Here is a 144,179-nt window from a genome sequence, read left to right on the forward strand (position 1 = left end):
GATTGACAGGCTTGGTCAGTTTTAGTTGTGATATTTATCATATTGGCAATTATGAGTTACTGTGCTGTATGTTTGCTTTGCACTTCAATATTTGGTCTTCCCTGAGACCAAGACTGTATAGAATTTACTTTATAAAAAGGGAAACCATTGCAATGTTTGAACAAAAATTAAAATATCAGCCGTTAGTCGCAATAAACCATGTCAAACAAGGAAACCAAAAGAGACATTGACATGTGGTGTAAATTTGTGTAATTGCAGTGGTTGTTTACAAAGCAGACATTCCCTCTGTTGACCTTTGAATATTAGATCAATCATTAAGTGCCATTTGGGGTCCAGACTGGTTAGAAAATGGCATGTTCAAGGGAAGGCATTTATCCTGTGACTGATGTAGTATGTGTTGTGGAATAATCATATTTAATTGTCTAGCTCTAGTTTGATTGGCAAATGTCCTTACCTATTGTTTGTTGGAGAGGTGAAAAAATGTGATGCGTATTTCACTCCAAAATTAGTTTTTCTCAATCGCATACAAGGAATTTTTGGATTGGTCTTGAAACAAACTATAGCAGAACATCAAATGCTCAAATACATTTACAGAACTTCTGATCATTTTTTTGCTGGTGTACCTGACTTGCATATCTTACAGGCTGACCACACAGCTCGCGTCACGTGTGCGAGCATTGCAAAATAAATTTAGAAATCTATGTTATTCAATTATTGCACTCACACTGCTCGTGGGCGCCAACGAGCGTCTGCGTTGTCAAGGGCTAAAATAGAAATCAGTTCTTTTTCTGACGCTGATCGCGCTGCAAGTCCTGCCTCTCCCATCTCCTCATTGGTTTATAGAAGCAGGTACCCACGTGCCATCTCCTCATTGGTTATACCCACGTAGGTGACTGAAAGACGAACAAGGTCGGTGGCGGTAATGCACCTAATTTATGAAAGTTGGCAATCGCAATATAAAGTCAAGAGAAGAAAAAACCTGGAAGGAAGAGAGATGACTAGAAACGATTCGGTTGACCGTTTTATGTGTGGATTAATTGGTGGAGTAGAGGACCTTGTGCATTTCAGGTAAAATAACAACTCAATGTTTATATCTCCAGGACAAATTAGCTAGCAACAGTAAGCTAACTAGCTAAATTGCCATAAATAGTTCATGCTTTTCAACCTGTCCCCAAATTAATATAATTGGTTCAGAGTTTGTTTTGATATTTTAACCTGCGTGTCGTGATCGCGTTTGGTGTGGGGGGGGCAAAATAAATGTATGCATGATGGCGCACGCGCGCAGCCGGTTTGGGTTCCGTGTTAGACTTTCCAGGAGATACTGACCCTACTGTTATAAAGGTAAAATTTGAAGTACAGTGGCATATCCCATCCCTGCACTGAGGTATGTTTTCCAACCCATATCTTGCACTGGCTCCACATTGTCTTAATGTAATTATGATTGCGTTCACATACCAGTGTAAACAAGAGTAATGGTAGGGTCGGTATCTTCTGGGAATTCTTAGACCACCTTTTGCAAGACTTTAAGTACAAATGTCATTGGTAAATACAATATTCACTGTTAAGTGCTTTGGTCACAGAATATTAACACATTGTATTCTTCAGAAGAGAAATGTGTGCAATTGTGTTCACTGTTTCTGGCAATCAGTAAATACTACTGCATGAAATTCTAAATCACCCCATCAGTGTCATACCATGTACACATACTGTAGGGATGCAGATAAAGTTGGGTTACTCCTAAGTTATCCTCGCCAACATTGTGACCTTTCATTATAGAGGTTTTGCTTTGAGGCCTCCCTATACATTCATACCAGTTATATTCTTCCATTGTATTCACCTTTCCTTATTTCAATTTTGGATTGTGTTTCTGTGCGCCAATGGAGTCTACAAAGCCTGGTTTGCTCATAGTTATGTATTGAATACGGAATGGAATTGGATTGTGATGATACCGATGAATCCTGCACACAATGTGCTTATTTTGTTTGTTATCAGGAATATATTTGATTTAATGTGTATGAAATTGTTTGGTGAAATACGCATAAAAGGAGAGTAATTGCACATAATTCTGCACTTTTGGTTAGTTGTACTTACAATTTTGATCATCATGAGTTAGTAACTGCAAGGAAAATGTGTTGATCTACTGGGATTTTTTTCTCGTGTCTACTTGGATTCAAGATAAGTATGGTTGTGTTAATCTTTTTGCAGGCAGTCGTGTTTTTTTGATGAATTAATTAGCAATTTTGAATGTACAATTTCAGTTTTGATTTAATGCATTTATATTTTGAGAAGGTAACTACATTTTGGTAAGGCAACCATTCACTGTTTTGTGAAAAGCCACAGAGTTCTGTCTTGTGAACTTTGTTTTGAAAATCGATTGTTAAAAAAATGCTTGTATGTGATTGAGAAACTGTAACAGACAATAGACCCTGATCTTAAAGTGTTGATATAAATCAGTAGTGTTAAATGGTCAGTAAAAGATGTGCAACAGCAAATAAAAGCTGGCATTACAGTGCGGGGCTTATACTAAATCATTGTTCCTACGCTGATTACTCTGTGCGTGTATGCGTGCGGATGTTTGTGTGCTAATTAGTGATAGGTTTGAGGGAGCAGAGCTGTCTGAATAGCTCAGTGTTTTACAATGGGACGTGGGAAGGGTTCATGTCCTCTCCAGATCAGTCTGTCAGTGTCAATGCTGACTCCAGTCAGACAAGACCTACTTTATCCAGCTCTGTTCTGCACCCCAAGTACAGTCCGCTCCACAACAAAAGGAGCCTAATCACCAACAGACAAAAGCCATTTGGGGCCCCTGATTGATTCAGTTTGGTCCAGTACCTGGTTACAATCATGTTGGTTTGTGTCAGCTGGGTTAAGGATGCTTCCTGTTGACCACTGTATGAAGCCATCCAGTTGTCTGAACCGCCGACAGTCTTTTGTTTAAGTTGCACTCTGGCGACTGGCGAGCTCCTTGTGGGCGTCTTCCATTGATGCATCAGTAAAGCGCTTAGCTAGATACAGTATCACCATCCTCCATGAATCTGTGCTTTGATATTCTATGCCTGTATTGATACATAGCTGTGTACTGCTTGTAGTAGACAATAAGGCCGTCTGACTCCCTTTACAGTCGTATTACAGTAAATATATATTTCACCCTGATCCTGCTTGCCTGGAGCTTGTCTTTTGTCAGTCCGTTTGGAATCCCAGCCATATATAACCTGCAATAACACAATGGTATATGGGCTTGGGAGATGTGCAAAGAAAATACGTAATCAACAATTATTCCATCATTACTTCCAACCACGGAGAGAATAGTTTAGGGAAATGAGAAGAAACTAAAAACAAAACCACATTAATAAAACTATCTATCTTATGTAGGGATCTTCTGTCGAGTTATGAGATGAAATCATAACTTCCCTGTTATACAAATTCAGACAGATTCGGCAAAGCTTTATACTATGAATAATAATACAATATTAAAACCTTTAGTGGAAATAATAAGCTCACAGGGGCTCAGAAAGCCAGGTTAGCCCTCAGACATAGGGTTGCAAAATTCCGGTAACATCTGCAAAACCTGGGAACTTTGGGAAAGGTACTTAATTAATCCCAGACCCAATAACTTTTATAGCTCTCTTATTACCTGTGCTCCAAAATAAGTTTCATATCTCCACGTTGGAGTCCGTAAATCCTTTCTTTCCCTCGTTCACCAGGACAGGCTTCTCTGTCCTAGTGTGCCATACAAGTACCTGTTTGGGGCGGGGGGGAATTCAAGTAAAAAGGGTGGAAAAGTTAGTTGAAAGTAGTTTAAAGCATTTTTATACCGCTTTAATGTTAGCTAGGCTAGGGGTTAAGGCTAGGAGTTCATGTAAAGGGTTAAGGTTGGGGTTAGCTAACATGCTAACTAGTTGCAAAGAAGCAAAACATGTAAGTAGTTGCCCGTGAGGAGTTTCGAAACCTTTGGGTTGCCAGACATTTGCATTATACGGCTACCATCCACAGCGACCAACCACCTTTCTTTAATTTTTGCCTGAAGTAACATTCTGTCTTATGTAACCATATTAAACAAATCATACTAATTTGACTGTCCTGGATTTTCATTTACTATGTTACATCTATGAGACCAGCCTGACCCAGTGGGAATCAAACCCACAACCCTAGCATTGCTGTAACAGCTGTCGTGCGAGAGAGTGGACCAAAACGCAGCGGAGTTAGTGTTCATCATATTTAATTATTAAACGGAACACTATACAACTACAAAATAAGAAACTGACAGCCAAACAGTCCTGTCAGGTGAAACACAATGACAGAACCTCCCACCACAAATGGACCAAGCAGTGGAGTAAGGAGCAAAGGGATTTCAACTTGGACTGGCGGGAGAAATGGACGTGGGAGCAGATTCTGGCCGGAGAGGGCCCATGGAGGAAGTCGGGTAAGGACCGGGAACGCTACCGAGGAACACGACTGGCGTTTAAGCCCGAGAGGCAGCCCCAAGATTTTTTTTGGGGGGGGCATATGGGTAGTTTGGCTGGGCGAGGTTTGAGCCCCAGGCCAAATCCCCGTACCTTTTCTGGGCAACCAGTGAATGGACAGGTCCCGTGTTTCGGGGTAATGGGTACTGTGGCGAGGCCAAGTATTTTTAGGCCGGTATGCGCTATACCAGCGCCTCGCATTTGCCAGGGGGTAGTGGGCATCCAGCCAGTAAGAGCGATGCCAGTTCTGCGCTCGAGACCGCCAGTACGCCTCTACGGTCCAGTGCATCAACCCAGTCCGACTCGGCCTGTTCCCGCTCCCCGCACTAGCCCTGAGGTGCGTGTTCCCAGGCCGATACCTCCAGTACTAGCACCACGCATCAGGCTTCCAGTGCGTCAGCTCAGTCCGACTCGGCCTGTTCCCGCTCCCCGCACTAGCCCTGAGGTGCGTGTTCCCAGGCTGATACCTCCAGTACCAGCACCACGCATCAGGCTTCCAGTGCGTCAGCCCAGTCCGACTCGTCCTGTTCCCGCTCCCCGCACTAGCCCTGAGGTGCGTGTTCCCAGGCTGATACCTCCAGTACCAGCACCATGCATCAGGCTTCCAGTGCGTCAGCCCAGTCCAACTCGTCCTGTTCCCGCTCCCCGCACTAGCCCTGAGGTGCGTGTTCCCAGGCTGATACCTCCAGTACCAGCACCACGCATCAGGCTTCCAGTGCGTCAACCCAGTCCGACTCGGCCTGTTCCCGCTCCCCGCACTAGCCCTGAGGTGCGTGTTCCCAGGCTGGTACCACCTCTACCAGCCCCACGCACCAGGCCTATTGCGGCCCAGCCTCAAGAGCCCGGCACCAGTGTGCAGTCCAGAGTATCCAGCACCAGTGTGCAGTCCAGAGTATCCGGCACCCGTGTGCAGTCCAGAGTATCCGGCAACAGTGTGCAGTCCAGAGTATCCGACAACAGTGGGCAGTCCAGAGTATCCGGCAACAGTGGGCAGTCCAGAGTATCCGGCAACAGTGTGCAGTCTAGAGTATCTGGCAACAGTGTGCAGTCTAGAGTATCCGGCAACAGTGTCTAGTCCGGAACCAGAGGGGTCTGCCTGTGACCCGGAACCTGAGGGAGCCTGCCTGTAACCCGGAACCGAGGGGGTCTGCTTGTGACCCGGAACCGAGGGAGTCTGCCTGCGACCCGGAACTGGGTGAGTCTGCTTGTGACCCGGAACCAAAGGAGTCTGCTTGTGACCCGGAACCAAAGGAGTCTGCCTGTGACCCGGAACCGAAGGGGTCTGCCTGCGACCCGGAACCGAGGGAGTCTGCCTGCGACCTGGAACCGAGGGAGTCTGCCTATGACCCAGAACCGGGTGAGTCTGTCTGCGACCCGAAACCGAAGGAGTGTACCTACGACTCAGAACTGAAATTGACTAACTGTGTTGTAAATGAGTCTGCCTACAGCATGGAAACGAGGGAACCTGCCCACGAGCCACAACTTGAGTCTGTCTACGACCCGGACCCCAATGGGTCTGCCTACAACCTGGAGGGCAGGAGGCCGGAACCAGAGCCACCTCCAGGATAGGTGGGTTGGGGAAGGAGGGTGTAGCACAAGTGCCGTCGGTGACGGCAGCCACCCTCCCTTCCCTCCCTTTAGTTTAGGGGGATTTTTTGTTGTTGTTGTTTTGGTTTTTTTTGTTTATTTTATGAGGTGCATCCGGGGTTAGCACCTTTAGGGGGGGTACTGTCACGTCCTGACCAGTATAAGGGTTATTTGTTATTGTAGTTTGGTCAGGACGTGGCCGAGGATATTTTGTTTATGTGGTTCGGGGTGTGTGTATTATGTAGAGGGTAGTTGATTTATTTATTCCGGGTTTTTTTGGTCACTGCTCTATGTTAGTCTATGTTCTTTCTAGTTAGTCTGTTTCTATGTTTAGTTAATTGGGGTGTGGACTCTCAATTGAAGGCAGGTGTTGTCTAGTTGCCTTTGATTGAGAGTCCTATATATTAGGGTATGTTTGTGTTTGTAATTTGTGGGAGGTTGTTTCTTGTTTAGCTGTCTATGCCTGACAAGACTGTCTTTTCGTCGGTCATCATTGTTGTTATTTTTGTATACGTGTTTGTTTGGTTTTCCTTCTTTCGCCTATTAAAAGAAGATGAGTATACAACCCGCTGTGTTTTGGTCCTTTCCAGATGACAACCGTGACAATTGCAAGCAACATACTCTATTAACTGAGCCACACAAGACAACTCTTAGTTCCTTACCTTAGTGCAATTAGCAGCCTTGGGCTCCAGGTCGCTGAGGGTGACCAGCTCCCGCAGTAAGCTGCTCTCCTGGTATCCTCCCTTGACTCCCCGCAGCTTGAAGTAGGCCTGAGGCTTAAAGAGAATGAGGCGGAGGTTCACCGCAAACCCAGCCATGTCTATGGCAAAGGGTCGGTTGGGGTCAAACACAGTCTTCCAGCCGTAAACCTTGCCCAGGGTATTGACTTTAGGGGACTCGTACCGCAGGCCGCCCACAAAGGCTACAGGCCACACAGACACCTTCCTTGTTGAACGCATCTAGACGAGGAAGGAGAGAGATGGTAGAGCCCATGAAGATCCTATGATATTAGTGCTCTATGTAATTCTATGGGTGGAGAAGGATCAATAAGTATTCATTATCTGATATATGATTTTATGTGAGGAAATAGCTATTTTAATTTGTATCATATTCAAATATCAGAATTCATTTTTATAAACTTTGTTTAGGGCAGGTGTCAAGTGATGCCTATGTGTTGAAGCTGTGCATTTATCTAGTGGCATATTGTAAGGAGCCATGCTCTTTATTTAATTATACTAGTGCGCACTGAAACCAAACATTTTGCCTGTTTTGGTAGCTAAAGAGGAAACAATTCTGTACTGCACAGCATCTCTCCTTGTTCCACTCACCTCCTCAAACAGATCCAGACTATAGGTGTTATCATCGTCTGCAAAGTAGACGATACCAGGCTGGCTGTTGCTGTTGTTGGGGCTGAAGGTCTCTCTGAGCCAGCGCAGGGCCAGGTTCCTCTGCATGGTTCCCCGGGGTATCCTGGGGTCTCTCATGTCCCCACGCAGCTTATAGTTCCTGGGTGTCTCCACGTTAAGGTGGGTGTAGTTCAGGCCTGTTTCCTGAAGGAGCCTGGTGACTAGCGGGGTTTGTCGATGAGAGTCCTCAACCAGGATCCAGTGCAGGTTGGGCACGTGGAGGAAGGTGTTGGCCAGACGGGTCAGCTCTGCCTTCTGGACCGGCCGGCTGTAGGTTGGGGTGACGACGTGGAGGGTGGGGAGGACATCAGACCAGGGCGGCTGGCGGCTGTAGACGTACTCGGTGCGCACAACCTCCACAATGTCCTTTTTGTTCTCCGAGGTGCAGGGCTCCTTGAAGGTGAAGGTATTCCGGGAGTCTCGCCGACTCTCATGTCTGTCATCTGAGAAGGGGAAAGAAGTTTTTGGTATAATAAACGTTTATAGACTGTATAGGATGTGTACGTTTCCATAGAGATGGCCTTCGTAGAGACATCATCTAATTGTGCAAATAGTCTTCTTTGTCTGTTATGGAGTTAGATTTCAGTCAAAAGGTTTAATGAACATGTCGTTCTGAAATCTAACTCCATACTCTTTTGTTAGACATGTAATCTCCTTGTGATAAACATAATATACTCATCACTAACTTATAAAGTAATGAATTAGATGTCAGACTAATATGAGTCAGTTAAAGGTGTGAATCTGATTAGAGAAATTAATATTGTGGACAATCAATTTTCTACTGATAGTGCTCAAATTGATATTTTCTTTCATACACTGATGAAGTGTTCAGCTCATTATGAACAAAAACCTTTTGCCATTGTGTTAAAAGTCTTGTAATAGAAAATGCAGCATATTCAGATAAAAAGTTAAGTGGTGGGAAAATGTAAAAAATGAAGCTGGGAAATCATGTGTAGACATTCTTTTTCATCATGTATTTTAAGTGTACTATATTAAATGGAGCATCCCAGAATAAGCATAGATATAATTAAACCAAACTTGCTCCTCTACTCAAGAGACTAACCATAAAACCCCCTACATGTGAAAATTGAGGAATGACCTTTACACTTTCGAGCAGCTAGCAGAGGGGTGATGGCACTCTGATGCCAAACAGTGATAAGTAGCGTCCAAGGCAACACGATCAACACAATGGCCAGAATGTCTCGTCTCTTCGGCATCTCCGGGGTCAAACCTGAGCCACGTCATTACCTGCAACACACATTTTTGGTTAAAAAAAGGTAACACAATTATACTAAGCTCATGTAGCATTAATTTGTTATATTCTTCAAGAATCAATGGGTGGCCATTTTATCATTAATTGAGAACCTTAACAGCAGAATATTTTATACATTGTGCCTTTAAGGTAAATACCAGGTGTTATTTCTGAATGGATTTCTGAACAATGGCTTCAGTATAAAGTGTTGAACTTAAAGAATGGGGGATAACACTGCTCTCTCCTCGTCTGCCCACGTGTTCTCGCATACCCCGAGAGCATCTGGCCAGCGGGGTGGTGGCACTGGAATCCTCATCTCTCCCAAGTGGACATTCTCTCTTTCTCCCCTGACCCATCTGTCTATCGCCTCCTTTGAATTCCATGCTGTCACAGTTACCAGCCCTTTCAAACTTAACATCCTTATCATTTATCGCCCTCCAGGTTCCCTTGGAGAGTTCATCAATGAGCTTGACGCCTTGATAAGTTCCTTTCCTGAGGATGGCTCACCTCTCACAGTTCTGGGTGACTTTAACCTCCCCACGTCTACCTTTGACTCATTCCTCTCTGCCTCCTTCTTTCCACTCCTCTCCTCTTTTGACCTCACCCTCTCACCTTCCCCCCTACTCACAAGGCAGGCAATACGCTTGACCTCATCTTTACTAGATGCTGTTCTTCCACTAATCTCATTGCAACTCCCCTCCAAGTCTCCGACCACTACCTTGTATCCTTTTCCCTCTCGCTCTCATCCAACACTTCTCACTCTGCCCCTACTCGGATGGTATTGCGCCGTCCCAACCTTCGCTCTCTCTCTCCCGCTACTCTCTCATCTTCCATCCTATCATCTCTTCCCTCTGCTCAAACCTTCTCCAACCTATCTCCTGATTCTGCCTCCTCAACCCTCCTCTCCTCCCTTTCTGCATCCTTTGACTCTCTATGTCCCCTATCCTCCAGGCCGGCTCGGTCCTCCCCTCCTGCTCCGTGGCTCGACGACTCATTGCGAGCTCACAGAACAGGGCTCCGGGCAGCCGAGCGGAAATGGAGGAAAACTCGCCTCCCTGCGGACCTGGCATCCTTTCACTCCCTCCTCTCTACATTTTCCTCTTCTGTCTCTGCTGCTAAAGCCACTTTCTACTACTCTAAATTCCAAGCATCTGCCTCTAACCCTAGGAAGCTATTTGCCACCTTCTCCTCCCTCCTGAATCCTCCCCCCCCCCCTGTCTGCGGATGACTTCGTCAACCATTTTGAAAAGATGGTCGACGACATCCGATCCTCGTTTGCTAAGTCAAACGACACCGCTGGTCCTGCTCACACTGCCCTACCCTGTGCTTTGACCTCTTTCTCCCCTCTCTCTCCAGATGAAATCTCGCGTCTTGTGACGGCCGGCCGCCCAACAACCTACCCGCTTGACCCTATCCCCTCCTCTCTTCTCCAGACCATTTCCGGAGACCTTCTCCGTTACCTCACCTCGCTCATCAACTCATCCTTGACCGCTGGCTACGTCCCTTCCGTCTTCAAGAGAGCGAGAGTTGCACCCCTTCTGAAAAAACCTACACTCGATCCCTCCGATGTCAACAACTACAGACCAGTATCCCTTCTTTCTTTTCTCTCCAAAACTCTTGAACGTGCCGTCCTTGGCCAGCTCTCCTGCTATCTCTCTCAGAATGACCTTCTTGATCCAAATCAGTCAGGTTTCAAGACTGGTCATTCAACTGAGACTGCTCTTCTCTGTGTCACGGAGGCTCTCCGCACTGCTAAAGCTAACTCTCTCTCCTCTGCTCTCATCCTTCTAGACCTATCTGCTGCCTTTGATACTGTGAACCATCAGATCCTCCTCTCCACCCTCTCCAAGTTGGGCATCTCCGGCGCGGCCCACGCTTGGATTGCGTCCTACCTGACAGGTCGCTCCTACCAGGTGGCGTGGCGAGAATCTGTCTCCGCACCACGTGCTCTCACCACTGGTGTCCCCCAGGGCTCTGTTCTAGGCCCTCTCCTATTCTCGCTATACACCAAGTCACTTGGCTCTGTCATATCCTCACATGGTCTCTCCTATCATTGCTATGCAGATGACACACAATTCATCTTCTCCTTTCCCCCTTCTGATAACCAGGTGGCGAATCGCATCTCTGCATGTCTGGCAGACATATCAGTGTGGATGACGGATCACCACCTCAAGCTGAACCTCGGCAAGACGGAGCTGCTCTTCCTCCCGGGGAAGGACTGCCCGTTCCATGATCTCGCCATCACGGTTGACAACTCCATTGTGTCCTCCTCCCAGAGTGCTAAGAACCTTGGCGTGACCCTGGACAACACCCTGTCATTCTCCACTAACATCAAGGCGGTGATCCGATCCTGTAGGTTCATGCTCTACAACATTCGCAGAGTACGACCCTGCCTCACACAGGAAGCGGCGCAGGTCCTAATCCAGGCACTTGTCATCTCCCGTCTGGATTATTGCAACTCGCTGTTGGCTGGGCTCCCTGCCTGTGCCATTAAACCCCTACAACTCATCCAGAACGCCGCAGCCCGTCTGGTGTTCAACCTTCCCAAGTTCTCTCACGTCACCCCGCTCCTCCGCTCTCTCCACTGGCTTCCAGTTGAAGCTCGCATCCGCTACAAGACCATGGTGCTTGCCTACGGAGCTGTGAGGGGAACGGCACCTCCGTACCTTCAGGCTCTGATCAGGCCCTACACCCAAACAAGGGCACTGCGTTCATCCACCTCTGGCCTGCTCGCCTCCCTACCTCTGAGGAAGCACAGTTCCCACTCAGCCCAGTCAAAACTGTTCGCTGCTCTGGCACCCCAATGGTGGAACAAGCTCCCTCACGACGCCAGGACAGCGGAGTCAATCACCACCTTCCAGAGACACCTGAAACCCCACCTCTTTAAGGAATACCTAGGATAGGATAAAGTAATCCTTCTAACCCCCCCCTTAAAAGATTTAGATGCACTATTTTAAAGTGGTTGTTCCACTGGATATCATAAGGTGAATGCACCAATTTGTAAGTCGCTCTGGATAAGAGCGTCTGCTAAATGACTTAAATGTAAATGTAAATGGGACAGCGATCCTCCACTTTTCAAACAGACTACAGTGCCTTCGGAAACTATTCAGACCTCTTGACTTTTTCCACATTTTGTTACATTACAGCCTTATTCTAAAATTGATGAGGATTTTTTTTAAATCAATCTACACACAATACCTCACAATGACAAAGCAAAAACAGGTTTTTATACATTTTTGCTAATAAAAATGAAACGACATTTTACATAAGTACTCAGACCCTTTACTCAGTACTTTGGGCAGCACTTTTGGCAGCGATTACGGCATCAAGTCTTGGGTATGACACTACAAGTTTGGCACACCTGTATTTGAAGAGTTTCTACCATTCTTCTCTGCAGATCTTCTCAAGCTCTGTCAGATTGGACGCTGTACAGATATTTTCAGGTCTCTCCAGAGATGTTCGATCAGGTTCAAGTCCGGACTCTGTCTGGGCCACTCAAGGACATTTAGAGGCTTGTCCCGAGGCCACTCCTGCGTTGTCTTGGCTGTGTGCTTAGGGTCGTTGTCCTGTTGGAAGGTGAACCTTCAACCCAGTCTGAGGTCCTGAGCGCTCTGGAGCAGGTATTCATCAAGGATCTCTGTACTTTTCTCTGTTCATCTTTCCCTCGATCCTGACTAGTCTCCCAGTCCTTTCCACTGAAAACATCCCCCTGATCAAGGCCCTTTTCCCCTGATTGCTCAGTTTGGCCCGGGTGGCCAGCTCTAGGAAGAGTCTTGGTGGATCCAAACTTCTTCCATTTAAAAATAATGGAGGCCACTGTGTTCAATGCTGCTGACATTTTTTTGTACCCTTCCCAAGATCTGTTCCTTGACACAATCCTGTCTCGGAGCTCTACGGACAATTCCTTTGACCTCATGGCTTGGTTTTTGCTCTGACATGCACTGTCAACTGTGCAACCTTATATTGAAAGGTGTGTGCCTTTTCAAATCATGTCCAATCAATTGATTTACCACAGGTAAATCCAATCAAGTTGTAGAATCATCTCAAGGATGATCAATGGAAACAGGATGCATCTGTCTCATAGCAAAGGGTCTGAGTACTTATGTAAATATAGTATTTCCGTTTTTTATTTAAATACATTTGCATCATTTTTTAAAAAACGGTTCTCTTTTTCATTATGGGGCATTGTGTGTAGATTGCTGAGGATTTTTTAAAATGTAATATATTTTTTAATAAGGCTGTTACGTAACAAAATGTGTAAAAAGTCAAGGGGTCTGAATACTTTCCAAAGGCACTGTATATTTAGCCAGCTCATAGTCAGAGAATGGAGGGGTTGACCCGTGGTGGAGCTACAGTAGCCGCCATCTAATGGGTGATCACGTGTGAATTAGCCACATGCTTTTAACCCTCCATTAAGGAGCTGTCGCTCCGAGGCTGGTTCTGCAAAGATAAAGCGTTTGTTAAGGAACCTGCTTTCCCACCAAAGCCATTGCACACCAGAAAATAGGTCAGAGACAGCTGCAAGCTTTTTTTTTATTTCTGCCTCATAGAAAAGCATGCTGGAACACTACATAAAGAATACCTCACATTGCTAATGATTTGTTTTTAACTGTAATATCCTATGTTTCGGAGTCGTGGCTGAACAATGACATGGATGATATATACACCTCACTGGCTTTTCCATGCATCGTCAAGATCGGACACCAGTCTTGGGTAAGCTGAGAGGGGGAGGGGGGTTTATCTTCGTTAACAACAGCTGGTGTGCGATCTCTAATGTTCAGGAAGTCTTGAGTTAGAATACCTCATAATAAGCTGCAGACCATACTATTTACATTTTTCTAGTAGTCTATTTCCCATCACAAACTGATGCTGGCTTCATTAATAAGTGCATCAGTGACCGTGCATACATATCCCATCCAAAAGCCATGGATTATAGGCAACATCCACACTGAGCTAAAGGCTAGAGCTTCTGCTTTCAAGGAGCAGGACACCATTCCAGACGCTTAAAAGAAATCCTTCTATGACCTCCGACAAGACATCAAACAGGCAAAGCGCCAATACAGGACTAAGATTGAATCCTACTACGCCGGCTCTGATGCTCGTAGGATGTGGCAGGGCTTGCAAACTATCACAGATTAAAGGGAAACCCAGCTGCAAGCTGCAAAGTGATGCAAGCTTTCCAGATGAGCTAAATGCCTTCTATGCTCACTTCGAGACAAACAACTCTCAACCATGCATGAGAGCACAAGCAGTTCCGGATGACCAGTTGTGAAAAGTTCTTAAGTTGTACTTTAAAGTGTTTTTGCTTAAGTATTTTTGTGGAGTATTTGTACTTTACTGTGCTATTTATATTTTTGACAACTTTTACATTCCTAAATTAAATAATGTACTTTTTATTTTTGAGCAATTACATTTACTTTTGATACTTAAGTATATTTAAAACCAAACACATTTTTTGGAATTTTACTCAAGTAGTATTTCACTGGGTGACTTTCACTTTTACGACTAGTCATTTTCTATTAAGGTATCTTTTAGTCAAGTATGACAATTAAGGACTTTTTCCACCACTGCAGATGACTGTGTGATCTCGCTCTCCATAGCCAATGTGAGTAGCACCTTTAAACAGGTTAACATTCACAAGACATATTACCAGGACGAGTACTCAGAGCATGCACTGACCAGCTGGCAAGTGTGTTCAGGTATATTTTCAACCTCTCCCTGGCCCAGTCTGTAATACCTACATGTTTCAAGCAGACCACCATAGTCCCTGTGCCCAATAACGACATGGTAACCTGTCTAAGTGACTATCGCCCCGTAGCACTCACATCTGTAGCTATGAAATGCTTTGAAAGGCTGATCATGGCTCACATTAACACCATCATCCCAGACACCCTGGACTCACTCCAATTCGCATACCGCCCCAACAGATTCACATGATGCAATATCTATTGCACTCCACACTTCCCTTTCCCACTTGGATAAAAGGAACACCTATGTGAGAATGCTGTTAGCCTTCAACACCATAGTGCCCTCCAAGCTCATCACTACGCTCATGGCTCTGGGACTGAACACCTCCCTCTGCAACTGGATCCTGGACTTCCTGACGGTCCGTCCCCAGGTGGTGCGGGTAGGCAACCACACATCCACCATGCTGATCCGTAACATGTGAGCCCCTCAGGGCCACATCGACAGGCCTGTAGTGGAGAGGGTTAAGAGCTTTAAGTTCCTCGGTGTCCACATCACTAAGGAATCAACATGGTCCACACACACCAACACAGTCGTGAAGAAGGCATGAGAATGCCTCTTCCCCCTCTGGAGGCTGAAAAGATTTGGCATGGGCCCTCAGATCTTCAAAAAGTTCTACAGCTGCACCATTGAGAGTATGTTGACTGGCTGTATCACCGCTTAGTATGGCAAATGCTTGGCATCTGACCGCAAGTCGATACAGAGGGTAGTGCGTACGGACTAGTACACCACTGGGGCCGAGCTCCCTGCCATCCAGGACCTCTATACCAGGCGGTGTCAGAGCACTGGTGTAACACAGTTTATCTGGACTCCCGCAAGGTTGGCGTTTGGCCCCCTTCCCCCTCCCTAAATTAAAATGTGTCAGCCAGACAGCCACACAAAATATAGACTAACAATCGCTGTCCATGGTGCTGAAATTGAGACATGTCTATGTGGCTGTATGCCTATTGGCTTTCAGTTGTTGATAGGCTTTCAGTTGTGCTACGGCATGTATAGCTTTGCTTTAGCTAATGGATAAATGTGTATTGGTAGGCCTATTTGGTTGTAATTTTCTCATGTTAAGCCTAACATTTCAGAAAGCTATACATGGTGTCGCAATGCTGCCATTTTATACTGCTGGCAACAATGTAATTACTTGTTTAGCAATTAAAGTTGGAAATTCAAATATTTCAGATTTAAAATAAAAGTTTGATGCAAACACATACTAATCAACTACCAATAGATTTTTTGGAATATACAACTGTCCTGCATGACCCATCCTCACGCTTTCTCCAAGCTTGGATAGAAAGTTATGCGTAAAACCAGTCTATTAATGCCTAAATTAATCATAGTCAGTCCACCCTCAAAACACTAGCTTACTAGGGATTGTTTCATTATGCAGTGTATGCATAATGTACAGTATACTGTATACTGTATTTAGCTGCTATTTAGTTGCTATTTATAACATGTTTTATAAAAATTACACATCAAATAATCTAACAATGAGGAAAGAAGTAGTCGACTTGAGGATAAATCAAGACACTATTTATTATTGAACTCAGCGGGTTTTGTCTGGCTAATAGCCTACAAAAAATGGCCTGTAATATTCAAGGTAAATTAAATTAAATCAAATTAAATCCAATTTGAGAGACTCCCCATGTCTCCTGAAGTCCTCCTTTTTTTGTGTGCAAACTTTTTCACCTACAGCCTTCAGTTTTAGGTTACAGGCCCGACTGTTTTCTATACTGGATATTGCCAACCCAGACTGTCATGTCCTGACCAGTAAAGGGGTAATTTTGTTATTGTAGTTGGTCAGGACGTGGCAGGGGTGTGTTTGTTTTGTGTTGTTGGGTTTTTGGGTTAGTTCTATGTTATGTATTTCTATGTTTGATTTTCTAGTATTTCTATTTCTATGTGGTATTGTTTGGGATTGGTCTCTAATTGGAGGCAGCTGTACCTCATTGGCTCTGATTAGAGGCCATATTTAAGTAGGGGTTTTTGTCTTGTGTTTTGTGGGTTGTTGTTCCATGTATAGTTAGGTTACCTTACAGGACTGTTTTTCGTCATTCTTTTGTTCAGTGTTCATTTCTTTAATAAATCAACAAGATGATTCACATCCCTGCTGCAGTTTGGTCCGATCATTACGACGCTTATGACACCAGACTTTCCTGAGACAATGTGCATTATACACTGAGTATACAAAACATTAACACCTGCTCTTTTTCACTACAAGACCATGGTACTTGCCTACGGAACAGCAAGAGGAACTGCCCCTCCCGACCTTCAGGCTATGCTCAAACCCTACACCCCAAGCACTCCCTTCTGCCACCCCTGGTCTCTTGGCCATCCCACCCTGACAGGAGGGCAGCTCCCACTCAGCCTAGTCCAAGCTCTTCTCCAATGATGGAACCAGCTTCCTCCTGAAGCTAGGGCAGCAGAGTCCCTGCCCATCTTCCAAAACATCTGAAACTCTACCTCTTCAAAGAGTATCTTAAATAACCCCCCCCCCCGACACACCTCCTCAACCCCCTTACTAGCGCTGACTTTGCTGATAGCTATTTTATTGAGGAAAAATTTACTTACTTTTACTGTGAAATGTGGTTGTCCCACCCAGCTATCTTAAAATGAATGCACTAACTGTAAGTCGCTCTGGATAAGAGCATCTGCTAAATGACTCAAATGTAAATCTAACAAACTGACCAGGTGAATCCAGGTGAAAGCTATGATCGCTTTTTAAATCCACTTCAATCAGTGTAAATTAAGGGAAGGAAACAGGTTAAATAAGGATTTTTGTAAGCCTTGAAACAATTGAAACATGGATTGTGTATGTGTGCCATTCAGAGGGTGAATGGGCAAAACAAAAGTTTTAAGTGCCTTTGAACGGGGTATGGTAGTAGATTCCAGGCACACCGGTTTGTGTCAAGAACTGCAACGGTGCTAAGTTTTTCACACTCAACAGTTTCCAGTGTGTACCAAGAATGGCCCACCACCCAATGGACTGTTCTGCAGGGCCCGGCGCCAGAACGAATCAGTTGGACGGACCGTTGATTGCGCGTTCACCTTTTTTTAATGGGTCTTATAGTGAAGACTATAGGCATCTCATGAGTTTGAAGTTTGGGGAAGCTTACAATTTAGCCCACCATTTCTACCGATCTGCATGCCAGTTATTATTATTTTGATATGCGCATTTTCGTGGAACAGTTTAATTTCAATAATAACATTTTAGTTTCTCAAAATCATTGTCACGCTGTTAATCATAAAAATATGGGTCCAGCTTTAAATTACGTTCAGCTTATAAAGGCTTTATTAAGCCTTCATAATGACTTCATAAGCAATACATAACTGTTACAAAGCATCTATAACGTTATGTCATGCTTTATAAAGGGTTCATATATGTGGCATAACTGTGTGACATAATCACCAATATCAAATGTGACATAATCCACTATGTTGAATATGATATTAACATGTGCTTTATAAAGGGTGACGTGCTGAAGGATGGCAAACGCTCTAAAGTGATTTCATGTTAGTCACATTACACCTAATCTTATTCCCAGACATTTCTGCCCAAATACATGGAAGGTCTGTTGGACCAACGCATCAAACTTGGCCTTCATTAGTTAGGGTTAGATTTAATATCACATTTTAAAAAGATAAATTGTGGAAATGGGCAGGGTTTGGAAATAATTAGGACTTTTTTGACTGTGTTAAGTCGTGACAATGACATACTTTACTCAGTAAGGTCACTCTTATAGAATTCTATGGTCACTCACACTCAGGCCAACTTTGAATGGTTGATATCTGTCGTGGACGAATCAGAATTAGTTGGGTAACATAGATAATTAAGATGTTTTATTAGTATAATATGCTTATTTGAGGTACTTGTCATTAGAAAGTGTCCATTGGACTCTGGTGTCTTTTCAGTTGCATGTCTACCTTAGCTGGGGCTCAGACACTTGGGGCCCAGAGAGAGGAGAGGTCAGACTTGTCGTCATGGGAATGTGTCTTTACCTATGCTTAAACCATGTGAAGTGATGGCGTGATTACTGGGGAAGCAATGACTTGTCTCCACAATGTCTGTGAGCAAGTCACACCCTCCTTTTCCTTATTGTGGGGAGGTTTATGGCAGTGTCTGGGACCATGGTCTCTTAGATCTCACACTTATCCTGTGATAATATATGGCCTAGAGGCACACTCCCTCCAGTGAGCCTGTCCAGGAGTGGGGTCAAGAGGGGGTTTGCTTGAGATGGGAGTATCTAGAGTTGACAATTGATATATGCCATTGGATGAAATGGTGTTTTCGTTCTATACCGTACCTGGGAGGGACAGTTCTAAGGAGACCAGATACTGGGCTATATAATGAACCAGGTTGACATAGCAGTTACTGTCTGATGTGTTAATGGATATCTGTCATACAAAACGTAACCTTTGTGAACTGTTACTAAGTATCTGTGGTTTGTCAATGTACGTTGAAGGGGCTGTATCGTTGCTATAAAAGATCCCTGAGCCATTCTGTAAGCACCTCATTAAATGATTCATTCGAGAGAATGCATTGGTGGGGTCAAGAGCTTTTGCAAAAGTATCTTAAGTATTAAAGATGTAGTTTTAACTCGGACTGGTGTGTTTGTACATCCTCATTTGGTAATGCGGAAATTAGCCACCACATATCCCAGGCTTATATGTGCTGTGTGTTCAATAGCCTGGGGACACATTACACTAAGTAACACTTAACTTGATGAAAGCCCAAGTTGCATGTTCCTCAGTATTTTTTAAATGTAACCTTTATTTAACTAGGTGAGTCAGTTAAGAACAAATTCTTATTTAACTGTACACAAACATGCACACAACAAAAGAGAGCAATACCGCGTGGTGCTAGGCCCAGTCAGGTTTTTCACACATTTACCCACTTCCCTGCTGAAAGATCAGCCACAAAATGTTGACACCATTGTAACAGGTTGAGCCCTGTCTCCAGCATTGGAACAGAAGATGAATACCTTGTGTCAGTTTGGACTACCGTAAATTCCGGACTATAAGCCGCAACATTTTTCCCAGGCTTTGAACCTCGCGGCTTAAACAATGACGCGGCTAATATATGGATTTTTCCCGCTTTCAAATGTCTTTTCTCCAAAAAAACACATTCTGTGACGTGCTCAGTTTTTTGGCGGCATGAAGCTTTCATTAGACCAATGAAACTGCCAAACGGGTTAAGGTCAAACAACTTTTTTGTTTACTGTTTAGATTACATCGAGCGCTCTCAAACTTCCCATCATTCTGATTACGGTAGTCATTTTGTCACCCTCATCATGGCAAAGACACGGAGAAATGCATATGATGCAGCTTTCAAGTTGAAGGCGATTGATCTGGCTGTTGGAAAAGGAAATAGAGCTGCTGCACGAGAGCTTGGTCTTAATGAATCGATGATAAGACGTTGGAAACAGCAGCATGAGGAATTGACTCAGTGCAAAAAGACAACTAAAGCTTACTGCTAATTTTTAATTTTTTGTTACAAGCCGTGTTTCGTTAATAAAGCCTATTTATTTTTGTTACAAGCCGTGTTTCATTAAAGCCTATTTATTTTTGTTACAAGCCGTGTTTCGTTAAAGCCTGTGTAAAGTTCATTTGTTTCAATGTACCGGTAGGCACCTGCAGCTTATAGACATGTGCGGCTTATTTATGTTAAAAAAAAAAAAAAAAAAATTAAATTCAGTGGGTGCGGCTTATATTCAGGTGCACTTAATAGTCCGGAAATTACGGTACTCAAAATCATCTTGGTTCTGACACATACACACACAATCGCTCTCACACCCTACAGTAACCTGCGGATCATGACAGAACCTTCATAAATCAGTAGAACGTTAATAACCTATTTTTTTTTTACACTTTATGTAGTGTCCTGTAATACCTAGTTTGAAGTGAGACACCTTCAGTCATTCATAACACATCCATAAAGACTCTATATCAAATATTGTTTGACTATGTACTTAATTTAAAGTCAGACCCCTTTGGTCATTGATAAAAAAATAAGCAATCAAAGAGCAAACAATTCACACAAAGAAACAATGTATGTGCGATAATTGGCAGGAGATGTTCTGGAGAGCTGAGTGCATGGATTCTGGAGAGAGACACGCCATATCTTTGCCACACACCCCTCACCTTCTTATTGTTGCAACATTTTAACCTATACTCAAGACACATTATCTTCACATATATTTTAGATGATTATCAGTGACAGCTGCAACTCAATCAGCTAGACCTATTGCCACCAGCTCTCCCGAAAATGCGGGCTATAATTTTGGCAAAACATCAATTTACTTTAGGGGAATCCAGCATTCTAAGAGCCAATTTATGCTTGACCCGAAAATGTGGTCGGACGCACAGTATAGATTGTATGACACAATTGCGGAGCCTCCAGAGGCAAGCAGAGGCCAAATTGAGCTCTGTAGCGCATTGCTGTGCGCCTCTCAAATTGTGTAACAAAGCAGAGGGCTCCGTATAGCTCTGCATTGACATGATTGGTATAAACACAAACTCACTTCCTTGACAACTTCCTTCACAACAGCTTTGACTTCTGTAGAGGACATATCAGCATAAATGCTGCATGGACAATGCAGACGTCAGATTGACCATGCACCAACACCTGCTAACTTTCCTTTCCAATTCACAAGAGGCTGAAACCAGAGATCTGTATGTAATGACAAGATGCTAATTTCTCCGCCCTAACAATGGGAGTCTTTGTCCGAAAGGCTGAAAACGGTATGACATGGCATACTCTTTTGGTCTACACCGTATCAGATACATGGTCTACAAATACCGTTTCGCTCGCTCGGATGAATTAACTTAGATTGATGCATCTTTCTGTCCACGCACATCTCTGTCAAATAAATGAACAATATTTCAATATTTAATTTGGATGGGCAAGGATGTATGGTAGGGCGGGCCAGGCACCATAAGGCCTGCCCATAATGCTAGACCTGCTATTCTGATGACAAAAGGGAGGGTGCAACTCAATATTAGGAAGGTGTGCCTAATGTTTGGTATACTCAGTGTATGTCCATTTTGCTGTACTCAATTTAAAATTAGTCTTGAATGATGCATGCCAATATATACCAGAGATAAGGGACTGTCGATATTGCAACCACACAACTCAAACACCGGTTCACCAGTATGAACGAAATTGCAAACAACTTTTTTTGTTCAAGCCCTCAGATGATAATCTGTTTGCATCTGGCAATTCATTGTATGTCCAGTATCCAGATTACCTGTCCCTAGAGCTTCCTATACAGTTCATCTCTTTCTGTAACGTGTTAAGGCCGGCAATTAAGGAGAATGAGAGGCTTGATTAAAGATGTTGCAGAACGCTGTATTTGAAGCACCACTCCTTTCTGCCCAGTTTCCCTGATGTTGCTACTGCAAGCAAGCTGTTTTTACCATCCCTGTAACTGTTTCTTCTGCAGAGAAATAGTTTTCTAAACTAAAACTCATAAATAACTAGCCAAGAAGCATTAGGCTCTCTGTCTGATATGTGCCTTTGAACACCTGAGTATGCTCCACACAATCCACTGGCGGCGTCATATCCTTGACCACGGCATTTGTTCACCGATACCCCCTTATATTTTCAATCAATTACATTTTCAGTCACATTCCTGAAGCCCAATGTCACGTCTACTCCCGCTCCCCCTCTCCAGTGCACGATATCGGCGGTCTACTAACCCCCGTCATGGCAACCATCATTACGCACACCTGGCAACCTTCATTACACACACCTGCGTCTCATCATTAGGCACACCTGGACTTCATCACTTCCCTGATTACTTCCCCTTTATTTAGCCCTCTGTTCTCCATACCCCTACCACGAGTTGTCACAGTGAGCTAGCCCTCCAGCCTACCCAGCTGTCCGCCCAGGTCAGTGATGCCCGACTGTCCCTTCCAGAGAAATACGATGGTGCTCCATCGAAATGCCGTGGCTTAATACTCCAGTGATACCTCTATTTCGTCTATCAGACTGGAGCCCCCACCACTGAGAGGTCCAAGGTTGCTACGGTCCTTTCCCTGCTGACCGGAAGAGCGTTGGAGTGGGCTACAGCCATCTCGGAGAGAGGAGAGGAGGAGCTGGGTTCATATGAGAGGTTCATGGCTCTGTTCAGGGTGGTCTTTGACCATCCTCCAGAGGGCAGAGAGGGAGGTGAGTGACTTTTACAGCTCCGCTGCAGAGTACGCCCTCACCTTTCGCACTGCGGCAGCCTCCAGCGGATGGAATGAGCCGGTGCTCCGCAATCTATTCCACAGTGGACTGTGCGAGGAGGTCCAGACTGAGTTTATGTCGGGATGACAACATATCCTTGGACGTTCTCATCTCGATGGCCATCCATCTGGATAACCTTCTTCGGGAGCGCCGGTGTCCACCTCACCACTCGCCTCTGGCTGTCCTGAGGCAGGGCCTGAACCCATGGAGGTTGTGGCCACACACCTCTCTGCAGCAGAGCAGCATTGCCAGAGACAGCTAGGGCTCTGTCCGTATTGCGGCCAGGAGGGGCTTCAGCGGTGTCCGGTGCGTCCTAATGCGGTGTCCACTAGAGTTTTTCCAGTATCATCGTATTCCGCAAAACCCGTTATGGTTCCTATCTCACTGGCTGGCTGTCCCTCAAGTGTTGTCTCTACAGCTCTAGTGGACTCCAGTGCCGGGGGGAACTTTATCGACCAGGCCCTCCCTCCTCCCTAAACTTAGCCTCATACCAGCTCTCCTCTCCTTTTCCTTTCCAAGCCCTAGATGTGCATCCATTGGGATCCGGCACAATTACGCACATCACAGCACCACTCACCCTCACCATGGGACCCATGCACCAGGAAAGTCTTCCCTTCATTACCATCACACCCATACACAAGGTAATACTCGGCCTCCCATAGGTCCAACGTCACAACCCCACCATCTCATGGTCGAGCATGAAAATCACCGTCTGGGGACCAGGATGTCAGAGGACCTGCTTCCCCGTACCCTGTGGTTCCATGCCGGTTGAGAGTCCTGTGATTGCCCATCAATCGGTCCTCCCGTGTTTTGGGACGTTGATGTGGACATCCACCAGACTGAGTTCCAACCACTCCAACGCTCTTCCCAACCGGGGCAGTTCCGTTCTCCTGGCCGGCGTCATCCGGTGGCTGGAGCCATGCGTCCTGGGGGGGGGTCTACTGCCACGTCTTCTCCCGCTCCCCCTCTCCAGTGCTTGATGTCGCCGGTCTACTAACCACCGGTCCTGGCAACCCATCATTACGCACACCTGGCAACCTTCATTACACACACCTGCGCCTCATCATTAGGCACACCTGGACTTCATTACTTCTACTTTATTTAGCCCTCTGTTGTCATCAGTCCTTAGGTATTATTGTATTTTTCTCTCAGGTTCAGTATACTTCCCATGTTTCTTCTTTTTGTATCTGTTCAGTATTAAAAATCACCTTCTGCACCTGCTTTCTGACTCCCGACGTTTACGTTACACCCAAGAAACAAACACTTAGCTTCCTAGTACATATGGAAATTAAAAAGGTTTATAAATGACTTTTTGGAGGGTTACTGTGAAAAGTTTTTAATAAATAAATATTGACATCGATGGCAGGCGCATAGGCCCACAGAGTTTGTGGGTCACTTTTTTCAACAATAAACACAAAATACTCTAATGTGGTAGAAAAATAAAACACTATTACAGAACTATTCAACCCCCTGAGTCAATACATGTTAGAACCATCTTTGGCAGCGACTACAGCTGTGAGACATTCTGGGTAAGTCTTTAAGAGCTTTGGACACCTGGATTGTATAATATTTGCATATTATTCATTTTTAAATTCTTCAAGCTCTGTCAAGTTGGTTGGTGATCATTGTGTTTTAGATTATTGTCTTGTTGAAAGGTGAATATGTCTCCTAGTATCTGCTGGAAAGCAGACTGAATCAGGTTTTCCTCTAGGATTTTGCCAGTTCTTAGCTCTATGACATTTATATTTATACTAAAAAAAACTCCTTAGTCCTTTCCGATGACAAGCATACCCAGAACATGGTGCAACCACCACCATGCTTTAAAATATTAAGAGTGGCACTCTGTGATGTGTTGGATTTGCCCCAAACATATTCAGGACATAAAATGTATATCTTCGGCACAATTTTTTGCAGTTTTACTATAGGTTATTTATGAGGGATACCTGGAGAAAATCGGAACTCTCTGAAATGAAAATTGAAAAAGCATGACCCTCCATTTTCCTCCGGGTAACACTTGTGTAAATTTCAACCGCTACCTTACTGCCTTATTGCAAACAGGATGCATGTTTTGTAATGTTTCTATTCTGACAAGGCTCCCTTCTTTTCACTCTGTCATTTAGGTTAGTATTGTAGAGTAACTACAATGTTGTTGATCCATCCTCAGTTTTCTCCTATCACAGCCATTAAACTCTAACTGTTTTAATGTCATTGGCCTCATGGTGAAATTCCTGAGCAGTTTCCTTCCTCTCTGACAACTGGGTTAGGAAGGACACCTGTATCTTTGTAGAGACTGGGTGTATTGATACATCATCCAAAGTGCAATTAATAACTTCACCATGCTCAAAGGGATATTCAATGTCTGCTTTTTTCTTTTTTACCCATCTACCAATAGGTTCCCTTCTTTGCGTGGCATTGGAAAAACTCCCTGGTCTTTGTGGTTGAATCTGTGTTTGGAATTCTCTGCTTGACTGAGGGACCTTACAGATAAACACTATTATTGCACACAGTGAATCCATGCAACTTATGTTCCTTGTTAAGCAAATGTTTACTCCTGAACTTATTTAGGCTTGCCATAACAAAGGGGTTGAATACTTATTGACTGAAGACATTTCAGATTTTCATTTTTAATGAAATTGTAACTATTTCTAAAAACATAATTCTACTCTGAGTGTAGGTCAGTGACACAAATGTAAAACTTAATCTATTTAAAATTCAAGGCAGTAACTCAACAAAATGTGGAAAAAGTCGAGGGATGTGAATACTTTTTGAAGCCACGGTATCTACCTTAATTACCTCGTACCCCTGCACATCAACTCGGTACTGGTAGCCTGTGCATATGGCCAAGTTATCATTATTCATTGTGTATTTATTCCTCGTGTTATTATTATTTTCTATATTTTTCTCTCTGCATTGTTGGGAAGGGCCCATAGGTAAGCATTTCATTACTTGTCTGCACCTGTTGTTTACGAAGCATGTGACAAATAAAACATTTACTTGATTCAAATGACATCTGTGGTTTAATCCTTAGTTCCTACATCCATTTTTGGACTTGAAAATGTATGAAATATACCCAGAGATTCTTGAAGAATATAACGCATAAATATCTCATGAGCTTAGTTCAAATGTCATTTCCCATCAGAACCCACCCAAAATATAAGCTTGTTTTACTCCAATGTTAGCAAACCTAAATGTAAACAAACACTGTCTAACCTCAAAACATGGTTAAAACTAGACATTTGATATTATGGATGGCCAATCCTTGCATCCATAGTTCTGTCAATGAATTTGAGAGTGTTTACATTTCTCCAGCCACATCCCTTAACTTTTTAGAAAAAACAGGGGTGGAGACAACACTTGGTTGTTCCAATTTAAGGTTATAGATTTAAATTGTTATTGTGCAGGTTCATAGCCTAGGTAGTACACTCTCGGTGCAGATGATCTAGTATCAGTTGGTGCAACATTTTTACTACTTTACTAGTGGCAACTGGTGGAGAGAGAAATGGGGAGGACAAGAAACCCTAGATCTGAAAATGAGGAATCATATGAATTCACCTAGTTATACATTTATAGCTCATAAATGGCCATAGCAAGGTCCAACAGGATTGGGCTGATGTTTGTCAAAATACAGAGTGTTAACCACACAAATGCCAGGTGTTTCTTTGATCCTGATATGCTCCATTATTGACGTCTGGGTATGGACACCCGAAATCTGCAGGAAGATTTTATTTTAGATAACTTTACAGTACTGTCTGCTTAATGCATTACACTGTGACTCCAATATAGAAGTTGAATCTGGTTTGTTTAGAATTAATGCGATATTTCAGGTAAAGTAAGGAAACAATCATATTGTCTTTTGGGTGAACTATCTCAAGAGTATGTTTGATTTCAAATGATTTCTTTGGGCTCAAAAAACTTCTGCTACCTCATTCTGTCCAGCCCTTCTCATGCAAACCAACCAACCAACTGTTTTGGTTGAAACACTAGCGCGGTTCACACATTTAAATACATCTACATAAAAGGAAACAGAGAGAGAGAGAGCGTATCGGCTCAGAGATTGTAGTTTCATCTAGGTCGGATATATTCCATAAGTCAAATACTTGTCTTTTATTCACTGCCTATCTCTGACCAAAACACAAGGGATAAATAATGCAACCAAAAAACAGCCAGCCTCTTTTCATTTCCCTCAGCTTTCGGGGTGTGATCAAGACAGATAATGTAGGCTGCATGTTAATCGTAGCTCTTTAGATGTAATTAATCCTTGATTAAAGAGGATAAACCTCAGTCTGGGAGATCAAACAGTGCAGTACCTAATTATTGTGCCAGAGGAGTCATGATGGGGTCCCTTTGTTAATTAGGAATTATGAATATGGGGAGGGTAATTAATATTACAGAGCATCCTGCCAATCAACTGTTTAAAACTCTTTCTACATGACTTAGTGCCACACCGGCATCTGGAGTCCTTCATTCTAGCATCAGTTGTTCTGCATTGAATGGACTCACTGACTTCTTTCTACTAGCATGATTAAAAATGGAAACCTCTGATTGAGACTTACAAACATGACTATGAATCAAACTTTATGAAAGATCTATCCCTAATGCAACATCAGTTTTCAGCTATACTTTTCATGGCTGTTTATTTACCACCACAGACAGATGCTGGCACTAAGACCACACTCAGTCAGCTGTATAAGGAAATAAGCAAACAGGAAACCACTCACCCAGAGGTGGCGCTCCTAGTGGCCGGAGACTTTAATGCAGAGAAACTTAAATCAGTTCTACCAAATTTCTATCAACATGTTAAATGTGCAACCAGAGGGAAAAAAAATCTAGATCACCTGTACTCCACACACAGAGACGCATACAAAGCTCTCCCTCGCCTTCCATTTAGTAAATCCGGCCACAACTCTATCTTCCTGATTCCTGCTTACAAGCAAAAATTAAAGCAGGAAGCAACAGTGATTTGGTCTAATGAAGCAGATGAAGCAGATGCTAAACTACAGAACTGTTTTGCTATCACAGACTGAAACATGTTCCGGGATTCTTCCGATGGCATTGAGGAGTACACCACATCAGTCACTGGCTTTATCAATAAGTGCATCGAGGACATCGTCCCAACAGTGACTGTACGTACATATCCCAACCAGAAGCCATGGATTACAGGCAACATTCGCACTGAGCTAAAGGGCAGAGCTGCCGCTTTCAAGGTGCGCGAAAGAAATCAAGAAATCCTGCTATGCCGTACGACGAACCATCAAACAGGCAAAGCGTCAATACAGGGCTAAGATTGAATCATACTACACTGGCTCTGACGCTTGTCTTATGTGGCAGGGCTTGCATACTATTACAGATTACAAAGGGAAGCACAGCCGGGAGCTGCCCAGTGACATGAGCCTACCAGATGAGCTAAATCACTTCTGTGCTCGCTTCAAGGCAAGCAACACTGAGGCATGCATGAGCGCATCACCTGTTCCGTACGACTGTGTGAGTAAGACCTTTAAACAGGTCAACATACACAAGGCTTCTGGGCCAGAAGGATTACCAGGACCTGTGCTCCGGGCATGTGCTGACCAACTGGCAGGTGTCTTCACTGACATTTTCAACATGTCCCTGATTGAGTCTGTAATACCAACATGTTTCAAGCAGACCACCATAGTCCCTGTATCCAAGAACACAAAGGAAACCTGTTTAAATGACTACAGACCCATAGCAATCACGTCCGTAGCCATGAAGTGCTTTGAAAGGCTGGTAATGGCTCACATCAACACCATTATTCCAGAAACCCTAGACCCACTCCAATTTGCATACCGCCTAAACATATCCACAGATGATTCAATCTCTATTGCACTCCACACTGCCCTTTCCCACCTGGACAAAAGGAACACTTATGTGAGAATGTTATTCATTGACTACAGCTCAGCGTTAGACACCATAGTACCCTCAAAGCTCATCACTAAGCTAAGGATCCTGGGGCTAAACACCTCCCTCTGCAACTGGATCCTGGACTTCCTGATGGGCCGCCCCCAGGTGGTGAAGGTAGGTAGCAACACATCTGCCACGCTGATCCTCAACACTGGAGCCCCTCAGGGGTGCGTGCTCAGTCCCCCCCTGTACTCCCTGTTCACCCATGACTGCATGGCCAGGCACGATTCCAACACCATCATCAAGTTTGCAGACGACAAAACAGTGGTAGTCCTGATCACCGACAACGACGAGACAGCCTATAGGGAGGAGGTCAGAGAGCTGGCCGGGTGGTGCCAGAACAACAACCTATCCCTCAACATAACCAAGACTAAGGAGATGATTGTGGACTACAGGAAAAGGAGGACCGAGTACGCCCCCATTCTCATCAACGGGGCTGTAGTGGAGCAGGTTGAGAGCTTAAAGTTCTTTGGTGTCCACATCACCAACATACTAGAATTGTCCAAGCACCCCAAGACAGTCGTGAAGAGGGCACGACAAAGCCTATTCCCCCTCAGGAAGGTGTCAGAGGAAGGCCCTGAAAATTGTCAAAGACCGCAGCCACCCCAGTCATAGACTGTTCTCTCTACTACCGCATGGCAAGCGGTACCGTAGTGCCAAGTCTAAGACAAGATGGCTTCTCAACATTTTTTACCCCAAGCCATAAGACTCCTGAACAGGTAATCAAATGGCTACCTGGACAATTTACATTGTGTGCATTTCACTGTAAGATCTACACCTGTTGTATTCGGCGCATGTGACAAATAAACTTTGATTTGATTTATAGCCTACATTACGCATCAGGACAGTAATGTCAAATTATGGCGAACCTGTGGTAAGACAATTGGCCTGCAATCTTAACACCAAACCACTGCTTTCAACTGATTGATGGTATAATATCAGTCATGTCATCATACAGTATGTGAAAATGGCAGGTATCTATGTTTTGAAGTAAAAAATATAAAGGGCTTGATTAAATCTGTATCGCAGAAGTATCATTAAAATTGAACCACTAGGGGGTGTGAGACGCTGGCGTCGGCAACATCCAGTGAAATTGCAGAGCGCCAAATTCAAAAACAGAAATACTCATTATAAAGATTAATATAATATACAAGTGTTATACATCAGATTAAAGATGAACTTCTTGTTAATCCAACCATGGTGTCAGATTTCAAAAAGGCTTTGCGGCAAAAGCATACCATGCGATTATCTGAGAACAGCGCCCAGCAGACAAATCATTACAAACAGTTACAAGCCAAGTAGAGGAGTTACAAAAGTCAGAAATAGCAATAAAATGAATCTCTTACCTTTGATGATCTTCATATGGTTGCACTCACAAGACTCCCATTTACTCAATAAATGTTTGTTTTGTTCGATAAAGTCCCTCTTTATATACAAAAACCTCCGTTTTGTTTGCACGTTTGTTCAGTAATCCACAGGCTCAAATGCAGTCACAGCAGACAGACGAAAAATCCGAAAAGTATCAGTAAAGTTTGTAGAAACATGTCAAACAATGTTTATAATCAATCATCAGGTTGTTTTTAATCATAATAATCAATAACATTTCAACTGAACAAAAGCTTCGTCAATATAAAAGGAAAACAAGAAAGGCATGCTCTCGGTCGCGCACATGAAAAACATGAAAAACCTCTGTGACACTGCAGGGTCCACTCATTCCGACTGGTCTTACTCTCTCATTTTTCAGAATACAAGCCTGAAACAATTTCTAAAGGCTGTTGACATCTAGTGGAAACCATAGGAAGTGCAAATAGAGTCCTAAGTCAATGGATACTGTAATGGCATTCAATAGAAATGCTACAATCATGAAATAATCCCACTTCCTGGATGGATGTTTCTCAGGTTTTTGCCTGCCATATCAGTTCTGGAAACTTTAGAGTGTTTTCTATCCAAATCTACCAATTATATGCATATCCTATCTTCTGGGCCTGAGTAGCAGGCAGTTTACTTTGGGCACGCTTTTCATCCAGAGGTGAAAATAGTGCCCCCTACCCTAATGAAGTTTTAAAGGCAATGTTCCCACCTTCGCCAAGACTGCAATCACGGTAAACGCTGCATAAATCGGCTCAGTTGGATATTACCTTTACATTCTTACCAGATCTTCTGCGATACTTTTTAGATACAAATTGAATCCAGCCCAAAGTGTTTCCAATGACATAATGCAGTGACACTGATGACGTAATCTGGTGTGCATCATGTGATTTTAAACAACTATGGGCAACTAAGGTTTGTAAAATGTGTTTCTATTTATCATTAGCCTCATTTCTAAGACCCCATTGCATGTTTTGTGGTTTGCATATAAATGAAAATAGCGGTAGACAAAAAAACAGACTAGGAACAGAAAATGTAAAATATTGCTGTGTTTGGTGACGTTAGTATAATTAGTATAGCTTTATTTACAAGGAGGATTTTGAATGTTTTAAAATGTATAGGGAGGCTCATTCTTCGCTTCCTACCTGGACCAACATCTCCACTGTACAATTAGTAACCTCAACATGTACAAACATCTTATGAATGAGGCCTCTGGGTCTGTTGTTGGCTAAATACACTTAACTTCACATCTGCTATATCTAGAAAAGCTGCCTGCCTAACTTCAGAAGAGGTACAGGGGGATTCTCAAGTACTTATTTTTGTTTGCCGACTCCATTTTGGGTGGTAAGCCCATAATTACCATGGATCTTCTCATTATGTGATAGGACTGAGTCTAGAAAATAACATGATATTGTCCTTCTTCACTGAACAGTGATGAGAGAGAAACAACAACAACAGTGTCTTTCCTTGATGAGTCAGTGACCAGACTATAGCAGCGATCATCGACTGGATTCAGCCGCGGGACGATTTTTACTTGAGTGGATGGTCAGGGGGCAAGAACATAATTGCAAACAGATATAACATTTGACTAAAACATCATTTCAAGCCTTGCTTACATTTGTATACAGTGTCATGACTGTCCTGATCAGGTCAGGGTACAGGAGACCACCACCCTACAGATTATCTCCCAAAACCCCAACAGAGGAGGAGAGATCTAGGGGTCTGAAGATGTGGGGGTTTTATGACCCCTCACGCCATAATAAACCTTAGGCCACAGAGAAATTCCTTTGTCCTCACAATGGAATTCTGGCGTCAGAACATTAAACATGCAATAAAGGGACTTTGGAACAATGGTTTCCGTCAGCCACAACGGTGGTCATGACGAGAGGTGGAATATGAAAATGTATGTAACTTTTGAATTGTTATTAAAGGTTAAGAGATTACGTTATTATGAAAACATTGTACTTTTAAGAGTTTTCCCAGTATATGCCTGATGTTTATACATTGTACGTTGTGTGGAAAATATCCAAATCAAAGAGAATGTTTTGGTAAAGATGAGATGTGAAGGTAGTGTCTAAAATAGGATTTTAGTCAAATCTAGGCCTTGCCCCTTTACTTGGTCCGCCCAGAGAATTGCCCTAAAGGCGGTTACGCCCACTTCTGACCCGAGACTATAAGACAGGAGAGTGAAGAATTAACATATCAGACTAATTGACCCCAAGCTGCAGTGAAGGTCTAACAAAGTCAACGAACCCCAAAACGAAACACAAGGTTGAAGACAAAGAAATCTTTTTCTACACGAGCTACGGACGAGTAGCTGTGTCTAAGCGGGTGAATTCAAGCCGAACCACCCAGCCTCCACTCTCCATTGAATCGTGGTATATACACCGTTCGAGTCCGAAGCTGTGAGCTCTGAGCTACAGAGCTGTCTGTCCTCAGAAGACCCCTTTCAGATCAAGGGCGAGGGATCAGACCACTTAGCCAAGAAGGACACTGACATCGTGAGGACAACCAGAGAGTTGCGCCGGAGAAGTGCATCATTGAGAAGCCTAAACGACACACGCGGAGCTTCCCACCTGAGACCTCCAACACGTAATTACATCATTATATTCTGACCCATAAGAGCGGCAGTTCGGGGCAAGGCTAGGTTTAAATAAGCATGGCTGACAAATGAACCCAAATGTATATTTCTCTCGTGTACTTTCTTGGTTTCTCTCTCTTTTAAATTCCCATTTTGGGTAACGCGCCATAGTGTGTTACCCTAATCAATAGCTAGACTGTGTTTTGTGTATGTGTATTTTTATCATCATTTTAGCTTGCTAGTAAATAAATAATCAACTAAGATTGGTGTGGTAAACTCATCGGTGAAGCCCGGGTCCGTGCAGATTCCGGATTATGCGACGTTCAGAATGAGACTGTAGAGGAAATTGATTAATTTAGCGACTGTTTTAAAATCGATATTCTGATGTCCTTTGAGTTAATTTGGGAAATAGAAACTCAATCAAAATACTGTTCCCATGGTGCCCCAGGTTGATGAGTTAATAATTGCTTGATTCATTGCTTAATTCATTTAATCACGCAATTATAAACCGTTAATCATTCGATGAGCAACAGTCGTCACATTAACTAATACAACGTCACGACAACAGTCACATACAGTACCAGTCAAAAGTTTGGATACACCTACTCATTCAAGGGTGTTTCTTTATTTTTACTATTTTCTACATTGTAGAATAATAGTGAAGACATCAAAACTATGAAATAACATGTGGAATCAATTTCTTTCCTTCTTAATGCGTTTGAGCCAATCAGTTGTGTTGTGACAAGGTTGTTGTGAACTGTGCCACCAGTGGCTAGTTGCGCTTATATAGGCCAGGTAACTTACACTACAAATCATCCCAACTGTGTGGAACGATGTCCAATGTCATGAAGGTCAGTCAATCTGGAAAATTTCAAGAACTTTTAAAGTTTCTTCAAGTGCAGTCACAAAAACCATCAAGTGCTAGGATGAAACTGGCTCTCATCAGGACCCCCACAGAAAAGGAAGACCCAGAGTTACCTCTGCTGCAGAGGATAAGTTCATTAGAGTTACCAGCCTCAGAAATTGCAGCCCAAATACATGCTTCACAGAGTTCAAGTAACAGACACATCTCAACATCAACTGTTTAGAGGACACTGTATGAATCAGGCCTTCATGGTCGAATTGCTGCAAAGAAACCACTATTGAAGGACACCAATAAGAAGAAGAGACTTGCTTAGAAACATGAGCAATGGACATTAGACCGGTGGAAATCTGTCCTTTGTTCTGATGAGTCCAAATTTGAGATTTGTGGTTTCAACCGGCGTGTCTTTGTGAGACGCAGAGTAGGTCAACGGATTATTTCCGCATGTGTGGTTCCCACGTGAAGCATGGAGGAGAAGGTGTGATGGTGTGAGGGTGCTTTGCTGGTGACACTGTCTGTGATTTATTTAGAATCAAGGCACACTTAACCAGCATGGCTACCACAGCATTCTGCAGCAATACACCATCCCATCTGTGTCACGTCCTGACCCTTGTAAGAGGTCATTTTCCAGTGGTCAGGGCGTGACGGGGGTGTTTTGGGTGGTTTTGGTTTTCTGTTTCTATGTGGGTTTTCTAATGTTTTCATTTTCTATGTTTGGCCAGGTATGATTTCCAATCAAAGGCAGCTGTCTATCGTTGCCTCTGATTGGAAGCCATACTTAGGCAGCCTGTTTTTCATGTGTGGGTGTGGGTAGTTGTTTTCCGTTTTGTATGTGTTACCTGACGGAACTGTTGGTGGTCGTTTTGTTGTTTTGGTTAAGTGTTTCATTAATAAAGTAAATATGAGCATTCTACACGCTGCGCCTTGGTCCCCTTTAGACAACCCGTGTTACAATCTGGTTCACACTTAGTGGGACTATAATTTTCTTTCAACAGGACAATGACCTAACACACCTCCATGCTGTGTAAAGGCTATTTGACCAAGAAAATGTCATGGTTCAACCTGTCACCAGAGGGTGGTAGAGACCGTCCTAGAGACATTAACGACGCTCAGGCGTGTCCTATTTACTCATTATGATTTCCCTGTTAAAAGAGATGTGTTTTCTGTTGTCCTTTGCAGAAGCTTGAATTTTTTACCGTGTGCATTTGTTTCCTGAATGAGTTTGAGACTTAGTGTTTGTTGTTTTTCTAGTGTACTGTGATCCTGCGGCTACTGTTTCTCAGTAAAGTGTTTATGTTTATCCTGATCCACTGATTCCTCGTCTGGTCTCTTATCTGCACCTGGGTCCAACCTCACCATGTCACAGCAAGCTTCTGCCTAAACATGGACCCAGCAGAGATCAACCAGATCAAGAATGTTGTAACCCACCAAGGAGCACTGCTGGGATGGCAGCAAGAACACCTCTCCCAAATATCAGAGACCCTCTGGGCACTTACCGACTCCTTCCAACCACAGTCCAACCTCAATCCAGGAGGAGCCAATGCCAAAGTCTCATCGCCCAGTGCTACAGGCATCGCCGAAGTTCCTCCAGGGAACCTGCACCGGGAACCCAAGATCCAGGCCCCGATGGGTATGACGGCCACCCGGGAGGATGCAAGAGATTCCTCACTCAGTGTTCTCTGGTGTTCGCGCTACAGTCCTCCTCGCTCTACACGAATCAGTCCATGACTCTACTCTCGGGCAAAGCCCTGGCGTGGGCAATGGCAGTGTGGGAACAGCAGCCACCATCCTGCAGCTCCATATTAGCCTTCACTGCCGAGCTCCAACCTCTGCCCATTCGGCTCCTTTGAAAGGGTCAACGAATGTGGCTGTCTACCCATGATCTTCCCTTAAAAGGTGGACTCGCTGAAGATTGCTCCATGCTACATAGGACCATTCAAGATCCTGAGTCGCATCAACCCAGTCACCTATCGTCTCTAGCTTCCCAGGTCTATGAGGGTCTGTCCATCCTTCTATGTCTCCCGTCTCAAGCTGGTAAGGACCAGTCCCTTCTCTCCCCCCGCACCTGCCCCTCTGCCCCCTCGACTTATCGATGGTCACCCGGCCTACACTGTCCAGCAATTGTTGGACGCTCGTTGGGTCCGAGGCACCCTGAAGTACCTGGTGGCCTGTAAGGGCTACAGCCCCAAGGAGCGGGTGTGGGTGCCTGCCTGGACATCCTGGATCCGGGACTCATTCGGGACTTCAACCAACAACGTGGTTGTCGCCCTGGCTCTGTGGCTGGAGCCGCTCCTAGAAGAGGGGGTACTGTCATGGTTACACCTATCACCAGAGGGTGGCAGAGACCATCCTAGAGACATTAACGACACTCAGGCGTGTCCTATTTACTCATTATGATTCCCCTGTTAAAGCAGGTGCATTTTCTGTTGTCATTTGCAGAAGCTTGAATTGTTTACCATGTGCGTTTGTTTCCTCAGTGAGTTTGAGACTTATTTTTATTTATTTTTTACTTTTTAAGAAACATACAATATACTTGCAGTGAAGCCGCTCAACAACTACATAGTACCAGTCATCCAACAGACTCCCATTCAGAGTGACACACAGAAGCATCCAGGGTCAATGCCCTGCTCAAGGGCACGTTGACAGATCTCCCACCAGGCCAAAAACATGAACCCTAACCCTCCAAGATCCCCCCCCACAGTTCCCCAATAGCTGTCCCTCAACCATTCGAGACACCTCCCACAGCCCCCCCCCAATAAAAATAAATAGAAAATACAACTAATTACATTCCCCACGCCCAAGAACCCCCCAATGCACCAACAACCAAGAGAATGAACCAAAGAGAAAAAAGAAAGACACAAAACAGCAAACAAAAATATGCCAACTGTATATGTTTGTGTGCATGTCTGGCACTATTACATGCATGTGTGTGTTCTTGTATGCATTTATTTGAATGAGAGTGTGTGTATATGCATGTGTACAAACACCTGCACGGCATCAGCCTCAGCCTCAGGCAAACTGGCATTAGTTGTAAAAACACTGCCCCTCAGTGTCATTCAAACATACTTTTTATTATGTTTTATTTGTACTTTTTAAAACTTTTATCTTTGACCATCATTCTATCTCCCGCACAGCAACTGCACTCCCACCTGTCTTCAATTCCACATCCTAACCCTCAGCTTCCCTCCGCCCACCCCATCTATCTCTGCTGGCCACCCTCTTCAGATTTCTACGTAACACATATCTTTCAACTATGCTCTGATGTTTGACGTAGAGTATTAGTATATTAGTAATTGACTGACCCAGTCGCTCCAGATCTCCTAGCAGTACTATTTCTAGGGTCAATTTTAGATCAATGCTATGCATTTTCAACCATTCCTAAACCTGAGACCAGAAACAAGCTACCTGAGGGCAATACCAAAATACATGGTCTATTGATTCTGTATCCTCACAACAAAATCTGCAGAGCTTCGATGATTTTATGCCCCAAATACTCAACATTTTGTTGGTGGCAAGAATGCTATACAATAATTTTAGCTGAAAAGCATGAAGTCTTGAATCTTGCGTTGTTTTATATATCAACTCGTACCATGGAATCAATACATCAAAAAACTCTTACCAACTATTTTGCAATCTGTATGGCACAGTTGTCAACATCCTGGTCCTCAAATGAAACTGGTATACTTTCCTATTTATGCTATTTTATTCCTCTGCCAGTTTTGATCCTTTATATTGGGCAGACAGACCAGTTCCCTACCTCCTCCCTCTGCCACCTGCCTCCTCCATTTCTGGGGTAATGCTGTAAATCAATTGGTTGTACTCTTGGATTGAGCAGACCTTCCTGTGCAATTCTGATAACTCCATGAAGGACATAACTTTACCATTCCAATATTATTTTCAAACATCTTTCCCATAAATACAGGTATTTTATTTACATTTTAGTCATTTAGCAGACACTCTTATCCAGAGCGACTTACTAGTGAATGCAAACATTTCATACATTTATTTATTTATTATTTTAAAAAAATAAATTGTACTGGCCCCCCGTGGGAATCGAACCCACAACCCTGGCGTTGCACACACCATGCTGGCGTTGCAAACACCATGCTCTACCAACTGAGCCACAGATTTTATCAACCAGCAAATTTGAGTTCAGTCATAATATTTGTTCTATCATTTCAGGGGGATGAAATTGAAATTGTAGCCAGCTCTGCAATATTTGTTTGAAAAAGAATAATTTTCAATTAATTGAAAATGAGACATGGCAATCTCCACAAAGGCAAAAAGGCAATTTTTAAACAATGGTTGAGCTTTTTTGTAATCTACTTGAGAACCGTTTAGGGTTCAAGTAAAACTTTTGAATGAGTGAAGCTTTTTGAGAGATGTTTAGTGCTTTTATATTTAATAATCTCAACCCACCCAATTCATATTCATGATATAGATAGGCACCTTGTATTTTGTCTGGTTTAGCATCCCAGATAAAGCAAAATATATTTGCTCATATGATTTGTAAAATGTATCCTCAGGAGAAGGCAGCGCCATAAGTGAGTAAACTGAGATATGACTAAGGAGTTGATCAGAGCAATGTTTCCATAAATAGACAGGTATTTACCTCTCCATGGTTACAGGATCTTGTCTATTTTTACAAGTTTTCTATTGAAATTCATTGTGGAGAGCTTATTTATATATTTAGTGATATGAATACCAAGTATGTCTACTTCACCATCAGCACATTTTATAGGTAAACTGCAGGGTAATCTAAAAGTTGTATTTTTTAAAGATCCAATACGTAATATTGTACACTAATCATAATTAGGTTTTAGCCCAGAGAGTGCAGAAAAGTTATCTAGATCTTCAATAAGACATTGCAGGGATCTAGCTTGCAGACTTAATATAAAACTTGAGTCGTCGGGCATACATGGACACCTTTGTTTTTAAGCCTTGGATTTCTAATCCTCTAATGTTGTTATTTGATCTGATTTTAATAGTAAGCATTTCGATGGCCATAATGAATAGATATGGTGACAGTGGACACCCTTTTTTAACTCCTTTTGACAATTCAAAACTCTGAGAAGTAGCCGTTATTTGCTATTTTACACCTGGGTTTGCTATACATTATTTCTACCCATTTTATAAGAGAATTACCGAAATTGAAAAAAATCCAGGCATTTATAAATAAAATCTATTCTTACTTTATCAAATGTCTTTTCAAAATCCGCTAGAAATACCAGGCCTGGCTTCTTAGATGTTTCATGATGTTCTATTATTTCTAGTAGTTGTGGAATATTATCTCCAATGTATCGTCCAGGTAAAAAACCTGTCTGATCAGGATTAACAATACCTGGTAAAACCCTTTTAATTCTGAGTGCTATGCATTTCGCTGCTATTTTTTGCATCACAACATTGAAGTGTTGTGTTTTTTAGATAGACTGGGTCTTTATTTTTGCCATCTGAGTCTTGTTTTAATAATAGATAAATCAGACCTTCCTGCTGAGTACCTGACAGACTACCATTTCTATAGGAGTAGTCAAAACAATCTAACAATGGAGCTTTTAGCATATCAAAAAAGGCTTGATATACCTCTACTAATATGCCATCAAGCCCTGGGGTTTTTCCAGACTGAAAGGATTTAATAGCCTCAAAGTTCTTCCTCTGTTATTTGGCCTTCGCACTGATCTTCCTGTACATTTGTTAATTTTCATTTTTTAAATATTATTTGGAAAGAATTCCTTACCGTAATCTTCATTCAGTGGAAGAGGATGAGACGGAAAAGAGAACATCTGCCTAAAATAATTAGCTTCCTCTTTTAAAATATAATTTGGAGAATCATAGATGACTCTGTCTTCAGTAACGAGTTTCTGCAAATTCTTTTTGTTAGCGTTCCTGTATTGGTGATTGAGGAAGAATTTTGAGCATTTTTCTCCATATTCCATCCAGTTTGCTTTATTTTTGTAATAGATTACATTAGATCGTTCTTGAATAAGTTCCTCAAGTTCTTTTTGTTTTTCCTCTAACTTATTTTGTATCTCTGTAGTATCGTTTTTATTGTTATCTACCTGTACTATTAGTTCATGGATTTCCCTTGTTAGTCTTGTCTCATTAGCCAGAAACTGCTTTTTTATTATTGATGAATATTGAATTGAATGACCTCTGAAGGTACATTTAAAAGGTATCCAACAATAATGGGATTTGCTGAACCTATATTATACTGGAATAATTCAGTTATAAATGATTTTGTCTAAAATAAGTTGTCCTCCAGTAAACTTTGATTCAATTTCCAATATCCTCGTCCACATGGAAAATCTATAAGAGTTATGTGAATGCCAATTAGATGATGATCCGATCGCATTCTGTCTCCTATTAAAACTTTTTTAACCTTTGATGCAAGAGAGAAAGAGACAAGAAAGTAGTCAAGACGACTAGCTTGATTAAGTCTCCTCCATGTATATCTCACTAGGTCGGGGTTTTTTAGTCTCCAAATACCCACTATTTCTAATGTGTCCATAATATTTGTGATTTCCTTAAGGGCATGGTGATGATAGTTTGTAGAGTGATTACCTTTACAGTCCATTGAGGTACTTAACACTGTGTTATAGTCTCCTACCATAATGATTTGATCATTTGTTGCCTGTAAGTTCAATAAAATGGTATAAATGTTTTCAAACAATTATGGATCATCCTGATATGGACCATATAGATTAATGAGCCAAATCTCTTTTTCGTCCACTTTCATGTTCAAAAAGATCCACCTTGCTTGCAAATCAATCCTGACTATTTGCACATTCAGATCAATATTTTTGATAATTAATATCATCACACCTTTTGAGTTCCTTTGCCAATGACAGAAAATTATTTCACCACCCCATTCCTTTTCCCACACAACTTCATATAAGGATATAGAGTGAGTTTCCTGTAAACAGTGTATGTTATATTCCTTTTCTTTTAGCCATGTAAAGACTAATCTTTTTTATTATCTGCTAAACCATTACAATTATAACTGGCTACACTTATTTCACCCCTTACCATAACTAGATGCTATTCTCAGTCTAAATTGACCATAATTAGTGCTTGTAAAGTTACTTCCATCAGAGGTATTATGACGTTCAATATTAGAGCTTTCAAATGTCTGATATTTAGAATTCAAGAAATAGGTTCTAGCAATATTTGTTTCATTCCCTTGCCTGTTTCCTGTGAGCCAATGCCACAGATGTTAGAAAATTGAGACAAGATATTATCTGAGTAGGTTGATGTGTATGATATTGGATGTGATTTAGTGAGAGTGTGTATGATGTCTGTATAAGAGTAAGACTATAACATGTGATGTCCAAATAAATAACTCCAATTTGCATGGTTGAGTATCTGTGTGTAACATGTAGTGCGTATAGCCTTAATATAAATGATGATAATTGTAATCCATATCGTATCACCATCATAGTTGCATCATAATTACCTTTAACATCATTGAAAAACACATCCCAGCATTTCCATAGCAATTGACGTTTCACATGATCATGAAAGACACCTTGCATTACTCTAGAGACGGCTTCACAACAGTACAAATGTATTCCGTACAATATGTTATCATTCCCCAATGCCCCTATTCTGATATCTTCCCCTTGCTTGTTGTAAACATATATAAACTTGTAGACAAATACATAAAAAAATAGACAAACAATAAACATATTAAATTATAAAACAGTTTGACAATAGAGAGAGAAGAGAAAAGAGAGAGAGGAGAGCGAGATCACGTGTGTGTATGTATAAGTCTATATGTGTAAGCGAGCATGTAATTGAGTATGTGTGTGTTCATATCCACTTCATAGTGTTCAGATTTTTTTACAGTTCCCATACTTTCTTTATTTCGTAACCTGAAGTCCCTGTAGAATTTAGTACAGCCATGGTGTTATGGAGCTGTCTCGGAATAGCTGTCCATCTATAAAGAGTTTGTCCACAATGAGAAAGGCATGCTTACCCTTCTCCCTTTGTTGCCTTTATACCGGATACAGTCTTTTACACCATTCGTTTATCTCCCTTGGAAATTGGTCATTTAGACCGAATTTGGTCCCTTTAAGCTCCCTTCCCCTGCTTTTGATCAGCTCCTTTAATTGGTAGTGTTCAAATTTTGTGATGATCAGTCGGGGACCCTTGGTCTTGTCGCTCCATGTCTGTATACTTGGTGGAAAGCCACCTTGTTTACAGTCTCTATATGAAGTTTGAAGGCGGATTGCATGAATTCTCTGATCGCGCCCTCTGGATTATTGGATGCGTCTTCAGGAATCCCCCCCCAAAAAATAGATTTTCACGCATGCTACGACTTTGTATGTCTAGTAGCGACTCCTTCATCACCCTGTTTTCCCTGAGTAGACAATCCATATTGTAATCGTGGATTTTTACCTTGGCTGCGAGTGCCTTGTTTTCTCCTTGGAGTGTGAGAATTTCACTCCGGCTAAACTCCAAACTCCCCATCAGCCCTGCTACCTCTTCACACAACTTTTCCTGTGTTGCATGGATTCCAGCCAGAGCACTAGCCTCTACTTCAACGGTAAGTAAATCGTCGGTGTCTGTGGATTAATCTGTTTTTCTTTTTTCTTGGGTTAAAGTTATTTTGTGAGGTAGTCGGATCTTTCCATGATGGAGTATGTTGTTCCTCCATAGCGTAAAGCTGTTGGTACTCGTCGATTTCCCTCAGGATCTCGTTAGTATCCAGGTTGGATCTTTACTGCAACCAGTTGTTTTACGAAAAGATAACAATGAGTCTTTCCCATGACGACGACAGGTGTCTGTAGTACAGCCAGCTAGCACTCGTGGAATCCACGCAAAACAATGGAACACAAACTTGCAGTCCCAGCCGTAAAGACTAACCGCGTCGTGGAATCCTAAGCAACAAAACCTATAAAACAACAAACCGAGACTTAGTGTTTGTTGTTTTCCTCGTATACTGTGATCCTGTGGCTACCGTTTCTCAGTAAAGTATTTATGTTTATCCTGAACCACAGATGTAAAAAATTTAAACCACTTGGAGCTGATGTTCTGGTGTTTTTACAGACTTATGTCCAACAATACTGAACAAAAATAAACGCAACATGCAACAATTTCAAAGATTTGAGTTACAGATCAAATAAGGAAATCAGTCAATTTAAATAAATAAGGCCCTAATCTATGGATAACACATGACTGGGAATACAGATATGCATCATTTGGTCACAGATACAGTACCTTAAAAAAAAAGGTGTATGGATCACAAAACTTGTCAGTGTCTGGTGCGACAACCATTTTCCTCATGCAGCGTGACACGTCCTTCGCAAAGAGTTGATCAGGCTGATGTTTGTGACCTGTTGAATGTTGTCCCACTCCTCTTCAATGGCTGTGGGAAGTTTCTGGATATAGCTGTGAACTGGAACACGCTGTCGTACACGTCAATCCATAGGATCGCAAACATGCTCAATGGATAACATGTCTGGTAAGTAAGCAGGCCATGTAAGAACTGGGATATTTTCAGCTTCCAGGAATTATGTACAGATCCTTGCGACATGGGGCTGTGCATTATCATCCTGAAACATGAGGTGATGGTGGCGAATGAATGGCATGATAAAGGGCCTCAGGATCAATTCAAATTGCAATTGCTAAAATGCAATTGTGTTCATTGTCCGTAGCTCATACCTGCCCATACCATAACCCCACCGCCACCATGGGGCACTGTGTTCACAATGTTGACATCAGCAAACCACTTGCCCACACGATGCCATACATGCCATCTGCCTGGTACAGTTGAAACTGGATTCATCCATGAATGGCACACTTCTCCAGCTTGCCAGTGGCCATCGAAGGTGAGCATTTGCCCACTGAAGTCAGTTACGACGCCAAACTGCAGTCAGGTCAAGACCCTGGTGAGGATGATGAGCATGCAGATGAGCTTCCCTGAGATGGATTCTGACAGTTGTGCAGAAATACTTAGGTTGTGAGCTGTTTTATGAGCTGTCCAGGTGGCTCGTCTCAGACCATCCCGCAGGTGCAGAAGCCAGATGTGGATGTCCTGGGTTGGCGTGGTAAGATGTGGTCTGCGGTTGTGAGGCCGGTTGGACATACTGCCAAATTCTCTAAAACGACATTGGAAGCAGCTTATGGTAGAGAAATTAACATTCAAACATTCTCTGGCAACAACTCTGGTGGACTTTTCTGCAGTCAGCATGCCAATTGCATGCTCCCTCAACTTGAGACATCTGTGGCAAAACTGCATATTTTAGAGTGGCCTTTTAGTGTCCCCAGCACAAGGTGCACCTGTGTAATTACCATGCTGTTTAATCAGTTTCTTGGTATGCCACACCGTCAGGTGGATGGATTATCTTGGCAAAGGAGAAATGCTCACTAACAGGGATGTACACACATTTGTGCACAAAATTTGAGACATGCTTTTGCGCATTTAAGGTCATGAAAGATGGAACCAACACTTTACATGCTGTGTTTACATTTTTGTTCAGTATGTATACAGACTGAGAATACCAAACATGTGGAACTCCTTCCCAATATTGAGTTGCACCCCCCCTCTCAGAACATCCTCAATTCGTCAGGGCATGGACTCTACAAGGTGTCAAAAGCATTCCACAGTGATGCTGGCCCATGTTGACTCCAATGCTTCCCACAGTTGTCTCAATTTGTCAGCATATCCTTTGGGTGGTGGACCATTCCTGATACACATGGAAACTGTTAAATGTGAAAAACCCAGCAGCATTGCCGTTCTTGACACAAACCGGTGCGCCTGGCCCGGCACCTACTACAGTACCATACCCTGTTCAAAGGCACTTCAATTTTTTGTCTTGCCCATTCACCCTCTGAATGGCACACGTACACAATCCATGTCTCAATTGTCTCAAGGCAAAAAAAATCCTTGATCACCACTGATTGAAGTGGATTTAACAGGTGACATCATTAAGGGATCATAGCTTTCACCTGGTCAGTCTATGTCATGGAAATAGTTCCTAATGTTTTGTACACGCGCATGCACACACTCAAACACATGCCCCAGATTTTAGCATTCAGACACATTTCCAAAGCTAGCCACCGGTCATAATAAGGGTATTCTTAAAAAAAGGATGTGTAAAGAAACTCTTTGTCACGGATGTCGTATGAACGAGACCAAGGCGCAGCGTGTGTATCGTTCCACATATTTATTTATCTGTGAAACTATGCAAAACATACAATAAACTATAAACAATGAAACAACAAACCGTGACGAAGAGGTGCAACATACACTAACTCAAAATAATCTCCCACAAAACAAAGGTGGAAAAACAACTACTTAAATATGATCCCCAATTAGAGACAACGATGACCAGCTGCCTCTAATTGGGGATCATCCAAAAACCTCAACATAGAAAAACAGAAACTAGACCCAAACAACATAGAAAAATTAAACTAGAATAAACCCCCCAGTCACGCCCTGACCTACTCTACCATAGAAAATAAGAGCACTCAATGGTCAGGACTTGACACTCTTATTGAAAGTCTTGAGCTTAAAAAGCCAGACAAGCAGAGAGCCATCCCAGTGTGGATACATTAAATGTTTATATTCATGATGTGAACTCAGCTTGTTTTACATGCAAAGCTTTTCTGAGGAGCAGAAGAATACCAAAGCACATCACACAATACAAATCCTCTCTCTGGGGAGATTGTGATGAATGAGAACCCCCCCAAGACAAAACATATTTGATTTATCTGACAATAAACCAACTTAACCCAGACAATATTGGAAGTATTTAAATTTGTTTTTGCTGTAACTACGTCGTTACCCTTACTGTATTGATATTTATAAATGCCCACTGCACCTCCTGTGCACTCACTAGTGATTTCAATGTATAGTTACTCTTTTCAGCTCTGTGGCACCTAGATATAGTAAATGTGCAGACTGAATCTAGATGATATGTACTACAGATATTGCAATCAGACCACTCAATGATCTTCGTGCAAGTCCATTAAAACTTTTTCAAATACTTGGCAGCTCCAGGACTTGGCAGCTCTGGAGTTTGTCCTCTGACTGCCATTGATTTGAGGGACTGGCAGCGAGTCTCACTGTGAGCTCCATGGTGACAGAGACATCACAAAGAGCCTCACGCACGCGCTCACACACTATGAAGGAGCTGGACAGGGACCAAACCATTAACCACACTGGAGGAAGCAGGGATCCTTACTAATGGGCCCCACTGGGGTTGGCCTTGTTACATGTGGAAATGTCCCCAATTACTGTAACCAGGCCAGCCATAAACTCTGGTTGGATAGAGTGGCTCAGTCAGCGAAACGTTTGCAGGTCTTTTAATCAAATGCTGAGGATGCACAAATACAGACCGGAGACTCATAAATCAGACACAATGTGCCATTAATTTATCGAGACCTAGAAAAGCAACACAAAAGAGTCTTCTTCTGTGGTGCCGCTTTATCTCCATGTAATCAATATGATTCACTCACATATAACTATTGATCCTTGAGAATGTACTTGATTAGTACAGAGGACTGCTTTTCTCTTGTGAGACCTGAGAAGGTTTCTGTTCTGTATGTTATTCACACCAACCATGCTATGAATATGATATTAAACTGAACTGGTTTATTTTGATAGAACCATTAGCATGTGTCCATCCTCATCACTTAACTTCCTGATTAAATAACGTATCTATGAAAACCTGACTATGTAAGAAAGAATTGAGCTTTGCTTTACCAGCACCTGAACCCCTGACATCCAATTAAATCACACAGATTGATTATTTACCTTCAGAGCCATATCCCCACCACCTCTCCAAATGGAATGATGCCTAGATACATTAAATAACATGGGATTTTCAAGATGGCGAAATGGATTAGTACATCTCCTCGTGTATCTCTCATAAATACTAAGGTCATGAATGAATCCATTTCTTTGGATCCATCAAATGAATGCGGACACTTATCAAGGAGGCCATATTGCCTCTGCTGTGAACTACCGGTGGTAATACTATGAATGAGCTATATAGTTAATTTGATGGCTGGTTGGGGTATACAGTAGGACACATGGCAGAAAAATACATTAAACATGACTAAACTCATTACCATATCGTCACTGGAGGCATTCACTACAACCTTGAGTTCATGTTTATTATACAATATGGGTGGAATGTAGACAGAGGAACCACAAAGTGTCATCTTGCTGATACATGTATCCTGATCATGAATGCATTCATGTTTTACAGCTTAATGTCACACTGAGCAATCTCTAGTCTAGACTATTTGTTTGCGTAGTCAATTTACACACAGCACTGACACACACACTAACCCCACCAGAAATGCCACTAGAGGTCTTTTCACAGTCCCCAGGTCCAGAACACATTCAAGTTATACAGAGCCATGAGTGCATGGAACTCCCTTCCATCTTATATAGCGCAAGTGAACAGCTAACCTGGTTTATGAAAAACAAATAAAGCAACACCTCATGGAACAATGCTTCTCCCCCATGTGACCGACTTCTTGTGTGTATGTACACTATATATACAAGAGTATGTGGACACACCTTCAAATTAATGGATTCGGCTATATCAGCCACACCCGTTGCTGACAGGTATATAAAATTGAGCACACAGCCATGAAATCTCCAAAGACAAATATTGGCAGTAGAATGGCTTTACTGAAGACCTCAGTGACTTTCAACATGGCACCGTCATAGGATGCCACCTTTCCAACAAGTCAGTTTGCACAGAGCTCTAACCTCAAACCCAATTCACCTTTGGGATGAATTGGAACGCAGATTGCATGCCAGGCCTAATCGCCCAACATCCGTGCTGGACCTCACTAATGCTCTTGCGGCTGAATGGAAGCAAGTCTCCGCAGCAAGGGACAGAAGAGCTTATAATCGCCAATGTTCATTTTTAGAGATAGTTTACCTACATCTTTGTGTTAACATGCTGTGGCAACTCAACACATGGCAGAGCACACCTTTCATATTAGCATGCTGAGTATTGCTATACCACACACTATTACTGGTGGCAACTATATAACCAATACGCTATCAGATTTGGATATCTTGGAATTGTATTATTTCCCGGTATGACCAATTTCCCTAAAACAAATAGTTCTACAATTTGTAACATTGTTTTTCAATGATGAGTCAGTCTAGGTAAATCATTTGATCAAATGGCGAAGAGTAACCAAATACCCAATAGAATGTTCCATTGTTATTTGATAGTCATTTTCTATAGAGCTTGCAGTTGCGTCACAAATCAGCTAGCAAAATGCACGAGGCGCCATGTTGGAAGACCAAAGTCAGCCTGTTGGAAGTTATCTAATCGTCCACATGGCTGGCTGCCTTTTGCTACCACAGGAAACTTCGGAAGATTGCCCATTATTTAGTTTTTTAAGGGCCCAGAAAATGGAGGAATTGGACGAACCTATTCAAGAAAGTAAATATATTTTGAATATTATCATAAACAATTATTAGCTAGCTAGCTTTCCACAGAAACGTAGTGTGCAGGCTAACTCATATGAGCTGCTAATGTAATGTTCACTAGTTAGATAACTTTACATAATGTATAGCTACCTAAGTGAATTAAATATCACCAGGTTGCTAACTTCATATTAGCTGGTTATCGTTGTAACTCTAAATGCATTTGTAATTAGGTAGCTAGCAGTTCCAGCTGTCATAGAAGGGAGACTAGGCTACTCTGGATAGGGCAGGTACCTTTGTGAGAGGACATTATGAAAATATTCTCCAGTTCCATTCCCTAGCGAGAAAAACTGTAGACAGAGATATATAACTAGAAACATAATATTCAGTACTGTCTTATTTGAGTATAATTATATGTTAGCACATTTTGTGAACAAAAATACAGTTTAACAGTCACACAAAATGTATAAACCTATTAAAACTGGAGCAGGCCAACCCTGCTGGGTGTGCATGCTTCTGTTCCAGCCCAGCATGAACACACCTGATTAGTTAATAATCAAGTGCGCTATTGCTGGGCTGGAACAGAAGTCTGCTCCCCCATAGATCAGGGATCAGTGGAGCAAGGTATGGTATTGACTTTTTTTTGTTCACCTAAAATTATGCTTTAGTAAAAACAGCCTACATGTTACTAAAATGTCTAACCTTTAGATACGAGTTAGCTTACTTGTACACTTTGAAATATGAAAGTGTTCATTATTTGGGTTAAGTATTTAAACTTAACAATTATTCAATATTAACTAGTGTCGATGTTGATTAATCACAGATCACAATGCTACAATAAAGAGGGGAAGGGAATATGTCTCTAATGTCTGTTTCTCATTGTATTCTCAGATTACCTTTTTTGTTCAGTCATAAGCTCTCCAATTAGTTTGTCACCATTCTTTATCAGCCATGAGAACCCATTTTGCAGCTGATAATGGCATGCAACGCCAATGCAGCCATAGGCCTACAGCAGTGGTTCACAATTCCAGTCCTTGAGTAACCCCAACAGCACACATTTTTGTTTTAGCCCCAGACAAACATACAGCACATTCAGGAAGTATTCAGTCCCCTTCACTTTTTCCATATGACCTTCAATGCTGCAGAAATGTTTTGTTACCCTTCCCCAGAACTGTGCCTCGACACAATCCTGTCTCGGAGCTCTACGGACAATTCCTTCAACCTCATGGCTTTGATCTGACATACACTGTCAACTTGTATAGATAGACAGGTGTGTGCCTTTCCAAATCATGTCCAATCAATTGAATTTACCACAGGTGGACTCCAATCAAGTCGTAGAAACAACTCAAGGATGATCAATGGAAACAGGATGCACCTGTCACGCCCTGACCATAGAGAGCCCTCGTGACTGGGGGGGTTTCTAGGTATTGTGTTTCTATGTTGGTGTGTGTGTGTATGGTTCCCAATTGGAGGCAGCTGAATATCGTTACCTCTAATTGGGGATCATACTTAGTGTTTCCTTTTTCCCACCTGCAATGTGGGATATTGTTTTGTATGAGTGCCTATGTGCGCTACATTTTTCACGATCGTGTTATCTTTGTTGTTTTGGAAGTTTCACTATTATTAAAATGTGGAACTCTACTCACGCCGAGCCTTGGTCCAATTATTTATACGACGGTCGTGACAGAATATCCCACCAAGTCAGGACCAAGCAGCGTGACCAGGAGGTGAAGGAGAGTTGGTCATGGGAAGAGATACTAGGTGGATGTGAGACTCTTCCTTGGCGGGAGTCGCCGAGGAGTAAAGGAGGACAGCGACAACGCCGGGGTCCGCGGCCACAAACAACCCAAGGGCAACCCCAAGATTTTTTTTGGGGGGGGCACAAGGGGCGGTCGGCCGAGCCGAGAGCCAGAGACCGTCTGGGAGTCGATGGAGCAGTTTGAGGAGGGATATCGGAGAGAGATGTTGGCTAGGAGTATGCTGCAGCGCAGGCGTTTTGAGGAGCATGTCAACAGTCCGGTGCAACCTGTGCCGGCACCACGCACCAGGCCTCCAGTGCACCTCCCCAGCCCGATACGTCCTGTTCCGGCTCCGCGCACTCGCCCTGATGAGCGTGTCATCAGTCCGGTGCAACCTGTGCCGGCTCCACGCACCAGGCCTCCAGTGCGCCTCCCCAGCCCGGTACGTCCTGTGCCGGCTCCCCGCACTCGCCCTGAAGAGTGTATCACCAGTCCGGTGCAACCTGTGCCGGCTCCACGCACCAGGCCTCTAGTGCGCCTTCCCAGCCCGGTATGTCCTGTGCCGGCTCCCCGCACTCGTCCACCAGTGCTTGTGTACAGTCCAGAGCTTTCAGCAACGGTTCACAGTTCAGAGCCTCCAATGACGGTCCACGGTTCGGAGCTTCCAGCGACGGTTCACGGTCCGGAGCCTCCAGCGACGGTTCACGGTTTGGAGCTTCCAGCGACGGTTCACGGTCCGGAGCCTCCAGCGACGGTTCACGGTCCGGAGCCTCCAGCGACGGTTCACGGTCCGGAGCCTCCAGCGACGGTCCATGGTCCGGAACCTCCAGCGATGGTCCGGAACCTCCAGCGACGGTCCACGGTTTGGAACCTCCAGCGACGGTCCACGGTCCGGAGCTTCCAGCAACGATTCACGGTCCAGAGCCTCCAGTGACGGTCCACGGTCCGGAGCTTCCAGTAACAGTCCACGGCCCGGAGCTTCCTGCACTGGTGCCATGGCCGGAGCCTTCCACTGCGCCGATGTCCAGGCACGGTGTCCAGTCCCGCTCCATGGCCGGAGCCTTCCTCTGCACCGGTGCTCAGTCCAGGCATGGCGTCCAGTCCCGCTCCATGGCCGGAGCCTTCCTGTGCGCCACTGCCCAGTCCAGGCACGGCGTCCAGTCCCGCTCCATGGCCGGAGCCTTCCTCTGCACCAGTGCCCAGTCCGGGCACGGCGTTCAGCCCGGCTCCATGGCCGGAGCCTTCCTCTGCGCCGGTGCTCAGTCCGGGCACGGCGTTCAGCTCGGCTCCATGGCCTGCTCCGCGGTCTGAGCAGCTGCTACGTCCCGCACCGGAGCCGCCACCGATGCTAGTTGCCCACCCTAACCCTCCCCATCTAGTTTCAGGTTTTGCGGTCGGAGTCCGCACCTTTGGTGGGGGGGGTACTGTCACGCCCTGACCATAGAGAGCCTTCGGGGTTCTCTATGGTGTTTTAGGTCAGGGCGTGACTGGGGGGGTTTCTAGGTATTGTGTTTCTATGTTGGTGTGTGTGTGTATGGTTCCCAATTGGAGGCAGCTGAATATCGTTACCTCTAATTGGGTATCATACTTAGTGTTTCCTTTTTCCCACCTGCGATGTGGGATATTGTTTTGTATGAGTGCCTATGTGCGCTACATTTTTCACGATCGTTATATCTTTGATGTTTTGGAAGTTTCACTATTATTAAAATGTGGAACTCTACTCACGCTGCGCCTTGGTCCAATTATTTATACGACGGTCGTGACAGCACCTGACCTTAATTTTGATTCTCATAGCATAAGGTACTTACGTAAATAAGGTATTTACTATATATTTTTTTATACATTTGCCAAAATGTCTAAAAACTTGTTTTCACTTTGTCATTATGGGGTATTGTGTGTAGATTGATGAGGTAAAAAAATACACTGCTCAAAAAAATAAAGGGAACACTTAAACAACACAATGTAACTCCAAGTCAATCACACTTCTGTGAAATCAAAATGTCCACTTAGGAAGCAACACTGATTGACAATAAATTTCAGGATGGCACATCAATGCGAGCTGTGGCAAGAAGGTTTGCTGTGTCTGTCAGCGTAGTGTCCAGAGCATGGAGGCGCTACCAGGAGACAGGCCAGTACATCAGGAGACGTGGAGGAGGCCGTAGGAGGGCAACAACCCAGCAGCAGGACCACTACCTCCGCCTTTGTGCAAGGAGGAGCAGGAGAAGCACTGCCAGAGCCCTGCAAAATGACCTCCAGCAGGCCACAAATGTGCATGTGTCTGCTCAAACGGTCAAAAACAGACTCCATGAGGGTGGTATGAGGGCCCAACGTCCACAGGTGGGGGTTGTGCTTACAGCCCAACACCGTGCAGGACGTTAGGCATTTGCCAGAGAACACCAAGATTGGCAAATTCGCGACTGGCGCCCTGTGCTCTTCACAGATTAAAGCAGGTTCACACTGAGCACATGTGACAGACGTGACAGAGTCTGGAGACGCCGTGGAGAACGTTCTGCTGCCTGCAACATCCTCCGGCATGACCGGTTTGGCGGTGGGTCAGTCATGGTGTGGGGTGGCATTTCTTTGGGGGCCCGCACAGCCCTCCATGTGCTCGCCAGAGGTAGCCTGACTGCCATTAGGTACCGAGATGAGATCCTCAGACCCCTTGTGAGACCATATGCTGGTGCGGTTGGCCCTGGGTTCCTCCTAATGCAAGACAATGCTAGACCTCATGTGGCTGGAGTGTGTCAGCAGTTCCTGCAAGAGGAAGGCATTGATGCTATGGACTGGCCCGCCCGTTCCCCAGACCTGAATCCAATTGAGCACATCTGGGACATCATGTCTCGCTCCATCCACCAACGCCACGTTGCACCACAGACTGTCCAGGAGTTGGCGGATGCTTTAGTCCAGGTCTGGGAGGAGATCCCTCAGGAGACCATCCGCCACCTCATCAGGAGCATGCCCAGGCGTTGTAGGGAGGTCATACAGGCACGTGGAGGCCACACACCCTACTGAGCCTCATTTTGACTTGTTTTAAGGACATTACATCAGAGTTGGATCAGCCTGCAGTGTGGTTTTCCACTTTAATTTTGAGTGTGACTCCAAATCCAGACCTCCATGGGTTGATAAATTGGATTTCCATTGATTATTTTTGTGTGATTTTGTTGTCAGCACATTCAACTATGTAAAGAAAAAAGTATTTAATAAGATTATTTCTTTCATTCAGATCTAGGATGTGTTGTTTAAGTGTTCCCTTTATTTTTTTGAGCAGTGTATTTCATACATTTTAGAATAAGGCTGTAACATAACAAAATGTTAAGTCAAGGGTTCTGAATACTTCCCGAATGCACTGTACCTGATTCAACTCAGAGGGCCTGATGATTAGTTGATAAGTTCAATCAGGTGTGTTTGTCCAGGACTACAATAAAATGTACTATTGGAGGTACTCGAGGACTGGTGTTGGGAACCACTGGCCTACAGTATGATGGCATTAGCCTTATGGGTATTTGCAATGCAGCCCTTGCCATTGTGCATCTGAAGCAGAGAAGCTTAACTCACACATGGTTTACATATTGTTCAGCTATATGTGCTCAATTTAAAAACGATACCAGTTGACAATGTATGAGGCTAATCATTATACTAGATTTTGTACATGCCTTGTGCTGACATGAAATTGTTTAGTGCAAATCCAACCGTTGTAATCTAGGTGGTGAAATGTCAGGAAGCAGGAGATGATGGGATCCTTAGCTTAAAACATACAACTACTACTACCAAGTTCAATGCCAGCAACTTTTCTCCTAGAAGGTCTGAGTGGCACTTAGAGGTACTTCAGTGTTAATGAAGATGATTTGCTTAAGACTACCACAACAATTGCATTGTCTATGCTAAATGTGTTTAAATTGTAAAATAAATAAAATAGTTGGGCTATAAGAAACACTTTCTATTCAACGGGGCTAGGTAAAGCAGAGAGAACAATACTTTTAATTTCACCCATACAACAATATAGTGTTTTATTAAAGTACAGAATGTTTACAATGTCATGAACAATAGTCTTTAACACTTTTCAAAATACATTTTATACATTCATATGATTTAAGGGGGCACTTCTGTCTTGACGACAAGGTGAAGGTGCTCTCTACTCAAATGGCATAACAGAATCATTCAGATTGTCCAAAGTACAGCATATGACAACCATCTCGTATAACTGAGGGATGTCTCCTTTCATAGCTGGGAAAGGACGAAGTAGAAACTGTTGCTGTTGCAGCATTGCTCATCTTACCAGTGGGAATCCAGTCAACATGGGTGTCTTGATAGAGGTCAGCTGGTGAACCTACAGTACATGAACAAATGAAAAGCACTCCTGATGTTAGAATATCACTTCTTCAGGTCACCTATACCATCAGGGGACTTAAGTGTATGGTTGTGTTTAATTCATTCAGATGTTTTAGTTTCATATAAAGATTACATCAATTGTTGGGCTGGAGAAACCAATAATTGTCACAACTGTCGGAAGGATTGGACCAAGGCGCAGCGTGTAAAGTGCTCATCTTCTTTTATTAACGTGAACACTTAACCAAAATAAACAATACGACAAAACAGTTCCGTAAGGTGCACAGACTATACGGAAAACAACCACCCACAACCCACAGGAAAAAACAGGCTGCCTAAGTATGGCTTCCAATCAGAGACAACGAAAGACACCTGCCTCTGATTGGAAACCATACTAGGCCACACATAGAAAATGAAAACTTGAACAAATCCCCATGAAACAAACCAACCCCAAAACACACAAAAACAACACCCCCCTGCCACGCCCTGACCATACTACAATAACAAATGACCCCTTTTACTGGTCAGGACGTGACAGTACCCCCCCCGAAGGTGCAGACCCCGACTGCACCTCAAAACAAAAAAAAACACAAAACAACCCTAAACCTAAAGGGAGGGAAGGGAGGGTGGCCACCGTCAATGACGGTTCCTGTGCTACTTCGCCAATCCTCCCACTATGGATGTGGCTCTGGCTCCGGGCGTAGCTCGCGTTCTGTGTTACCGACCCCCGCTGGAGGCTCTGAGCTGTAGACCGTTGCTGAAGACTCTGGGCTGCAGACCGTTGCTGAAGGCTCTTGGCTGCAGACCACCGCTGAAGGCTCTGGGTTGCAGACCACCGCTGAAGGCTCTGGACTGGGAGGCGTCGCTGGAGGCTCCGGACTGGGAGGCGTCGCTGGAGGCTCCGGGCTGAGGAGCGTCGCTGGAGGCTCCGGGCTGAGGAGCGTCGCTGGAGGCCTCCTGCGTGGAGCTGGGACCGGTCTCCCCGGACTGGGGAGACTTACAGGAGACTGGGTGCGCAGAGCAGGCACGGGGCACACTGGGCCGTGGAGGCGCACCAGAGGTCTGGAGCTCAGGGCTGGCACACCCCGTCTTGGCTGAATGGTCACTGTAGCCCGGCACGGGCGGAGCGCTGGCACAGGGCGAACTGGGCTGTGCTGGAGAATGAGGGCTGCCGTGCGAAGTGCAGGCGCAGGATAAACTGGGCCAAGGAGACGCACTGGCGGCCAGATGCGCTGAGCAGGCACACTCCTTCCTGGCTGAGTGCCAACTCTAGCACGGCAACGCTGCGGAGCCCGTACCGACCACACCGGACTGTGCGTGCGGATGGGCGAGACTGCGCATCACCCCGTAATGCATTGCTCGCCCCTCTGCACGCCTGCTCAGTCGTGCCCTCTCCAACAGTACCTCCCTCCGGAATCTCGCGTCAAGCTCCGTGCTTGACTCCATTCTTGGCTCCGTTTTGCTCCACGGCTCTCTCCTGTACGCCCGGGAAGTTAGGTCAGGGCTCCCCCCTGACCTAGCCAAACTACCCGTAATGACCCCTCCCCCCAATTGTTTTTGGGGGTGCCTCTTAGCCTCCTCCTGACGTTCCAGCCGTTCCGCCTTCGCTGCCTCTATCTCCTCCGGCGGGTGGCGATACTCTCCAGGTTGACTCCAGGGTTCTTTCCCATCCAGGATTTCCTCCCAGGTCCAGGACTCCAGATACCTCTGCTGTTGCTCCCTTCCATGCTGCTTGGTCCTTCGGTGGTGGGTGGTTCTGTCACAACTGTCGGAAGGATTGGACCAAGGCGCAGCGTGTAAAGTGCTCATCTTTTATTAACGTGAACACTTAACCAAAATAAACAATACGACAAAACAGGTCCATAAGGTGCACAGACAATACGGAAAACAACCACCCACAACCCACAGGAAAAAACAGGCTTCCAATCAGAGACAACGAAAGACACCTGCCTCTGATTGGAAACCATACTCGGCCACATATAGAAAATGAACATAGAAAATGAAAACTAGAACAAATCCCCATGAAACAAACCAACCCCAAAACACACAAAAACAACACCCCCCTGCCACACCCTGACCATACTACAATGACAAATGACCCCTTTTACTGGTCAGGACGTGACAATAATCAACAAGGCAGGTTGTCCTATTCCATTTAGGCCTTTGTCCTATGTCCAGTTCTTAATTTTTTTAAATGTGTTTATTATATGATGTTTTTTTATTTTTTTTTATTAAATTTGTATCTCCCCTTTTCATGGTCATGGCCAGAATGGATCCAGCTTTTGTCAAATTGATGTAATATTTTACATTCTGTAGCAGATAATTTATGCAGCAGGTTAGGAAACTTTTGTAAGGAAAATGTTTAGGGTTTGCTAAAATGCATCTTTTGACCTTAATTTGACAAAAGCTGGATCCCTTTTAGCCAGGGCCCCTTTTCGGCCTAGATTACATGGTTGCATTCAAAACAAGGTCATTTTTATTGATCTGTTGTCAGTGTCAGTAGAGTAGGCCTAGGCTACTATCGTAATAAAACATATTCTACTAATGTCTCCAGTCATATATAAAGTGTAGTAGAATTGCATGAAATGTTTATTAAAGGCTACATTTTTGCTGTGCAAAGGAAAGAAACATCTCTGATATAGCCCATAAGCCTATGCCACTACGTACATATTAATAGCCTAAATTATTACTATCCAGTCTACTCATCACATTAGGAATAGTACGCTTACATTCGTCTGCAAATGTGTCTCACACATGCTCCAACCATTCCCCCCTGGCGTTCGAGGACGCCAGGCTACCCAGCATTACGCACTCCCACATCATCATTACGCACACCTGCCTTCCCCCCGTCACGCGCATCAGCAATTATTGGACTCACCTGGACTCAATCACCTCTGTCATTACCTTCCCTATATCTGTCTGGTTCCCCACTCTGTTCCCTGATTCTGCATTAATGTTCATATGTCCTTGTATACCCGTGTGCTGGCGCTGTTTCTGTCATGTTACCTGTCTGTTCCTATTAAATGTTTGACTCCTCGTACCTGCTTCTCATTCCCGGCATCAGTCTTTACAATGTGACGATAGAGGCATGCAATCCATTGTTATAAAGGTGTATTTTTATGGTGAAAAAATTGTTTCCCCAAAACGTGAAACTCACGCGACACATGCTAATAGCTAGACATCAAGCTATCTAGCTAGCTAATTTTGGCAAATTTACTGTAAACAATGTTGTTGTTAACATCTGATTAGCATAACAGCTAAACTAAACTCGAAATTGATCAGACTTGACTTACCAGTAATTAATTAATCGTAGCAGACCCTGTACTGACAGCTGTCTGGGTTCAGGTCTTGACAGGCAAAAAGGTTTAACTTTTCTGACAGTTCTTGAGTCTTATCTCATTATCACCAATGGTCAGTGGCGATTTTAGCATGTAAATCTTGGTGGGGCCAAAAAAAAATAGTGGGATGCATGCCAGCAAAGCCACTACACAACACTAAACAATACATGAATTGCACTATAACGGTGACAAACAGTGCCCACAAACTGTTAGGGCCTATATAAAGCTGTCCCAACAGCAGTCCCAACACCATACCACTGCTACACCTGGTTATCAGCGGAGCCTAGTCTGGCAGTGAAACAGTTAATTCAGCCTCATTTACTGCCTTTTAAAAAACATAGCTGATGTGGTTTCTACTGACAATTGAGATGCACAAACTATGGCATAAGAGGACGACAAGCGGAGAAGAGGCAATCCATCATTTTGATTGAGACATTAATGAGCAAGCGACGACGGACGTAGTCAGTATAACTACTTGGCCAGCACTTTTGAAATGTACAGCGGCAGAATTCAGAACATGGGCCGTTCTTACAGTCCTTTGCATACACCAAGTCAGAACCGTAGGATAAATAAAAGGGGCATATAAGCAGACAATGAAAGCGCTTACAATATTTGATGATTATATTTCTCTAAAACAGGTTATAGGCTACATGTGCACCACCAAGTTAGAACAGTAGGCGAAATTAAGAGGTGAAAATAGACCAAATTATTAGGGTGAGGCACATTGAACGCCGTTTGGGTCTTTGCGTGTCAAAAAAGATACACGTCAAATAACACTATTTGACACTTCAAATAACACAATTCTATTGTAGAATGTTGTGTGTGCTCAATTTGAACGTGCAAGCCAAGCGTCACCACTACTACAGTAGCACTGTCAAAGCTGTACAAAAAAAGTCTGCAAACAAGCACACACCGGCCACGAACAATGTGTTTACAATACAGTGTTGGTGAAAATAGACCAAATTATTAGGGTGAGGCACATGGGCTACTAACAGCTTACTACACAACATACACTTAGTATTACTTTCTTAGCTACAGTATTCATATCTCTCTTGCATATTACATAATTTATGCAGCAGCATAAAGTTACAAGACATTTTTGGACTCACCTTGTGGTGTGCTCACTTAAACAGGAAGTTGGCACGGCGGTCCTTTGTGGGCAAACTTTGTCATCAAAGTCTGGCATTCTCTGTATTTAGGGTGGAAACTCTGAAAAAAAACACACAGCCACTCCACTGAATAGCAGGCTAGTGGTTGCTTTGCAATGCTTGCAGTTAGCCACTGATACCTTCCAAACCTCTCATTGTTGAATTTGCGATTTCCAACTTGTTGGAAGGGACCCATAAAGTCAGCTTCCTCCTCTTTCCCCAGTGAAGTACACAAAGTGACTTGCCCCACTGAGGAGCTATGAGTCTGAGCAGGCTGATCCGGGTAGTGCGAGGTATCCAATCCACGGGCAGCAGGGTCGCGTCCTCAGTGCCAGTCCCTGTGGAGACAGAAGAGGTCATCCTTCTGAAAGAATGCTGCTTCTCATTCCAAAAACAAAGGCTGGGATTGTTGAAAGCTGACAGAAAGGGTGGGGGTGGGGCACATGGTGGGACAATGGGATAAATCCTATAAAAATGTAACAGCCTCCCGAATGGGATTTTTGCTTAGGGATGAGGTATTATAAAACTGTGATGCATAATATTCAGGTAATTTATCTGCAGTACAAGCAACAGTCACATGGGCAGTCAGACAGACAGTCATGCCATTTATTGTCATTCGCTTTCATTTCCTGACGAGCGTTATGAAAGGGCCACATTCTGAGCGGACATCCTTAAGCCCCTGAATTGCCACATATTTGACATGGTAAAAATTAACCTCTAATTTAAGAAATTGCCCAGATTGTAAAGAAAATGGCTATATGAGAGGCAGTACAGTGAGACATTTCTATATTGGATTGAGATTGGATTGAGGAACATGTTGATAGGGGTAGTTAAGCAGGAAATGAGCTAAATACTTTTGGCAGGGGATTAGAATACAGTTGTTTCTCTGAGGAGTGCATGCAGCAGTTTTGGAAGAGGAGGAAGTGTCTGCAAACTCCCTGCCCTGTGAAAGACCAGTCGAGATCAATGCTACTGTATTACAGAGTGAATCAAAGGCTGAATCAGTCTATAGACAGTGTCTGAAAATGGCAATGTGAAATTAAAGCGCACCCAGAATATTGTATTAAATGGTGTATACACTAGACTCAATGACCTCTTCAGAAAATAAAACATTTGTTCAAATTCTTCAGAATTTGTCTCAAAAAACCACAGGTGACATTTTTTTATTATTCTTTTGTTTCTGAGAGAGACATTATTTTTATCTGACAGTTGAGAGAGACAGCATCAATTTCTTGAAAAGGCATGTATCCCCTCCTTTTTCAAGGAAGATATTGGAAGATAATTTAACTTTAAGAGCATTTCACTTTAAGGGTTATGATGGGATATGGTGGAAAGTAGCTAAAAAAAAATAAGAGTACATACACTTGATGACAGAGAGGAGGATGTCCTTGAAAAACTCCTAAATCTGACTCTGCCTGTTGGCTTCTTTTGAAGGACAAGTGTCTTATTTCCTCATCCCAAAAGATAATACAATCTTCCACAAATGTTGTCATTTAATTTCATTAAAAAAATACTTTGTAAACCTCAGGCAGCGAGAATGTCCTCGCGTGATTAAAGCTTTATATTCCAACCAGTGTTGGTCATAGTTTCACTACATGTAATTCAACTTGTAATTTAACTACATTTTGCAGTATGGTAGTTTAACTAAATTCAAATCTTCATGGTGTTTTCATAAATGCTTTACTTTATTTGTGTCATGTAGCAGTGTAGCTAACTACTTGAACTACCCACTATATATTTAGCAAAAAATATATATAACAAACATTTATTTTTTCCTCTCTCTACCTGACCACTGGGCAATGGCCATATTAAAACGGGTTATATCTATGATGAGTCCTCTATTTAACAAGTGTCAGTTTATGCTTGATCCAAAAATGCGGTCGGAAGCACGGTATGGATGGTGTGACGTAATTGCGGAGCCTCTGGAGACATGCTTCGTTGTCCACTTCCCAAATGTTTTAACAATGCGGAGGGCTCTGTATAGCTCCGCAATGACATCAAATCAAATCACATCAGCGCCAAATACAACAGGTTACAAGCCCTTAACCTGTTTTGGAGACTGGTTTTTGTTCGGAATTTTGGATGACTGATGTGCCCAAAGTAAACTGCCTTTTACTCAGGCCCAGAAGCTAGGATGCATATACTTGGTAGCATTAGATAGAAAACACAGTTTCTAAAACTGTTAAAATAATGTCTGTGAGTATAACAGAACTGATATGGCAGGCAAAAACCCGAGGAAGAGCCATCCTGGATTTTTGATTTAAGGTCACAGGCCATTTCAGTGCTTGCCTATGGGAAATACAAATAGATAGGACCCAGATTGCAGTTCCTATGGCTTCCACTAGATGTCAACAGTCTTTAGAAAGGGTTTCAGGCTTGTTTTTTGAAAAATGAACAAGTAGTTGGAAGAACTACAAGGTGTCTCTCATTAGAAAAGTGGCGCGTGTTATGAGGTGCGCGCTCTTCGTCATTTATCTTCCCTATTCAACATACTATTCTCAGTCTTAAATATTATCATTTATTTAGATATTAGAGTACTTGAGGATTAATTAGAAACATTGTTTGACTTGTTTGGACAAACTTTACTGGTAACTTTTTGGATTTGTTTGTATGCATGTTGAAAGAGTTGATTACTGAGATCATTGGCGCCAACTAAACTGGCTTTTTTGGATATAAAGAAGGACTTTATCAAACAAAACGACCATTCATTGTGTAGCTGGGACCCTTGGGATTGCAAACAGAGGAAGATTTTAAAATGTAAGTGATTTATTTAATCGCTATTTGTGATTTTGTGACGCCTGTGCAGGTTGAAAAAGTATTTTGGTGTGGGGCGTTGTCCTCAGATAATCGCATGGTATGCTTTCGCCGTAAAGCCTTTTTGAGATCTGACAACGCGGTTGGATTAACAAGAAGTTAAGCTTTTAAATGATGTATGACACTTGTATTTTTATGAACATTTAATATTATGATTTCACCGGATGTTGTAGTAGGTGTCCTGCTAACAGTTCAGGTGCCAAAAGACAATGCAGTTTTAAGAAAAATAATAATTAAGAAAATACTTACTAAATAAACTAAAGTGAAAAAAATTCAAGAGTAATAATAAAATAACAATAACGAGGCTATTTAAAGGGGGTACCTGTACCGAATCAATGTGCGTAAATCCGGGACAATTCTATAAGTGTGATATGTTACCTTTGTATGGTATTTATTAATTTGTGGATGTCCATCATCCATTTCGTATGATATGTTACTTATTACAATTCATACAATATGTTACGGATTTTCAAAATGTATATTGGGCTCCTGAGTGGCGCAGTGGTCTAAGGCACTGCCTCTCGTGCTAGATGCATCACTACAGACACCCTGGTTCAACTCCAGACTGTATCACAACTCGCCATGATTGGGAGTCCCATATAATGGCACACTATTGGCCCAGCATTGTCTGGGTTTGGCTGGGGTAGGCTATCATTGTAAATAAGAACTTGTTTTTAACTGACTTGTCTAGTTAAATAAAGGTAAAGGAATAAAAATGACAAATAGCTAGGTGGCTAGGGTTATGAGTTAGTTTAAGAGAAGGGTTTGCTAAGTAGATAAAAGTAGTAAGTAGCTGCAAAGTTGCTGAAATGTTAAAGGTGTTAGAGATTCGAACAGGCAAACTTTGGGTTGCTAGGTGTTTGTGTTTACGGCTATCCATCCCCACCCATGATTAGACATGTGGAAGTTTTTTCCTCAACCAACCTCAACCAGCCTGGTCTAATATCTTTCCTTGACAGACCATTCACTCAAGTCTTCTAATGAAAGCAGTTGGATGCTCTTGAAACAGGCTCTGTTCATGGTAAAGGATCAGGGAAACTTACAAGAGTTTCAGGGAGGGATAACAAACCCATTACTACACCGTAAATACCACCTATTCTTTGCTGTAAGTTGGGAAAGAAAGTCTTAAAAGTGTATGCCTGCATTCCTGTTTCAGTGAAACTCATCATTTGGACTGTAGCAAATAAAATGTCTTGGCAACATTCTCCAGCTTTGCCCAGTTAGAAGGGAAAAAATCATTTTTGCACAATTGCCAATAACGTGGGGATTTGATATCATTGATCTCTCCGCCCTGGCCTCTACCACCTCTGTCCACTCCTCCATTCTCCTAGTGCTCTTTCATTACAGCTCTTTCCTCTTCCACACAGTCTGTATACCTGGTATTATTCCTCCCATTGTAAAGGAATATAGCCGAGGTCAGGTCTTGCACCTTTTGCCTTCTCTGTGGTCGCAGTGGCCATAGAACAGGTGCAAGTTATCCAAGAGGAGCAGCATCTACAGTACACCTGCTCAAAGCACTTTCCTATTAGAGCACCAGCATGCTGCACTAATGTGATGCTTCAACAGTTAGGTCATTGCATTGAAATAGAGTGGCTCATGTATTTTATTATTTTGTAGTTTGAGACAATTCAAATAATTGTTAAGGATGGAAAATTATTAATTGTTTTCTGACAGATTTTCAGAGGAACTGAGTATCTGATACAGCACCTACTCTTGAGTTTAGACCAAGTGGAAAAAAGCTCAGGTACAGAGAGCGACATATTCCATCTATGTGGCATTTCTAAACACAACCTACAGTACTGTATGATTTAGGTGAACTGTTAAATCAACTGCTTCACATAAAATAATATTTGGAGCCATATTGGAAATACATCCACTCATCTTCTTTCATCATTAAAGTAATCCTTCTAACCCCCCCGCCCCCCCCCCCCTTAAAAGATTTAGATGCACTATTGTAAAGTGGTTGTTCCACTGGATATCATAAGGTGAATGCACCATTTTGTAAGTCGCTCTGGATAAGAGCGTCTGCTAAATGACTTAAATGTAATGTAAATGTAATATCTTTCTCAGCCCGATGTAAAAAAAATACAATATCTCTATCTCTGATAAATGTCTCTCAATGCTCTCTCCCATTGAGGTAGGGTATGAGAGTACAACCATGAATGAACCATGATCAACGTCTGCTTTCTGTCAAGGTTTCTGAATGAGGCAACACATTGGTAGCCAAGGCTGCCAACTTTTGAAGATAGCTTGGAGTGATATTTCCTATCGTGAATATCATTGTCTCCACCCCTAGCCGTTAGGTCATTGCATTGCATAGGAAAATACAAATAAATAAAAAATAACAGGTCAGTTGTACTCAGGATTCATTTAAAGTTTAATACACACTCAAAACTCATCGACTTGGTTTGAAGTTACTTTGAGATTATTTGGCCATGACATTTAGAGTATAGAGGGCTTTCAGTTGATGTATAACGCCTCCTGGCGGCCATGTTGGAAAACCACCTCATTAATTATTCTGACAACAACACCCCAAATTGCATGATAACAGTGCCTGAAACTAGTTGATTCATCACCACGGTCATTTTATGTGGAGTATTTGGCCTCTCTAACAAGGCAGGAAAGACAACGGGGAATAAATATGTTTACAGATTCCCCACAATCACGAAACGCCATTGGTGACACCAATGAGACAAGACTCAATGTAATGGGTGCGTGCTGGTGGCAGGGAAGTCAGGCGCAGGAGAACGAACCTGGTATAAACAGAGTCGTTTAATAAGTGCTCACAAAACTCCGAAAACCAAAATATACCAAATAATAAAAGTGGGTACAAAACCCATTGCGCACCAGAACATAACTTGCACATCACATACAAACAAACAATCACCGACAAGGACATGAGGGGAAACAGAGGGTTAAATACACAACATGTAATTGATGAGATTGGAACCAGGTGTGATGTAAGATAAGACAAAACCAATGGAAAATGAAAAATGGATCAGCGATGGCCAGAAGGTCGGTGACGTCGACCGCCGAACACTGCCCGAACAGGAGAGGGACCGACTTCGGCGGAAGTCGTGACACTCAAGAACTCTCAGAAAAGCGAAGAAACCTTTTTGTCCTTCAAGACCGGATCCCAGACAGCTGTCAATACAGGCAGGGTTTGCTACAATCATTTCCTCACTGGTAAATCAAGTCTGATCCATTTCGAGTTTAGTTTCGCTGATATGCTAACAAGGTGTTAACAACAACACTAACTTAGTCAAAATTAGTTAGGTCAATAGCTTGTAGTCTAGCTATTAGCATGTGTCGCGTGAGTTTCCACATTTTGGGGACGCAATTGTTTCACCATAAAATGTCCCTTTTTAACAAAGAATTGCATGCCTCTATCATCGCATATGCAGACTAATGTAAGCGTACTATTCCTAATGTGATGAGCAGATTGGATAGTGATAATTTAGGCTGTTAATAACCGTGTAGTGGCATAGGTTTCTAGGCTATATCAGAGACTTTTCTTTCATTTTGGACAGGAAAAATGTGGCCTTTGATAAACATTTCATGCAATTTACTACTTTATATGACTAGAGACAGCAAAATCCTTTTTAAAATGATGGTAGTTTAGGTTTACTCTAATGTCTGACACTGAAAAACGTCCTCGTCTTGAAAGCAACCATTTAATCTAGGCCGAAAGAGGCCCTGGCTATAAGCGATCCAGCTTTTGTCAAATTAACGTAAAAAGTTCATATGATAATTTGATAACTCTATTCATAAGAGGAGGGACAAAGGACTCAATGGGATAGGACAACCTGATGTGTTGACTATTGGTTGTTCCAGCCCAGCAATAGATTTCATCTTTATGTGAAACTAAAATGAACCTGAATGAATTAAAAAACACTTAAGAGCCCTGATTGTATATGTGACCTAAAGAAGTGATATTCTAACATCAGGTGTGCTTCTCATTTGTTTCTGTACTGTAGGTTCACCAGCTGACCTCTATCAAGACACACATGTCGACTGGATTCCGACTGTGAAGATGAGCAATGATGCAGCAGCATCAGTTTCTGCTTTTCCAGATATGAAAGGAGACATCCCTCAGATATACGAGATGGTTGTCATATGCTGTACTTTGGACTATCTGAATGATTCTGTTGTGCCATTCAATTAGAGAGCACCTTCACCTTGTCGTCAAGACAAAGGTGCCCCCTTAAACTGTATGAATTTAATTTGGAATGTGTAAAAGACTGTTGTTTATGTTGTAAACATACTGTGCTTTAATAATAGGCTATGTTGTTGTATGGGTGAAATTAAAAATATTTTGCCATCTCTGCTTTACCTAGCCCCATTGAATAAAAAGTGTTTCTTATAGGCCAACTATTGTCATTCTTTTACAATTTAAACACATTTAGCATAGACAATGCAATTGTTGTAGTAGTCTTAAAAACCTCTTACATCTAGATGTGCCGCTAGCGGAACGCCTCGCCAATATCCAATGATAGAGCGTGGCGCGAATTACAAACTCCTCAAAAATCCCAAAACTTCCATTTTTCAAACATATGACCATTTTAAAGACAAGACTCTCCTTTATTTAACCACATTGTCCGATTTCAAAAAGGCTTTACAACGAAAGCAAAACATTAGATTATGTCAGGAGAGTACACAGCCAGAAATAATCACACACCAATTTTTCAAGCTAGCATATAATGTCACAAAAACCAAAACCACAGCTAAATGCAGCACTAACCTTTGATGATCTTCATCAGATGACTCTCCTAGGACATTATGTTATACAATACATGCATGTTTTGTTCAATCAAGTTCATATTTATATCAAAAACCAGCTTTTTACATTAGCATGTGACGTTCAGAACTAGCATACCCACCGAAAACTTCCGGTGAATTTACTAAATTACTCACGATAAACGTTCACAAAAAACATAACAATTATTTTAAGAATTATAGATACAGAACTCCTTTATGCAATGGCGGTGTCCGATTTTAAAATAGCTTTTCGGTGAAAGCACATTTTGCAATATTCTGAGTAGATAGCCCGACCATCATGGCTAGCTATTTTGACACCCACCAAGTTTGGCACTCACCAAACTCAGATTTACTATAAGAAAAATTGGATTACCTTTGCTGTTCTTCGTCAGAATGCACTCCCAGGACTTCTACTTCAACACCCAATGTTGTTTTGGTTCCAAATAATCCATAGTTATATCCAAATAGCTGCGTTTTGTTCTTCCGTTCAAGACACTATCCGAAGGGTGACGCGCCGGCGCATATCGTGACAAAAAAATTCAAAATATTCCATTACCGTACTTCGAAGCATGTCAAACGCTGTGTAAATTCAATTTTTATGCGATTTTTCTCGTAAAATAGCGATAATATTCCGACCGGGAGACCTTGTTTTCGTTCAAACACTGAAAATAGAAAATGGAGTATTCACATGCACGCGCACGCCCGTCTCATTGTTCTCAGAACGACCATTTTCCAAAACCCCTACTGTTTTTCGCCCAGGAACTGCAGAGTCATCATTCCCCGTTCTGGCGCCTTCTGAGAGCCTATGGGAGCCTTAGAAAATGTCACGTTACAGCAGAGATCCTCTATTTTCGATAAAGAGGCTTTGGAAGGCCAAGAAATGGTCAGAGAGGGCACTTCCTGTATGGAATCTTCTCAGGTTTTGGCGTGCCATATGAGTTCTGTTATACTCACAGACACCATTCAAACAGTTTTAGAAACTTTAGGGTGTTTTCTATCCAAATCAAACAATTATATGCTTATTCTAGTTTCTGGGCAGGAGTAATAACCAGATTAAATCGGGTACGTTTTTTATCCGGCCGTGAAAATACTGCCCCCTATCCTAAACAGGTTAAGCAAACCATCTTCATTATCACAGTGGCACCTCCAAGTGCCACTCAGACCTTCTAGGAGAAAAGTAGTAGTAGTTGTATGTTTTAAGCTAAGGATCCCATCATCTCCTGCTTCCTGACATTACACCACCTAGATTACAGAGGTTGGATTTGCACTAAACAATTTCATGTCAGCACAAGGCATGTACAAAATCTAGTATAATGATTAGCCACATATACATACATTGTCGGCTGGTATTGCTTTTAAATTGAGAATATATAGCTGAACAATGTAAACAACGTGTGAGTTAAGCTATTCTCCACTTCAGATGCACAATGTCAAGAGGGGCATTGCAAGTACCCATAAGACTAATGCCATCATACTGTAGGCTGGTGGTTCCCAAGTACCCCAACAGAACAGTTTTATTGTAGCCCCTGATTCAACTTCTCAGCTAATCATCAGGCCCTCAATGAGTTGAACCAGGTATGTTTGTCTGGGGCTACAACAAAAATGTGTGCGTTTGGGGTTACTCAAGGACTAGAATTGGGAACCACTGCTGTAGGCCTATGGCTGCATTGGCGTTGCATGCTATTATCAGCTGCAAAATGGGTTCACAGGGCTGATATCCTGAAAAAATTGTTACAATCTAATAAAACTAATTGTAGAGCTTATGACTGAACAAAAAAGTCATGTTAATTTGAGAATACAACACAAAAACACAGATACATCTGAGACTGATTCCCTTCCCCTCTTTATTGTAGGTTTGTGATCTGTGATTAATCAACATCGACACTAGTTCATCTTGAATAATAGTTAAGTTAAGTATTAAAATAAGTTTAAACACTTAACTTCAACGAATGAACACCTCCATATTTTTTTAATTTATCCATTATTTTATCAGGTAAGTTGACTGAGAACACGTTCTCATTTACAACAACAACCTGGGGAATAGTTACCGGGGAGAGGAGGGGGATGAAAGAGCCAATTGTAAACTGGGGAATATTAGGTGACCGTGATGGTTTGAGGGCCAGATTCGGAATTTAGCCAGGACACCGGGGTTAACACACCTACTCTTATGATAAGTGCCATGGGATCTTTAATGACCTCAGAGAGTCAGGTCACCCGTTTTAACGTCCCATCCAAAAGACAGCACCCAGTGCCAATCACTGCCCTGGGGCATTGGGATATTTTTTAGACCAGAAGAAAGCGTGCCTCCTACTGGCCCTCCAACACCTCTTCCAGCAGCATCTGGTCTCCCATCCAGGGACTGACTAGGACCAACCCTGCTCAGCTTCAGAAGCAAGCCAGCAGTGATATGCAGGGTGGTATGCTGCTGGCTTATAATCATAAGTATACACGTAAGATAACTCATATGTAAAGGTTAGACATTTTAGTAACAAGTAGCCTATTACTACAAAAGCATAATTTCAGGTGAACAACAAAAAAGTCAACACCAGAGGTGGCCAACATCGCTGCACTGATTCCTGATCAACTGGGTGAGCAGACTTCCGTTACAACCCAGCAATAGCACTCTTGATTATTAACTAATTAGGTTTGATACATTGAATCAAGTGTATTAGTGCTGGGTTGGAACAGAAGCATGCACACCCAGCAGGGTTGGCATGCTCCAGTTTTAATAGGTTTATACATTGTGTGACTTTTAAACAGTATTTTTGTTCACAAAATTTGTCAACATAGGTACACATACAGTTGAAGTCGGAAGTTTTAATACACTTAGTTTGGAGTCATTAAAACTCGTTTTTTAACCACTCCAGAACCTTATTGTTAACAAACTATAGTTTTGTCAAGTCGGTTAGGACATCTACTTTGTGCATGACACAAGTAATTTTTCCAACAATTGTTTACAGACAGATTATTTCACTTATAATTCACTGTATCACAATTCCAGTGGGTCAGAAGTTTGCATACACTAAGTTGACTGTGCCTTTAAACAGCTTAGAAAATTCCAGAAAATTATGTTATGGCTTTAGAAGCTTCTGATAGGCTAAATTACATCATTTGAGTCAGTTGGATGTGTACCTGTGGATGTATTTCAAGGCCTACCTTCAAACTCAGTGGGAGACCTCAGGAAAAAACTGTTGTAGACCTCCACAAGTCTGGTTCATCCTTGGGAGCTATTTCCAAACGCCTGAAGGTACCACGTTCATCTGTACAAACAATAGTACGCAAGTATAAACACCATGGTACCATGCAGCCGTAATACCGCTCAAGAATGAGACGTGTTTTGTCTCCTGGAGATGTGTCACATCCTGACCATAGTAAGTTGTTATTTTCTATGGTAGAGCAGGTCAGGGCGTGACAGGGGGTGTTTTTCTATGTTTTCTATTTCTATGTTCTTAGGTTCTAGTTTTTGTATTTCTATGTTGGCTTGTTTGGGATGATCTCCAATTGGAGGCAGCTGGTCCTCGTTGTCTCTAATTGGAGATCATATTTAAGTAGGGGTTTTCCTTCTTGGGTTTTGTGGGTGATTATTATTGAGTAGTGTTTGTTTTCTCCTCAGCGTCACGGTTTGTTGTTTTTGTCTATTCAGTTATTTTATGTATTGCATTAGTTTCACAGAGTAAATAAAAATGTGGAACTACACACACGCCGCACCTTGGTCCTCTCCTTTCAACAGCCGAGACAAGATGAACGTACTTTGTTGCGAAAAGTGCAAATCAAATCCAGATCAACAGCAAAGGACCTTGTGAAGATGCTGGATGAAACAGGTTCCAAAGGTATCTATATCCACAGTAAAACGAGTCCTATATAGACATAACCTGAAAGGCCGCTCAGCAAGTAAGAAGCCACTGCTCCAAAACCGCCATAAAAAAAGACAGACTCCGGTTTGCAACTGCACATTGGGACAAAGATCTGACTTTTTGGAGAAATGTACTCTGGTCTGATGATACAAAAATAGAACTGTTTAGCCATGATGACCATTGTTATGTTTGGAGTAAAAAGGGGGAGGCTTGCAAGCCAAAGAACACCATCCCAAACGTGAAGCACGGGGGTGGCAGCATCATGTTGTGGGGGTACTTTGCTGCAGGAGGGACTGGTGCACTTCACAAAATAGATGGCATAATGAGGAATCATGAGGTAGGAAAATTATGTGGATATATTGAAGCAACGTCTCAAGACATTAGTAAGGAAGTTAAAGCTTGGTCTCAAATGGGTCTTCCAAATCGACAATGACCCCAAGCATACTTCCAAAGTTGTGGCAAAATGGCTTAAGGACAACAAAGTCAAGGTATTGGAGTGGCCATCACAAAGCCCTGACCTCAATCCCATAGAACATTTGTGGGCAGAACTGAAAAAGCGTGTGCGAGCAAGGAGGCCTACAAACCTGACTCAGTTACACCAGCTCTGTCAGGAGGAATGGCCGAAATTCACCCAACTTATTGTGGGAAGTTTGTGGAAGGCTACCAGAAACGTTTAACCCAAGTTAAACAATTTAAAGGCAATGCTACCAAATACTAATTGAGTGTATTAAAACTTCTGACCCACAGGGAATGTGATGAAAGAAATAAAAGCTGAAATAAATCATTCTCTCTACTATTATTCTGAGATTTCACATTCTTAAAATAAAGTGGTGGGAATTTGTACTAGGATTAAATGTCAGGAATTGTAAAAAACTGAGTTTAAATGCATTTGGCTAAGGTGTATGTAAACTTCTGACTTCAACTGTACAGTCGTGGCCAAAAGTTTTGAGAATGTCACAAATATTAATTTTCACAAAGTCTGCTGCCTCTGTTTGTATGATGGCAGTTTGCATATACTCCAGAATGTTATGAAGAGTGATCAGATAAATTGCAATTAATTGCAAAGTCCCTCCTTGCCATGCAAATGAACTGAATCCCCCCAAAAAATGTCCACTACATTTCAGCCCTGCCACAAAAGGACTAGCTGACATCATGTCAGTGATTCTGTCGTTAACACAGGTGTGAGTGTTGACGAGAACAAGGCTGGAGATCACTCTGTTATGCTAATTGAGTTCGAATAACAGACTGGAATCTTCAAAAGGAGGGTGGTGCTTGGAATCATTGTTCTTCCTCTGTCAATCATGTTTACCTGCAAGGAAAAACGTGCCATCATCATTGCTTTGCACAAAAAGGGCTTCACAGGCAAGGATATTGCTGCCAGTAAGATTGCGCCGAAATCAACCATTTATCGGACCATCAATAACTTCAAGAAGAGCGGTTCAATTGTTGTGAAGAAGGCTTCAGGGCGCCCAAGAAAGTCCAGCAAGCTCCAAGACCGTCTCCTAAAGTTTATTCAGCTGCGGGATCCGGGCACCACCAGTACAGATCTTGCTCAGGAATGGCAGCAGGCAGGTGTGAGTGCATCTGCACGCACAGTGAGGCAAAGACTTTTGGAGGATGGCCTGGTGTCAAGAAGGGCAGCAAAGAAGCCACTTCTCTCCAGGAAAAACATCAGGGACAGACGGATATTCTGCAAAAGGTACAGGGGTTGGACTGCTGAGGACTGGGGTAAAGTCATTTTCTCTGATGAATCCCCTTTCCGATTGTTTGGGGCATCCGGAAAAATGCTTGTCTGGAGAAGACAAGGTGAGCGCTACCATCAGTCCTGTGTCATGCCAACAGTAAAGCATCCTGAGACCATTCATGTGTGGGGTTGCTTCTCAGCCAAGGGAGTGGGCTCACTCACAGTTTTGCCTAAGAACACAGCCATGAGTAAAGAATGGTACCAACACATCCTCTGAGAGCAACTTCTCCCAACCATCCAGGAACAGTTTGGTGATGAACAATGCCTTTTCCAGCATGATGGAGCACCTTGCCATAAGGCAAAAGTGACAACTAAGTGGCTCAGGGAACAAAACATAGATATTTGGGGTCCATGGCCAGGAAACTCCCCAGACCTTAATCCCATTGAGAACTTGTGGTCAATCCTCAAGAGGCAGGTGGGCAAACAAAAAGCCACACATTTTGACCAACTCCAAGCATTGATTATGCAAGAATGGGCTGCCATCAGTCAGGATGTGGCCCAGAAGTTAATTGACAACATGCCAGGGCGGATTGCAGAGGTCTTGAAAAAGAAGGGTCAACACTGCAAATATTGATTCTTTGCATCAACCTCATGTAATTGTCAATAAAAGCCTTTGACACTTATGAAATGCTTGTAATTATACTTCAGTATTCCATATTAACATCTGACAAAAATATTTAAAGACACTGAAGCAACAGACTTTGTGGAAATTCATATTTGTGTCATTCTCAAAACTTTTGGCCACGACTGTATAATCCATGGTATACAAGGATGTATGTACTCTTTTTCTTTTTTTACCCCTTTTTTCTCCCCAATTGGTAATAGTTACAGTCTTGTCTCATCGCTGCAACTCCCGTACAGACTCGGGAGAGGCGAAGGTCGAGAGCAATGCGTCCTCCAAAACACAACCCAACCAAGCCGCACTGCTTCTTGACACAATGCCCATCCAACCCAGAAGCCACCCGCACCAATGTATCGCAGGAAACACCGTACACCTGGCGACCGTGTCAGCGTGCACTGCACCCGGCCCACCACAGGAGTCGCTAGTGCGTGATGAGACAAGAATATCCCTGCCAGCCAAACCCGGATGATGATGGGCCAATTGTGTGCCACACCATGGGCCTCCCGGTCGCGGCCGGCTGCGACAGAGCCTGGACTCAAACTCAGAATCGCTAGTGGCACAGCTAGCACTGTGATGCAGTGCCTTAGACCGCTGCACCACTTGGGAGCCCCACATGTACTCTTATTCACTTGGGAAATTCATTGGGACCTCTTCATCTGCAGACAGGGCTTCACGGCTCTCTATCTGAGGACCGAAAACATCACAAAGAAACAGGCTGCATTATACAGAAAGTAGACAGCCCTGAATATTATGCTGCTATATTTTACATTTAAGTCATTTAGCAGACGCTCTTATCCAGAGCGACTTACAAATTCTCTCTGTCCTCAGTTTTTCTCACTAGGGACTGGAACTGGAGGATTTTTTTCTTAATATCTTCACACAACGTTTCCTGCCCTATCCAGAGTAGACTAGTCTCCCTTCTCTGACAGATGTAAGTGCTAGCTAATCCTTTCACCCTCTTCCATGGCTGTTAGCTAGCTACCTAGCTAACTACGAATCCATTTGGAGTTAAAACGACAAATACATCAAGATAGTGTTAGGGTTGAACTGGATATTTGTTTGCATAACTTATATAATATACCGGGGAAGCTATGCTACAATAATAAGTATATAAACTACGGATAAATCAACTGCTGAAGACAGGAAGAACGACACCCGGCGACAGGAAGTGCGTCACGAGGCTGGGACCAGCCTGCACGCCGACGATAGGAGGAGCAAGTTTAAACCACGCTCCTCCTCCCTCTGACAGGCCAGCATTGAGGGCGAACTATCTCTGTCAGAGAATAAAAGAGAGAACAAAGGAGGTGTCGTTCTTTTCTTCTGTCTGCCCTGCGAGGTGTCACAGAGAGACCGTATATACGAACCACCCATTTACCACACACGTGTTTGCATTAATTAAAGTACAGCTAAATCAGAAGTTACTATGTGCTGACTATTTTGTTCTGATACCAGAAACGAACTGTCGCAACTTTAACAATAGCTAACTAGCCAATATGAAGTTGGCAAGCTGGTGATATTTAATTCACATAGCTAACTAGCTAACATTATACAGTATGTAAAGATAGCTAACTAACGTAAACTCACTCACTTTTGTACATCGCCTTGGTCCGTACAATTGACCTTATTTTAGCGCCCCAAAAACGTAATACTTCCAGATCAACTGTAATGTCAATACCATTGTAAAGCACAATTTCTCCCCTTTCCAAAAAAATCTATGACATTGTCACGTCCTGACCAGCAGGTGGAGTAGGTGTATAAGTGTTGGTCAGGGCGTGGCAGAAGAAGTTGGGTTTTCTTTGTTCTGTCTAGGTTGGGTGTTTCTATGTAGAGGTAATTGGGGTGGACTTCCAATTGAAGGCAGCTGTGTGGTGTTGCCTTTGATTGGAAGTCCTATTGTCCTACAGTTGGGTGTGTTTGTCTGTGTGTTTGTGGGGAATTGTTGTGAGCACTGTTTTTTTAGGTTTAGCCTGCTACACTGTCGTATCGTGAGTACTGTTCATTGTTTTGTTTATTGTTTTTTCAGTGGATGCTTTACTCCTGTTTTTGAAATTAAAATATGAGTATCCATATTCCCGCTGCGCCTTGGTCCTCCTGTCATAACCACGATGGATTATGTGACAGAATTCCCCACCAACACAGGACCAAGCAGCGGAAGAATGCTGGCGAGGACTGGGGAACACGACGGGTAAGGGAGACCGAGAGGCACCCCCAATAATTTTTTAGGGGGGGGGCACAAGGGCTGTGTGACGGGGCAAGATTGGAGACCCAGGCCAGCGCCCCGTACCCTTGTTAAAAGTAAACAGACTGGACAGGTCCCGTGCTTTGGGGTAGGTGCCATGGTAAGGCCTGGTATTTTTAGGCCAGTAGGCTCAATACCAGCACCCCGCACGTGCCAGGGGAAAGTAGGCATCGAGCCAGCACCGGAGATGCCAACCCTGCGCTTAAGACTGCCAGTGCGCCTCTACGGTCCGGTGTTTCCCGTTACACGCACTAGCCTTGAGGTGCGTGTTCCCAATCTGGTACGCCCAGTACCAGCACCACGCACCAGGCTCCAAGAGCGTAAACCCAGCCTCGCCAGTCAACAGTGGTCAGAGCTGCCCGCCAGTCAACAGTCGTCAGAGCTGCCCGCCAGTCAACAGTCGTCAGAGCTGCCCGCCAGTCAACAGTCGTCAGAGCTGCCCGCCAGTCAACAGTCGTCAGAGCTGCCCGCCAGTCAACAGTCGTCAGAGCTGCCCGCTAGTCAACAGTCGTCAGAGCTGCCCGCCAGTCAACAGTCGTCAGAGCTGCCCGCCAGTCAACAGTCGTCAGAGCTGCCCGCCAGTCAACAGTCGTCAGAGCTGCCCGCCAGTCAACAGTCGTCAGAGCGGCCAGACCGCCCTGAACTGCCGGAGCGGCCAGACCGCCCTGAACTGCCGGAGCGGCCCGACCGCCCTGAACTGCCGGAGCGGCCCGACCGCCCTGAACTGCCGGAGCGGCCCGACCGCCCTGAACTGCCGGAGCGGCCAGACCGCCCTGAGCTGCCGGACTGTTCCGAGCTGCCAGACTGCCCAGAGCTGCCGGACTGTTCCGAGCTGCCAGACTGCCCAGACTGTCCCGAGCTGCCAGACTGCCCAGACTGTCCCGAGCTGCCAGACTGCCCAGACTGTCCCGAGCTGCCAGACTGCCCAGACTGTCCCGAGCTGCCAGACTGCCCAGACTGTCACGAGCTGCCAGACTGCCCAGACTGTCCCGAGCTGCCAGACTGCCCAGACTGTCCCGAGCTGCCAGACTACTCCGAGCCGCCAGACTGCCCAGACTGCCCCGAGCCGCCAGACTGCCCAGGCTGGCCCGAGCCGCCAGACTGCCCAGACTGGCCCGAGCCGCCAGACTGGCCCGAGCCGCCAGACTGCCCAGACTGGCCCGAGCCGCCAGATTGCCCAGACTGGCCCGAGCCGCCAGACTGCCCAGAGCTGCCGGACTGTTCCGAGCTGCCAGACTGCCCAGAGCTGCCGGACTGTTCTGAGCTGCCAGACTGCCCAGACTGTCCCGAGCTGCCAGACTGCCCAGACTGTCCCGAGCTGCCAGACTGCCCAGACTGTCCCGAGCTGCCAGACTGCCCAGACTGCCAGAGCTGCCCAGACTGCTCCGAGCCGCCAGACTGCCAGACTGCTCCGAGCAGCCAGACTGCCCAGACTGCCCCGAGCCGCCAGACTGCCCAGGCTGGCCCGAGCCGCCAGACTGCCCAGACTGGCCCGAGCCGCCAGACTGCCCAGACTGGCCCGAGCCGCCAGACTGCCCAGACTGGCCCGAGCCGCCAGACTGCCCAGACTGGCCCGAGCCGCCAGACTGCCCAGACTGTCCCGAGCCGCCAGACTGCCCAGACTGTCCCGAGCCGCCAGACTGCCCAGACTGCCCCGAGCCGCCAGACTGCCCCGAGCCGCCAGACTGCCCCGAGCCGCCAGACTGCCCAGACTGCCCCGAGCCGCCAGACTGCCCAGACTGCCCCGAGCCGCCAGACTGCCCAGACTGTCCCGAGCCGCCAGACTGTCCCGAGCCGCCAGACTGGCAGGACTGCCCCGAGCTGCCGGACTGCCCCGACTGCCTGGAACGGCCAGAACCTGAGCCGCCTCCAACATAGGTGGGTTGGGGAAGGGGGGTGTAGCACAGTGCCGTCGTTGACGGCAGCCACCCTCCCTTCCCTCCCTGGAGTTAGGGGGACATTTTCGGGTTGTTTTGGGTGTTTTGTGTTTTTTTCTTTTGAAGGTGCATTCAGGGTCTGCACCTTTAGGGGGGGGTAATGTCATGTCCTGACCAGCAGGTGGAGTAGGTGTATAAGTGTTGGTCAGGGCGTGGCAGAAGAAGTTGGGTTTTCTTTGTTCTGTCTAGGTTGGGTGTTTCTATGTAGAGGTAATTGGGGTGGACTTCCAATTGAAGGCAGCTGTGTGGTGTTGCCTTTGATTGGAAGTCCTATATTAGTTGGGTGTGTTTGTCTGTGTGTTTGTGGGGAATTGTTGTGAGCACTGCTTTTTTTGGTTTAGCCTGCTACACTGTCGTATCGTGAGTACTGTTCATTGTTTTGTTTATTGTTTTTTCAGTGGATGCTTTACTCCTGTTTTTGAAATTAAAATATGAGCATCCATATTCCCGCTGCGCCTTGGTCCTCCTGTCGTAACCACGATGGATTATGTGACAGACATGACCTCCACGCTGCCCGTTTCTGCGTAATTCAAGAAGGCATTGAGCTCCGTCGGGTCTTTTTAAAAATGGCGGGTGAGGAAGCAAAACTAATGCGTGATAGTGAGAAGGAGAGATGTCGTGTGGGAAAACTGCTTTTTTTCACTCGATCTGTCCAACTTATCACCTTATCGCCTCTAAAATGTAAATGAAACACTATAAAGAGTTTATATAATGTGTCATTACATACCTATTTGAAGGTTTGTGTCGAATTTGAATCAGGTTTTTAGGGCGGTGCTAAAGTGATCTTCAGAAGTAAACATTGTCTTTTGAGAGTCATGATCGCTTGCAGTGACGACGCAAAAAATAACTAGGTATCCCCCTTACCCCGTCACTGTCCATTTCTTGTTTTTAAACAATGAGAGAAGTGCTACACCTGGTGGAGAGACATTGTAAGACAGAATTGTTGCTTTACGCGTGCTGTACGTTATGGTGTATGTTATACGTCACGATGTAATGGAGGGTCAGTTTTTTTCAACTTTTCTCCAATACTATAGAGCCATTACCATGTCGATCAACACTTGAATAGAAACGTAGTTCACACCCCAGATTTTGAAGTCAACACAGTCGCTACACTCCCATTAGTTTTCTTTGCAGCCTTGTTTGAATGTCGCGGTTGCGCACATTTGTACAGAATGGGGTGAGTTTACGTTAGCTATTTGAGTTAGCCTGCACACTAACTTTCTATAGCAAGGTAGCAAATAAAACATTGTTTTTGATCCATTTTAACATAGTTTTACTCACTTAAATAGGTTTTCCCACTGCCTCCGTTTTCTGGGTCCTTAGAATAACAAAAAAATTGTCAATCTTCAAAGTTTCCGGTGTTAGCAAAACACAGCCAGCCATGTGGACGATTGGAGTGCTTACAACAGACCGAGTTTGGTCTTCCAACATGACGCTAGGTGATTTGTGAAGCCCTGTTAGAGCAGATATTTGACGAACTGACTTGTTCAAAAGATGACATCCTCTGACAGTGCCACGTTGAAAGTCTTTGAGCTCTCCAATAAGGCCATTCTATTGTCAATGTTTACTTATGGAGATTGCATGGCTGTGTGCTCGATTTTAAACACCTGTCAGCAACGGGTGTGGCAGAAATAGCCGAATCCACTTGTTTGAAGGGGTGTACACATACAGTACCAGTCAAAAGTTTGCACACACCTACTCATTCAAGGGTTGTTCTTTGTTTTTACTATTTTCTACATTGTAGAATAATAGTGAAGACATCAACACTATGAAATAACACATATCGAATCATATAGTAAACAAAAAAGTGTTAAAAAGATCAAAATATATTTTAGATTTTAGATTCTTCAAAGTAGCCACATTTGCCTTGATGACAGCTTTCCACACTCTTGGCATTCTCTCAACCAGCTTCACAAGGAATACTTTTCCCACAGTCTTGAAGGAGTTCCTTGTCACAGCTGTCTTCAGAAATGGACCAAAATGCAGCAGAGTTAGTATTCATCCTTCAATTGAATTAGAACGAACACTATACAAAAACAAGGAAACTGACAGCCAACAGTCCTGTCAGGTGCAACCACACTAAACAAGAAACAATTACCCACAACCCCAAAGAAAAACACACACTCCTATATAGGACTACCAATCAAAGGCAACTCAACACACCTGCCTTCAATTGGGAGTCCTAATCACCAACACAACCATTCACACACACAAAAACCCTGCCACATCCTGACCAAAACTAATCCAATTGCTCCCTCTGCTGGTCAGGATGTGACATTCCCACATATAAAGAGCACTTGTTGGCTTCTTTTTCTTCACTCTGCGGTCCAACTCATCCCAAACCATTTCAATTGTGTTGAGGTCGGCCGATTTTGGAGGCCAGGTCATCTGATGCAGCACTCCATCACCCCCATTCTTAGTCAAAAAGCCCTTACACAGCCTGGAGGTGTGTTTTGGGTCATTGTCCTGTTGAAAAGCAAATGATAGACCCACTAAGCACAAACCAGATGGGATGGCGTATTGCTGCAGAATGCTGTGGTAGCAATGCTGGTTAAGTGTGCCTTGAATTCTAACCAGCGACAGTGTCACCAGCAAAGCACACCATCAAACCTCCTCCTCCATGCTTCACGGTGGGAACCACACATGCAGGGTTCATCTGCTCACCTACTCTACATCTCACAATTACACAGTGGTTTGAACCAAAAATCTCAAATTTAGATTTATCAGACCAAAGGACAGATTTCCACCTGTCTAATGTCCATTGCTCGTGTTTCTTGGCCCAAGCAAGTCTCTTCTTCTTGTTGGGAAAGGGAAAGGGGGATACCTAGTCAGTTGTACAACTGAATTCATTCAACTGAAATGTGTCATCCGGCGTCCTTTAGTAGTGATTTCTTTGCAGCAATTCGACCATGAAGGCCTGATTCACGCAGTCTCCTCTTAACAGTTGATGTTGAGATGTGTCTGTTCCTTGAACTCTGTCAAGCATTTATTTGGGTTGCAATTTCTGAGGCTGGTAACTAATGAACTTATCCTCTGCAGCAGAGGTAACTCTGGGTCTTCCTTTCCTGTGGCGGTCCTCAAGAGAGCCAGTTTCATCATAGCGCTTGATGGTTCTTGTGACTGTACCTAAAGAAACGTTTAAAGTTGTTGACATTTTCTGGATTGACTGACTTTCATGTCTTAAAGTGAAGACGGACTGTCATTTCTCTTAGCTTATTTGAGCTGTTCTTGCCATAATATGGCTTTTAAAGCACTTCATGGCTACCGACGTGAGTGCTATGGGGCGGTAATAATTTAGGCAGGTTACCTTCACTTCCTTGGGTACAGGGACTATGGTGGTCTGCTCGAAACAGTCAGGGAGAGTTTGAAAATGTCAATGAAGCCACTTGTCAGTTGGTCCACACATGCTTTGAGTACACGTCCTGGTAATCTGTCTGGCCCGCAACTTTGTTGACCTGTTTAACCTCACTAGGGTAGGGGGCAGCATTCAGAATTTTGGATGAAAAGCATGCCCAAAGTAAACTGCCTGCTACGCAGGTCCAGAAGCTAGGATATGCATATAATTGTTAGGTATGGATAGAAAACACTCTAAAGTGTCCAAAACTGTTAAAATACTATCTGTGAGTATAACAGAACTGATATGGCAGGAAAAAACCTGAGGAAAATCCATCCAGGAAGTGCTATTATTTTGAAATAACTGTTTTTCCAATGAAAGCCTATCCACCATACAAAGAATTATGACGCAGAAACACCACTTTCAATGAGAGGACAGTGGAAATTTCCAGACATGAGTCTTGTGCATGACCGGGAGCGTGCCTTTCTTGTTTTTCCTTTTCTATTGATGAAGCTATTGTCCGGTTGAAATATGATTGATTATTTATGACAAAAACAACCTGAGGATTGATTATAAACATCGTTTGACATGTTTCTACGAACTTTTTTGATTTTTCGTCTATCTGTTGTGACTGCGCTTTGTTCAAATGGATTACTGAACAAAACGCACCAACAAAACTGAGGTTTTTGAATATAAAGAGGGACTTTATCGAACAAAATGAACATTCATCGTGTAACATGGAGTCTTGGGAGTGCAACCATATGAAGATCATCAAAGCTAAGTGATTCATTTTATCGCTATTTCTGACTTTTGTTACTCCTCTTCTTGGCTGCTAACTGTTTGTAATGATTTGTCTGCTGGGCGCTGTTCTCAGATAATCGCATGGTTTGCTTTCGCCGTAAAGCCTTTTTGAAATCTGACACAGCGGTTGGATTAACAAGAAGTTTATCTTTAAGCTGGTGTTGTCACGCTCTGACCTTAGAGATCCTTTTAAGTCTAATTTTGGTTAGGTCAGGGTGTGACTAGGGTGGGCAATCTAGTTTTTCTATTTCTTTGTTGGCCTGGTATGGTTCCCAATCAGAGGCAACTGTATTGTTGTCTCTGATTGGGGATCATACTTAGGCAGCCTTTTTGCACCTGCAGTTTGTGGGATCTTGTTTTGGTACTGTGCAGTGTAGCCCTTCTGAATGTTTCGTTTGTATTTTTTATTTTTTTTGGTGTTCATTTAATAAAGAAAGATGTACGCCTACCACGCTGCACCTTGGTTCAATCCTTCCATCGACGAGCGTAACAGGTGTATAACATTTGTATCTTTTATATATGTTTATTATGAGAATTTCTGTTTTGTTGAGTTTCACACTCTGCAATTTCACCGGATGTTATTAGAGACAGTGGATTACTGAATAAAACGCGCTAACAAAACGGAGGTTTTTGGATATAAAGAGGCACTTTATCGAACAAAATGAACATTTATTGGGTAACTGGGAGTCTTGTGAGTGTAACCATATGAAGATCATCAAAGGTAAGTGATTCATTTTATCGCTATTTCTGACTTTTGTTACTCGTCTACTTGGCTGCTAACTGTTTGTAATGATTTGTCTGCTGGGCGCTGTTCTCAGATAATCGCATGGTTTGCTTTCGCCATAAAGTATTTTTTGAAATCTGACACCGTGGTTGGATTAACAAGAAGTTAATCTTTAAAGGAAGAAGTTTCTTCCAGTCCGCCATAAGTAAACGTTGTTCTGATGTCCAGAAGTTATTTTTGGTCATAAGAGACGGTAGCAGCAACATTAAATCACCGCCATAATAAGAGTTCAAAATGTCCAGTATTTCTGTGTTCATATATGAATGAATTTTATAAATAAATTAACAACACAAGAAACACGAACAGCGCACCGACATAAAACAGGAACAATGACGACTGGGGAAGAAACCAAAGGGAGTGACATATATAGGGCAGGTAATCAAAGAGGTGATGGAGTCCAGGTGAGTGTCATTATGCGCAGATGCGCGTAATGATGGTGACAGGTGTGCGCCATAACGAGCAGCCTGGTGACCTAGAGGCCAGAGAGGGAGCACACGTGACAGTACCCCGTACACGTGACAGTACCCCCTGGCAACCAAGAGGACGATCCCGGGGATCAGGAGCGGGCCGGTCACCTAACCTGTTAGGGCTAGGGGGCAGTATTGACACGGCCGGATAAAAAACGTACCCGATTTAATCTGGTTACTACTCCTGCCCAGTAACTAGAATATGCATATAATTATTGGCTTTGGATAGAAAACACCCTAAAGTTTCTAAAACTGTTTGAAAGTTGTCTGTGAGTATAACAGAACTCATATGGCAGGCCAAAACCTGAGAAGATTCCATGCAGGAAGTGGCCTGTCTGACAAGTTGTGTTTCATCTTGGCTCTTTTTATTGAAGACTGTAACGTGACACTTCTTACGGCTCCCATAGGCTCTCAGAGCCCGGGAAAAAGCTGAACGATATCGAGGCAGCCTCTGGCTGAAACACTTTATCACGTTTGGCAAGTGGCCGATCAGAGTACTATGGGCTTAGGCGCGTGCCCGAGTCGACCCCATGCTTTATTTTCTTTCGTCTGTTTACCTAAACGCAGATTCCCGGTCGGAATATTATCGCTTTTTTATGAGAAAAATGGCATAAAAATAGATTTTAAACAGCGGTTGACATGTTTCGAAGTACGGTAATGGAATATTTAGAATTTTTTTGTCACGAATTGCGCCATGCTCGTCACCCTTATTTACCCTTTCGGATAGTGTCTTGAACGCACGAACTAAACGCCGCTATTTGGACATAACAATGGATTATTTTGAACCAAACCAACATTTGTTATTGAAGTAGAAGTCCTGGGAGTGCATTCTGACGAAGACAGCAAAGGTAATAACATTTTTCTTATAGTAAATCTGACTTTGGTGAGTGCTAAACTTGCTGGGTGTCTAAATAGCTAGCCCTGTGATGCCGGGCTATCTACTGAGAATATTGCAAAATGTGCTTTCACCGAAAAGCTATTTTAAAATCGGACATATCGAGTGCATAGAGGAGTTCTGTATCTATAATTCTTAAAATAATTGTTATGCTTTTTGTGAACGTTTATCGTGAGTAATTTAGTAAATTCACCCGCAGTGTTCGGTGGGAATGCTAGTCACATCTAGTCACATGCTAATGTACAAAGCTGTTTTTTGATATAAATATGAACTTGATTGAACAAAACATGCATGTATTGTATAACATAATGTCCTAGGGTTGTCATCTGATGAAGATCATCAAAGGTTAGTGCTACATTTAGCTGTGGTTTGGGTTTATGTGACATTATATGCTAGCTTGAAAAATGGGTGTCTGATTATTTCTGGCTGGGTACTCTGCTGACATAATCTAATGTTTTGCTTTCGTTGTAAAGCCTTTTTGAAATCGGACAGTGGTTAGATTAACGAGAGTATTGTCTTTAAAATGGTGTAAAATAGTCATATTTTTGAGGAATTTGAATAACGCGCCACGGGATTACACTGGCTGTTGAGTAGCCCATAGAGGCTAAGGCACTGGAACCTGTCGATCCAGCTGAGGCACGGGAGCATGGCAACCTAGAGCGCCAGGGGGGCATACATGACAGTACCCCCTCCCTGGCGCGTTTGGCTCCAGCAGCAGGATGCCAACCACAGGAACGATCCCAGGGATCCGGAGGGGACCGGTCGCCTCCGCTGAGGCGCAGAAACCTGACGAACCGGCTGATGCAAGAGAGCCTGATGAGCCGGCTGAGACCTCCCCGGTTGCCTCGGTTGAGGCATGGGAACCTGTTCACACAGCTGAGGCATGGGAGCTTATCAAACCCGCTGAGGCATGGCAGCCTGTCGAGCCAGCTGAGGCATGGGAGCCTATTGATCCTTCTGAAGTATGGGAACCCGTCGAACCCGCCGAGGCATGGTAATCCGAAAAACCATCTGAGACCTCCCAGGTAGCTCCGGCTCCAATACCCAGACCCAACATCACCTCCAACACACACACACAAAAAAACACTTCCTGATGCTTCGCTTTGTTGAGTCATCATTCTGTAATGATGTACGCTGAGAGTCAGGAAGCAACTTCAGGGAGTGAATACATTTAATAAATAATTGAACAAAACAAGAAACACGAACAGCGCACCGACATAGAACAGGAACAATGACGACAGGGGAAGAAACCAAAGGGAATGACACACATATATATATATATATATATATATATATATATATAGGGCAGGTAATCAAAGAGGTGATGGAGTCCAGTTGAGTGTCATTATGCGCAGATGTGTGTAACGATGGTGACAGGTGTGCGCCATAACGAGCAGCCTGGTGACCTAGAGGCCAGAGAGGAAGCACACGTGACACATTGTCTAGGCCATCAGAAGCTACTGCAGATAAAGGCATCTGCCATTCAACTGTATTAGTGCAACATTTGGGAGTGATAGTGGAATCAACCAATCACATTTTGACTTAATGGGTGGGACCTTTTTTACAAACACTTATGGAAACTTCTGCCGTCTTGAAGGCCAACAGGACACTGCGCAATAGTGAGCAGTAGTTTTTCCACGGTCTAGCTAGCTTTTGTTGTCGGCTAGTTTGCAGCAGGTGTTATCAAAGAGAATGTTGTTGCTAATTTGTTAGCTTCTTCCTTTACAAGAATAATTTTCAACAAGAAGTTAGGTTTCAAATGATCATCATCTGGTAAGTGGAACTGTGTTTTTTGTCGCTGTCGTGCTTGCTGTTGTTAGCCATCCCTTTGAAAATAACTAGTATGTGAAACATTGTTACATTTAAATTGGAACAGCATTGGAACAGCATTTTAGCAACATGAAATCAGATTAAAATCTGTTCATATACACCCCCAGGAAGAATATGACACTTTAAAAAAATGTCTGACTAGTGACCACTTAGATATGGTCATTTTCAAATGTTCATAAATTCTTTGAATGTTTGGGAATTACCTATACTAAGGCATTTGTGAAAATTCTATAGCAAAATTCCATAGCAATATATAGTGGGAAAGCGGCCGTGCGCCTGGATAATTAATAGACCCTGCAGTAAAAATAAAAATACATATGTCTTGTCCAGGACCGGAGTCTACACAGACAGGTGACAGGTGTGCTATAGCCAATCAGAGCTATAGTAGGCCTGATTCAGAGGGGTTGGGTTAAATGTGGAAGACACATTTCAGTTGAATACATTCAGTTGGACAACTGACTAGGTACCCCCCTTTCCTCTTTTCTTTCCTTTATACAAACAATCCATTTGCCACACAGGCCTGCCATCATTCACTTTGAATCTAAATGTGTGTTTACAGGCAGTTGTATTAGCGCAAATTTAGATCATTAGAACGCATTCACCAAAAGCCAGAAAATACACAAATGGATTTCTGCAAATATGTAAACACCATGGGAGTCCTCTTACATTTAGTTAAAGTCCTATTGATCAAACAACCCTGGAAAAGTAGGCTCTCTCTCCCTCAGTTATGCACATCAACAACAAGATCAACAACTTGTGTTAGCCAGCGCAAGATGTGCTAAAATCTAACGAAGAAACACTAGATTAACCCTGTAATTGGCCGTCAAAATTGCACTGATAAACGATGGGGAATTCTTGTCTCCTCATCCTTCTGCAATTTGCCTGCCAATGCATGCTTGTCCCAACCAAGCACCCAAGCTAACTGGCTAAAGTTGGCTAGCCAGCTACTTCCAGACACAAATGAGAGAACACCTCACTCTGAGCTGTTTACACGTTATCTAGAGTGTTCTTGACTAACTATAACTTTTTTTGCCTATGTTTACTGACACCGGTCATATTCAGCAGGTGTTGCGCATCCGTAACTTCATCAGTTGTTCTATGCTAATTTGTGAATGCAATATGCTAACTGGATAACAGTCGTTCAAGTTCTTGCTAGCCAACCAAATGACACCTGCATCTCTAGCTGTGTATAGCCACCGAAAAACAATATGATGGGAAAAAGTCAGTCAACCACCCACTCCTCCAATGGCATGACATGACATCCTCCTAGAAGCTAGCTATCTTGCTAACATTAGGCTCTGTGTATTTTAGCTTGCAACATAAATAGATACACTAGCCACGTTATGGCTGACTTGTGATCATTGCCCTAGCTAGTTTAATTGTATTGACATTCCCAGCGTTGGTTACATTTGTCAGTTTTTGAATATTGAGTCATTGAAACTGAAACAGTGCATCCCGAATGGAGGCAGCAAACAATGTAACAGGCAAGCTGTGACAGCAAAAAAATGTTGGACTACAAAGAAATGTATTGGTGAATTATATTAATCATGCATTGAATTGCATCCATCTATTCTGCCAACAATGTCATGGAACATTGAGTCAAATAGAACCTATTTTTAAAACATCTTATGAAGTCAGTTTTGATATTTTTGACTGATATGATTGTGTGTTTCATACACTGCTCAAAAAAATAAAGGGAACACTTAAACAACACAATGTAACTCCAAGTCAATCACACTTCTGTGAAATCAAACTGTTCACTTTGGAAGCAACACTGATTGACAATAAATTTCACATGCTGTTGTGCAAATGGAATAGACAACAGGTGGAAATTATAGGCAATTAGCAAGACACCCCCAATAAAGGAGTGGTTCTGCAGGTGGGGACCACAGACCACTTCTCAGTTCCTATGCTTCCTGGCTGATGTTTTGGTCAATTTTGACTGCTGGTAGCATGAGACGGAGTCTACAACCCACACAAGTGGCTCAGGTAGTGCATCTCATCCAGGATGGCACATCAATGCGAGCTGTGGCAAGAAGGTTTGCTGTGTCTGTCAGCGTAGTGTCCAGAGCATGGAGGCGCTACCAGGAGACAGGCCAGTACATCAGGAGACGTGGAGGAGGTCGTAGGAGGGCAACAACCCAGCAGCAGGACCGCTACCTCCACCTTTGTGCAAGGAGGAGCAGGAGGAGCACTGCCGGAGCCCTGCAAAATGACCTCCAGCAGGCCACAAATGTGCATGTGTCTGCTCAAACGGTCAGAAACAGACTCCATGAGGGTGGTATGAGGGCCCGACGTCCACAGGTGGGGGTTGTGCTTACAGCCCAACACCGTGCAGGACGTTTGGCATTTGCCAGAGAACACCAAGATTGGCAAATTCGCCACTGGCGCCCTGTGCTCTTCACAGATGAAAGCAGGTTCACACTGAGCACGTGACAGACGTGACAGAGTCTGGAGATGCCGTGGAGAACGTTCTGCTGCCTGCAACATCCTCCAGCATGACCGCATTGGCGGTTGCTCAGTCATGGTGTGGGGTGACATTTCCATGTGCTCGCCAGAGGTAGCCTGACTGCCATTAGGTACCGAGATGAGAGCCTTAGACCCCTTGTGAGACCATATGCTGGTGCGGTTGGCCCTGGGTTCCTCCTAATGCAAGACAATGCTAGACCTCATGTGACTGGAGTGTGTCAGCAGTTCCTGCAAGAGGAAGGCATTGATGAAATGGACTGGCCCGCCCGTTCCCCAGACCTGAATCCAATTGACCACATCTGGGACATCATGTCTCGCTCCATCCACCAAGGCCATGTTGCACCACAGACTGTCCAGGAGTTGGTGGATGCTTTAGTCCAGGTCTGGGAGGAGATCCCTCAGGAGACCATCCGCCACCTCATCAGGAGGATGCCCAGGCATTGTAGGGAGGTCATACAGGCACATGGAGGCCACACACACTACTGAGCCTCCTTTTGACTTGTTTTAAGGACATTACATCAAAGTTGGATCAGCCTGTAGTGTGGTTTTCCACTTTCATTTTGAGTGTGACTCCAAATCCAGACCTTCATGGGTTGATAAATTCGATTTCCATCGATTATTTTTGTGTGATTTTGTTGTCAGCACATTCAACTATGTAAAGAAAAAAGTATTTAATAAGATTATTTCTTTCATTCAGATCTAGAATGTGTTGTTTAAGTGTTCCCTTTATTTTGAGCAGTATATATATGCAAAGTAGTTAAAATGCTGTCAGTTCCACTTTAAACTTTAGATCTGTCACGGTTGTCGTTGGGAAAGGAGGACCAAAATGCAGCAGGTATGTGGTTGCTCATCTTGAACTTTTATTTGACTCAAAATGAACACCAAAATAACAAAACGAACTCACGATCAACTAACAGTCTTCTCAGGCTCACACACGCTAGACAAGAAACAATCTCCCACAAAACCTACACCAAACAATTACCCATATATAGGACTCTCAATCAGAGGCAACGAGGAAGCACCTGCCTCCAATTGATAAAACAAATACCCTCTGCCATGTCCTGACCAAAGTACAATAACAATGAACCCTTATACTGGCCAGGACTTGACAGTACCCCCCCCCAAAGGTGCTAACCCCGGAAGCACCTCAAGAATAACGAAAACCCCAAACAACAACAAAAAAATCCCCCTAAACTAAAGGGAGGGAAGGGAGGGTGGCTGCCGTCACCGACGGCACTTGTGCTACACCCCCCCTCCCCAACCCACCTATGCAGGTGGTGGTTCAGGCTCCGGCCTATTGTCCTCCAGAGTGCCGACCGACCCGATCAGCCTCGGACCGTAGGCAGACTCCCCCTGCTCCGGATCATGGGCAGACCTCCTCCTCTCCACCCTGTATGCAGACTCATCAATTATACAGTTAATCAAAATTCCTTTTAAATTGTCAGGCTTACTCAGTTCAGGGTTGCTGCTAATCTCCCTTGGTTTTGGGTCATCGGCAGACTCTGAGCAGATGGGCCACTCTGGCTGATCCTGGCCGACGGGCCGCTATGGCTGATCCTGGCCGACGGGCCGCTCTGGCTGATCCTGGCCGACGGGCCGTCGGGCCGCTCTGGCATCTCCGGGCAGTCGGGCCGCTCTGGCGGCTCCGGGCAGACGGGCAGCTCTGGCGGCTCCGGGCAGACGGGCAGCTCTGGCGACTCATGACTGATGGGCAGCTCTGGCGACTCATGACTGACGGGCAGCTCTGGCGACTCATGACTGACGGGCAGCTCTGGCGACTCCTGACTGACGGGCAGCTCTGGCGACTCCTGACTGGCGGTCTTGATCTTACCTCCTGCACAACCCATCCTGACTGGATGGAACTAGTAGCCCTGTACGAGCGGGGTGCTAGTACAGGGCGAACTGGGCTGTGCAGGGGCCTGATGGTTGCAGTGCGTAGAGCGGGAGTAGGGTAGCCTGGTCCTAGGAGGCATACCGGCGACCAGACGCGCTGCGCAGGTATCCTCCTACCAGGCTGGAATAACTCGCACCGGACTGTGCATGCGTATGGGCGAGATTGTGCGCTCTTCAACAAAACACGACACGCTCCTCCATATAATCACGGGTAGCTGACTTCTGGCTCTTCCTTGGCCTAGCCAAACTACCCGTGTGCCCCCCCCAAACAATTTCTTGGGGGTGCCTCTCGTGCTTCTCCCTCAGCGCATACAAGGCCTTGTACCTCCGCCTCTCCGCCTTGGCTGCCTCGATTTCCTCCCGTGTGCGGTGGTACTCCCCAGCCTGGTGCCAAGGTCCAGTCCCGTCCAGAACTTCCTCCCAGGTCCATTTCTCCCGCCAGTCCAACTCGAATTCCCTCTGCTCCTTACAGTCCACCTGTTGCTCCTTCCTCTGCTGCTTGGTCCTTTTGTGGTGGGAGATTCTGTCACAGTTGTCGTTGGGAAAGGAGGACCAAAATGCAGCAGGTATGTGGTTGCTCATCTTGAACTTTTATTTGACTCAAAATGAACACCAAAATAACAAAACGAACTCACGATCAACTAACAGTCTTCTCAGGCTCACACACGCTAGACAAGAAACAATCTCCCACAAAACCTACACCAAACAATTACCCATATATAGGACTCTCAATCAGAGGCAACGAGGAAGCACCTGCCTCCAATTGAGAGTCCCAACCCACCCATTAACCTAACATAGAAATACACTCACTCGACTAAACATAGAAATGCCTAAACATAGAACATAAACCAAAACCCGGAAATAATAAATCAAACGCCCTTCAACAAACACACCACCCCGAACCACATAAAACAAATACCCTCTGCCACGTCCTGACCAAACTACAATAACAAATAACCCTTATACTGGCCAGGACGTGACAAGATCATCGTTTACTTTGTGTGCTAAACGTGAAATGCTTTTTGCAATGGGAAGTAATAGTTGTACAATTCGAATGCGAAATGCTAAATGGTTGTGTTTTTGTATTTTTATGATTGGGACCTACTGGCTTAATATGCCCGAGTTTATGGACTGCTTATCCTTTAACATCTTGCTGTGTGTGACTGCTGTCTTTCCATCGCCCCTATGTAGTGGTGCCTGGAGAAGTGGGTATACTCTAATTTTACTCAAAAGTTCCCAAACGGCCCACCCAGCGAAGGAAAGGCACCCTGTGTGAAAAATCCTGTTTTCCTATGGTTTTTGTAATGAGTTTTTACAGATTTTCATTCTCAAAATCACAGCAAAAAAACAAATTGATAGTGTAAGTCCACAACAATGCTTAAACCACATTAATCTCATTGGGTGGGCCTGTCAGGGCCTGACTCCCCAGTGGGGGGGCCTCTGTCCACCCAGGCCCATCCATGTCTACGCCCCAGATGCGAACAGAGCATGACGGAAATTGCTGATGAAAAATAGCCTACTAATCAAACTTTTTCTATACCTGGTTTGCATACCCATTGATGCCTTAGCATTTACTGGTAAATATCATAAATTGAAACGTATTTCCTAATGTACCGAATACCGATGTCATTCTTCTGTGAGCTGCTCCATGCCAAAACCATTTGAGAGCTGCACACTCTCACTGCCCACAGAAGATATTCCTCTGAAACTAGGCATGTGATTTTGTAGGCTACTTTGTGCATTTTTTATATTGTAGCCGACTACACAATTGATCAAGTCGTATACCTCCACTACACTACTTTGATACGCATCAGTAGGTATTAAGAAGTGAGTATACGCAATGCCCACTGAAAAAAAGTGGGTATACGATTTATACTGGCGTATACCCTCCACTACACAACTGGCCCTTTGTGTTTTACAAAAAGTGGACTCTCCTACATGAGTGCGCTGGTATTACGGTTCCTGTCCTTTCAGAATCCCAAATCTGACACACACTAAAGGCCTATAGGTTCACCACTGCGCAAACATGTCTATAATAGATATAATGCCTGTTATGATAATGTTTCAAGACAGGAGTGTATATATTTGGCCTGGCGAAGCGGTTTTATGCGCTGACTGAATGGAAGCTGATAATTATCAGTTTTTTACTCCACTGGTCTCAGCTGGTCTGGGAAGAAATTATGAGTACTCACTGTCTGAGACCGAAATTATGAGTACTTACTGTCTGAGACCAAGTCAAGAACAATATATCGGTCTCGAGTACTACAACACTGGTAGATATCATGCATTTATAATCGTTATGTGTTATTAAACTAGCCAATTAAACAGTAAATTAAAGCAAGGAAAGAGATAATCTCTCAGTAGATGTTTGAGTTCATCATGGGAGATATTATCAGATCTTTCAACTCTGAAAATGAGCTGTCAGAGAGAGTTTTGAAAGCTATGATCATGCCTGTGCAGTGATCATTTTTATTCACTTAGTCTTAGACCTCAAAGTCGGAATCACATGAAAGAGCGTCTCATCTTCTTTCTCTTCCCTTCTTTCAAAAGTGAAGCACACCTCCATAAGCATGTCAAGGTTTGACTGGTGATTTATATTGAAAATGAAAATGTGTCTGACGTCTGAGGTTGACAACTTTGGGGTTTAGATTTAGGAACTATGGGACATACAGTAAGTTCACTTTTAAATAGCTCATAGTACCTATATAATGTAAAGTCCCTGTACATACACATGTAAGCTTATTCATGAGGAATAATGCATCAAAGATCACCAGCTTTGTATCTTCTATCCTATTTCTTTAAACCTGAATGAGACAGAATATGAGTGAAATGTGTAAAAGGAGACAAACCCACACAATCACGTTAATGTGATCTGACAAAGAAAATGCCATGTATCTGATGAGATCAGTGATGGCTTGATATGTGATGAATTATTACATAGCCACAGCATGTACAGTATACAGTAGGCATAAAAAAACGAACACATCAAATGTTATTGGTACATACACATGATTAACAGATGTTATTGCGAGTGTAGCAAAATGCTTGTTCTTCTAGTTCTGACAGTGCAGCAATATCTAACAAGTAATCTAACAATTCCACAACAACTACCTAATACACACAAATCTAAGTTAAACCTGTTATGGCTAGGGGCAGTATTTTCACGGCTGGATAAAAAACGTACCCGATTTAATCTGGTTACCACTCCTACCCAGTAACTAGAATATGCATATACTTATTACATATGGATAGAAAACACCCTAAAGTTTCTAAAACTGTTTGAATGGTGTCTGTGAGTATAACAGAACTCATATGGCAGGCCAAAATCTGAGAAGGTTTCATTCAGGAAGTGGCCTGTCTGACAAGGTGTCGTTCTTCTTGTCTCTGTTTATTGAAGAGTGAGGATCTTAGCTGTCCCGTGACACTTCCTACGGCTGCCATAGGGTCTCAGAAGGCGGTAAAAAGCTGAATCGTGGCTTTGCAGGCTCTGGCTGAAAAAAAGTAGCGCGTTTGGGTAGTGGCTGGTTACAGTACTGTGAGACTCAGGCTCGTGCCCGCGTCGACCGAAAGCTTTGTTTACTTTCCTCTGTTTAGCTAAATGGACATTCCCGGTCTGAATATTATCGCTTTTTTACGAGAAAAATGGCATAAAAATTGATTTTAAACAGCGGTTGACATGCTTCGAAGTACGGTAATGGAATATTTAGATTCTTTTTGTCACGAATTGCGCCATGCGTGCGACCCTTATTTACCCTTTCAGATAGTGTCTGGAACGCACGAACAAAACGCCGCAATTTGGATATAACGATGGATTATTTTGGACCAAACCAACATTTGTTATTGAAGTAGCAGTCCTGGGAGTGCATTCTGACGAAGACAACAAAAGGTAATCAAACTTTTATAATAGTAAATCTGATTTTGGTGAAGGCTAAACCTGCCGGGTGTCTAAATAGCTAGCCCGTGATGCCTGGGCTATGTACTTAGAATATTGCAAAATGTGCTTTCACCAAAAAGCTATTTTAAAATCGGACATATCGAGTGCATAGAGGAGTTCTGTATCTATAATTCTTAAAATAATTGTTATGCTTTTTGTGAACGTTTATCGTGAGTAATTTAGTAAAATGTTAGCAAATTCCTCCGGAAGTTTGCGGGGGTATGCTAGTTCTGAACGTCACATGCTAATGTAAAAAGCTGTTTTTTTATATAAATATGAACTTGATTGAACAAAACATGCATGTATTGTATAACATAATGTCCTAGGTGTGTCATCTGATGAAGATCATCAAAGGTTAGTGCTGCATTTAGCTGTCTTCTGGGTTTTTGTGACATTATATGCTAGCTTGAAAAATGGGTGTCTGATTATTTCTGGCTTGGTACTCTGCTGACATAATCTAATGTTTTGCTTTCGCTGTAAAGCCTTTTTGAAATCGGACAGTGTGGTTAGATAAAGGAGAGTCTTGTCTTTAAAATGCTGTGAAATAGTCATATGTTTGAAAAATTGAAGTTTTTGTATTTTTGAGGAATTTGTAATTCGCGCCACGCCTATCATTGGATATTGGAGCAGGTGTTCCGCTAGCGGAACGTCTAGATGTAGGAATGGAATAAGAATATATACACTACCATTCAAAAGTTTGGGGTCACTTAGAATTTTCCTTGTTTTTTAAAGAAAAGTAAAAAATGTGTCCATTAAAATAATATCAAATTGATCAGTGTAGACGTTGTTAATGTTTTAAATGACTATTGTAGCTGGAAACGGCAGATTTTTTATGGAATATCTACAAAGGCGTACAGAGGCCCATTATCAGCAACTCCTGTGTTCTAATGGCACGTTGTTAGCTAATCCAAGTGTATCAATTTAAAAGGTTAATTGATCATTAGAAAACACTTTTACAATTATGTTAGTACAGCTGAAAACTGTTGTGCTAATCAAAGAAGCAATAAAAATGGCCTTCTTTAGACTAGTTGAGTATCTGGAGCATCAGCATTTGTGGGTTCGATTACAGGCTCAAAATGGCCAGAAATAAAGTACTTTCTTCTGAAACTAGTCAGTCTATTCTTGTTCTGAGAAATGAAGGCTATTCCATGTGAGAAATTGACAAGAAACTGAAGATCTCGTACAACGCTGTGTACTACTCCCTTCACAGAACAGCACAAACTGGCCCTAACCAGAATAGAAAGAGGAGTGGGAGGCCCCGGTTCACAACTGAGCAAGAGGACAAGTACATTAGTGTCTAGTTTGAGAAACAGACGCCTCACAAGTCCTCAACTGGAATCTTCATTAAATAGTACCAGCAAAACACCGGTCTCAACATCAACAGTGAAGAGGCTGGGTACATCCTGTTTGAGTTTCTGCCTATAGGAAGGGAGGAGCAAAATGGAGTCGTGATCAGATATTCCGAAAGGAGGGCGGGGGAGGGCCTTGTATGCATCACAGAAGTTAGAGTAGCAGTTATCCAGTGTTTTGCCAGCGCGAGTGCTACAATCAATATGCTGTTAAGATTTAGGTAGCCTTGTTCTCAAATTTGCTTTGTTAAAATCCCCAGCTACAATAAATGTAGCCTCAGGATATATGGTTTCCAGTTTGCATAAAGTCCAGTGAAGTTCCTTGAGGGCCGTCGTGGTATCGGCTTGAGGGGGGATATACACGGCTATGACAATAACCGACGAGACTTCTCGGCATTTGATTATGAGGAATTATAAGTCAGGTGAACAAAAGGACTTGAATTCCTGTATGTTGTTTCAATTACACCATGAGTCGTTAATCATGAAACATACACCCCCGCCCTTCTTTTTCCCGGAGAGATGTTTATTTCTGTCGGCGCGACTCACAAAGAATCCCGGAGGCTGTATCGACTCCGACAGCATATGCTGAGAGAGCCATGTTTCTTGAAGTTTACATACACCTTAGCCAAATACATTTAAACGCAGTTTTTTACAATTCCTGACATTTAATCCTTGTAAAAATTCCCTGTCTTAGGTCAGTTAGGATCACCACTTTATTTTAAGAATGTGAAATGTCATAATAATAGTAGAGTGATTTATTTCAGCTTTAATTTCTTTAATCACATTCCCAGTGGGTCAGAAGTTTACATACACTCAATTAGTATTTGGTAGCATTGCCTTTGAATTGTTTAACTTGGGTCAAACGTTTTGGGTAGCCTTCCACAAGCTTCCCACAATAAGTTGGGTGAATTTTGGCCCATTCCCCCTGACAGAGCTGGTGTAACTGAGTCAGGTTTGAAGGCCTCCTTGCTCGCACACGCTTTTTCAGTTCTGCCCACAAATGTTCTATAGGATTGAGGTCAGAGCTTTGTGATGGCCACTCCAATACCTTGACTTTTTTGTCCTTAAGCCATTTTGCCACAACTTTGGAAGTTTGTTTGGGGTCATTGTCCTTTTGGAAGACCCATTTCTGACCAAGCTTTAACTTCCTGACTGATGTCTTGAGATGTTGCTTCAATATATCCAAATCATTTTCCTACCTCATGATGCCATCTATTTTGTGAAGTGCACCAGTCTCTCCTGCAGCAAAGCACCCCCACAACGTGATGCTGCCACCCTGGTGCTTCACGGTTGGGATGGTGTTTTTTGGCTTGCAAGCCTCCCCCTTTTTCCTCCAAACATAATGATTGTCACTATGGCCAAACAGTTCTATTTTTGTTTCATCAGACCAGAGGACATTTCTCCAAAATGATGATCTTTGTCCCCATGTGCAGTTGCAAACCGTAGTCTGGCTTTTTTATGGTGGTTTTGGAGCAGTAGCTTCTTCCTTGCTATGCGGCCTTTCAGGTTATGTCGATATAGGACTCGTTTTACTGTGGATATAGATACTTTTGTACCTGTTTCCTCCAGCATCTTCACAAGGTCCTTTGCTGTTGTTCTAGGAGTGATTTGCACTTTTCGCACCAAAGTACGTTCATCTCTAGGAGACAGAAGCGCCACCTTCCTGAGCGGTATGACAGCTGTGTGGTCCCATGGTGTTGAAACTTGCGTACTATTGTTTGTACAGATGAACGTGGTACCTTCAGGCATTTGGAAATTGCTCCCAAGGATGAACCAGACTTGTGGAGGTCTACTAGTAACTGAGTTTGAAGGTAGGCCTTGAAATATACCCACAGGTATACCTTCAAGTAACTCAAATGTTGTCAATTAGCCTATCAGAAGCTTCTAAAGCCATGACATCATTTTCTGTTTTCCAAACTGGTTCAAGGCACAGTCAACTTAGTGTATGTAAACTTCTGACCCATTGGAATTATGATACAGTGAATTATAAGTGAAATAATCTGTCTGTAAACAATTATTGGAAAAATGACTTGTGTCATGCACAAAGTAGATGTCCTAACCGACTTGCCAAAACTATAGTTTGTTAACAAGAAATTTGTGGAGTGGCTGAAAAATGAGTTTTAATGACTCCAACCTAAGTGTATGTAAACTTCCGATTTCAACGGTATATTTAACACACACACACACACACACACACCCACACACACACACACACACACACACACACACACACACACACACACACACACACACACACACACACACACAGTGCATTCGGAAAGTATTCCCCCTTCCCCTTTTCCACATTTTGTTATATTACAGCCTTATTATAAATGGATTAAATAAAAAATCATCAATCTACACACAATACCCAATAATGACAAAGCAAAAACAGGTTCGCTTTGTCATTATTTACATACGTTTTCAGACCCTTTGCTATGAGACTCGAAATTGAGCTCAGGTGCATCCTGTTTCCATTGATCATCCTTGAGATGTTTCGACAACTTGATTAGAGTCCACTTGTGGAAAATTCAATTGATTGGCCATGATTTGGAAAGGCACTCACCTGTCTACATAAGGTCCCACAGTTGACAATGCATGTCAGAGCAACAAAAAAAAGCTGTGAGGTCAAAGGAATTGTCCATAGAGCTCCGAGACAGGATTGTGTCAAAAAGGTCCCCAAGAACACAGTGCCCTCCATTCTTAAATGGAAGAAGCTTGGAAACACCAAGACTCTTCCTACAGCTGTCTGCCCGGCCAAACTGAGCAATCGAGGAGGGCCTTGGTCAGGGAGGTGACCAAGAACTCGATGGTCACTCAGAGAGCTCCAGAGATCCTCTGTGGAGATGGGAGAACCTGCAGCAAAGCGGTCCAGAAGGACAACCATCTCTGCAGCACTCCAACAATCAGGCCTTTATGGTAGAGTGGCCAGACGGACACCACTCCTCAGTAAATAGGCACATGATAGCCCGCTTGGAGTTTGCCAAAAGGCACCTAAAGAATAGTCAGACCATGACAAACATGATTCTCTGGTCTGATGAAACCAAGATTGAACTCTTTGGCCTGAAATCCAAACGTCACGTCTGGAGGATACCTGGCACCATCCCTACGGTGAAGAATGGTGGTGGCAGCATCATGCTGTGGGGATGTTTTTCAGTGGCAGGAACTGGTTCACTAGTCAGGATCGAGGGAAAAATGAACGGAGCAAAGTACAGAGAGATCCTTGATGAAACCTGCTCCAGAGCGCTCAGGACCTCAGACCGAGTTGAAAGTTCACCTTCCAACAGGACAACGACCCTAAGCACACAGCCAAGACAATGCAGGAGTTGCTTCGGGACCAGTATCTAAATATCCTTGAGTGGCCCAGCCAGAGTCCAGACTTGACCCGATCGAACATCTCTGGAAAGATGCTGTGCAGCGACGCTCCCCATCCAACCTGACAGAGTTTGAGAGAAACTGCAGAGAACAATGGGAGAAACTCCCCAAATACAGGTGTGCCAAGCTTGTAGCGTCATACCCAAGAAGACTCAATGCTGTAATCGCTGGAAAGGTGCTTCAACAAAGTACTTATTAAAGGGTCTTATGTACTTATGTAAATGTAACATTTCAGTTTTTTATTTTTAATACATTCGTAAAAATGTCAACCTGTTTTTGCTTTGTCATTATTGGATATTGTGTGTAGATTGATGAGGAAAAAAATCTATTTGATCAGTTTTAAAATAAAGCTGTAACGTAACAAGATGTGGAAAAAGTCAAGGGGTCTGAATACTTTCCAAAGACAGTGTATTCGGGAAGTATTCAGAACCCTTTACTTTTTCCACATTTTGTTACGTTACTGCCTTATTCTAAAATGTATTAAATGTAAAAAAAAAAAATCCTTAATCAATACACACAAAAATGTTGAACCTGATCAAACATCTCTGGAGGGACCTGTAAATAGCGGTGTTGCGACACTGCTAATCCAACCTGACCGAGCGTGCAGCGATGCTCCCCATCCAACCTGACCGAGCCTGAGAGAAAATGGAGAGAACAATAGGAGAAACACCCCAAATACAGGTGTGCCAGGTGTAACAGCATCTGGGCCTTCCCTGTAGCTCAGTTGGTAGAGCATGGTGTTTGCAACGCCAGGGTTGTGGGTTCGATTCCCACGGGGGGCCAGCACAGAAAAAAAGAAAATATGTAATTGCTTGAGGCTGTAATCGCTGCCAAAGGTGCTTCAACAAAGTACTGAGTAAAGGCTCTGAATACTTATATAAATTAAATTCTTTCTTTTTTTAAATAAATTTGCAAAAATGTATAAAAACCTGTTTTTGCTTTGTAACTATAGGGTATTGTGTGTATATTTATGAGGGGAAACAACTATTTAATACATTTTAGAATAAGGCTGTAACGTAACATAATATGGAAAAAGTCAAGGGGTCTGAATCCCTTCCGAATGCACCGTATACACCGCAATCATATCTATGTCAAGTCTTCTCATTCCTTTGGTGTAACAATCTGTAGCTACAGTTCTCTGCACTTCACTACACCAGAGACAAACTAAGACACACTGAACTGTACAACAATTATTGTTGAATACCCAGTTCTCTTTTTGAGTTAGCATTAAATATTTTACACTCCCTTGTATTTTAGATTTTTACCCAACATTTTTGGGGGGATACATCTAAATGTCTAACATCTGTTTGTTGCTACAGAGCCCAGTACAGCTTATATATAGAAAATATCCACACACTGAGACACACTGTTCTTTATCTGGCTTTGGTACACTGGCAATGGTGTTTGGCATGATGGGCTGTGGAAGTTCAGACTCGTTGTGCTTGTGGTGACATGGTCTTGTCCTGTCTGCGGTGTACGGACGGCTGGATAGGACTCTGGTGCAGGGCTCATTGACCTTAACTACCAACTGTTTGGACCTCTTGCAGTACCTTTGCAGGTATTGCCGTCTCCTGGAAAGACATGTTTGTAGTGTTACCATTTTACACTTTTTGTGGAAGGGACGTAGGGCAACACACCTTTGTATTGTTTAGGGACAACATTGGGAGCTGCTTTTGAGAGGAAAGATAAGTCAAAGTGAATGGGCTGGGGGGCTGCAGAAGGTGTGAAAAGTCCAAGGAGGGCAGTTCAAATCTAATTTTATTGGTCACATACACATGGTTAGCAGATGTTAAGGCGAGTGTAGCGAAATGCTTGTGCTTCTAGTTCTGACAGTGCAGTAATATTTAACAAGTAATCTAACAATTTCACAACTACCTTATACACATACAAGTGTAAAGGGATGTATAACAATATGTACATATAAATATATGGATGAGCGATGGCCGTGCGACAATAGGCAAGATGCAGTAGATGGTATAGAGTACAGTATATACATAGGAGATGAGTAATGTAGGGTAGGTAATCATAAAGTGGCATTGTTTAAAGTGACTTGTGATACAAGTATTACATCCAATTATTAATTATTAAAGTGACTAGAGATTTGAGTCAGTATGTTGGCAGCAGCCACTCTATGTTTGTGATGGCTGTTTAACAGTCTGATGTCCTTGAGATAGAAGCTGTTTTTCAGTCTCTCGGTCCCAGCTTTGATGCACCTGTACTGACATCGCCTTCTGGATGATAGCGGGGTGAACAGGCAGTGGCTCGGGTGGTTGTTGTCCTTGATGATCTTTTTGGCCTTCCTGTGACATCGGGTGATGTAGGTGTCCTGGAGGGCAGGTAGTTTGTCCCCGGGTGAAGCGTTGTGCAGACCGCACTACCCTCTGGAGAGCCTTATGGTTGTGCAATCAGGGTTAGAGGTTGAAGAGACACTGTTGCGCCTTCTTTACCACTCTGTCTGTTTGGGTGGACCATTTCAGTTTGTCCGTGATGTGTACACTGAGGAACTTAAAACTTTCCACCTTCTCCACTACTATCCCGTTGATGTGGATAGGGGGGCTGCTCCCTCTGCTATTTCCTGAAGTCCACGTTCATCTCCTTTGTTTTGTTGACGTTGAGTGTGAGGTTATTTTCCTGACACCCCACTTCGAGGGCCCTCACCTCCTCCCTGTATTCTGTCTCGTCGTTGTTGGTAATCAAGCCTACCACTGTAGTGTCGTCTGCAAACTTGATGATTGAGTTGGAGGTGTGCATGGCCATGCAGTCATGGGTGAACAGTTCTTACACAGTATGTATTGTTGTTGATGGGAAACGGGAGAAATGGCACCTTTCAATCTTTATCATACACAACAATACATTTACTATCTCTAAGCACAACTGTGCACAACCAAAAAACCCTTCCTCATCTCAAAGACTTATCTGTAAACCTCCTCCATTCTATTGACTTTGACAGATCATTCTTGTCAATAGTAGCTCATGACAGGAGATTTTAGTCTTTGTATTGTGTGTTGAGAATCTGCAGAGTGAAGAATGAGGTGGTTGTGTCAGTACTGTTGTAGTCTTGATTTTATACCTTTCAGTGTCCCTTGCTTGTTTTTGTCCCACACTCTTGTTGTGCCCCAGAACAGCAAGGTGTGCCCTCTCCCTCATGCTCGTGTACCAAAAAATGCCACCGCTTTGGGGTATTTTTCAGCAGGGCACTGTGGAAGGACTCCACAGAGTTTTACAAAGAGAAACAGTAAAAAGAGAAAAGGGGTAGACTACATTGATGGTCTGGAAGGTACTCCTCAGGCTACATCTAACCACCTGTAACCCCATAACAGAAACACAAACCCATTCAAACACCACACAATTCATGTTTATGCCATGCTTACTCTAAATTGAGCTGTCTCAGCCATCAGCTTGTGAATATTTTAGCCAACTTACCTTCACCTTATGCAGAGCTAATGATTGGAAACACATGCTGGTGGAATCAGATTATCTACCACCTACAACAAAACACACAACAATACACAATTGAACCACCCCACTAATTGTATTGATCTCTATTAGACTGGCTAGCTTAGCACATGGACATTTCAATGTTGGCAGCTTGCTATTAGCTAGGTAGCATCACTAAATTGGCAGCAAGATTGCTGGCCAGCTGAGAACGAACTAACCAACCATAGACGATATATATATATATACACACGTTCATCATTGCTACCAACAGAGAGTGAGTTAGCTAAATTGACAATTCCATTTTTAGTAACAGTGTTTTCCAGACAATGGTGGAATAGATGGCTACCAGATAGAGCCACTCTTATTTCCTAAAGTTAGCTAGCTTATGTTAGCGAAGTTTAGTCAAAAACATAACAAACAAACATGTTTACTCTGCTGAAGATTACTAGTTGTCTAGCAGTGACTACCAGGGCATAGGCTAAATTGATTGAGAGTGTGTATTCAAAAGTTAGCTGGCTAGCGATATGATTTAGCTGATAGCTAGCTAACTTACATAGTCCAGCTACGGTAAAAGGCTAGCTAATGTTACGTTATCTCTAATCGAGAATCTTCTGTTTTGTTGTGAAGGAAAAAACGCATCACTTCTCAGATGTCGTCGATATGGATTCCCCATCAGTTCAGTCTGAAAATCCCTCTGATAGTGTAATAAAAATAAATCTAACGTTTTACCTAATGATATATAAGGAGGGCATTTGTACAACATGTTTCACAACAGCACACAACAAAATTCCAGAGACATATTGAGCAACCAAGTGATACCAATCACGACCACACCCAGAGGACAGATGGCTGACTTAAGAAACTCACACAAAAATGTCAAGACATGAAGGCGCCCTAGCCACACGAACTGACCACTGGTGTAAAGAACAACATTCCATGAATATCACAAGCACCCAGACACGAATTACCAGAAATACACACACACACACACTTAGGTGTGTTGGACTCCGAGGACAACGGACACTGCCAAGGGCCAATGGGAAGTCGACACCACCTGGAGAGTGGACCGTCCCTACACTCATCGACCAGTCAGGAGAGCGGACCTACTAGACTCAACGTCAACACACTGTTATTTCATTGTATAAATTGGATGTACACTATGTGTACACTACGAGCTCACAGAACAAGGCTCCGGGCAGCCGAGCGGAAATGGAGGAAAACTCGCCTCCCTGCGGACCTGGCATCCTTTCACTCACTCGTCTCTACATTCTCCTCTTCTGTCTCTGCTGCTAAAGCCACTTTCTACCACTCTAAATTCCAAGCATCTGCCTCTAACCCTAGGAAGCTCTTTGCTACCTTCTCCTCCCTCCTGAATCCTCCTCCCCCTCCCCCCCCCCTCCTCCCTCTCTGCGGATGACTTCGTCAACCATTTTGAAAAGAAGGTTGACGATATCCGATCCTCGTTTGCTAAGTTAAACGACACCGCTGGTCCTGCTCACACTGCCCTACCCTGTGCTTTGACCTCTTTCTCCCCTCTCTCTCCAGATGAAATCTCGCGTCTTGTGACGGCCGGCCGCCCAACAACCTGCCCACTTGACCCTATCCCCTCCTCTCTTCTCCAGACCATTTCCGGAGACCTTCTCCCCTTCCTCACCTCGCTCATCAACTCATCCTTGACCGCTGGCTACGTCCCTTCCGTCTTCAAGAGAGCGAGAGTTGCACCCCTTCTGAAAAAACCTACACTCGATCCCTCCGATGTCAACAACTACAGACCAGTATCCCTTCTTTCTTTTCTCTCCAAAACTCTTGAACGTGCCGTCCTTGGCCAGCTCTCCTGCTATCTCTCTCAGAATGACCTTCTTGATCCTAATCAGTCAGGTTTCAAGACTGGGCATTCAACTGAGACTGCTCTTCTCTGTGTCACGGAGGCTCTCCGCACTGCTAAAGCTAACTCTCTCTCCTCTGCTCTCATCCTTCTAGACCTATCTGCTGCCTTTGATACTGTGAACCATCAGATCCTCCTCTCCACCCTCTCCGAGTTGGGCATCTCCGGCGCGGCCCACGCTGACAGGTCGCTCCTACCAGGTGGCGTGGCGAGAATCTGTCTCCGCACCATGCGCTCTCACCACTGGTGTCCCCCAGGGCTCTGTTCTAGGCCCTCTCCTATTCTCGCTATACACCAAGTCACTTGGCTCTGTCATATCCTCACATGGTCTCTCCTATCATTGCTATGCAGACGACACACAATTAATCTTCTCCTTTCCCCCTTCTGATAACCAGGCGGCGAATCGCATCTCTGCATGTCTGTCAGACATATCAGTGTGGATGACGGATCACCAGCTCAAGCTGAACCTCGGCAAGACGGAGCTGCTCTTCCTCCCGGGGAAGGACTGCCCGTTCCATGATCTCGCCATCACGGTTGACAACTCCCTTGTGTCCTCCTCCCAGAGTGCTAAGAACCTTGGCGTGATCCTGGACAACACCCTGTCGTTCTCCACTAACATCAAGGCGGTGACCCGATCCTGTAGGTTCATGCTCTACAACATTCGTAGAGTACGACCCTGCCTCACACAGGAAGCGGCGCAGGTCCTAATCCAGGCACTTGTCATCTCCCGTCTGGATTACTGCAACTCGCTGTTGGCTGGGCTCCCTGCCTGTGCCATTAAACCCCTACAACTCATCCAGAACGCCGCAGCCCGTCTGGTGTTCAACCTTCCCAAGTTCTCTCACGTCACTCCGCTCCTCCGCTCTCTCCACTGGCTTCCAGTTGAAGCTCGCATCCGCTACAAGACCATGGTGATTGCCTACGGAGCTGTGAAGGGAACGGCACCTCCATACCTTCAGGCTCTGATCAGGCCCTACACCCAAACAAGGGCACTGCGTTCATCCACCACTGGCCTGCTGGCCCCCCTACCTCTGAGGAAGCACAGTTCCCGCTCAGCCCAGTCAAAACTGTTCGCTGCTCTGGCACCCCAATGGTGGAACAAGCTCCCTCACGACGCCAGGACAGCGGAGTCAATCACCACCTTCCGGAGACACCTGAAACCCCACCTCTTTAAGGAATACCTAGGATAGGATAAAGTAATTCTTCTAACCCCCCCCTTAAAAGATTTAGATGCACTATTGTAAAGTGGTTGTTCCACTGGATATCATAAGGTGAATGCACCATTTTGTAAGTCGCTCTGGATAAGAGCGTCTGCTAAATGACTTAAATGTAAAATGTAAATGTATGTATCGGGGCTCTCTCTTCTGCTAGTTCCCTAAGAGCTAAACGAACGAGCCCGTGCACGCTCAGCCAAATATCTTTGTCTCATAATAAACTGCCTTACTATATACTGAATCCACCTGGTCCAGAGTCTTGACTTGGTCTCCTTCTCAAGTAATTGATCATCAACAATAGTCTTTGGTCACTGTAAGCATCATTCTTGATAGCCACAAGTCACTGGCTGCATCGGGATAAATCTCTGGTAGGTAGAACGGTCAAAGATAACTAATTTTTGCGCTTGTTTGTAATTAGCACAGCCAGACACAGAACACCACAAGGGCATGATGACAAAACATGTTTGCCTAGAGAAGATCTGAGATTACTACGTGTTGGTGGTTTAAAGTAAACAATACCATCAAGTTTGTGGGCATGCTCCAGATACCTAGCAGGCGATATCTGCATTCGCTATGAATGCCAGACATCGGGGTTCACTATGAGCAGACGAATACACAGGAAGTAGAAACTTCAAAATTCTACCAGTGAAATTAAAATGCGCTTGTTCTAGCTTGTCGTTTGCATAATTGTAATGTTGTTAATATAGTAATGGTTATATGCTGTGGAAGAGCCTGTGTGAAATTTCCCTTTAACTTCTTTGAGGTATTTTCTGAACAGGTTCTCACTTGGTTTCTCCAGTTGTCAGTTCAACCACACTGTTTACACATTCATTTGTGGCACCCTAATAAAAATATAACAGTTGGAACTTTGCAGCAGAAAAAAAAGATTATTGTAGCTAGGTACAGTGCTTTTAGCTTGCGGTTTGTGTGTCTTTATCCAGAGAGAATGCGAAAGCTATAGCTAGTTCAAGTGATTCACTTTTCTAATAACCTTTTAAAAGTTGACGGTGCAAAAATCTTGCCAATCCATTCATTATCCTACTAACTATGACTGAGTGTGACACATGTTTTCCATAATGTACGTTTCATGAATATACACTATATACAAAAGTATGTGGATACCCCTTGAAATTAGTGGATTTGGCTATTTTAGCCACACCGATTGCTGACAGGTGTATAAAATCGACCTCACAACAGTGAAATCTCCATAGACAAACATTGGTAGTAGAATTGTCTTACTGAAGAGCTCAGTGACTTTCAACGTGGCATTGTCATAGGATGCCACCTTTCCCATAAGTCAGTTCGTAAAATGTCTGCCCTGCTAGAGCTGCCACGGTCAACTGTAAGTGCTGTTATTGTGAAGTGGAAACATCTAGGAGCAACAACGGCTCAGCAGAGGTAGGTCACAAAACGTGACCCGAGTGCTGAAGCGCATAGAGCGTAAAAATCGTCTGTCATCGGTTGCAACACTCACTATCGCTACATATTCGTTGCCAAACCCACTGGCTCCAGGTCATCTATGTCTTTGCTAGGTAAAGCTCCGCCTTATCTCAGCTCACTGGTCACCATAGCAACACCAACCCGTAACACGCGCTCAAGCAGTTATATTTTACTGGTCATCCCCAAAGCCAACACCTCTTTGTCCGCCTTTCCTTCCAGTTCTCTGCTGCCAATGACTGGAACGAATTGCAAAAATCACTGAAGTTGGAGACTTATATCTCCCTCACTAACTTTAAGCGTCAGCTGTCAGAGTAGCTTACTGATCACTGCAGCTGTACACAACCCATCTGTAAATAGCCCATCCAATCAACTACCTACCTCATCCCCATATTTGTTTTTGTTTTTCTGCTCTTTTGCACACCAGTATTTCTACTTGCACATCCTCATCTGCACATATATCACTCCAGTATAAATTGCTAAATTGTAATTACTTCGCCACTATTGGCCTATTTATTGTCTTACCTCCTTACTTCATTTGCACACACTGTATACAGATTTTTCTATTGTGTTATTGACTGTACGTTTGTTTATCTCATGTGTAACTGTGTTGTTTTTGTCGTACTGCTTTGCTTTATCTTGGCCAGGTCACAGTTGTAAATGAGAACTTGTTCTCAACTGGCCTACCTGGTTAAATAAAGGTGAAATATTTTTAAATCATTTAAAAAAATACCAAGTTCCAAACTGCCTTTGGAAGCAACGTCAGTACAATAACTGTTCGTCGGGAGCTTCATGAAATGGGTTTCCATGGCCAAGCAGCCACACACAAGCCTATGATCACCATGCGCAATGCCAAGCGTCAGCTGGAGTGGTGTAAAGCTCGCAGCCATTGGATACTGAGCAGTGGATGCACGTGCTCTGAAGTGATAAATCATGCTTCACCATCTGGTGAATCTGGGTTTGGCGGATGCCAGGAGAACTAGGCCCCTTAGTTCCACTGAAGGGAAATCTTAATGCTACAGCATGCAATGACATTCTAGACTATTCTGTGCTTCCAACTTCATGGCAACAGTTTGGGGAAGGCTGTTTCCGGTTTCAGCATGACAATGACCCCATGCACAAAGCAAGGTACAGAAATGGTTTGTTGAGATCGTATACATTGACATACCAATCAATGTATACTGAACAAAAATATAAACGCAACATGCGAAGTGTTGGTCCCATGTTTCATAAGCTGAAATAAAAGATACCACAAATGTTACAAATGCACAAAAAAAGCTTATTTCTCTCAAATTGTGTGCACAAATTTGTTTACATGCCTGTTAGTGAGCATTTCTCCTTTCTCCATAATCCATTCACCTGACAGGTGTGGCATATCAAGAATCTGATTAAATAGCTTAATCATTACACAGGTGCACCTTGTGCTGTGGACAGTAAAAGACCACTCTAATGTGTGCACAAGACACACAACACAATGTCACAGATGTCTCAAGTTTTGAGGGAGCGTGTAATTGGAATGCTGACTGCAGGAATGTCCATCAGAGCTGTTGCCAAATAAATGAATGTTAATTTATCTCAAATAAGTTGACTCAATTCATTTTAGAGAATTATTTGGCAGTACATCTAACCGGCATTACAACCGCAGACCACATGAAACCATGCTAGCCCAGGACCTCCACATCCGGCTTCTTCACCTGCTGGATTGTCTGAGACCAGCCATCCGGACAGATGATGAAACTGTGGGTTTGCACATCCAAAGAATCTAATTTGTGTCTCAGGGAAGCTCACCAAAGGTGCTATCAGGAAAAAAGGGGCTATCTGGAACCTAAAAGGGTTCTTCTGCTGGTCCCATAGGAGAACCCTTTGAAGAACCCTTTTAGATTCCGTATAGAACCCTTTTGGGTTCCATGTAGAACCCTTTTCACAGAAGGTTCTACCTGGACCCAAAAAGGGTTCTCCTATGGGGACAGTCAAAGAACCCTTTTGGAACCTTTTTTTCTAAGAGTGCAGGGTCTTGACCTGACTGAAGTTCGAAGTTGTAACTGACTTCAGTGTGCAAATGCTCACCTTCGATGGCCACTGGCATGCTGGAGAAGTGTGCTCTTCACGGATGAATCCCGCTTTCAACTATACCTGGCAAATGGCAGACAGTGTGTATAGCGTTGTGTGGGCGAGCGGTTTTCTGATAGTGACGTTGTGAATAGAGTGCCTCATCGTGGCGGGGTTTTATTTAAAAAAAAAATAATAGAACCTTTATTTAACTAGGCAAGTCAGTTTAGAACAAATTGTTATTTACAAATGACGGCCTACTCCGGCCAAACCCGGGTGACGCTGGGCCAATTGTGCACCGCCCTATGGGACTCCCAATCATGGCCGGATGTGATACAGCCTGGATTATAGTTATGGTATGCACAGGCATAAGCTATGGACAACGAACACAATTTTATTTTATAGATGGACATTTGAATGCACAGAGAAACTGTGCCATTCATCCGTCGCCATCACCATTCCTGGAAGTTAAAAATGTCCCAGTTCTTCCATGGCCTGCATACTCACCAGACATTTCACACTTTGAGCATGTTTGGGATGCTCTGGATCGACGTGTACGCCAGTGTGTTCCAGTTCCTGCATATATTCAGTAACTTTGCACAGACATTGAAGAGGAGTGGGACAATACTCCACAGGCCACAATCAACAGCCTGATCAACTCTATGCAAAGGAGATGTGTCACGCTGCATGAGGCAAATGGTGGTCACAGCAGATACTGACTGGTTTTCTGATCCATTCCCCTACATTTATTTTTAACGTACTGTATCTGTGACCAACAGATGCATATCTGTATTTCCAGTCATGTGAAATCCATAGATTAGTGCCTAATTAATTTATTTCAAGTGACTGATTTCCTTATATGAACTGTAACTCAGTAAAATCTTTCAAATTGTTGCATGTTGTGTTTATATTTTTGTTTAGTGTATATCAAGTACTGTGGAGGGCACAATCTTACAATGTTGCAGTTCAGAAATTAGAGTTTTACCATCTATGGCAAAAGCCTGGGCCTCTAATGGAGACTGTAGAAATGTCATCAACGCATGCTTCAGTATTCCCCCTTCTCTCTAAGAGCATTTGTGTGCCCAGGCTCCATAGGCGTATCGAAAGGATCCCACCATGGTTACTAATAGAGATGACCAATGTAGAGAGAGACAAGTGCCTTAGCAGAACGCAATCTAAAGCTTGTGTGGTCCAGAGACGAGAACTCTACCATCTAGGGCAAAAGCCTGGGCTCCTGAGAGGGACAATAGAATTCTCCCCAACGCATGTACAATAGCAAAATAAATATAAATTAATTAATATACACAGTATATAAAAACCAACAAATATCTAATTTACATAAGTATTCAGACCCTTTACTCAGTACTTTGTTGAAGCACCTTAGGCAGCGATTACAGCCTCAGGTCTTCTTGGGTATGAATCAACAAGCTAGGCACAATTGTATTTGGAGAGTTTCTCCCATTCTTCTCTACAGATCCTCTCAAGCTCTGTCAGGTTGGATGGGGAGCGTCGCTTCACAGCTATTTTCAGGTCTCTCCAGAGATGTTAGATCGACCACTCAAGGACATTCAGAGGCTGGTCAGGAAGCAATTCCTGCATTGGCTGTGTGCTTAGGGTTGTTGTCCTGTTGGAAAGGGAACCTTCGCCTCAGTCTGAGGTTCTGAGCATTCTGGAGCAGGTTTTCATCAAGGATCTCTCTGTACTTTGCTCCGTTCATCATTTCCTCAATCCTGACTAGTTTCCCAGTCCCTGCTACTGAATAACATCCCCACAGCATGATGCTGTCACCAGCATGATGCTTCACTGTAGAGATGGTGCCAGGTTTCCTCCAGACGTTATACTTGGCATTCAGGCCAAAGAGTTCAATCTTGGTTTTATCAGAACAGAGAATCTTGTTTCTCATGGCCTGACAGTCCTTTAGGTGCCTTTTGGCAAACTCCAAGCAGGCTGTCATGTGCCTTTTACTGAGGAGTGACTTCCGTCTGGCTACTCTACCATAAAGTGCTGCAGAGATGGTTGTCCTTCTGGAAGGTTCTCCCATCTCCACAGATGAACCCTGGAGCTCTCAGAGTGACCATCGGGTTCTTGGTCATCTCCCTGACCAAGGCCCTTCTCCCCGGATAGCTTCGTTTGAGACCTTAGAGTAGCCAGACGGAAGTCACTCTAGGAAGAGTCTTGGGGAGTCTTGTCCGTAGAGATCTTCAATGCTGCAGACATTTTTTGGTACCCTTCCCCAGATCTGTGTCTCGACACAATCATGTCTCGGCACTCTACGGACAATTCCTTCAACCTCATGGCTTGGTTTTTGCTCTGACATTCATTGTCAACTGTGGGACCTTATATAGACAGCTGTGTGCCTTTCCAAATCATGTCCAATCAATTTAATTTCTACAGGTGGACTCCAATCTAGTTGTAGAAACATCTCAAGGATGATCAAAGGAAACAGGATGCAGCTGAGCTCAATTTCGAATCGCATAGCAAAGGTTCTGGGTATTTATGTTTTTTATCTTTAATACATTTGCCCAGATTTCTAAAAATCTGTTTTCTTTTTGTCATTATGGGTTATTGTGTGTAGATTGATGAGTATGAATACACTTTAGAATAAGGCTGTAACGTAACGAATACTTTCCGAATGCACTGTACTACTGGCAGTATTTGTCAACATATAGAGAAAATGAGATGTCCGTATAGGCCTATCTCATAATAGCCAATTAGTCCATTTCTGGTCATACCATGTCTGATATCTGGAGGGAATCCAAAAATTATATGTGCATGAAAGAAAAATATGGAATTCATATTTGTCAAATTATTGAGCATGTGCTGAAAACTCAGAAATCGTCCTTATTTTCAGCATATCAAAAAACATATCAAGATCCAGATATGGACCTTAGCCAAGAGATGCATATCTGGACTCAATATAGCTTCCTATCTCGAAGGTGCTGAGAAAACACAGATATGCTACATATACAGTCAGTATTTGTTAACATGAAGAGAGAAAATTGGATGTCAAATATCTCAGGATACTGAATGAGTCCATTTCCGTCCGTAGGAAATGCATGTGTGATATTAGTAATCCCAATACCATATACGGTGCCTTCAGAAAGTATTCACACCCTTTGACTTTTTCCACATTTTGTTGTTACAGCCAGAATTTAAAATGGATTACTTTGAGATTTTGTGTCACTGATCTACACACAATACCCCCATGATGACAAAGTGTAATTTAGTTTGTAGAAATTAAAAAGCTGAAAAGTATTCAACCACACTGTTATGGCAAGCCTAAATAAGTTCAGGAGTAAAAACGTGTTTCACAAATCACATAATAAGTTGCATGGACTGTCTGTGTGCATTAATAGTGTTTAACATGATTCTTGAATGACTACCCCGTCTTTGTACCCCACATATACAGTTATCTGTAAGGTCTCTCAATTAAGTAAAGAATTTCAAGCAAAGATTCACCCACAAAGACCAGGAAGGTTTTGCACTGCATCGCAAAGATGGGCACCGATTGGTAGATGTGTAAAAAGAAATAAAAAAGCAGACACTGAATATCCCGTTGAGCATGCTGAAGTTATTAATTAGGCTTTGGATGGTGTATCATTACACCCAGTCAATACAAAGATACAGGCGTCCTTCCTAACTCAGTTGCTGGAGAGGAAGGAAACTGCTCAGGGATTTCACTATGAGGCCAATGGTGATTTTAAAACCATTACAGTTTAATGGTTGTGATATGTTAAAACTGAGGATGGATCAACAACATTGTAGTTACTCCACAATACTAACCTAACTGACAAAATTAAAAGTAGGAAGCCTGTACAGAATACAAATATTCTAAAACATGCATCCTGTTTGCAACAAGGCATGTAAGAAATACTGCCAAAAATGTGGCAAATAAATACATTTTTGTCCTGAACACAAAGCGTTATTTTGGTGGCAAATCTGACACAACACATCACGGAGTATCTCTCTTCATATTTTCAAGCATGGCGGTGGCTGCATCATGTTATGGTTATGCTTGTCATCGGCAGGGACAAGGGAGTTTTATTGTTGATAAAACGAAACAGAATAGAGCTAAGCACAGGCAAAATGCTAGAGTAAAACCTGCTTAAGTCTTCTTTCCAACAGACACTGGGAGACGAATTCACCTTTTAGCAGGACAATAACCTAAAACACAAGGCCAAATCTACATTGGAGTTGCTTGCCAAGACGACATTGAATGTTCCTGAGTGGCCTAGTTACAGTTTTGACTTACATCGGCTTGAAAGTCTATGGCAAAACTTGAAAATGGCTTTCTAGCAATGATCAACAACCAACATGATAGATCTTGAAGAATTATTAACAGAATAATGGGAACATTATTGTACAATTGTGTGAAAAGCTCTTAGAAATGTACACAAAAAGACTCGCTGCCAAATGTGTTTAACCTCTCTAGGGTCGGCGGGACGAAATCGTCCCACCTACTCAACAGCCAGTTGAATCCCGTGGCGCGTTATTCAAATACCTTAGAAATGCTATTACTTCAATTTCTCATACATATGACTATTTTACACCATTTTAAAGACAAGACTCTCGTTAATCTAACCACACTGTCCGATTTCAAAAAGGCTTTACAACGAAAGCAAAACATTAGATTATGTCAGCAGAGTACCAAGCCAGAAATAATCAGACACCCATTTTTCAAGCTAGCATATAATGTCACATAAACCCAAACCACAGCTAAATGCAGCACTAACCTTTGATGATCTTCATCAGATGACAACCCTAGGACATTATGTTATACAATACATGCATGTTTTGTTCAATCAAGTTCATATTTATATCAAAAACCAGCTTTTACATTAGCATGTGACGTTCAGAACTAGCATACCCCCCGCAAACTTCCGGTGAATTTACTAAATTACTCACGATAAACGTTCACAAAAAACATAACAATTATTTTAAGAATTATAGATACAGAACTCCTCTATGCACTCGCTATGTCCGATTTTAAAATAGCTTTTCGGTGAAAGCACATTTTGCAATATTCTCAGTAGATAGCCCGGCATCACAGGGCTAGCTATTTAGACACCCACCAAGTTTAGCACTCACCAAAATCAGATTTACTATAAGAAAAATGTTATTACCTTTGCTGTCTTCGTCAGAATGCACTCCCAGGACTTCTACTTCAATAACAAATGTTGGTTTGGTTCAAAATAATCCATAGTTATGTTCAAATATCCTCTGTTTTGTTCGTGCGTTCAAGACACTATCCGAATGGTAAAGATGGCACGACGCATTTCGTGACAAAAAAATTCTAAATATTCCATTACCGTACTTCGAAGCATGTCAACCGCTGTTTAAAATAAATTTTTATGCCATTTTTCTCGTAAAAAAGCGATAATATTCCGACCGGGAATCTGTGTTTAGGTTCAAAGACGAAAGAAAACAAAAACATGGGGTCGACTCGTGCACACGCCTCAGCCCATTGTCCTCTGATAGAGCACTTGCCAAAAGCGCTAATGTTTTTCAGCCAGTGGCTGGAATTACATCATTCAGCTTTTTCCCGCCTTCTGAGAGCCTATGGGAGCCGTAGGAAGTGTCACGTTACAGCAAAGATCCTCAGTCTTCAATAAACAGAGTCAAGAAGCTCAAGGAATGGTCAGCGAGGGCACTTCCTGTACAGAATCTTCTCAGGTTTTTGCCTGCCATATGAGTTCTGTTATACTCACAGACAACATTCAAACAGTTTTAGAAACTTTAGGGTGTTTTCTATCCAAAGCCAATAATTACATGCATATTCTAGTTTCTGGGCAGTAGTAATAACCAGATTAAATCGGGTACGTTTTTTTATCCGGCCGTGTAAATACTGCCCCCTACCCCCAACAGGTTAATCAAGATATATTAGTGTTTTATTTTCATGAATATGTTAGAATTCTTCTTCCACTTTGACATTACAGAGTATTTTGTGTAGATCGTTGAACAAATATGATAATTAAATCCATTTTAATCCAACTTTGTAACACAACAAAATGTGGAAAAAGTCAAGGGGTGTGAATACTTTCTGAAGGCACTATTTGGTGCATATCCAGAAAACTCAAAATATGTATTAGAAATTGTTTAGAATATCTCTAGAATATCAAAAACATGTCATGTAAAGATGTTCCCTGATATGGACCCTTTTCACCCAGTGTAAGTGTTGGGTTACACTTTTAGCCTGCTAGCTAAGTCCATTTGAACAAAACCTTCCATACACATTACCCATTATAGAAGTGCTCAGAAAGTGACTTTTTGTACTTGAATGCCAAAACAATCAAGAGATAAAGGTGCTCAAAGTTAACCCATTTTGCATACCATGAGACATCCATGTTTTCATCCCAGAAAAATATAAACTGTTGAGATTGATATAATTTAAAAGCTTATAAACAGGGTTGTCTATTTTATAATTTCTGAAAATAAATGTTTTTTAATAAAAAGTATCTATTTTCTTTTATCTTCATGCGTGAACTCAGATTTAATTCCATATTCACATATGTTGTAGCTTAGATCCTGTTTTACATCATCTAAGGTTTTTGTGTTGTGCCCGCCATCGGTTGAACAATGAAACACAACATGCTCTTGAATACAGGATGGGTGTTATGGTTTAGCTGGGAATAAAATAGACATTTCACCTTTCAAATGGTACTACAAAGATGGTTGGAGGTCAACAGGTCAGAGAATGTTGACTTGAATGGGAATATCTGTAGTTTTAAATTATACTGCCAATCCTCTATAGGAAACCTATTAAACTCATAGAAATATAGATAATAGAATAGAAACAAGCATTTAAGTTGACATTCGACAGTGGGTTTCCCAGTGGTCATCTTTGTGGCAGTAATTAGAAGTTAAAATTAAAATGTCAATTTCAACGGTGTACCAGCTAAATTGCAGTGATCTGAAGGGATAGGTCCGTTCTATGAATTATATTTCTATGATTAAAATGACACTCATCTTGTATTCAAGAGCATTTTCAATGCTCGCCGCCTTTCAAAATTATTCCAGTCTTTTTCTTGCTTTTTTTTCTTCTCTTTTCAGGTGGAGTTGATTCAGATCAAATAACTGATAATGATATTTATTCTGTAGACATTTTCTGAAAACATTGTCCCTGCTACCACAACAAGCAGTAGCTTGCTGGCTGTGTCTGCTGTGTTTATCATTGGCGGTTGTAGAAAATTACTAACCACTTCCTTTCTCTCACTCTAGCAACGGAATTTGAATGGGCGGGAGTTGGCGCAATGACACACCTTGCCCAGAAGGCCAGCCCAGAACAGCGTAAGACCAACCCCCTTGTTTTCGTTCAAAGCAAAACCACAACAGAAGAAGCGGGGCGGCCTAAGGCGTTCACGACTTGTGGATCTCGGCTTTAAGGGATTGTAGTCCATTAGTCACAAAGCATTACCAGCTGTAACCCTTGATGATAGTGAGTTAGTTCTGGTAATAACTTCAGAGTCATTCCCTGGGGAGAATCTAAGCTCTAATTTACAGGTTAGAATGTCAAGATAACCAAGAACAACATGATTAATAACCCCAAAGCAAAGCAGATACATTCTGTTGACAACTAACTTCAACAGATTATTCCAAGACCTCTGTTTCCGCATACCTCTGATCAATAAGTACATTTATTGATCAAAGCAAAATGAAATCAGGTTAAATGAAGACTGATATGGTTTCAAAATGGAGGCCCACTTTTGAACAAAAAGACTTTCGCACAACATTAATTCTAACATGACATACATTGCTCTAAATGTGTTTGCTGATGCACAGTGTTTAAATGACAATGCAACACAAAATCTAGACAACACATTTTTTTTTTATATACATTCTGATTGAAATGGATGCTTCACCAACCTGGACAAAGGGATAGACGTAACATGGTAAACAAATCTCTCTCTCTCCATTTAGTATGATATGTTACGTTTTGTATGGTATGTATTAATTTGTGGACAATATACTACGAATTTGCAATACATATAGTCTATGTTTTTTCTATTATATATATTTTTTTTAAATCCTAGGGAGTAGATCAGCTTTAATACCAGGCCTGGTTTCCCAGATTTTTCATATTATTCTATTGTTTTGAGTACCTGTCTTATATTATTCCCAATGTATCATCCATGTAAAAATGAATAATATCCGACAATACCTTGTTAATTCTATGCGCTGTTCATTTTGCTAGGATTTTGGCATCACAACACTGTAGTGTAAAGGATCTCCAGTTTTTGGATCTTTATATTTACCACCTGGGTGCTGTTCCAGTAACAGTGAAATCAGGCCTTCTTTCTGAGTATCTGATAGTCTACCATTTTTATAGGAGTGGTTAAAACATGTTAATAACGGTTCTGAGAACATAAAAAAATATTTGATATACCTGAACAGGTATGCCTTCCAGCCCTGGAGTTTTCCTGGATTTGAAGGCTTTAATTGCATCTAAAAGTTCCTCCTCTGTAATTAGGCCTTGACATTAGTGTTTCTGTATAGCTGTTAAGTTTACACCATTATTAGAAAAAACATCTTTACAATTAACTTCAGGTAGTGGAGATGGAAGAGACTGAAATGAAAAGATATGTTTAAAGTACTTTGCTTCCTATTTCAAAATATTGTTTGGTGAATCATGGATCACTCCATAATTTGTAACAAGTTTCTGTAAATTCTACCATACTAATGTGAGTGTCACAGATTTACATTTACTATGTTACGTCTAGTCTTTGAGGCCAGGCTGACCCTGCAGACCCATTGGACCATTGACACATAATATTTTGGTCTGCAACATATCCCTTTGTGACAGCACCAAAATAACACAGAACACACGGAGGAGTTCAGCACCTGTACATGGCTGTATCCCTCTTCACTGCGACTGTTGAAGTTGAGATTAGAACTTACCTTAAGGTTTAATTGTAACTCCAGTTTGACAGCGTTTCCCTTGTTGCGTTGAATCCAATTCAGTCTATGATATACAGTTTGCTTTTCTATGTTTCCAAGCTCTTTTCCACCTCCAAGACAGACCAACTCAAAGCCTTTTTTCATTTAATTTCATGCCAACATTGTAGCTGACAGTCCTGAAATACACCCGTTTGAAAGGAGAAGCAAAACATGCTCCTTAGATTCACTCCTTGCTCCAGTTCACAAGCACAGAGATGTGGGAATAGTAGAGAAGGCAGTGGATTCTGTAGTATACATACTCTTGCTTGTTCTCTCTTCTCAGCTCTCTCTCTCTCTCCCTCTCTCTTAGCTCTCTCGCTTGCTCTCTCTCCCCCCTTTCTCAGCTCTCTCTCAGCTTTCTTGCTTGCTCTCACTCCCCTCTCTTTCTCTCTCTTCCTCCCTCCCTCTCTCTCTCAGCTCTCTCTCCGTCTCTCTCAGTGCTGGTGCTAGTGATTAGAATCTGGCAGAGGGCGAGAGAGAGGCAGACAGCTTGGACCGAGACATCTGTGATTGTGTTTATATGGGAGTCTCTCCTTCGAAGCAATAACCACCCCCCACCCCTTGTAGAATGGGTTAGTTGATGGCATGTACCACTTGCTCACGGAGCAGGGTGGGTAGCCTGGTGAGAGCGAGAGACTAAGAGAGAGAGAGATTTAAGAGGGTTTTTGTTCCATAAGTAATTTCAGAACCACTTGCCTTTAAAAAATGTGCTAAAACAGATACATAATAAATAATGATAATACTTACAGTATATCATACAGCAACAAAGAAAGTAACACATGCATTTCATGTATAACATTGAGTAATCCTTTAAAATATCACACCTTTAGTATTATTCATGCACATTTAGAAGAAATACAACATCTGACTAACTCAAACCTAACCTTTATGAATACTGTACAGTGGCCATGCATCAAGAGACTCACATGAATTGGGAAAGGTCTCAAGGTATTCAAATATTTTTGCAATACCTTGGGTGGGACCTTAGAGGACCACCAGCAATGTGTCACAAATTGATCTTTACAAATGATGACAGACTGCCTTCAACAGAAAAGCTGACAGACAATCTGAAGTTCTCTGAACATGCCCTACATTTTTTGTATTTTTCATTTATTTAACCTTTATTTATACAGGGAGTGAACAATAAAACCCAGGTCTCTTTTTCAAGTGAGCCTGGTAAACAACAGTCAAAATGCATATAGATAAAGAAAACACGTACAAGTACATACAACAGTCCAAATAAAACACTATAATTGACTTCTGATGACAGCCATATGTGTCATCAGAAGTCAATTATAAGAACACATACATTCCTCTTTGAACAGGTCTCTTACTAATGTCTTGAAGTGATCGAACGGCACTAAGGAGTCTAATTAACCCTGTCCGGGGGTATCATCGGATGGGGCCACAGTGTCTTCTGATCCCTCCTGTCTCAGCCTCCAGTATTTATGCTGCAGTAGTTTATGTGTCGGGGGGCTAGGGTCAGTCTGTTACATCTGGAGTATTTCTCTTGTCTTATCCGGTGTCCTGTGTGTATTTAAATATGCTCTCTCTAATTCTCTCTTTCTCTCTTTCTGTCTTTCTCTCGGAGGACCTGAGCCCTAGGACCATGCTTCAGGACTACCTGGTATGATGACTCCTTGCTGTCCCCAGTCCACCTGGCCGTGCTGCTGCTCCAGTTTCAACTGTTCTGCCTGCGGCTATGGAACCCTGACCTGTTCACCGGACGTGCTTGTTGCACCCTCGACAACTACTATGATTATTATTATTTGACCATGCTGGTCATTTATGAACATTTTAACATTTTGACCATGTTCTGTTATAATATCCACCCTGCACAGCCAGAAGAGGACTGGCCACCCCTCATAGCCTGGTTCCTCTCTAGGTTTCTTCCTAGGTTTTTGGCCTTTCTAGGGAGTTTTTCCTAGGGAGTTTTTCCTAGCCACTGTGCTTCTTTCACATGCTTTGCTTGCTGTTTGGGGTTTTAGGCTGGGTTTCTGTACAGCACTTTGAGAATATCAGCTGATGTACGAAGGGCTATATAAATAAATTTGATTTGATTTGATTTGATTAATTTCAGAGTATATTGAAATTCATTCCAGGTATGTGGCACGTAAACAATCTAAAAAGTATTTTAACTAGGTCAGTAGTGATAAAAGGGATTTTGAGAATTAGCCATTCCTGGGAGCGGGTGAGGTATTTTGTACTACTGTATATCAGGAGTGATGTGAGGTCGTATGGTCGTTTCTGCATTGTAAATGAACAGAAGGCAATACTGTGTTCTTTGTGTTGCCAGGGACCAATTTCTGACACAAATCACAATGATGTGTGTGAAAACATGGTCGCATTAAGGGTCAGTAAATGAGAGGAAAGAAACCTCAGACTAATTTGGGTATCGTAATTTACACAATCGGTGTAGCTGTAGACAACATCACAAAACATTGGCTGATCTAAATAGCTTTTGGGGATATCACAATACACTGGGGATAGTCTCTGAAAGCAAAGTGCAGGCTATTGAAATTTAGCAAATGACAGTTCCACAAAGGGGGCATGCTCTGTGACTTGAATATTGCATGTTTCTTTTGACGGAGCGCTTCAGTGTTAGAGAATCCCTCTCTATGTGGATTGGCTATGGCTGAACAGCTTGCCTTACCAGGAGCACGACAAGTAGGTCAAAGCTCCCAGGGATCTTGTAAGTGTTTTTGGGGCAAACAGACCCACACATCTCCTAGATGTGGCTCTCTAGAGAGGTGATGGGAATATTTAGGCCAAGGCCATACAAATACACAGTGATCTCACTCTCTTCAATAGAAATCATGGAACCAAAGGAAAGATAAGAGACCGACATTAAGCATTTGGCAGCAGCCAATCCCTTGATTAATTTAAGGATGGTGAAATATTATTTTATTTTACCCATATCAGTACTGAGTTTTCTCATATAGTAGCTCAAGACTGTGAGGGAAGAATGGCTTTTTAATCCTAAAGCATTGATTATGATCAGCCAGTGGCTAAGAAGCAGAAGTTATGTGGAAATTATTCTGTATCCGTTTCAGTTGTGTATCCATTGTATATTTGTAATGCGAAAGCATGTTCAAGGCAAGGAATCTTTATCTTTACTTTCCTTAGTTCAACAGTGTCACTTTTGGGATACCCATCATGCACCTTGTCATTCCCCAGTTACCAAGGGAGCAGTGAAAACAGTGGTAGGGAAAAGGAATAGAAGACAGAGATCAAGGCAGGGTACATTGTAATGAGAGGGATAAGAAGCTCAGCCAACCTGAAAGCTGTGATATTTTGTCTTTGGGCATCTCAGGGGGTGGCCTTGAAGCAAAATACTCCCCAGCCAGCCAAAAAATTGCTTTTCCAGCTCAATTGGTATTCTCAGAAGTTGACTATCCGGCCTTTATTTGTTGCAAAAACAAACAACAGAATTTAAACAACAGATTCAAGTGTAAAGTTTATTTTCAATAATTAGACAAACAAGGTGATATTTTACACTTGAACACACACACACACACACACACACACACACACACACAGATTTATGTCATGTAAAGGTAGGACAGTGGTGCATCATCTACTCTGCCAGCATTGTGGCACTTTTGTTATGATAAAATAATGCAGTGGCAAGATAATACAAAGACTCTTGTGAGTCTGCATATCCCATTTGAGCTGTTATCAAATTTAGCTGTTTGTTGGATCAGCAATTCTGCCCTTAACTTTTGAGGAGGACGTGGGTGAACTGACTTGAGAGAGAATTAGATGAAACAGCTTATTATTGTTTTGTCCCTTTCCAAACTCATTGAGATTGGGATATTTACACTCCAGCAGTTTAATTGTCTTCACACCATCTTTTGTCGGTCCAGGGTAGACCTGACTTTCAGCTCTTAATCATCTCTACCTTCAAGGTTCTGGCCCACAGATTACTTGTATCGTGTTATGAATTATTGACAAACCAAATGGCCTTCCTTCATTATTTAATGACTATAAATAGCAGGGGAAAACAGCATGGTCGATGTTTGCTTGTCAGCAGAGCTCTATGTGACTCCCAAATAACAACATTAGTTTCAACAAAGTATGGAAGTATGGTGTCCATAAATGATTCATAACATACTATACAACTACACATACTGTAACTACACATAGCTGGCTGACTATGTTAACAGTATGTCTTGAGAGACTAAGCTATGCAAGTCTGTGGTGTCCGAAAGGTAAAGACCTCTAATTAAAAAGACATGGCTACATTCCCGATGCTTCAATGCTAGAGGGAGCATGGTGGAAAAGACGGCCATGTAGTAACGATGTAAGGAATCTGCTGACGTTTATTCTCCCTGAGAATGCACTTTCTGCTGTGGAGTGAAAGGACAATATTTGTACTTGAGAGAGGACAATGGGGACAGTAAATGCAGAGGAGTGCTGTGCTACTCCAACGTAATTAAATGTATGTTTTAAAGAGCCAAGAGGATGTTGTTTTTCAGGGTGCATTACAATAATTCAACATACACTAATGAATTGCTATACCATACTTAGTGAGGATCTGAAGACAAGACACCAGCATTGATCTTCTCTCACTACAAACAAGCATAATCCTCTTTATGATTCAGAGACTGTAAGGGCTGTCTGAAGAGAGAGACCAAGGTGCAGCGGAGTAGTGTTCATAATTTAATTCAGACAGAACACTATATAATTACAAAACAAGAAACAACCGACAGCTAACCAGTCCTGACAGCTAACACACTGAACAGAAACAATTACCCACAAACACAAAGAAAAACACACACCTGTTTATAGGACTACCAATCAGAGGCAACTAGAAACACCTGCCTCCAATTGAGAGTCCAGCAACCAATCTACACATAACACAAAACCTCTGCCACGTCTTGACCAAAACTAATACAATTACTCCCTCTGCTGGTCAGGACGTGACAGAGACCTTGTGGCTTTTACTGTAAATTATTTCCCCACCCGCTCACACTTAGGTGACGTTGTGTTCACCTTCTGACACTATAACTTTAAATGACACACCCCACAGAAGGCTTACTAATGCTTTAAAATGGGAAGGATTAATGTTATAGGCTCGAGTATTAAGGCATTCCAGGTCAACGTTAAGGCTTTGTGTCTAATTCAAATAATTGTGTAAGTATTGGTAACATTTTTAACATTGCTCTTCTGTGGGTTTTCTTTCAAATATTTCAGCATCAATAATCCGTGCTAGCAGGTTTACACTGATAAGAAGAAAACAAGTCGGATTCAAAATGCAGGTCCCCATTGCCGAAAAGACCACAGTCATGAGCCACTCACTATACTGTGTGAATGACTGATTTCTTTACCTTAATGGTGTTAAAAGTTTTGCTCCTTGGACAGTTAACAAGCATTTGAAAGCAGTGAAGTAAGCATACCCATGCAAAACTTTACCAATAGGCTAAATTAATATAATTCTGGTGGAGGATGTCAAATATTGTTGCACATCTACAAATGCTAAAATTATCAAGGAAAAAATATCTAAATGTTAAAAGGGCAATCTGGAGTTCAAACAATAACAAAGCGGTTACCCTGCTAATGTTTTGGCAAACAACTGAAGGATGGGGCTGGGTAAATGTTTCCAAAAATGAATAGAGAGAGCTACGGATACATGGACTGACCATCCATGATATACAAATTATAGTCTTAACCATGGTTTGAGGCTACAGAGTATTTGTTTACAATTACATTGTTTACAAACAAATGTGTAAAAAAATGCAGGTTCTAGTGGTGTATGAAGTTTGAACTAAGCTCATGGGGCATCTATAAGTTACAGTGCATTCGGAAAGTCTTCAGACCCATTGACCTTTTCCACATTTTGTTATGTTACAGCCTTATTCTAAAATTGATTGAATCAAAACATTTCCTCATGAATCTACACACAATACACCATAATGACTAAGCGAAAACAGGTTTTTAGAAAGTTATGCAAATGTATTAAATAAAAAAAAAAAATAGCTTATTTACATAAGTATTCAGACCCTTTGCTATGAGACATGAAATGGAGCTCAGGTGCGTCCTGTTTCCATTGATAATCCTTGAGATGTTTCTGCAACCTGATTGGAGTCCACTTGTGGTAAATTCAATTGATTGGATAGGATTTGGAAAGGCACACCTGTCTATATAAGGTCCCACAGTTGACAGTGCATGTCAGAGCAAAAACCAAGCCATGAGGTCAAAGGAATTGTCTGTAGAGCTCCAAGACAGGATTGTGTCGAGGCAAAGATCTGGGGAAGCGTACTAAAAAATGTCTGGAGCATTGAAGGTCCCCAAGAACACAGTGGCCTTCATCATTCTTAAATGAAAGCAGATTGGAACAATCAAGACTCTTCCTAGAGCTGGCCGCCCGGCTAAACTGAGCAATGGAAGAAGGGCCTTGGTCAAGGAGGTGACCGATAACCCAATGGTCACTCTGACAACACTCCAGAGTTCCTCTCTGGAGATGGGAGAACCTTCCAGAAGGATAACCATCTCTGCAGCACTCCACCAATAAGCCTTTATAGTAAAGTGGCCAAGACGGAAGCCACTCCTCAGTAAAAGGCACATGACAACCCGCCTAGAGTTTGCCAAAAGGCACCTAAAGACTCTCAGACCATGACAAACAAGATTTTCTGGTCTGATGAAACCAATATTGAACTCTTTGGCCTAAATTCCAAGCGTGATGTCTTGGAAACCTGACACCATGCCCACGGTGAAGCATGGTGGTGGCAGCATCATGTGGGGATGTTTTTCAGCGGCAGGGACTGGGAGACTAGTCAGGATCGAGGGAAAGATGAACGGAGCAAAGTACAGAGAGATCCTTGATGAAAACCTGCTCCAGACCACACAGCCAACACAACGCAGGAGTGGCATCGCGACAAGTCTATGAATGTCCTTGAGTGGCCCAGCTAGAGCCCGGACTTGAACCCGATCGAACATCTCTGGAGAGACCTGAAAATAGCTGTTCAACGACACTCCCCATCCAACATGACAGAGCAAGCTCTGCAGAGAGGAATGGGAGAAACTCCCCAAATACAGGTGTGCCCAGCTTGAAGTGTCATACCCAAGAAGACTTGCGGCTGTAATTGCTGCCAAAGGTGCTTCAACAAAGTACTGAGTAAAGGGTCTGAATACTTATGTAAATGTTATATTTAAGTTTTTATTTTTAATACATTTGCAAAAATGTCTACCTTTCAAACAAGTCAGGGTTTCCTTGGCCCGAGCAGCCGAACACAAGCCTAGATCACCATGCGCAATGCAAAGCATCGGCTAGAAACCCATATGTGGGAACTCCTTCAAGACTGTTGGAAAAGCATTCCAGGTGAAGCTAGTTGAGAGAATGCCAAGAGTACGCAAACCTATCATCAAAGCAAAGGGTGGCTAATTTGAAGAATCTAAAATATATTTTGATTTGTTTAACAGTTTTTTTTGTTACTACATGATTCCATATGTGTTATTTCATAGTTTTGATGTCTTCACTATTATTCTACAATGTAAAAATATTTAACCTTTATTTAACCAGGTAGGCCAGTTGAGAGCAACGAGTAGGTGAATGAATAGGTGTGTCCAAACTTTTGACTGGAACTGTATTTCTGGATAGCTGACATTTTATTTGATATAAGGAGTAGACATGCTCCAGATATGCATGTCCTTAATTTAATATATGGAGCTAGGATATTCTCAGTAATGGGACAGTTTCTACATGCATCCAATCTGAACCTATGAAATCTCCCTGCTACCGTATGAGTCCAGGGAGATATCTGGGGTGAGACACACTACATGACCAAAAGTATGTGGACACCTGCTCGTCGTATATCTCATTCAAAAATCTTGGGCATTAATATGGAGTTGGTCCCCGCTTTGCTGCTATCACAGCCTCCACTCTTCTGGGAAGGATTTCCACTAGATATTGGAACATTGCTCAGGAACTTCATTCCGTTCTGCCACAAGAGCATTAGTGAGGTCGGGTCTGGCTTGCAGTCGGCGTTCCAATTCATCCCAAAGGTGTTCGATGGAGTTGAGGTCAGGGCTCTGTGCAGGCCAGTCAAGTTCTTCCACACCGATCTCGACAAACCGGCCATGTAAACCCATTTCATGAAGCTCCCGACAAACAGTATTTGTGCTGACGTTACTTCCAGGAGGCAGTTGGAACTCGGTCGTGAGTGTTGTAACTGAGGACAGATGATTTTTATGCACTTCACGCTTCAGCATTCAGTTGTCCTGTTCTGTGAGCTTGTGTGGCCTACCACTACATGGCTGAGCCGTTATTTCTCCTAGACATTTCCACGTCACAATAACAGCACTTACAGTTGACCGGGGCAAATTTGACGAACTGCCCTGTTGGAAGTATAGAATCCTATGACGGTGCCACGTTGAAAATTCTGTAAGGCCATTCTACTTCCAAAGTTTGTCTATGGAGATTGCATGGCTGTGTGCTCGATTTTATACAACTGTCAGCAACGGGTGTGGTTGAAATAGCCAAATCAACTCATTTGAAGGGGTGTCCACATACTTTAGTATAGTGTACGTTCAAGACATTTACCTAATGCGGCTGCACCCACTTACATATTTGTAGAATATTCTAACTCCAGAAAGTGTACGTGTTAAGATGCTGACATATCTAAGCTTTTATAGTTAGGCATGAACGAATCCACATATTTTCAGAAACGTATTAAATCTGTAGAAGTGGAGTCTGCTGAGGGGAGGACGGCTCATAATAATGTCTGGAAAGGTGCGAATTGAATGGCATCAAACACATGGAAACTATGTATTTGATACCATTCCACTTATTCTGCTCCAGTCATTACCACGAGCCCGTCCTCCCCAATTAATGTGGCACCAACCTCCTGTGATCTGTAGTCATTACCTGATCATTTATGTATCCACATAAACAAATGCATAATTTCAATAGACAACAGTCTCAACGTCAACAGTGAAGAGGCAACTCTGGGATGCTGGTCTTCTAGGCAGAGTTGCAAATAAAAAGCCACATCTCAGACTGGCCAATGAAAAGAAGAAATTAACATGGGCAAAAGAACACAGACGCTGGACAGAGGAACTCTGCCTGGAATGCCAGCATCCCGGAGTCACCTCTTCACTGTTGCCATTGAGACTGGTGTTTTGCGTGTACTATATAATGCAGCTGCCAGTTGAGGACTTGTGAAGCATCTGTTTCTCAAACAACACACTCTAATGTACTTGTCCTCTTGCTCAGTTGTGCACCGGGGCCTCCAACTCCTCTTTCTATTCTGGTTAGAGCCAGTTTGTGCTGTTCTGTGAAGGGAGTAGTACAGAGCGTTATACGAGATCTTCAATTTCTTGCATGGAAAAGCCTTCATTTCTCAGAACAAGAATAGACTGACGAGTTTCATAACAAAGTCCTTTGTTTCTGGACATTTTGAGCCTGTAATCGAACCCACAAATGCTGATGCTCCAGATACTCAACTAGTCTAAAGAAGGCCAGTTTTATTGCTTCTTTAAATCAGGACAAGAGTTTTCAGCTGTGCTAACATAATTGCGGGTTTTCTAATTATCAATTAGCCTTTTAAAATGAAAAACTTGGATTAGCTAACACAACGTGCCATTGGAACACAGGAGTGATGGTTGCTGATAATGGGCCTGTAACGCTTTTGGTTTGGAGACGTAGCGGAGTCAGGCGCAGGACACAGGTTGAGTTCGAAACAGTCTTGTTTACTCAAAAAACAAAGTCAAAATCTCCAACAGCAAAATAACAGGGTGATGAGAAACACCTCCAACAACCACTGACAAAGAACAATCACGGACAAAACAGAAATGGACGAAAGAGGGTTAAATAGGGAACATAATAAGGGAATTGAAAACAGGTGTGTATAATTAAGACAAAACCAAACGAACAAGGAAACATGGATCGGTGGCGACTAGTAAGCCGGTGATGTCGACCGCCGAACGCCGCCCGAACAAGGAGAGGGGCCGACTTCGGCGGAAGTCGTGACAGGGCCTCTGTACGCCTATGTAGATATTCCATAAAAAATCTTCCGTTTCCAGCTACTATAGTCATTTACAACATTAACAATGTCTACACTGTATTTCTGATCAATTTGATGTTATTTTAATGGACAAAAAAAAAATTTCTAAGTGACGCCAAACTTTTGAATGGTAGTGTTATAGCTACTGTAAATTGGACAGTGCAGACATTATTAACAAGAATTGAAGAAGAATTTCAGATATGTCTATGTCCTGGGAATTTATTTTGTTACTTACAGCCTCATGCTTATCACATTAGCCTACGATAGCTCAACAGTCCTGCTCGGGGGACACCGATCCCGTTAAGGTTTTAAGGAAATTGTCTCTTTGCTCCTTTTAACTTTGGTTTTAGGATTGATAAAGTTAGTGAAATAATGTTTTAAAGACTGAGTTAATTTCAGAGGATCCATTGTTATGTTACCATTTGGGGTTTGAATGCTGTGGATAGTACATTCCTCTTCCTGTTTCTTAATTTACCAAGAAAGCGTTTTCCCTGCAATTTCATCTTGCTCAGCATATTGTTGCTTGGATTTCATGGCAGCAATCTTTGCAAATCAGGTGTTTGTTGTGCTTATATTCAAGCTTCAAATTGTTTAAGGGTGTCTACATTTCTATTTAAACAGTGTTTTCTTTCTAATTCTTTATGGGTCTTTTTTAATGTGAAGAGTAAGACATGATAACCTTTCATGTATGCTATAAGAGCTTCTCAAACAACAGTTGAGCATACTTCATTATCGACATTTATTTCCCAAAACAAGTCTATGTCTATGTGTGTTGAGATATGAGGTAAACTCCTTACCTCCAAGTAACATTGTGTTAAATCGACATTTCTTTATTATTGGCATAGGAGGTTTGAGCTTAAAGGTAAAGGATAATGGGCTGTAGTCAGTAATTATTCTAGGAAGGTATTTACATTCAGAAACACATTCAATTCAAGAAAAGTTTACAATAAAAAAGACAATTATTGAGTATGAGTAATGGACATGAGAGTAATAGTAACACCTTTTAACATAGAAACTCATTCATGCAACAGAGATAGCAACAGAGATAGTGTCATTGCCTGTTGATCAATCTTTTCAGAAGCCATTGAGGAGTAGGCAGATAGAGGAATTCATCAGAATACTACATACAGAAGGATCCTGACACCGAAGATGAAACTGAATGCCTGCTATGGACGCCTTGATAGAAGACTGCATTTTGCGTGATTCAAAATAGTGGACTATGAAAGCACACACCAGTTGAAGTCGGAAGTTTACATACACTTAGGTTGGAGTCATTAAAACTTGTTTTTCAACCACTCCACAAATTTCTTGTTAACAAACTATAGTTTTAGCAAGTCGTTTAGGACATCTACTTTGTCCATGACAAGTAACTTTTCCAACAATTGTTTACAGACAGATTATTTCACTTATAATTCACTGTATCACAATTCCAGCAGGTCAGAAGTTAACATACACTAAGTTGACTGTGACTTTAAACAGCCTGTAAAATTCCAAAGAATTATGTAATGGCTTTAGAAGCTTCTGATAGGCTAATTGACATCATTTGAGTCAATTGGAGGTGTACCAGTAGATGTATTTCAAGGCCTACCTTCAAACTCAGTGCCTCTTTGCTTGACATCATGGGGAAATCAGCCAAGACCTCAGAATTGTTGACTTCCACAAAACTGGTTCATCCTTAGGAGCAATTTCCAAATGCCTGAAGGTACCACGTTCATCTGAACAAACAATGGTACGCAAGTATAAACACCATGGGACCATGCAGCTGTGATACCGCTCAGGAAGGAGACGCGTTCTGTCTCCTACAGATGAATGTACTTTGGTGCGAAAAGTGCAAATCAATCCCAGAACAACAGCAAAGGACCTTGTGAAGATGCTGGAGGAAACAGGTACAAAAGTATCTATATCCACATTAAAACAAATCCTATATCGACATAACCTGAAAGGCCGCTCAGCAAGGAAGAAGCCACTGCTCCAAAACCACCATAAAAAAGCCAGACTACCGTTTGCCACTGCACATGAGAACCAAGATCGTACTTTTCGGAAAAATGTCCTCTGGTCTGATGAAACAAAAATAGAACTGTTTGGCCATAATGACCATCGTTATGGTCGGAGGAAAAAGGGGGAGACTTGCAAGCCGAAGAACACCATCCCAACTGTGAAGCATGAGTGGCAGCATCATGTTGTGGGGGTGCTTTACTGCAGGAGAAACTGGTGCACTTCAGAAAATAGATGGCATCATGAGGGAGGAAAATGTTGTGGATATATTGAAGCAACATCTCAAGACATCAGTCAGGAAGTTAAAGCTTGGTCTCAAATGGGTCTTGCAAATGGACAATGACCCCAAACAAACTTCCAAAGTTGTGGCAAAATGGCTTAAGGACAACAAAGTCATGGTATTGAAGTGACTATCACTAAACCCTGGCCTCAATCCTATAGGAAATGTGTGGGCAGAACTGAAAAAGTATGTGCGAGCAAGGAGGCCTACCAACCTGACTCAGTTACACCAGCTCTGTCAGGGGGAATGGGCCAAAATTCACCCAATTTATTGTGGGAAGCTTGTGGAAGGCTACCTGAAACGTTTGACCCAAGTTAAACAATTTAAAGGCAATGCTACCAAATACTAATTGAGTGTATGTAAACTTCTGACCCACTGGGAATGTGATGAAAGAAATAAATCACTCTCTCTACTATTATTCTGACATTTCACATTCTTAAAATAAAGTGGTGATCCTAACTGACCTAAGACAAGGAATTTTTACTAGGATTAAATGTCAGGAATTGTGAAAAACTGAGTTTAAATGTATTTGGCTAAGGTGTATGTACAGTGGGGGGGGAAAAGTATTTGATCCCCTGCTGATTTTGTACGTTTGCCCACTGACAAAGAAAGGATCAGTCTATAATTTTAATGGTAGGTTTATTTGAATAGTGAGAGATAGAATAACAACAAAAATATCCAGAAAAACGCATGTCAAAAATGTTATAAATTGATTTGCATTTTAATGAGGGAAATAAGCATTTGACCCCCTCTCAATCAAAAGATTTCTGGCTCCCAGGTGTCTTTTATACAGGTAACGAGCTGAGATTAGGAGCACACTCTTAAAAGGACTGCTCCTAATCTCAGTTTGTTACCTGTATAAAAGACACCTGTCCACAGAAGCAATCAATCAATCAGATTCCAAACTCTCCACCATGGCCAAGACCAAAGAGCTCTCCAAGGATGTCAGGGACAAGATTGTAGACCTACACAAGGCTGGAATGGGCTACAAGACGGGTCAAGAATGGGCCAAGCATCTTGGTGAGAAGGTGACAACATTTGGTGCGATTATTCGCAAATGGAAGAAACACAACAGAACTGTCAATATCCCTCGGCCTGGGGCTCCATGCAAGATTTCACCTCGTGGAGTTGCAATGATCATGAGAACGGTGAGGAATCAGCCCAGAACTACACGGGAGGATCTTGTCAATGATCTCAAGGCAGCTGGGACCATAGTCACCAAGAAAACAATTGGTAACACACTACGCCGTGAAGGACTGAAATCCTGCAGCGCCTGCAAGGTCCCCCTGCTCAAGAATACATATACGTGTCCGTTTGAAGTTTGCCAATGAACATCTGAATGACTCAGAGGACAACTGGGTGAAAGTGTTGTGGTCAGATGAGACCAAAATGGATCTCTTTGACATCAACTCAACTCGCCGTGTTTGGAGGAGGAGGAATGCTGCCTATGACCCCAAGAACACCATCTCCACCATCAAACATGGAGGTGGAAACATTATGCTTTGGGGTTTTTTTCTGCTAAGGGGACAGGACAACTTCACCGCATCAAAGGGACGATGGACGGGGCCATGTACCGTCAAATTTTGGGTGAGAACCTCCTTCCCTCAGCCAGGGCACTGAAAATGGGTCGTGGATGGGTATTCCAGCATGACAATGACCCAAAACACACGGCCAAGGCAACAAAGGAGTGGCTCAAGAAGAAGCACATTAAGGTCCTGGAGTGGCCTAGCCAGTCTCCAGACCTTAATCCCATAGAAAATCTGTGAAGGGAGCTGAAGTTTCGAGTTGCCAAACGTCAGCCTCGAAACCTTAATGACTTGGAGAAGATCTGCAAAGAGGAGTGGAACAAAATCCCTCCTGAGATGTGTGCAAACCTGGTGGCCAACTACAAGAAACGTCTGACCTCTGTGATTGCCAACAAGGGTTTTGCTACCAAGTACTAAGTCATGTTTTGCAGTGGGGTCAAATACTTATTTCCCTCATTAAAATGCAAATCAATTTATAACATTTTTGACATGCGTTTTTCTGGATTTCTTTGTCGTTATTCTCTCACTGTTCAAATGAACCTACCATTAATTTTATAGACTGATCATTTCTATCATTTCTAGATAACACAATGTCACGATGGTATGAATGAATCGGGAGACACGCGCAGGAATGCGTAATAGGTTTTTTCATTACACACAAATTACGGTGTGCCGTGTAAAGGCGCGGGACGAAGACCAAACAAACACTATACACAACACAGGGTAGAAGCCCAAAACAAAAGAGCGAATAGTTCCACTAATAAATAACACAAGCGCACAATGATTAACACATCGGACAAGACCCGTAATCATCTGCGCAATCCACAATGGCATGAAAGCCAAAACACACAGCACAGGTACTCACACTCACCAACGGACATTAAAACAATAATCGACAGGACAATGGTGAACCAAGGACACACTTATACATTTACTCATCACTGGGAATAGGTGCTAGGAGTGCGTAATGAAAGTTCCGGAGTGATCCGTGACACACAACTGCAGGGGCTTGGAATATCAGGGATATTGTTTTTGTTTGCATGTTGTGTTCCTCTGAATAATATAATGGCTCATTATCCTCTATTCGGTAAGTCTTTATATGACAGGCACTCCGTAAGGAGAACATAAAACCTCTATTAGCAATGCAAATACATTCATTTACAAGCAGCTCACTAAGCATTACAATTAATTCTATGATCAGCTTTGCAAATAGACAATGAGGTTTATGTCAGGTAACAATTTGAAATGTATACAGTGCCTATAGAAAGTTTACACCCCCATGGACTTTTTTCACATTTTGTTGCATTACAAAGTGGGATTGATATAGATTTAATTGTATTTTTTTGTAATTGATCTACACAAAACTCCATAATGTCAAAGTGAAAAGAACATTCTAGAAATTATTCAAATGTAAATAACTAAAATATAGTCGTTGCATAAGTATTCATGCCATTTGCTTAGGCACGCCTAAATTAGTTCAGAAAAAAATATGGCTTATCAAATCACATAAGTTATATGGACTCATTTGTGAAAGAAATTGGTGTTGACATGATTTTTGAATGACTACCCCTTCCTCTGTCCACCATACATACAACACATACAACTTCTATAAGTCAAGTATTGAATTTCAAGCACATATTTAACTACAAAACCAGGGAGCTTTTCAAATCAAATCAAATTGTATTTGTTACATGGTCCGAATACAACAGTGAAATGGTTACTTACAAGTCCTTAACCAACAATGCAGTTTTAAGAAAATACCCCCCCAAAAAGTATGAGATAAGAATAACAAATAATTAAGGAGCAGCAGTAAATAACAATAGTGGGGCTATATACAGGGGGTACCGGTACAGAGTCAATGTGCGGGGTCACCGGTGTCAAGGTAATATGTACATGTAGGTAGAGTTATTAAAGTGACTATGCATAGATAATAACAGAGAGTAGCAGCAGTGTGTGTGTGTGGGGGGGGCAATGCAAATAGTCTGTGTAGCCATTTGATTAGATGTTCGGGAGTCTTATGGTTTGGGGGTAGAAGCTGTTTAGAAGCCTCTTGGACCTAGACTTGGCGCTCCTCTGACACCGCCTGGTAAAGAGGTCCTGCATGTCAGGAAGCTTGGCCCCGGTGATGTACTGGGCCATACGCACTACCCTCTGTAGTGCCTTGCGGTCAGAGGCCGAACTGTTGCCATACCAGGCAGTGATGCAACCCGTCAGGATGCTCTCGATGGTACAGCTGTAAAACCTTTTTAGGATCTCAGGACCCATACTAAATCTTTTCAGTCTCCTGAGGGGGAATAGGTGTTGTCTTTACGACTGTCTTGGTGTGCTTGGACCATGTTAGTTTGTTGGTAATGTGGACGCCAAGGAACTTGAAGCTCTCAACCTGCTCCACTACAGCCCCGTCGATGAGAATTGGGGCGTGCTCGGTCCTCCTTTTCCTGTAGTTCACAGTCATCTCCTTTGTCTTGATCACATTGAGGGAGAGGTTGTTGTCCTTGCACCACACGGTCAGGTCTCTGACCTCCTCTCTATAGGCTGTCTTATCGTTGTCGGTGATCAGGCCTACCACTGTTGTGTCATCGCCAAACTTAATGATGGTATTGGAGTCGCGCCTGGCCGTGCAGTAATGAGTGAACAGGGAGTACAGGAGGGGACTGAGCACGCACCACTGAGGGGCCCCCGTGTTAACAATCAGCATGGCGGATGTGTTGTTACCAACCCTTACCACCTGGGGGTGGTAACCATCTTCAAATTGATAGATGGTTAACAATAACAAATGAGAGATTGAATATATCTTTAAGCATGGTCAAGTTAATAATTATGCTGTGGATGATTTATTAAACCACCCAGACATGTAGTCGTCCTTCGTCCTTCTGAAGTGAGCTGCAGGGCCATGGTGGTTTTAAAACAACTGCAGAGAAATGGACCAACAACATTGTTGTGACTCCACAATAAGGACCTAAATGACAGAGTGAAAAGAAGAATAAAAATATACAGAATACAAATATTTTAAAAAAGACATATGTTTGCAACAAGGCACTAAAGCAGCACTGCAAAAAAACATGGCAAGGAATACACTTTTTGGCCTAAATGCAAAGACTTATGTTTGGGGCAAATCCAACACAACACATCATTGAGTGACTAGTTCCTTATTTTCAAGCATGGTGGTGGCTGCATCATGGTATGGTATTCTTGTCACGGTTGTTATAAGGAGTGGACCAAGATGCAGCGTTTTCATAGTTCCACATATTTATTGACCGTGAAACTAAATGCCATACATAAATAAACTTGAATTACAAACGCAACAAACCGTGACACAGAGAGGACCACACACTACTCAAAAGACAATAACCCACAAACAACATGCAGAAACACCCCTATTAAATATGACCTCCAATCAGAGGCAATGAGGACCAGCTGCCTCCAATTGAAGGTCAACCCAATAAACACCAACCTAGAAATAGACAAACTAGAACTACAACATAGAAATTGAAAACATAGAACAAACACAAAAACACCCCCTGTCACGCCCTGCCCTACACTACTATAGAAAATTAAATCTTACTAGGGTCAGGACGTGACAATTCTTGACATCGGCAAAGAAACGGTATGCAGCTAAGCACAGGAAAAATCCTAGAGGAAAACCTGATTCAGTCTGCTTTACACCAGACACTGGGAGACGAATTCACCTTTCAGCACGACAATAACCTACAACACAAAGCCAAATATACACTGGAGTTGCTTACAAAGAAAACAGTGAATGTTCCTGAGTGGCCAAGTTACAGTGTTGACTTAAATATGCTTGAAAATCGCTGTCTAGCCATGATCCCCAACTCCTTGACAGAGCTTCAAGAATTTTTAAATGAATAATGGGCAAATATTACACAATACAGGTCTGAAAAGCTCTTATGAGACTTTCCCAAGAAGACTCACAGCTGTAATCACTGCCAAAGTTGTTTCTAACACGTATTGACTAAGGGAGGTGAATACTTATCTAATCAAGGTATATTAGAGTTTTATTTTTCATTCATCTTAAAAAAAGGCCTTCCAATTAATTTGAGTGTCTGTATAATAATATAAACCGTGCAATACACAGCCTTGAATATTTTGTAATTACTTGGCAAAATAATACATTTAATGAGTACTTACACTGTACTGACATGGTATTGTAGAAATGGCAGGGAAGCGAACCTGGTTGCTGGCGTGAAAGACAAACATCCTATGCACCACGCCAATAGACTTAACCACTTGGTGGGAATTGTAACGTGGCTCATATTAGTGGGGATCACTACACTGCACCCTCCAAATGAGAAGGCATGCCCCGTGCTTTGACAACATCAGCCCTCTCACACATCCGGGCTGTGCGTTCCAATGACCTCTCGGACGCCATCCCATTTCTGACACCAATGTAGCGAATAGCGTACCTGCCCCGGGTCGCTGGCGTTAAAGTCAAACACCCTACACATCGCACCAATTAAACCACTTGGTAAGAATTATGGCTCATATTAATGAGATTCGCAACATGATTATCAATGTGATTCCAATGCATTAATAAAAAACAAGACAAATGCAGTTTTTCCATGTGTTTACAAGCGTCATTCTGTCTTTCATTTGGATGACATTTGAACATTTTACATTTCCAACTTAATATTGGCTAAAAAACAGCCCTCAGATGAGCGATCACATTTCATTTAAAAGGCAAGCATTCTTAGGCTATGACATTCCCTCTGTATTTATCCACCTGGGGTCACTACAAAACAAATCACTCTGCTTTTGTGACTCTTTTAGTCTGAAATGCCATCCTTGTATAGGACTGGGATGTAAAAAGAACGTCTCACATCTTTGGCCAAGCTCCGATATAAGCATCTGGGTTCTGGAGAGGGTATTAGATTATCTCCAGCTCTCTGATATGAGATCCATTTCTCTCTGTCTGCTTAAGCCACGTCGTCTGAGGCAACATGACAAATAACACTTTCATTTTAAGGGTAAGGGGGCAAAATGGGAGAGCGATGGGCTCTCAAATGTCACTTGCATCACAAAATGGTTTAGCGGGTGTCTAAAAATGACATTGAAACATGATGTCACCTGTGCTGCACTGTCAAAATAACGAATCGCAGGTCACAACAGTGTTGTAAATCACATTTGCTCTGGCCTATGTCTGAGATTCAAGCTCTACGCAAAGGGAAGTCTTTCGGACATAAATATGATGTATGAGTCTGAGAGTTGTTTCTAAATATGTGGGAATTTTGAATTGACAGCACCAAAGAATTGTGTTGATAGAAGTTACATGCCGCATCATACCCTTGCTGTGCTGCCTTTGATGTTCTAAGACTGGTCTGAGATAGCTGAAAATGCCCTGTCAATATAACCATTCAAGTTCAACTGTACTGATTGTGCTCAGTGCAGTCAAATTAATTTGAATGTGTCTGTGTTATAAGCCTTTTTCACCATTCAAGCCAGCATTAGCCACAGTTAAAGACCTGAAGCGGTCTTGTTTATTCAGGCTGTGATACATTTATTTTGCCCTTTGTTTAAGCTTAATAGTCCAATGCAGCTGTTTTTATTTCAATATCAAATAATTTCTGGGTGACAATTAAGCTTCTCACTGTGATTGTTTTACATTTCAAATCATCCAAAAAAAACACAAAAATAGCTTCTTAGCAAGGAGCAATTTCTCAAGCAAGAATTTTACTACGACTGTCTGGGAGTGGTGAGGGGAAAACTGAAAATTAGCTATTATTGTCAGAGCGGTTTAGAAACCACTTTCTTATTGGTCTATTAACTAATTTATCATTTAGTGATGTGACCAGGCAGGCCAAAACCCAATTTTCACAGGGTTATTCCAACCTCAGTGTGGAAATATATATAAAACACATGAAAATCATGTTTTTGACAGCATTGGGCCTTTAACCCCCTAAGGCTGATGTCCGCGCCCCCGCAGGAATATAATAAGCATAATGAAACAATCAGTTTAAACTAGAGATAGAGAATCTATTTATTCTTTTGCATTTGGTGGGACTCCAACCAAAGCACATGTAACACTTCCGCATCTGCAGTGAAGGTGACAGAGCTAAAGCGATGTTTGTCAGACCATGAGACATCCCGAAAATCAGTCTTCTCACAAAATCGTCTGTAACGTCTGAATGGTTTGGCCTACAAAATGGAAAGATGGGACTCTCACGAACACGATGGTGGACTACGTTTTGCTCTATAACCCCCACAAGCGTCTTGTGACTTATCTGAAGTTGGTAAAGCCGATCTGCCAACTTCTGTCTGTAGCGTCTGAACAGTTTGGGCTACACACTAACCACTCTGTGTAACGGTGAGACTCTCACGAACACGTACGATACCAGTCAAAAGTTGGGACACACCTACTCATTCAAGGGTTTTCTATATTTTTACTATTTTATACATTGTAGAATAATAGTGAAGACATCTAAACTACGAAGTAAAACATTTGGAATCATGTAGTAACCAAATAAGTGCTAAACAAATCAAAATATATTTTATATTTGAGATTCTTCAAAGTAGCCACCCTTTGCCTTGATGACAGCTTTGCACACTCTTGGTATTATCTCAACTAGCTTAATGAGGTACTCACCTGGAATGCATTTCAATTAATACAGTTGAAGTCAGAAGTTTACATACACCTTAGCCAAATACATTTAAACTCAGTTGTTCCACAATTCCTGACATTTAATCCTAGTAAAAATTCCCTGTTTTAGGTCAGTTAGGATCACCACTTTATTTTAAGAATGTGAAATATCAGAATAATAGTAGAGAGAATGATTTATTTCAGCTTTTATTTCTATCATCAGATTCCCAGTGGGTCAGCAGTTTACATATACTCAATTTGTATTTGGTAGCATTGCCTTAAAATTGTTTAACTTGGGTCAAACGTTTCGGGTAGCCTTCCACAAGCTTCCCACAATAAGTTGGGTGAATTTTGGCCCATTCCTCCTGACAGAGTTGGTTTAACTGAGTCAGGTTGGTAGGCCTCTTTGCTTTTTCAGTTCTGCCAACAAAATATCTATGGGATTGAGGTCAGGGCTTTGTGATGGCCACTCCAATAACTTGACTTTGTTGTCCTTAAGCCCTTTTGCCACAACTTTGGAAGTATGCTTGGGGTCATTGTCCATTTGGAAGACCCAAGCTTTAACTTCCTTACTGATGTCTTGAGATATTGCTTCAATGTATCCACATAAAGGTACTTCCTCATGATGCCATCTAGTTTGTGAAGTACACCAGTCCCTCTTGCAGCAAAGCACCCCCACAACATGATGCTGCCACCCCCGTGCTTCACGGTTGGGATGATGTTCTTCGGCTTCAGACCAGAGGACATTACTCCAAAAAGTACGATCTTTGTCCCCATGTGCAGTTGCAAAACGTAGTCCATATTTTTTATGGCGAGTTTGGAGCAGTGGCGTCTTCTTTTCTGAGCGGCCTTTCAGGTTATGTAGATATAGGACTCGTTTTACTGTGCCTATAGATATTTTTGTACCTGTTTCCTCCAGCATCTTCACAAGGTCCTTTGCTGTTGTTCTGGGATTGATTTGCACTTTTCACACCAAAGTACGTTCATCTCTAGGAGACAGAACGCGTCTCCTTCCTGAGAGGTATGACGGCTGCATGGTCCCATGGTGTTTATACTTGCGTACTATTGTTTGTACAGATGGACGTGGTACCTTCAGGCGTTTGGAAATTGCTCCTAAGGATGAACCAAAGTTGTGGAGGTCTACAAAAAAAATTCTGAGATCATGGCTGATTTCTTTTGATTTTCCAACGATGTAAAGCGAAGAGGCACTGAGTTTGACTCAAATGATGTCAATTAGCCTTTCAGAAGCTTCTAAAACCATAACATAATTTTCTGGAATTTTCCAAGCTGTTTAAAGGCACAGTCAACTTAGTGTATATAAACTTCTGACCCACTGGAATTGTGATACAGTGAATTATAAGTGAAATAATCTGTCTGTAAACAATTGTTGGAAAAGTTACTTGTGTCATGCACAAAGTAGATGTCCTAACCGACTTGCTAAAACTATAGTTTGTTAACAAGAAATTTGTGGACTGGTTGAAAAACGAGTTTTAATGACTCCAACCTAAGTGTATGTAAACTTCCGACTTCAACTGTAGGTGTGCCTTGTTAAAAGTTAGTTATTTCCTTCTTAATGTGTTTGAGCCAATCAGTTGTGTTGTGACAAGGTAGGGGTGGTATACAGAAGATAGCCCTTTTGGTAAAAGACCAAGTCCATATTATGGCAAGAGCAGCTCAAATAAGCAAAGAGAAACGACAGTCCATCATTACTTTAAGTCATGAAGGTCAGTCAATCTGGAAAAGTTCAAGAACTTTGAAAGTTTCTTCAAGTGCAGTTGCAAAAACCATTAAGTGCTGATGATGAATGATGAAACTGTCTCTCATGAGGACCGCCACAGGAAAGGAAGTTACCTCTGCTGCAGAGGATAAGTTCATTAGAGTTATCAGCCTCAGAAATTGAAGCCCAAATAAATGCTTCACAGAGTTCAAGTAACAGACACATCTCAACATCAACTGTTCAGAGGAGACTGCATGAATCAGGCCTTCATGGTAAAGCATTTTTATTTTATTTAACTAGGCAAGTCAGTTAAACAAACATATTCTTATTTACAATGACGGCCTACCCCAGCCAAACCCAGACGACGCTGGCCAATTGTGCGTCGCCCAATGGGACTCCCAATCACAGCCGGATGTGTACTGTAGTGACACCTCTTGCACTGAGATGCAGTGCCTCAGACTGTTGCGCCACTCGGGAGCCCAAGTGCTGAATTGCTGCAAAGAAACCACTACTGAAGGACACCAATGAGAAGAAGAGACTTGCTTGGGCTAAGAAACACGAGCAATGGACATTAGACCGGTGGAAATCTGTCCTTTGGTCTGATGAGTCCAAATTTGAGATTTTTGGTAGGTGAATGGATGGTCTTCGTATGTGTGGTTCCCACCGTGAAGCATGGAGAAGGAGGTGTGATGGTGTTTTTTGTTGTTGTTGCTGGTAACACTGTCTGTGATTTATTTAGAATTCAAGACACACTTAACCATCATGGCTACGACAACATTCTGCAGTGATATGCCACCCCTTCTGGTTTGCGTTTGTGGGACTATCATTTGTTTTTCAACAGAACAATGACACAACACACCCCATGCTGTGTAAGGGCTATTTGACCAAGAAGGGGAGTGATGGATTGCTGCATCAGATGACCTGGCCTCCACAATCACCCGACCTCAACCCAATTGAGATGGTTTGGGATGAATTGGACCGCAGAGTGAAGGAAAAGCAGCCAACAAGTGCTCATCATATGTGGGAACTCCTTCGAGAAAAGCATTCCAGGTGAAGCTGGCTGAGAGAATCCCAAGAGTGTGCAAAGCTGTCATCAAGGCAAAGGGTGGTTACTTTGAAGAATCAAAAATGTGTTTAACACTTTTTTGGTTACTGCATGATTCCATATGTGTTATTTTATAGTGTTGATGTCTTCACTATTATTTTACAATGTAGAAAATAGTAAAAATAAAGACTTGAATGAGTAGGAGTGTCCAAACTTTTGACTGGAACTTCAAGTATTCGAACCCTTTGCTATGAGACTCGAGCTCAGGTGCATCCTGTTTCCATTGATCATCCTTGAGATGTGTCTATAACTTGATTGGATGCCACCTGTGGTAAATTCAATTGATTGGACATGATTTGGAAAGGCACACACCTGTCTATATAAGGTCCCAGTTTACAGTTTATGTCAGAGCAAAAACCAACCCATCAGGTCGAAGGAATTGTCATTAGAGCTCCAAGACATGATTGTTTAAATTCAAAATAAAGGGACAGCTATTTATAGCCTATTTCACTGTGGGAAAGGGGCCGTAATACAAGTCATGTTGATATGATTTTCAGTTTGCTCCCATATGGCTGGTTTCACATTTTCTCCAGGGATCATAAGGAAATATCATCTAAAACAATTGCTATGTGTATTTACAATCCTCTTCTCCAAACAGATTACTCATTTACCTAGCTCTTATCAATAGGTCTTATCCATTTGTAAATTACAGTGCATCGGGAATGCGTTTATATCTATCAGAAAAAATAAAGTATATGCTTTTTCCACTTTGAACCGACAGATTCACTCAACCTTATTCATGGTTTCCTTTATGCGTAAAGGTGGTGGAATTATGAGGTAATTAAGTCAAGATCAAATCAAATTTATTTATAAAGCCCTTTTTACATCAGATGAAGTCACAAAGTGCTGTACAGAAACCCAGCCTAAAACCCCAAACAGAAAGCAATGCAGGTGTAGAAGCACGGTGGCTAGGAAAAGCTCCCTAGAAATGCCAGAACCTAGGAAGAAACCTAGAGAGGAACCAGGCTATGAGGGGTGGCCAGTCCTCTTCTGGCTGTGCCGGGTGGAGATTATGACAGAACATGGCCAAGATGTTAAAATGTTCATAGATGACCAGCAAGGTCAAATAATAATAATCACAGTGGTTGTCGAGGGTGCAACAGGTCAGCACCTCAGGAGTAAATGTCAGTTGGCTTTTCATAGCCGATCATTAAGAGTATCTCTACTGCTCCTGCTGTCCCTATAAAGTTGAAAACAGCAGGTCTGGGACAGGTAGAACATCCGGTGAACAGGTCAGGGTTCCATAGCCGCAGGCAGAACAGTTGAAACTGGAGCAGCAGCACGGCCAGGTGGACTGGGGACAGCAAGGAGTTGAAAGAAAGAAAGAAAGAAAGAAAGAAAGAAAGAAAGAAAGAAAGAAAGAAAGAAAGAAAGAAAGAAAGAAAGAAAGAAAGAAAGAAAGAAAGAAAGAAAGCAAGAAAGAATTAGAGAGAGCATACTTAAATTCACACAGGACACCGGATAAGACAGGAGAAATACTCCAGATATAACAGACTGACCCTAGCCCCCGACACATAAACTACTGCAGCATAAATACTGGAGACTGAGACAGGAGGGTCAGAATGCTGCTTATTTGTAGACACACCTCCGCCACACCTTCCTTTCATAGATCTCCACCCCGAACGAATAGGGCGTGTATAGCATGCTATTCTCATGCTTAAGTTCAAGGTCAGAATACGCATAGAGAGAAAAGTGCATACAAAGGGAATAATGTACCATTTACGCATGCTTAACTAGGGTAGGAATTGGGGCCTTAGTGCTTAACTGTCTATGTTTCAATGGTACATAAGCAAATAGAGAAAATATCAAGCTACATGTGGAGAACACGTAGGTTCACGTCCCCTATGAACCACAGCACCTGACTTCCAACCTGATACAGGCATTGGGCAGTCTAGAACCTTTTCTTCTAACATTTCAATTCTGGTGCACTCTAGAGCTAATTCATTCACATCACAGGTGGTCCTCCAGCTATGCAGCAATACACATACTGTACATTCATGTAAATTCTGCCCTTGGTGTAGCTACTGGTGGACTTTATGCCCTACCATAAAACAATAATGAATTTGTACTTATGTCTTATCTGACTGCCTGCAGGCTTTGGAAATAGGAGCTCTTATCTACCAAAATGTTAATTTGGATGTCCCTGAACCCACTTCTTCATTATCATTGAGTCATATTCAGTCAAATGTTTTGGCATCCAATTGAACTTGAATGACTATTTCGGAGACACTGTATGCAGCCTCTATATAACATTAACTGATTTTTTGGAAAAAAAGTTTTTTGAAAGGAGCATTGAGTTCTTACAATAGTGAATAGGCAACTCAATTTATGGCTTTGTCCCAAATGGCACCATATTCCTTATTTAGTGCACTACTTTTGACTTGCAGCCTGTCTTAGCCAAATGTAAATAGAGATCCCGGCAGTTATGCACTACTGCGTATTGCATTTGTATTGAATGAACCGTGAGGTCACTGAGAATGGATCTGCCATAAATATCACATCCATGAATATTGACTGTCTCAAGGTACCACTAAAATGGGTGACATTTTATAGCCCTCTCATGTCACTGAGATATATTTTTTTCTACCACACACACTGCATTCCAATCAGTCTTTAGAGCACAAGGGTATTCTCTGCTCATGGCTGTCTGACCTGTGATGGAAGCTGGATGAAACATACCACACTGCATGGCTCGGTTTTGTCAGGTGGTTGGTTGTTTGTAGCCTGGAATCCAAATTGAATATTGTTCTAAATATCGCTCCGGAGCGATTTTCTGTTCGGTTGCGAGAACATTACCATTGCCTTTCTCGTTAAATACCATTTGACTAGGTAAGCACAGAAAAAACGGTCTCCTGTGGTATTTATTACACTGATATTGGGGTCAAATGCTCTGGTCGTTTTCTGCTGAATTGGCATTTATGGGTAATGACTGAGGCAGATCTAGATCAGACCTTGACATTACAGAGGCTGCATCCGAAATAGCACCCTTATCCCTATGTAGTGCACTACTTTTGACCAGGACCCATAAGACTTTGGTAAAAAGCAGTGCACGTATAGGGAGTAGGGTGCCATTTAAGATGCAGACAGGGATAAACAGGAACATAAAAGGCATCATGTTGTATCCTTGGCATCAGGGGAATGTGAGATAAGCCTTAAATACAGGTCCATCACAGACAACATTTAGGGAAATGTCACCTCCTTACCACTGATGATAATTCCTTTAAAGGATGAATCGTTGTTGATATTTACAGTAGTACATCAAACAGGACTAATAGGTTTGTCAGGTTTTCAAAATGGATGGGTCATTGACGACTTTTGAATGCAATCTTGAAACCAATGTTTGATGTCTTACCCCTTATGTTTGATATGCTGACAGTACTAGTGTGAAAAGCACACACATACACACACACAACTAACCTTGTGGGGACACACCATTCAGTCCTATTCAAAATCATATTTTCCCTAACCCCTAACCATAAACCTAATCTGTACGCTAACTCGTACCCTAAACCTTAAACCTAACCTTAACCCAAAAACCTAACCATAACCCTAGTTCCTAACCCTAATTCTAACCTTAACCCTAAACCCCCTAGAAATAGCATTTGACTTTGCGAGGACTAACCAAATGTCCCCAGTTGGTCAAATGTTTGTTTACTTTTATTGTGGGGACTTTTGGTCCCCACAAGTATAGTTAAACACACACACACACACACACACACACACGGGTGGATAGTATGATTTTCTTTTACACATGGTTTCAGACGGGTCAACAAGATGAGGCATTTTCTTGGCAAGAGCGAGGCTTTATTCTCACCTGATAACTTGATGCAGACAGAGACACAAATAGCCCCCATTACATGTTTCTATGTTCAGTAAGCCAAGCTTAAGCCGGTGAGTGGTCCTACTGTACAGTGATGAGCCTTGTGTTGATATTTCTGGCAATGACACACTGGCATCATTAAAACTGCATGAATTGGATTATCTTCATTAGACAGCAGTGATTTGGCTTTAATGCTAACGTTGCCATTGCGGTTACAGATGCTTCATTTATAAGGGTGACCTTTTTAGTCACTGTAGCTTAGTTTATGAAATGGGTCAAATTAAATCAGTTTATTAACTTAAGTTGGCCACTTTTAATTAAACAGCCAGTACTACTGCTCGTGCCACAAATTATATCGTGGAAAACTTAAAGTGTGTAGTCACTGGCCAGTGACCATCTTTGCACTCTTATCTTGCCTACTGTACCACTGGCACAGGTCCCCTTTGCAAAAGCAATCTTGGTAACACTTCCTATCAGTGCTCTCTTCATAATGCATTTATAAGTACATTTATAATGCCTTATGAGCTATGTGTGATGCACTATATTGCATGACACACTGTACGTGCTAATAGCTGTTAATAAATATGTATAACTACATGAATAAAACATGATGAGCGGGCAACATAATACCTAATGAAGCAAGTATATGCAATGCTCATTAGGAAATTTGTTTCCAGACTGTACAAGAGTTTAGCTCTTACCTTTTGGGCAGCAAATTTGGTTAC

The 144,179-nt window shown here is 42.8% G+C and overlaps 1 protein-coding gene across 3 annotated transcripts; it reads right to left on the bottom strand.

The window, feature by feature from the left end:
- Positions 1-1,205: 1,205 nt before the first annotated feature.
- Positions 1,206-117,014, bottom strand: LOC106567633 (galactosylgalactosylxylosylprotein 3-beta-glucuronosyltransferase 1-like). Of its 3 annotated transcripts, XM_045693487.1 has the most exons (8): positions 116,374-116,986; positions 58,506-58,694; positions 58,318-58,417; positions 8,556-8,704; positions 7,379-7,899; positions 6,713-7,009; positions 3,635-3,740; positions 1,206-3,212 (listed from the first exon to the last, which is right to left on the bottom strand). In XM_045693487.1, exons 4-7 carry the CDS (start codon positions 8,671-8,673, stop codon positions 3,654-3,656), a joined length of 1,023 nt encoding a protein of 340 aa, XP_045549443.1. In that variant the 5' UTR covers positions 8,674-8,704; positions 58,318-58,417; positions 58,506-58,694; positions 116,374-116,986; the 3' UTR covers positions 1,206-3,212; positions 3,635-3,653. The 3 variants fall into 3 exon arrangements, with proteins under 3 accessions (XP_045549443.1, XP_013992629.1, XP_013992628.1); XM_014137154.2 differs by having other exon boundaries at positions 8,562-8,704; positions 58,318-58,694; positions 116,374-117,014; XM_014137153.2 differs by having other exon boundaries at positions 1,207-3,212; positions 58,318-58,694.
- Between the last annotated feature and the right edge of the window lie 27,165 nt (positions 117,015-144,179).

The sequence above is a fragment of the Salmo salar genome, chromosome ssa13 (assembly GCF_905237065.1).
Source record: "Salmo salar chromosome ssa13, Ssal_v3.1, whole genome shotgun sequence".
Lineage (NCBI taxonomy): Eukaryota > Metazoa > Chordata > Actinopteri > Salmoniformes > Salmonidae > Salmo > Salmo salar.

Bases quoted from the DNA above. Each gene is read 5' to 3' on its own strand.
- LOC106567633 (XM_045693487.1), bottom strand. From the start codon at position 8,673: ATGCCGAAGAGACGAGACATTCTGGCCATTGTGTTGATCGTGTTGCCT. The intron at 7,010-7,378 runs GTGAGTGGAACA...TTCCTCGTCTAG, and splicing joins GTCTGGATCTGTTTGAGGAG to ATGCGTTCAACAAGGAAGGT. The intron at 3,741-6,712 runs GTAAGGAACTAA...CGCCCCAAACAG, and splicing joins AGGCTGCTAATTGCACTAAG to GTACTTGTATGGCACACTAG.